The following is a 144,179-nucleotide window of genomic DNA, read 5'->3' on the forward strand; positions in this document are numbered from 1 at the left end:
GACAAACATTGGCAAATTTTTGATAAAATCTTTCATAGCCACATGACGTGTTTGTATTGGCCGGAACACTTGTTGATTTGCCAATTTCGGCTGTACGCCTTTTGTTCTTTTATTAAGGTACAAGATTATATTTATACGTTACAAGCATATAAAAAAAAAAAGGGGGATTGTTTGCCTTACATGAATCAAGGTAAGCATGAATCTATTATGGATCACATGACCATAATCTTATCCAATCCAAACCCTGCCATCAATAATTGCTAATTCATCCAAACAAAAATCTGAGACAAGAAAAAAGATAACAAAAGCAGTGCATAATAAAGCATATAATAATAATAATAATTAAATACTAAAACAACTACTGTACTAGAATAAAATAAGAAACGAGCCAACACCAGCGCCAAGTCACCTTAACTTAACATCAAAGCACAACGAATCTTACATGTATATATATGCTCGTGTCTTTTACAAAACCCCTTTAAATACCCCTTCTTTCCCCCACCTTCCAATTTCATCAACAATTAATATATCTCGATCGATCTCGCATTTCATTATACTCTCTAGCTAGCTCATCAAGAAAACGTACGTACAATTAAGAAACCTTCATATATATAAAGCCACTTAGAATTGAAAGAAAGAACAAAAAATATATATGGAGCAAAACCAGCCAATGTTAGCGAAAAAAGTGTGGAGCATGGTGCGGGTGGCGTACTTCATGTTACGCAAAGGCATATCCAAGAGGAAGTTATTACTTGACCTCAACATGATGGTCAAGCGTGGCAAAGTCGCCGGTAATAAGGCCTTACATAACCTTAAGTCGCACCACCACCACAAGGGCCCCTCCTCGCTACATGATGATCAGTACTCCAACGTGGACCAACGTGACGACGACGACGACTACGAAAACGAGTTCAGCTGCACCAATAGTCCTAGTAGTACTACTATTAAGAAACATGAAGAGGAGGAGGAGGATGTTGACATTCGGGATGTGAACGCGGCGATGTTGAAGGCCATGAAGATGATTCAAAGTGAGACACCTTCAGGGTTTGGGAAGACTATGGTTAGGCAACTGAGGGTGACCGACTCCCCGTTTCCATCGAGCAGCAATCAGCCGGAGGATAGCCACGTGGTGGATGAGGCAGCCGAGAAGTTTATAAACCGGTTTTACAACAACCTAAGGCGACAGAACAGCAATAACTAATAATGCTTCATCATCATTGTTTGGTCGTTGATCACGATAATGAATTGTGTTATTTCGGTTGTGGTTTATAATTATTGTATGTAATCCCTTATACAAACAGCGACAATTATTCGAGGAGTCTTCGATTAATTACAAGTGAATTTCAGATATATGGAGCTTGTAGAAGTTGTTTGTATTCGAATTCGATTGTAGGGGTGTACAGTCCAATTAAGCAGCTACTCGAATCTACGAATACATAGTTAATGTAAATGTAATATATAGTATACAAATAAGTGAACAATTTGATGGCAATTTTAAGTTTTATTCTCATTCTCAACAAAAATGGAGCTTTATATATAAAACAGGTTCATAGAATACTATAGACACTTGTACTGAAATTATGCAGTTTTTGCTAACTACTACAGTAGTCAACCAAAACCTGCCGAGTAATTAAATTGCATAACAAGCTTATCGGCCCAAATGTTTCAATTTAAGCAATTACTGTTTACAAATAGTTTCAATTGCACTACAAGTTCGTGACCATGAAAATCTGACAATTTAGGATTACAATCAGTCAGTTGTTTCGCACATGTGTTAAGACACAGGGGATTCTTGGTCAATTTTAGCCCATCGAGCTGTATGTATCAAAGATTTGACCAGTGTCTCATGAGCTTAGGCTGAGAACCACTGCAGTGATCGTGGAACTCAACGTATAAGGTTTTGTACTTTGATTGGGCATCAGATATCAAGGAACTAACGGGTTCAATTTTGTTAACAACGCCCCTGATTCTATGCATAAACGTATACAAATATGATGAGTGGTTATGTACGTTCAGCAACCTTACGGTTTTGGCACTAGAGAGTTTGATCTATGGAGAAGCCTAAACTATATATGGCCGGGTTCGATACATATTTTTAGGTGAAAGTGGGTCATACATTGGATATATATATTTCTTCAATAATTGAGTTATAATCTTCTGTTCTACGAGTATATACGTAAAATATTCAAGTTCAATCATCCAATAACATTTGTCGTTGATGTTGAAGTCATGTAAAAAGGCATATATAGAGGCTAGCTAGCTTGGAATGTAATTCGAAGTCCTTACAATTAACCAAAAATATGTACTTAGCTCAATATGATCATTTACTGACAGCTTTCTCAACTATATAACTTTTGGTCGATAATAATAATTAATAAGTGGGCGACATTCTAGATCGTTAATTTAAGGTTAGTCCTAAGAAAACAAATCATTTTAATTGGTAGTGCTTGTGGATTTTTTGTATTAATTAATTAATTATGTATAGCTAAACTAAAGCAATAACCACAGAGTAAAAAGGTAAGTGATTGCTTTCCGGCCCTTTCATAAAACACCACGTACCAAGATTATGTTTCGCAAAGTAATGGAGATTTTTGGTTAATTTATCGTTACCAAATGACAAGAGTACACATATATACATGTATGTATAGCACTCCAGATTTCGACGTATTTAACTAACTCTAAACTTTCTAAATATAGTTAATCTAAATCTATTAAAAGTTACTGTATAAAATACATCCATATATTACTTTTGTGATCGATCGATTAGAAGGCTTATTCTTAAAATTTAATTCTTTGCTTTTTAACAAAGTAACCATTTCAGACCAAATAACATATGGTCACAGACCCATAGTTAGTAAAGTTAGAGCACACATGATCGTTCTTACACGGTGCTGCCGGCCTGGTCGCGTGGACCATTACAAACCCATCGTAATTCGGGATGCATAGTGGCAACAAACCTGATAGAAATCAAGGGACGAGGTGGCTAGCTTTTTGTTTATATACTTAATTACTAGGTATTTCACGGGTATAATAAGGTGTCATGGTCCAATTTTAAGTGTAACTTTTACCGGTGTTGTGTGGTGTGGTATCGTAGAAAAACTTTTTGATATATATGACTCGTCTGTTATGCTCTTATTGTCAAAACTATTCGACTTTCTTGTTCGTTTTAAAACGATAGGATATGAATTAATCACATATTCCATCTAACTTAATTTAACCCGAAGAGTTTTGGTTCTCGATCTTTAATTGTTTTTTTAGTTGATTACAAAAATCGGCCTTGTGTTTTATTAAAAAATCACATATTTTATTCTTATATTTAATAATTTACAGTATGTCCTTAACTTTGGAAATGGTCAACATTTTTGGTTAAAAACATTGACTTTTTGACCAAAGTTGTTGACTTTTAAGAATAAATCGTATAACTTATAACAATCATCGATAAGATTTTTGTAATTACCTCTTGCTTTCTATAAGTAGAGTACATACATGTAAATTAGGATAACTTTGATTTGAAAGCAAAAAGTTGGTCGGTTAAGTTTCCTTAATAATGTTTTGTAAAAAATATTGATATATGAAATTGAAAGTACATTCCTGCTTTTTACTCCTGGATGGTTTTCCCTTGGTTGTCTACATCGATTACGTCCAAATCGCCTCTTACATGTGAAGGTTTTTTATATAGATTAGATTAATTAACAAAATAACTATGCCTATATGCGAAAAACTAATAATTAAAACCTTAATTTAAGCCCGGATGGGTCGTATACTTAGAAGGAATAGCTATAATTAAATTATAAAAATACTTTCACATCGAGTTTACTTGGAGATTAACATGGCTAGACTACAAGGCTGCTGAAGAAAGTAGTATTGACTATATTGATACTGACATGACATTATGATAGTAATTAGTTAGACTTTCAATTAATTAATTAGATGGAAAATGTAATTGAATATTACCCATAAACAAACGTACCCTTCCATTAGCGATTACATCAGTATAACCGGCCGCCTATAGAGTATCTTTAGGATTGGAGTATATGATAAGTATATACTGAAGTCGTGGCACAAATCGATCTTTTGAGCATGGTGTGGCCATTTCCAAATGCAGAGCTTTTATGGAAAATACCATCTCGGCCTCATATTTTGCTTTTAAGATCCGAATTTTATCTAATTAGTTACTTTGTTATTGTCTATCGTACGCTGTGATCTGTCTTAACATTTATCGTACGCTGTGATCCGTCTAATTAGAGAAGCTTGATATCATCAAAAGGAGTTAAACAGATCGGTTTGTGGCTTTATTGATTTTTAGGTATTTCTTTTCGATGCTTGCAAACAATATATATCCAAGTGACAGACTTCACCACAGCATCCAATTAAATATATATGATAAATATCGTATGGCCTTAATTAGACAGGTATATATATATGTACACACGTAAAATTGGATGTTAATTACATGTTTGTTAATTAGGAGATGTTAATAACTATAAAATATCTTATTAATCATATATTTTAAAAGCTAGACTTTATGTTATTTGGTTTTTTTTTAATATCTGCTCCATATATAGTTATTTTATTTAAATTGAGTGGAATGGAAAGTTAAACAAGAAATAAGCTAGTGGTACAAGGAGTATATCACTTATTTAAAGTTAAAGTGCACCCTATAATTTCTGCCTTTAAATACTCCTCCATTCGTCCTCTCCTCACAACAAGAAGAAAAAAAACCAACATATTTTTCGATACATATATAATAATATCTTGATCTCTCTTAACAGTATACAAATTACAAAAATGGAACAAAACTTACCACTAGTTGCAAAGAGAGTATGGAATTTGGTACGTCTGATGCTTTTCATTTTAAGAAAAAACATTTGCAAGAAAAAATTGTTACTCGATGTCAACATGATGATGAAACGTGGCAAGGTTGCGGGAAAAGCCTTGCAAAACCTCATGTTCCATCATCACCATAACTGGGCATCTTTCGCCTTCAACCGACGGTCACACGACTCACAAAACTTCACTTTCCGACCTCCACATATCGAGGAAGACTACGAGTTCAGTTGTAGTAATAGCCCCGCGTATCCACTTTCTCTATTTTCAAGCCATAAAAAACACCAATACAAAAAAACCTCAAAGAAACCAACAGTCGAGAAAGGCCATGATGAGATATACATTGATGTTGCGGTTATAAAAGCGTTAGAGATGCTAACAAGCGCGACCGCTTCTCCGATGTTACCAGGGTTTGGAAACGGAAAGAGCCCGATGGTTAGGCAGTTAAGGGTAACTGATTCCCCGTTTCCATTAAGTAACAGTGAGGAGGATAGTTATGTTGATGAGGCTGCTGAGAAGTTTATAATGAAGTTTTATAACGAGTTGAGACGACAAAACTAAACTCTTTGGGGGGAAGTTGTAAATCTTGAACTTATCAGGGGGTAATTATGCACTATATGTCTTGTGCTGTGTTTGATATGTAAATTGCAGCCAGTGTATTTGTTTCGAAGCTTCTCTGATAATTCATCGATGACTGCGCTTTGTTTGAGTCAAGTATCAAAATATATACTACTGTACTCTGTATGTATTTAAGTTGTAAGGTTTATGACAGAAATTAATAGATAAATAAATACTTTGAAACGTCTATGTATTTTGATGCTTGTTATTTTACTGTTGCATTGTGATTTACGAGTATATAAAGTAGCTTACATATATAATCCCTATCGATAACTAGTTTTACATTTTAAAAAAGGAAAATGCATAAAAAGGGTGTACCTTTTCATATCAAATGTCCACTCCTGATTTTTATGGTAATTATACAATTATTTGATACAACTTAACAAAAGCCCTTAAGGATTTATTTAGCAAAACCTTAAAAAATCATACTAATATTTTGATGCAGTATATGCACGTGCAAGTACATCATAGTTAAACATTGTACAATTAATACCAAATTCCTACGGTCCTTTTCAAAAAGATTTGGTAATATCAAGATTTTTTTTTGAGACTGTCACATATTTTAGGATTTGGAATCAAATCTGTACTAGAATCTCTCTCTAGATTTGTTTAGTTGTAATACTTCAATTTGTTTAAATGTTATGTTATGAATATTATTAATTTTTGGAAAATGATAAATAGTGCATAAAAAATTTATATCTTTTATATTAAAAACGTCACATCTTGAATTTTATGATAAATATATAACTATTTAATGCATCTAAACTACCGTCTTTAAGAGTTTATTTAGCAAAAACCTAAAGTAATGTCATAATGATCATAGATAATTTTCCAATGATATAAATTTTACATGACATTTGTACAAGGCTAAGTGAACTAAACAACATATATAACAATCAATGCGAATAAGCCTAGTAGTAGCCTAAAAGCCAATAATAACAAGCCTAACTGGTTAGAAGCATTACCAGTTTTATCCAAAATCTTTAATTCGATTTTCATAAATAGCAAGTCTTGGAGGTTTTTTTCCTCTGAATACTTGTAACTGCTTATGGTCAACATTTCCTTGTATTGAGTATGTGCAAGGATTCACCATCATACGCTGAGAGTTCTCAGATGTCGTATATCTTAGACTGAATGTTTAGGAAAAAATATAGCCTTAAGATCAAAAAAATTTTATGATTTTCTCACAAAAAGCTTAATCAAAGTGTATAATTACTAAAAAATATAGATTGACAAGAACATCATTGAACCACCATATATCTTTTTGTGTCATTGTAAATATGGCTATCAGATGTGATTTCGCGATAACAATATGGCAGATTATTAAGCAATGGTGTAGATTCCCTCTCTCTAATATTGACTCTATAAGTAAGGTAATGGCCCTGGTGAAGTCGACTAGCAACAACAAAAAGAAAAGAAAATGGCTGGAGGGGGTGATAATGACAACAATTTGGTGTATTTGGCTTGCAAGAAATGAACTTACCTTCAAGGGAAAGCAACCTAATGTAGCGGCAATATGTCTTATTTGTGGATAAATAACAGGGCAAAAACTTGCAATTTTCAATGATGTAATTAGAGTATTAGTGGCATATAATCATGTAATACACCATTGTAGTAAAAGTTATGTGTAATATTCGGCTCTAGTTGTTTGCTAGTCTAAGTTGTACAATGTAATTTTTACATCTTAATGAAATCTGATTGTTCAAAGTAAAAAAAAAAAATGTCCTAGCCATTTTTACAGATTTTACGAGACCTTGCCTTGAATGATCTAAGAATGCCATGCTCTTATTATTAATGATGAGACAAAGTACCTGCGCGTTGTGGCGGTGAGATGGTGGGGGTGATAGGTCATAGAGTGTGATAGTCAATGTCTTAGCCGTACAGACTCCGACATCGGATTTAAAAATTCGTCGAATGTATATCGAATGCCCTTTCTAATGAAAGAGCATGAAATTTTAAGAACACTCATACAACTTCTATAATTTATCAATTTACGGTTTTTGAGATAAAAGATTTTGAATGAATTGGAGGAACAAAATGATTTATGGAGAAGAGAAAAAAAATAAGTGGTTGAGATTTAAGGAGAGAGACGAAAATGAGTAGTTAAAAGTTGAAAAAATTTGAAAGAAACAAATGTTTTTATAATGTAGTAGAGATAGGAGAAATACTATGAGTACTTTCCACCTTCCACTTCCAGTTGCCTAGTTTTGTGTAAGTTTAATTGGTTCGTTCGATGTGTCATTTTAATTAAGCGGAAGTTTAATGTAAACTTGGTTGTCTAGCTCACTATACAAAGTCAAGCTAGTTCCTAACGGGGTAATTCATACATTAATTAATGCTAACATAACGATATACTCGTAATACACATTTCCGTGTATTTTTGATCGCTCATATAAATCCGTCAGCGACTCCATAACTCCTAAGCTCCATCTCGTAATCGAAAGACTTTTCTTGAGTAAAAAGCAATTTAGTCAAATTTAAAGGTGCATAGTAGCCCACGTCGTCTTATAGTACTTTGCAGGCTTTGTAAGTTTGTTTAAAGTGTATGTTTATGATACTATTTCATATTTGGTTCCAACAGTAATTTGAAACTTTTATAAAGGAAAATGATATCCGTATAACAAGTAATGATAAGTCCACCACATATAAGCATTATCGGCTTATACTGTACGCTATAAAATTTGTACACTATGATAAATTAATCAAAAATAATGATACTATTATCATTTCTCTTTTACGAAGAATCTAATTTTTGTGTAGTCACAATGTTTTGAGAGCCACCTTGAATGCTTTAATTTTGTGAACGTGGATGTGAAATTTACAACGTTTGATTGGCCGGTCGGATTCTTGACACCGGTGCCACGGTGGCATTTTGATTCTATATGCGTTTTCTTTTTTCTCCCTGTTTTTCTAGTTTGCTATAATGTCTATATGGTCCCTTTTTTTTTATAGCATCTTAACTTTCTCTATGACAAATGAGCGCACACCGTATTTTACGGTTTTGAAAACTATATATTAAATTACTTAAATTTTTCTTTTTTCTTTTTAAATGGCAATATATTAATAAAAAAGACTTCTACCAAAAAAAATAGAAGTCAATACAAAAGAAAAGGAATAAATACAAGTACAATGTTTCTGATGCAAACCCGTATTAACCCCAAGGAAAACGACCTAAAGAACAACAAGTCCATATATACGACTATAAGAAAAGAAGAGGGTTTTGCAACCACTCGTCCGCGACACGCAAATTTTACGACACCTACTCGTGACCCACAAAAAGGATTGAGAGACAATGAAGTCAAACATGACGTCCATTCTTTGAGAACCCGGAACGAAAACTTGTTCATTACGATGTTTCCAAACTGCCCAAAGCATAAAAAAATTTGATGGCCTCGATACACCGTTTCTTGGAGATTTTAATATGCATATCATCAATGGATTTAAAAATATCCCCAAATTTCCTAGCACCACAATAGGGAGATTCAACCAAGTAGAAATTAAATCCCATAACTTAATCGTCACTCTACAGCTTAGTAAAAGATGAGTTGTATTAGTAAAAGATGAGTTGTAGATTCCACCCCACTTGTACATAAAGGACAAAGAGCAGAAGGAATGTCGATTCCTTTATTAGATAAATTTTTCTTACTTGTATATATGCAAAATTTCATATTTATAAAATTTTGTACAAATTGATGGTGCAATAACACGATACTCATATTGGCCTTTTAATACTTAATTTCCCTAGATATTAATAATAAGTACCAACAAAATCGATCCTACTTCTTGGCAAGGTCTTACTAAGTATATTTTACGGCTCAAGAGATATAATGCATCTTGCAATGGAATCTCAAACATGACAAGTCATGACAACATATCATTACTATATGATAATGAAAATAAGTTTATCGTCATATTATAATGAAAATAATTTCAGAAACTAGGGATATAAATTGAAAAGCAGTTGTTGAGTGTGGGAAATTAAAAGCCAAAAGTATCGGTAACGTGTTAGGCGAAAGTGTAAAACCAGGTGAAATTGAGGGACACATGTTTGTTTTTAAAGTTGATATATGGGGTTTAATTACCACCTTTTTTACTTGAATGAAGAAGTGGTTGGAGTTTGATTGCTTCAGCAATTATTGGTGCTTAAAAGTAATTCCATTTACATGAATTGGTCCTCCCATAATACACATACTCACTGTTACATTTCCACCAACACATATCTCATATATTTCACAACTAATTAATAACAAAAACCTTTTATAGTTTTATCCACGCAACGCAGCCTTTTTTACATATTAAAAAATAATAATACTAGTACAACTTTATTGCTTTACAAGTGTTCCCTAGCTTCACCGTAGGAAACTAAAAAGAAGACTTGTAAATTACAAAATTACAACAATGCATTATCCATAATCTCTAAGTCTAGCTTTGCTGATTTTTATTATACGTTCTCGATGTTCTGTTGTCATATTCAAAGCTTCGTATAGAATAAAGGATGAAATAACTCAAAAATTGATTACTTCTCAAAATGTTTGGAAATAAATTGTTTGTATCAATTCGACATAATGACTACTTAAAAATCATAGAGTTTAACAGATCAAAGGTATATGTAATCATGCATTACACTATTACTACTTGCGCGTTGTAATTGTAAGTATCATATATCGAAGTATATTATATTGAGATTAGCCAAATTATACATATTTAGCGTTTTTTTATAGGCTAATATCCGTTACTTATGCAATTTATGTTTGTTGATGGTAAATTTAGTTACTTTTGTAGGTCTATCGGTGATTTACGTGCTTATTGAGTTATTTAGAAAATCTTTAAGACAAGATCTGGTCTTACTTATTAATTATAACTTCTCTTTATTTTTGTGGGTTTATCTCCTTACACCGTAAGACCCGATCAAAAATTGACAATTATGTTATTTGTGCTTTTTATCAACATAGACATGAGTATTTTTATGATTACTTACGTATACAATAGATTCTGACCTTTTAAACTCATTTGGAAATGTAGCAAAAAGTTCCAACGGGCTGCTTTGGGACTCATATTTGACCCACCGAATCACACCCGTTTTAAATGAGTCTTATTTCTTTTGAAAGACTTAATCACATGAAAACATTATCTATTTTTAGATTTTACCGAAACAATATACACAACAAGTTATAGCCACTTCAAAACCGCAAAAAATACAAATCTTTAAGACCAGATCTGTTCTTACTTACTAATTATAACTTTTTTCTTATTTTTGTGGGTTTTTTACCTTTACAAAGTAATACCCGCTCGAAAAATGACAATTTTGTTATTTGTACTTTTTATCAACATAAACATAAGTATGTTTATTAGTACATACGTATACAATAGATTCAGGCCTTTTAAATTCATTGGGAAATAAAGCAAAAAGCTCCAACAAGCTGATTTGGGAGTCATATTTCACCCACCGAAACACACTAGTTTTAAATGAGTCTTATTTCTTTTAAAAGGCCTAATCACATGCTAACATTACCTATTTTTTGATTTTACCAAAACAATATACACAAGAAGTTATAGCCACTTCAAAACCGCAAATAATGCAAATCTTTAAGACCAAATCTGGTCTTACATACTAATTATAACTTTTTCTTATTTTTGTGTGTTTGTTGCCTTTACACGGTAAGACTCGATCAAAACATGTCAATTTTGTTATTTGTACTCTTTATCAACATATGCATAAGTATGTTTATAATTACATACGTATACAATAGATTCCGGCCTTTTAAACTCAATTTGAAATCTAGCAAAAAGTTCCAACTGGCTGATTTGGGACTCATATTTGACTCACCGAAATACACCCGTTTTAAGTGAGTATTATTTCTTTTGAAAGGCCTTATCACATGCTAACATTACCTATTTTTAAATTTTACAGGAACATTATACACAAGAAGTTATAGCCACTTGAAAACCGCAAAAAATACAAGTTTTTAAGACCAGATCTGGTCTTACTTACTAATTATAATTTTTTATTATTTTTGTGGGCTTGTCACCTTTACACGGTAAAACACGATTGAAAAATGACAATTTTGTTATTTGTACTCTTTATCAACATAGACATAAGTATGTTTATGATTACATACGTATACAATAGATTCCTGCCTTCTAAACTCAATTGAAAATCTAGCAAAAAACTCCAAACGGGCTGATTTGGGACTCATATTTGACCCACCAAAACACACCCGTTTTAAGTAAGTTTTATTTCTTTTGAAAGGCCCGGTCACATGCTAACATTACTTATTTCTAGATTTTACCCAAACAAGATACACAAGAAGTTATTGCCATTTCAAAACCGCAAAAAATGTAAATCTTTAAGACCAGATCTGGTCTTACTTACTAATTATAACTTTTTTTTTATTTTTGTAGGTGTGTTGCTTTTACACGGTAAAAGCCGAACGAAAATTGACATTTATGTTATTTGTACTCTTTATCAACATAGACATAACTATATTTATGATTATATACGTATACAATAGATTCCGGCCTTTTAAACTCATTTGGAAATATAGCAATAAGCTATAACGGGCTGCTTTGGGAATCATATTTGACCCACTTAAACACACGCGTTTTAAGTGAGTTTTATTTCTGTTGAAAGGCCTAATCACGTGGTAACATTACCTATTTTTAGATTTTACCGAAACAATATAATCAAGAAGTTATAGCCACTTGAAAGTCACAAAAATTGCAAATCTTTAAGATCGGATCTGGTCTTACTTACTAATTATAACTTTTTCTTATTTTTGTGGGTTTGTTGCCTTATACGGTAAGACCATATCCAAAAATGACAATATTGTTATTTGCACTCTTTATTAACACAGACATAAGTATGTTTATGATTACATACGGATACAATGGATTTAATACTCATTTGGAAATTTACTAAAAAACTCTAACGGGATTCTTTGGGACTCATATTTGACCTAACAAAACAAACCCGTTTTAAGTGAGTCTTATTTCTTTTGAAGTGTCTAATTACATGCTAACATTACCTACTTTTAGATTTTTTTGAAACAACATATGTAATAAGTTATAGACACTTCAAACCGTAAAAAAAAACATTTCTTTATGACTAGATCTAGTGTTACTTACAAATTATAACTTTTTCTTATTTTTGTGGGTTTGTTACCTTTACACGGTAAGACCCGATCGGAAAATGACAATTTTTTTATTTGTACTATTTATCAACATAAACATAAGTATGTTTATGATTACATACATATACAATAGATTCCAACATTTCAAACTCAATTGGAAATTAGCAAACAACTCCAATGGGCTGCTATGAGACTCATATTTGACCCATCAAAACACATCAGTTTTAAGTGAGTCTTATTTATTTTGAAAGGCTTAATCACTTGTTAACATTACCTATTTTAAGATTTTACCGAAACAATATACACAAGAAGTTATAGCCACTTCAAAACCGCAAAAATTGTATTTCTTTAAGACCAGATCTGCTCTTACTTACTAATTATAACTTTTTCTTATTTTTAGGGGTTTGTTGTCTTGACACGGTAAGACCCGATCAGAAAATGACAATATTGTTATTTGCACTCTTTATCAACATAGATATAAGTATGTTTATGATTACATACGTATACAATAGATTTAGGCATTTTAAACTCAACCGAAAATTTAGCAAAACACTTCAATGGGCTGTTTTGGGACTCATATTTGACCCACCATAACACACCGTTTTAAGAGAGTCTTATTTCTTTTGAAAGTCTTAATCACGTGTTAACATTACCTATTTTTAGATTTTACCGAAACAATATACACAAGAAGTTATTTTCACTTAAAAACCGCAAAAATACATTTTTTAAAAACCAGATCTTGTCTTACTTACTAATTATAACATTTTCTTATATCTGGGGTTTTGTTGCTAATCTTCTATCTTTAAGATCATTAGTTCATTACAATCATGACATTTAAAATTTGCTACATGTAACAAGAACAACTAGTAAGGTTCAGCACTTCGACTTTATACATTATATATATACAGTACTTTATGCTAAGTTGGGTGTTATCTTCCTATTCTACTAAAGGAAGAAACTTAGTGACATAAGAAAAGTCATTGGGGTTTGTTTGGTTATAAAAAGAAGACATTCACCTTATGATCGGATGAACCAACATGAGTCGTTTTTAATGTTTAACTAATGAAGTTGGGGAATACTAGGCAACCATATACTTAACTTTGTTATTTCAAGTGAGTCTAAATTGAAGTTTGTTATTAAAAGAGCAACCTCTAAATATTAAATGGATATTTAGGTTTACGTCGCGCTCATATGAAGTCAAGGGTCATAGATTTCAATTTATCAATCTGGTTCTTATTGTTTTATCTTGTTTAACTACTATCATTGCAAAAAGAGGGAGATTCGTCCAAGCAAATTTGCTTACTTGTTTTATTAGTCTAGTTATTACATGCATTTTTATTTTCATAGTTTAATTAATTCTAAAAATCCTTCTCTTTTTAATTTAACAAGGTGCATAGCATTTTCATTTTAAATTGCATAAGATCTTAAATAAATTGCTTCCTCGTTCGACACTCGACTCATATTAGCCATATATTTTGTATTTCGTCAATTATTGACTTTCCATCATTTCATTTCCACCCCCTTTATCATTGACCGTGGCATGTTGACTTCTTAACGACGTCATCTGGGCCCTGCGTCATATACCATGATATATCTTTTGTACATGATGTGTAAAGGTTAGTTGTTATTTGTTTATGTACGTGTAAAAGTTTAATAAAAACTCGAGAACCAAAATTTTAGTGTCTAAGAAAATAAAAATTAGAACTTTAACGGAGTGTAAAAGTCAAAATATGAAAATTTTAATGGCTAAAAATGAAAAAAAAAAAAAAGACGAAACTCGAAAATTGAAAGCAGAAGAAAGATAATAACTTTATGAAGTAAAATAATAATAAAGAAAATTCAAAAGGTATTAATAATCAAAAGTTAAAATATAAAAATTTCAAAAATTTTTTTTAATAAATGTTATATTTTAACCATATAAACTTATACTAGGCATATTTTTTAGTATATATTATGTAAAGGAAATTTTTTTTTCCACTTTGATCATACCTCACCACATGAACTGAGAGAGATCTATATCCAAAACAAAAGACACATTATTTAAGGGTTTTCATATCTGTAAATAAATGCAGAAATGTATATCCAAAACAAAAGACACATTATTTAAAGGTTTTTCATATCTGTAAATAAATGCATTTCAATAATAATTACACAGAGTAACATAGGATAGAGATTCTTTTAGATTTAAAATCAAAAGTTAAGATTCAGAAATTAAATTTGAATATTGACCATTTGATTTTAATTTAATATTTGAAATTCTTTCAACTTTACTTATTTTAACTTTACTAAAAAGCATAAGTGTAAAGTTTGAAACTTTTATAGTGAAAATGAATATAATAAAAAGTATACTATTCTTTACTAAAAAGTATTATAGTTTAGTGCTAAAAGTATAAAAATTGAAACTTATGTGGTGAAAATAAAAAGAATAAAAAGCTAAAAGTGTAAAGATTGAAACTTTTGTAGTGAAGATAAAAAGAATAGAAAATATACTATTCTTTATTATAAAGTATTATAATTTAATGTTAAAAGTGTAAAGATTGAAGCTTATGTAGTGAAAATAAAAAAAATAAAAGAATAAAAAGTATACTATTATTTACTAAAAAGTATTATAGTTTAGTGTTAAAAGTGTAAAGATTGAAACTTATGTGGTGAATATAAAAAGAATAAAAAGTATACTATTCTTTATACGTTGATTATGCAAGGATTAGGATGATTGTATTGTACCAGCATCATATGACTCATACGTGGTGAGTTGATAGATATTCAATTGTGGTACCGGGGCTAGGATTCCCTCCATTACCCTTATTTTTAAGATAAAAACTTAAAACTTACAAAAAAACTTATAAACCCCAAAAATTCAAAAAGAGAGATGAGTATGGACAAACATTTAAAAACCAAAAAAGTGGAAAATTAAAAGATATAGGTGGGGACAAAAAAAAAAAACAAAACAAAAAGGTTATTGTAGTTTGCACGAAAAACAAAGTTTTGTTTTTAATATATATATATTAATTAATTATAACTTTAGAAGATAGTAACATACTAGAAATAAACATCCGCGCGTTGCCGCGGAGCTTTTATAGTAACATCGTGGACAATGATTTATTAAGCTTAAACACGTTGCCGCAGATTATATTACACACCTTGCGGCGAGACTCAAGTAGATTATCTTTTCAGATGACAATGTTTTGGTACAAATTTGATAAAGTCAACAAACATTTATTTGACATTGTAACAATAAAGCATTTTATTGATAGGCTAAAATGTAAAAGAAAAAAACTTTAGGGGGTTAAAAGGTACAGACGTAAAAGTTGATCGGCTAAACTGTAAAAGGAAAAAACTTTGGAGGTTAAAAAGTAAAGAAAAAACTTTAAGGAGTTAAAATGTAAAGTAGTAAAAGGTGATGAGCTTAAATTTGGGGGTTAAAAAGAAAAGAGAAAACTTTAAGGAGTTAAAATGTAAAGTAGTAAACGGTGATGAGCTTAAATGTAAAAGGTAAACTCTTTAGTGGGTTAAAAGGTAAAGAGTTCAAAGTTGTATGCATTTGTAGTTATATTATGTTTATAGAAACTTATAAAAAACTAATTGGTTTTTAGTATATATATAAATAAGGAGCTACAATGCTCCCGTTAGAGATAGTTTAAGTAACTAAAATTTGCAAATCATACGAGATTCAAAGGGGCCGGCCCCACGTTTTTGGAATTCTTCTAAAGATGGCGGGCTCAAATGAATTATTCCCATGTAATTATCGAAATAAAGTGACACATGAAATGATTACTTTTATTTCTTAGGCGTTAAGTTAAAAAAAATACCCGCAAAGGGAAAACGTTAAAAATATTTGTAGGTTGTTTTCATCCCGTGATGCACTGCTTATAATTAGTGCTTAAAAGCTAATTAAATGTTAATTTTGACAAACTATTTAGGAAAACTCATTTGTATTTGTTTGAAAACAAAAGAATGCATGAACGATAGTTATTTCATTGTTGTTTATTTAACTAAACAACTGAAAATCGTTTGTATATATATACATATATCTATATATATATTAAAACAATAAGAATTCTAGCCTTTTAAACCCTTTTTTCAATCTAAAGCTAATTTTAAATATTGCCACATAGGATTTTATCCTACGTGGCATCTCCATACATTTTTTACAATATATTTATTTTATAACCTTTATTTATTCTTAAAATAATCTATTTTATTTTATTAAATATAATACAATATATTAATCATAATTATATACACATAATAAAAAAATAATATCAAACTCATATTAAAAAAATAAAATAACGACCATGCATCTACTAAATTGGCATACATATTTGACAAAAATAATATTATTTATTAAAATATATACAACTTTAAAGACTATATCAAATTTTAGAAATTATTTGAATATATTATTAGATTATATATAACCAATCAATTTTGTTGTTTCTCTTTTTATTTTTTTCTTTTTGCCGAAACTTTAACTAAAGTTGGTTATTATTCTAATCATAAAACAAAGTCTATTATATAATAAAAAGCAAAAACTATAATGATTTTCTCTTATTTATTTATTGGGTTTTTTTTCCACTTATTCGTATTGTATTTATGTGTATTTCATATGACTAAATTTATGTGTATTTTATATGACTAAATTTTTGTCATGTTTGGTTTTTTACTTTGTAGATATTATTACGTTTGATGAATATATAACATGCTACATTATTACGCGATTTACGTTTGATTTGTTGTAGTGTTAATCTATAAGGTGAATACATTTTTACGCGATTTATGGCTACACAAATGGTGTTGTTGATGATATCAAAATATCTTAAGTTAAATGTTCTTAGAAGGGATGTGTAATCACTATAGTAGGTTAAGTGACTGTGCTATCGACATGTCCGAAAAAACAAAGGGTGACCAGAGTGATACATGAATTAACCATGAACTATAACATAATCAATTTTTACATAATAAACCTATAGAATAGCTATTTACTAATGTATAAAATAATCTTTTTAGCTAGCCGCGCATCGCGCGGGGTAAAATACCTAGTATGTATATATATATAGTATGGGGTTTGCTAAATATAGCCCTTAGGGCTGTGTTTAAGGTGCATAAATTGTTTGTACATGGAAGATACAAGTTTTTTTATGCACATTAAATACAACCCTTTTATGGAAGGTACAAGTCTTGCACTCTTCCCTTATTTGATAGTAGGATAAGTCTAAAAACTTAAATACAACCCTTAATATGGTATTTGTCTTTTGAGCTAAATACTGAATATAAATTTGATATTGAGGAAATCTTGTAAGCTTCCATTCATTTTCCTAATTTTCACCCTGTTTTAACTTTAAACTTCAATTCTCGACTTTCTTGGATTTCTTAGATGCCAAGGCTTAAATTCTAGAAATCGCATATGATGTATATGTATTTTAGGATTTTGTAAATGTTAGGATCCCGAGATGTATATATATTTAGGTGGTGTAGAAAATTTGAAAGATGCATGGATTTCGGGTGTGGGGAAATTATCAACTTCATGAGTGGTCATGAGTATCATCTTTCCTAGCTTATCATTTATTTGAATATTGAGACATATAATCGATGTTTGGAGGATTCATGATTGCTTACCGACTCGATGCAATTTATGGCTAAGCGGTATCCATAGCACATCTATCATTGCCCTGTATGTTGTAATGGTATTGAGACGTTTACTTTCTGCTTGATTGTTGGATTGCTATAAAAGTTTGGAGTTCCATTAATAAATGGCTTGATATTCAAATTCCCGCCCATCTCGACTTCATGGAGATTATTCAGTTCGTGGACAACAACTACAATGATAAGTATTACAAGCTGATCATTTATGCTACTTGGTGGGAATTGTGCAGATTTCAGAATGATGCCATTTTTAATCCATCCAAGAAACGTGACATAGTTTTGTTCAATTCTATTGTTACCTTCTCTTATTTGTGGTTTTCTAATAGATTCAAGAAACATAGGATTCCATGGGAAGAATGGTTGGAGAACCCTTTTTTGTTTTCAAACGTAGGAGTGTTATAGCTAGCTGATCATGCAGATAGGAGAAGTTGTATTGTTAACACTTTATTTGTATATGTATTTGTACTTTTAACTTCTAGCATCTTGCTAATTGTCTATTTAATATAAAATTGTCGTTCAAAAAAATTATTTGAATATTTTGTATTCTACTTACTTTTCTCAAATACTCCGTATGCATTAAATTTTATTTTCCATAATCCCTCAATATATCAAACAACATTTTTTCTGTAATTGCTTTCAACAAGTAATCGTTTTCTTCTTGAAGTTATTCTCTCTTTTATCAACATTCATTTATATGTTCACATGGCTTGTTCAAAGCTATCAACCATAGAAGGAAATATCTAAGTCTAAATGGAACGAAATATTTGTTGAAAATTATGGTTGGTGAGTGACTTGAAATCGGCTACGATAAATAATAGCAATAATAATGTAATCTTCATTTTTGTACTTTTGACTTTTTTGATTGTACATATTACTATCTCACAATGATGAAACAAACACTTTTGATGACTTAATGAATTAAATATTTTTTGTTTAAGTCACGACTTAATTTGATAAGTCGAAAACAAACGCCACCTAAATCTATGTACATCAAAATGATTTTTCAAATATGAGATATGGAAAAAAATCATTAGTGGGCAATAAAAGAAAAAGACATGTAGTGCCGCAAGAAGGGGGGTTAACACACATTTGATTTCTCGGGCATTATTGGCTAAAGACTAGAGCTGGTAGGCTTGTAATAAGAACCAAGCCTAGGAAATATTATGCACACTCGTACTTTTGACATTGAGCTGGTAGGCTTGTAATAAGAACCAAGCAATCATAACCTAGACTTAAATTTGTGGGAGAGAGCTGCCTAAAGTGAATGAAAATAATGTGACAGTACTAAAGATGTTTGCTTTTTGTAAAGTTTGGTTACTTTCCCCCAAAGCTCTTTTTTCCCCTCTATTAACATATCCAAGTGGTCACACCCATTTACATTAGGCCCTTTATGACTTTATGTTATACTAATACTTTGTTTTCCCTCCAGACTCACTCAGCCCATGATTTGTCATATATGTGTATGTATTACATCCATGCAACCCTAGCTTATATAATGATTCTTATTTTTATTTTCTTTTCATATAATGTATATTGGTTATCAAATATTACAAACAGAGATAATACCATGTTAAAACTTTTGTTTTTTAAAATTAAACCAACTCAAATGTACTTTTAACTAGCACTTGAATTAGATTGGTAAGGCAAGAAAAACGACCTCAAACTCATTGTGTAAACATACATTGTGGATAAAGTTAGACTTTGAGCATGTTCGATTGGCGTTACTTGTTAGCATAGAAAGTTAAAGGACCTAAATCTAGTGTCTATAAAATGTTATGTTTTCATAATAAAAAATCTATCTGATCAAGCCACTCGGAAAATCCTTCTAAGTTCTAACCCTCGCACCAAATATTAATCATACATTAATCATACATATCGGTTATTGCAATATTGCATTATTAAAACCTTTGTATGTGACTATGGCCCTGTTTTTTTTTTTACTTAATAAACTTAATAGTTAAGAACTTAATGATTCAGTCAAATTTTATATTTCTTTTTTGACATAATAAACAAAAATAACCGTCAATTACCTTTATTTTACTTAATACATACAGACATTCTTTATGCATTCAGCCACTTAATAGACTCAGCACTTAATGACTAGAAAAAAAAACGGGCCCTATGTGTCTTATACTCTTATATGAAACTAATTAGAATAGAAAAATGGTAGTGGACTAGTGGGCTTGGGCTAGAATCTAGGTCTTTGAAAAAGGCTGGGAGTGGGTTGATGTGGAAAGCAAAGTATTAAGCGGCCCGCCTCGTCGATTCTCTTGTGGCCAAGCAGCATATGTTTTGTTTCTAATATAATTTCGCATGTATAAAGCTAAACTATTAGTGTATTTCATGATTTTCAATGATATATCGTAAAGTATTATTTAAGGTTCAAATAGTTTAAAGTTTACATTTTGGAGTATGCTTAAAACTTAAAAGTGATGCACAATTTTAGTGGTATACCACCAATATGTATAATATGATTGTACTATACAACATCATAAAACATATTTGGTGGTGTATGGTTAAAAATTAGTGGTATATACTACATAGATCATCACCCCTTACAATTTTAGATATAGATATAGATTTAGTTTTATAATGTTTAGATTAGATTTAAGGAAAACTAAATGAAGTCCTTAGAATTTCATTTAACGTATATAAAAAAGTTATATGGTAGTAGTAACTATTTATTACATCTGAATGAAAGCTCTTAAAAGCTTGGTTTAGTAAACCCTAGAATTAAGTAATCTAAGTCTTACAACTTTAGGTACGTTAGACTGTCAAAATCTCCGCATATAATTAGTTAACATGTAATTAGCTATATATTAACATTTTCGAACAAGTATTATATTCATATGAACACCATTACATTTTATTAACATGTTTTTTTTGCTATATAAGTAATCAAGTTTGTTATAATACGTTAGTTATTTTTTTTTTTTTGTTACTTTTCATTTTATTGTACTCTAGCTATGAAAAGTTTTTAGACTGTAGACATATTTCGGACATTAAGATACTTTAGATATCTTTTTGGTTAGTATTAGTTCAATTATATTATTAAACTAGGTGAAACCCGTGCGTTGCACCGGTCTGTTTTGTTTTCTATGTGATTAATCGTCAATGACATGTAATAAAAATAATGTTATAAAGAAAAACAGATAGTTATATATAATATAATCGATATACATATAGATACCATAAAATAATCGGTACAAAACATCGATTATGATCATATAATTCTAATCGAAAAAAGTATAGAAGAAAAACTAACATACTATTCACCAACAAAATAAAAAAGTTAAAAATGGCACACTCGACAATAAACATACATTATGAACTAACTATATACACAAGGAGATTTTACAAAACCAAGTCTATAGAATCCGAAACCCATTATAATTATGAGATTATGACAAAATACCAAATCCCACTCAGAACTTTGAAGGGTCATTTAGTTTGTAGCTGCAAAAAATAGTTATGATGGCAAGACTGTAACTTTGTAACCCGAAATAAGTAAAGATGCACAGAGTTATCAACGACAAGAAAGAAATTAGAACACATTCAAGCACACATACATATACCAAATGGTAAAGACACCAATAACTTACTTGTGATAGAAATAAATGGAATAGGTGCACAATGTCGAAGATATCTATATCCTTTCCAACCACCATGGGAGGTCTAATCTTGACCAGTCCTGTTGCAAATAAGAAGATGACGATATAAAGAATAAGAAAACATAAGTTAAAAGGGCAGATTAGGCAACAGGTGAAAAAAGGTTCAAGCTAAACAACTTGGCCCACAAATACTTTTCTAAGTATGTAAAAAATATATTTGGATAACTAAATGAACTTTCAAGTTATCAAATCTGACCTGGAGTTACATGGTATATATAAATGTAATCTAAAACATAAAACAATTTGATAGAATAGTTCCAATAAGTTGATGAATATTTGAAGACCATTGATAAAGTATGGCAAGATTAGATGATATATATCCCCACATGTTGGCAAATTTCACACATGATATCACCCTTAGCATTGCACCATGCCATCTTTGAACACATGTACGATGAGCATCCAGAAAGGTAAAACTGGATATAAACCTTACAAATGGATAATGCAAGCAAACTATTCATACATAACACGCATGGAAGTGGAACAACCTTAGATGACTACATGGGTGGGTCGGGTAACAATCAAAATAGGAAATTACTAATTAGTACAGATGTTGAAATTTGTCATATTTAGCAAGTCTGACTCGAAAAAAGCTTTCAACAAAAAACTTATAAAATATATATCTATTGTGCCAACAGGGAAACAAATGGATTGAGCAAGTTGAGAGCCAGCAGAGTTTTCTTTCAATACATACACTTCCTAATCATTTTCTTCATGGAGTTAAATAATCATCGAATTATATATTTTAATCTGATTATAATTTGACCAATAGAAGATATAACTAACCTGAATTAGCCAACTTTTGATTAAATGATTATAATGGTCGTATCCATCAAAGGGCCTTCTATTTACAAAGTGATACAATATTCAAAATAATTTTGTTGCTCCTATCTATCAAACTGTGATATTTTTCAACCTATAATAAGTTAGGCCTTCAAATTTCGAAATTTAGGTTGAACCTGGATCTTATGGTTTTTTAATTTATACTATTCGGGATTAAAACTAAGCATCAATACAGGTAATACGATAGGGATCCCTACTTGGGCTACCCGATGAAAGTCGATGTTCGCAACCTAACTGGGGTTTCCGTGGCCATTTCCTAGAGTTTTTCCAGTTCATTCCAAGATGTTTATCCAGCGAGATTTGAACTCGGGTCTATTTTGAGATCTTTTGGATGACTTAAATCGCTTAAAAAAACAAAAAGGCCTAAGCATCTAAAGTTTATCTACTTCATTTTAACCCATATAAAACATGAGCTACAACCTTGGTAGTTAGTATTCTCAATGTACTGTACACACTTTTGTGAGAGCCTAAGTCTTGAACTATTTAGAAAAGCCGAAGCCAAGTCAAACTCATATGCATAGTTAGAATGAAAATATCACATCTTTGTAGAAAATAAAAATATCACAATACTCAATACCGTCATAAAGTAAGACGTTCTTGATTTCTCTTATACACTTACAGACACATTATCTTCCATTTTCGAATCACGATTCTTTGTATTCATAGCCAAATGTTTCTCGTCAACACTTGCAGCATTCATATCTTGTATTGTAGATGTAGATTCCCCTGAAAGCTTAGAATCTTTAACTCTACCATCCATTTGCTTTTTGAGGTTTTAACATACTTTTTCACCATAAAAAACTCGGATCTAATGAATACGCACCTGCACACCATATATACAACCCGAATGCATCAACTCATCAAATCAGCCGATTCTACATTTTATGATCAAACTTACAAACACATATTAAAAGACACTTTTAAACCCCTTTTTGTTGACTTGTAGCTACTACAAAAAAACTCATATGTGGCCTTTATTGCAGCCTAAGTTGAACCTTACAAACTCCTTTATTGCTGTTACATATACTCAAAACAAAGACCTAACATGTTTTTCAGGAAAAAAAAAACAAAATATTTGATTCATAACACTTGCCAGATTCAGGATCATGTACAGTTTCAGGGAGGGAGCGCTTACCAAGTTTTATATACAAATACTAACGAATAACAAAAAGAAATCTCTATATATATATATAGCATCCAATGTTTTCTTAACTCATAATCTTGTGAGATGTATGTAACACAAACCAGCTAATATACTTAAATAGAGAATAAAAAGGTTAAAAAAAAACATACAGATTATAAAATATCTATCTTTTATAGATCAATGTAGTCATCAAATGCAGTTAACTATTCTAGACTAAACAACATCATTATAGTTCAATGTAACTTCGTTATCATATTAGGCACCATACTTCTTTTAGAAGTATCTAATAAGAAACCCTGCTCAACCTTATCAAGTTGCCCCAAAAGATTACTCCAACTAATCATTTTGACCCTTTACCTTATCTGTTACAACCTTATGCCTATTATAACACTTTAGAAAGAAAAAGCTCCGAGCCTCCAATGAAAATAATCAAGAGACAAAATGAATACCTTATCCTTTCCCATATAAAGAACTATGTTCCGTGATGGAATCCGCTTAATAAAGATATCTCCTGAAACAGTTTTAAAGAATAAAGCATATAGGTTACTAATTAGAAACTTCGAATCTGGTGGATAAAAAACACAAAAACCACATACATCGATCCTGCAGAAAATCTTTATATATATAAATCACACAAAAACTGATTTAATCAAATAAATCACATAAATGTACATCCTATATGTGAGCTAGAGAATAAGTTGATGATCAATGTGTCATTGATGGCTCATCTTGTTCTTAATTATAAATGCATTGTTCCTAGTAAGCTGGGAAAAAAAACCAAGCTCGTGAAGTTGTGATTCATCATCTAAAAATAACTACTGCAATGAATAATAACCACTTTTCATATTTAAATAACCTAGTCACATAATAAAATCATTTATATTTTTGCATCCCATGTATAAGCAACCCAACACAACTCTTACCATTCCTCTTGGGTCAAATTGACGACAAAGTATATGATATTTACTTTCTGATCGCATATGTGTATCTCGATAATTTTAGTTAACACTCAACTAATGCTCAAATTGATCTTTTATCTCTTACCATTCCTTCTATAAGTTAATCCAAAAACTCTTACCATCCTGACAAATAATCAAATTATACCATATGTAATGACTTACAGATCAATACCATTTATTGTATTGTACACTAAAATCTACCCATACTTTTAATTTTACTTTTAAAATCAGATCATATTGTGTTGTATAGATCAATACCATTTATTTAAAAAGTTGCCTCTGTACGTAATATTTGGTAACTGAATTTGCTCATGCCATTAGACAATATCTAATAATGGACGTTATTCCTTTTATACACTACTTTAGGCCAAAAAAGTGTAGGATAGCATATGGAAGAAACAGATACAGCAAGAATATACCTTTACAGAACCGCATCTAGCTGTAATGTAGGTAGCATGCTCGGGCATTAGATATGTCACGGCTGCAAGCTCCTGAAAGATAGTGAATACTCCAGGACTCGGAAATTGCAAATTAAATATGAAAAAAATTATGGAACGCTATTTATCTAAATAACTTGTTGGAAAACTGTTCATACCGAGTTGATATTAAAGGCCCTCTTGAAAGCCACAATGGTTTGACTTGGGAGTGTAATCCAGGCAGTTATTAGCCATGGTTGCAAAGACGGGAGTATAATCCGGGCAGTTGGCAGCAAATAGAGTGCATAATTTAGCGCCGGGCAACCACAGAAAACTGCTAGAAATCCTAATTCATATACACCAAAGAAGATTGGTTAGTCAAACGGGTCGTCTAATATAACAGTAATTTCTACAAGTAGCCGGCTGCAAGATCCATTAGCTTGTAGACGGTTATCACCTGTTATAATATCACGTATAGTACTAAAACCTTGTAACCTGTCATTTGAATCAATGTCATATCTATTTAATTTTTAAGAGTTGAGTTACCTCATGTGTTTATCAAACAATATGTATTGGAAATTTCATGTGCTTATGAAAAACCTTTATTTTTGATATTCCAACAAATATAACCTCAACGACTAAGATCACCTGTTTCTTGTTAAGGGGTGCTAAGTAATTGAACCATCTAAAAAGAGTGCTAAAGACCAATTGAACCTTTTAGTAGCTCTTCTACTACAAAACTGCCACCCACTCATATACTATGATTTGGTGCCAAAATAGGGTCAAAATGCAATTATAGAAAAAGGCACCGTATTTCGGTGTTAACAAACGTTCCAACCCAACTGGTCAGACCCGTTACCCAAATTGACAGCCGTTCCAACCCAACTGGCCAGACCCGTTACCCAAATTGACAGCCGTTCCAACCCAACTATAAATGACCTAAGTCAACTTAACCCATTTAGACATGTTACGCAACCCAAACCAATATTCAATTATAGTCATAATATGACCCATCTTCTTTTCCATTACCTTGAGAATAATATTTATTACTTTTTGTCAATTCTCGCATATGTAACATACCAGCCATCCTAATCAAGCAATTGTAAAGATGGTCCATGAATTGTTTAAAACACTATTGAAGATAAGTAAAATAATGAGTTATACAAAAGTTAACATCTTATTTGTTTAGAAAACAATATCTAAACAACCGTATAAATAATCAAGAGATGAAATGAATACCTTATCCTTTCCCATATAAAGAACTATGTTCCGTGATGGAATCCGCTTAATATAGATATCTCCTGAAACAGTTTTAAAGAATAAAGCATATAGGTTACTAATTCGAAACTTCGAATCTGGTGGATAAAAAACAGAAAAACCACATACATCGATCCTGCAAAAAATCTTTATATATATAAATCACACAAAAACTGATTTAATCAAATAAATCACATAAATGTACATGCTTTGATGGCGTATGTGCTCACTGACTTTAATCAAGACCATATGCGCACAATAAACTTTGGTATTCGTAAATATCTCTGATTTATATATCGAAAACATTAAAAAAAAGTGATTAAACAGGTTAGGGATCGAAAATTGTTACCTGGGATGATACCCGATTTCGCTGCGCGTGTTAGCCAGGAAAAAAAAAAGTTAATGTTCAAATGGATTAAACCGTTTTACGGCTGAAAATAACGCTGCATCATATAACCTTATCTCTGATTTATATATCGAAAACATTCAAAAAAAAGATTGATTAAACAGTCAAAGGATCGAAAATTGTTACCTGGAATGATATCTGATTTCGAATGTGTTAGCCGGAATAAAAAAAACTCACGGTTGTGTTGATATAATATACATATAGTCATTTAAAAAAAACCCTAAATCTTAGGGATTTAGGGATCAGAGGTTATCTGATAGAAATTAGGAAGAAATATAAGGAGTAAAGATTTGAAGGAAACAAATTAAAAATAGGAATAGAGTTGATGGGTTGGGATCTACATTTTTTTTTTAAAAAAAAATCAAGTGAGTGAGCGTTTATTATTAGTGGGTTTGACAATTATAAACAAAACTTCCCGAGGTTCAACTGGTAAACACGCTCGGCTTTTAAGAGTCGAACCGCGGGTTCGAAACCCAGGAGCCTTACTTTTTTATTAATAAAGGGTATATTTATAGCTTACATGCTTATGTGGACCCTACACATCAGCCGTAAAACGCTGATGTGGCTGCTGACATGACGTTCGAATCGCTCTGGGTAATGCCACATCAGAAAATGCTGACATGGCGGGCTCAGAGAGCGCTACCCGAGCGCTTTCTGATAGCCTTTTATATATATAGATAGATACTTAAAAAGTTAAGATTTAATCTCCTAACATCTAAAATACTGGATAGATTTTAATAGATCCTAAAAAGACTACATAATGAATGGGTTCATTAGTTTTGATACTCAATATGCATGTCACTACGATTTTATGTTATCTTTGTATGCAAATGCTATAGCAAGTTAGCAACTATCACCAATTTTTTGTTAATGAACCTTGATCAAAAAGGAAAATGGATGTGTTGCCAATGATATAGTTGGATTGGCTTTTGCTTTATAATATTGATGATTGGATGCTTTGTTTGTATTTTATTTGTCTTTTTCATTAAGTGGGTCATGTGTAACTCTTTTATCCACCCACAAATAAAATCCACCACTTGTTGGTTTTATTGCTTTCGTTTCATGGATTCCAAAACATTAATTCAAAAGGCAATATTGTATAATTTCAAAGACAAATTATATCAATGTTTGATCAAATGTTACTAAATAAACGATGATATGTATTACATGAGATTGAATTGTTCTTATCAATTGTAATGTTTCACTAGCAACATAATTAACTAAACGAGTTTCATCCGATGATATTAGCCTTGTCATCATATCAAAATAAGTTAGTTGAGTTTGAGTTTTTTTACAACTTTTTTTTTTTTACTCTTAAGGTTTCCCAGGCTTTCACTTTTTAAAAATACTAGAAAAGATTCCTCTTTACAAGTAGACTCGTGACATCCATATACTACGTCGTAAAATGAGCCACGTCAAGAAAGCCCAAGTTATATGCATTCGCCGACAGGGTGCCCCACCGCAAGAGGGCCAAATGAAAAACTTAAGTCTACATGTAGGTGTGCCTGAACAAATAGGCCGACTGTTAAGCCCACCCTGGCTCAGTTTTTTTCTTCTCTAACTCTCCTTTTCCTGAGTGTTGCATATGTTGCTCCTCCGCTTCGGTAAGTATAAGTTCATCAATATGAACTGAAAACAGATTTTTTCACGTAAAATGAATATCACGACTTATATTACTGGAAATGATATCGGATTAATATTCTAGTTTGGTGCTTATTAAATCATTAAGTGTTGAATGCATTAAGTGGGTAAATTGTATAAATAATGGCTGTATGTATTAAGTAAAAAATAAGTAATTATTGACTATAATGTTTATTAAGTAAAAAAAACATGATATTTAACCGAATGCATTAAGTTTTTAATAATTAAGTTTATTAATTAAAAAGAAAAAGAAAGAAAGAGGCCGACTTTATTGTTGTATCTTGCAAACTTGCAACAGCTACCACTGCTTTGGGGTAATAATTTTCCATAGGAAGATTAACATGAACCGATTAGAAGGGATTTGTATGTTTGGGTTAAGTCATTTACGTAAAGAATTAAGTGGCTGAATGTATAAATAATGTATGTCTGGGTTAAGTCATTTATGTAACACCCCAAATATTTTAAATTATAAATATAATAATTTTATTATAGTTTTGCCTTTAAAATGATTTCCTAATATTTAAATTCAAGAATTGAGGTTGTTTTAGTTGGAACTTTAGTGGATAGCGGGTATAATACCCCTTATTATTTGGAAAGAAAACGTGGCTAGCAGGAGATGTGCCAACCCATTTTCTTTTGTGAGTCACCATTTTCATTACAACAACGTTATTCATCTTCATCCTTCATTTTCAATCTAATGTTTTTTTTTTTAAATCTCTTTGTCCATCTAAATCATTCAAGTTATTCTTGCAAATTGAAGGGAGGGTTGGAAGAGAAGTGTGTATGGGGCTGGAAATCAGAAGAAAGAAAGAAAGAAAAACTAGTTTTGTTCATATTTTCATCTAGTTAATAATTCTTGAAGTATGGTGTGATTAATTGTTCTTTGAGAAATTAAGTTTCTTAGAATTCAATTTATTTGGGGGTGTTTGGTTCAAGCATAAAGAAGAGAAAGAGAGAAAAGAGTTGAGTATATGATTGCATGTCATCATCTAGCTAATTTCCATCTCAAATGAAGGTTAAAGCAATAATGTGTGTTCTTGCGGTCACCATGGATTTGGTAGTTCATCATGGAGGTGAGTACTTTTATATATGACTATTCACATGTTGGTTCAATTACATAATGATGATAGAATCTATATGACATATTTAGATGATGGGATACAGACCATACGGGGTATGACAATGTGATTTTGATGTAAATGAAATGTTAGTTGTTTGAATGGATAGATTTATATATATTGTGTACTTGTGTAGAGTTGCAAGAATTGAGACCATGGTATCATGTTGGGTATTTAGATAAGTTGGTACAAGACCATAGGGATATGGCAATGTGATTTGATTATTGGTTAGTATGTTTTATTTGTTGATTGACTACATGGTTTCACATATTTTGTGTTGATATAAAGGTGTTTATGGACAAGATGATTATGTGGTAATATAGGTTCTATAACCACTCCTTATATATTGTTTGAATATGTGTATATTTGTGTATAAACGTACTCACTAAGCGAAAGCTTATTCTTTTAGTTGTTTACATTTTTATATGTTCTGGAAATTGAAAACAAGATTGTGTACTTTGAAGATTAAAGTTGAATTTGAAAATTGGAAAAGTTAGATAATTGCGATTAAATGGTATTAAAGCTAGAACCTGTAGTAGCCCCTTTGGACTAATGGCTCTTGGTACAATGGTTGTACATTATCAATGATGAGCTTGTATTTTCTGCAAATTATTTGGTCATATGGTCTTTTGAAGTATAAATCAATTTAGTGTAAAATTTCCATTTGAACTTTGGGTAAACGAGCCATTTACTTGTGTAAACTTGGTTTGTAGCAACGGATGTTATAATGACTTTTGGAAATGTTGTGTTATGTCTTTTAAGTTAAAATGAAGTTGTTTATCAGATGTACGAAACTCGATATTGAGAAAAAGGATTGAAAGTTAATTAAAGTTTAAAAGTACGAAGCTGCAGGAGGACAACCTTTGTTTCCAGAGACGGCCTTTGCGGGCGACTCTTGCAGAAACAAAAGTCATGCTCTTTCTGTAATTTTTACTAAGTTTTTGCCGAGGCTTCGTTTGATCTTTTCGGATCCTGAAACTCGCATAGTAGTCTATTTACATCATTTTAAGAATATTACAAGTGTCATTTCTTGATTTGAAACATTTTGATTTTTCGCGAAAAATTGGCCGTATTTTTCTAAGTATAAGACATAATTTTATTTTATTTTTGTATTTCAATATTTAAAGTCTAATTTGGATTGAGTCGTTTCAATTTACGTAAAGATTTAAGTGGCTAAATGTATTAAGTGGCTGAATGTATAAAAATGTTTGTATGTATTAAATAAAAAATAGGTAATTAATGAATAACGATTATTTTTATTTTTATAACCCCTTATAAAACATATTGACCCCTCCTATTTTAAGAAATTCAATACTTTTTTATACCCAAAATACCCTTATTGCTCAATCCTAATTTCCCTATACACCTAATTTATACTTCATACTATTTAATAAATAAACCATCTCTTTAAAATTTATGAAGAAATTATCTAAAATACCATTAATGATTAAATTACAATATCAGTCAATTATTCAAAATATCTTCATTAACATTTTACATCAATTATCTACACCATTCGACGCCGCCTCTATCACAAACAGTCGCCCCACCACCATACCGTTGCCGCCACAACCACGCCTCATTGCGCGGGTACTGTACTAGTATTAAGTGAATGCAATAAGTTTTTGATGTTTAAGTATATTAATTAAATAAAATTTAAGAAAAAAAAAAAAGAGGCCGACTTTATTGCTGTATCTTGCAAACTTGCAACAGCTAGCACTGTTTTGGGTGATGATTTTTTCGTAGGAAGATTGACATGAGAAACAACCGATTAGAAGGGCTTGTATGTTTGGGTTAAGTCATTTGCGTAAAGAATACTCAGCAATGCTGAGTCAGCATCATATTAGCTGGCAGTTAAAATATATGGGCTAATCAACTTATATTTTAAAGGCCTGCAAAAATGCATCGAACTGCTTAACAGAGTCAAAGGCCTAATACAATGAAAAGATAAAAATAAGTCGCCCACCGTGGGGCTCGAACCCACGACCACAAGGTTAAGAGCCTTGCGCTCTACCAACTGAGCTAGACGGGCTTCTTGTTACACTGAATTCCAAACAGAGTATATCCGTAAACATAAGTTTGTTGTAACTATTTATAGCTTATAGGACACAAGCAGGGATGGACCGATGGAGTATAAATCATTTATAAATGTGCATCGTAATCTGATCCCTTTCATACTGAGATATGTGTGGCATGTTTCGAATTGTTCATGAATTTGCCTTACAATTTGTACCTGTTGCCCAATGCTCACTAATCCACATATATATTACATCAATTGATGGCAGTTTGAAAAACATATATCATTTATGTATTATTACTGTAATATGTTATTTGCCATTCACACTCACTCATTCCATGACATGCCATTAATTCCATAGCCAAATTAGTGTACAAGTGACTCTCAATTTTTTAATATTGCTTTTGGTAAGACTCGAAATCAAGAGGATCTTGAGAAGTGGCGACAGGTGGTCATTGGAATATTACTCAGTGGTTTGGGTAGTGACAATGTACAAACAATATTTTTGCCATTTACAACAAATATATACATTTTATTACACGGTATACGATTGTTTATGATATATTTGTATCTCTATTTTGGATCTATAACCACTCAAATGGTTTTTTAGGAACACTTGTGATAGATTGATAAGCCAATATATATAAACGACAACAAACACCACAATAACAAATTCTCTGATTGTTTATAAAAAAAAATGTAATAAATAATAAACATACTAACTTAAGTTAAAAGTGCTTTTCCTTTTCCATACAATCAATTTGGAAATGTCTATAATTAAATTAAGTTCTATCCAATAATATATGCCATGTCATATCAAAATAATTTTGACGAGTTTGATTGCTTTGTTCCAGGTTGTTTTTTTGTCACTTCACTAAAAGTTGATCAAATTGAAACTATATCCTAGTCACATAAAATGTATAATTTTCTATGTTATAAATCACAGCAAAGCGGGATATTATTTAAATTTAAATATTGTCTTGTGAGTTTTCATATAAAGTATGTTAGAGTTTGTACTGCAAATTTCTTTATATAAATGTCTACAAATGCAAAATTACAAAAAGTAACAAACAAATACTCGTAATTTGATTAATGTGAAATACAGGTGTACAAAATACGACTGAGTAAAGCCGTTCAAAAAAAAAAAAGAAAAGAAAAAAAAAAGGTACAACTGAGTAAACCCTTTTGGGCTTTAAGCTAAGAATGCATCGATCTGTTTAAAAGGCCCAAGATAACTTTAAAAAAAAATGGAAAAATTTGAGTCGCCCACCGTGGGGCTCGAACCCACGACCACAAGGTTAAGAGCCTTGCGCTCTACCAACTGAGCTAGACGGGCTTTTGGTCATTTCTCTAAAAAATTTACTGTAATATACTAAATTCATTCAAATTGCATATGAAGTCAAGGTGGGTCAAAAGTTATCACGCCGAGGAATATAACAATTTATACTAATATAGCTGAAATTTGATTATACTTGTGTATCTATGCTCTAAACAGACGTTTGTCGTAACCACATGGAACAGAATACGCAGGAAGGAAATTTTTCCCATATATATCAATATAACAGTACAAGAGTTGATTCATAAAAACATTTCTCATAGAGGATGCATATGCAAGCTATAATTTTTTTTTTAGAACAGAAATGCAAGCTATAATTAGTTGGGTTCACATATATTTTATAAAAACAACCCAGTGAATTGAAAGGTAGACACATAACTACATAAGTAACATAACATCAATTTGGTGGTTTGGCCCAAGTAGCCCATAACTTTTTATTTTGGATACCATTTTTTTATAGCAAAAATGAGTCTACGGTTTACACCTATTCATGCTTCTTGGAAAGGTTGCCCATATTCAGGAGATCAATCCTTGGTGTTAAGTATACAGAACTCATATTAGAATGACAAAAGACCCGGAAAAAAAAAAATTCACCACAAAGACAAAGTTGCATCAAAATTATCTCTTAATATGACAACCAATTAAGTGTGTCATTTGAGGAAGATCAAAACTCGCCATGATAGTTTCCAAGTAGCTTTCATGTATATATGACATGTGCGATCAAGGTGACGTACCATCGTTTTTATACTCAACGGGCTGTACAATTCTACATTAAAGAAGAAGAAGAAAATGCTCAGTGCCGCCTTCCGCGGGTTTTGAGCTCCGATACCTCGACGGTGTATGGGGGAGGTTATGATGTAGGCAGACCTTACCTCTACCTAAGTAGAGAGGTTGCTTTCAGTTTCTACCTAAATGGTAGAATAGGTCCTCCAACCTTTACATAGGATGAGGATCGAACCCATGAGCTCTGAATTCAGAGGCCATGGTGTTTACTACTGATCCAAACCATGCTGCTTGCCGTACAATTCTACATGATAGTTTCTTAATTTTATGATAAACTATGCATTATTATTTATTCCATAAAGTTATAAAAGAAGCGATATATGTTTACATCAAGTAGCTAGCCCCAACCCAGTAGCAGCGAAATAGATTGTGCTGATTAAAACACAAAAAGAAAAGGGCCATGTGGCACAATGTAAAAGCATGTAAAATTAGCTATACTCCAAATCAACTGAAGGCTGAGAACAAAGGGGAAACCCACTAACCAATCATGATATCCGTCTCATTGTCGCGAACAAAGACTCCAAAAAACAAAATGGTGATATATGGTTGTGCAATTCATATATTTCGAATGGTATGAGGATGCCAAACACTAGTATTCCAGTGTATATACATTGGTTATAAATATATTAATGAAAAAAGGGATTTATATGTACAAATTCTATATACATAATAATAAGTAAGAGGCTGAACAACCTACACTGAGTACTGGATGATTTCATGTCTTAACATGTCTCTAAGAAAAAAACAATGTCCACATGTGTTTTTTATAATACAAATGGTGTGCAATTTGTGACTATATTATAGATAGATGCATGGCGGACATGATAGACTACACTTCCTACTATATATAATTGTTCCATCTTAATTAGGAACGGAATATTACCCTCGCAGCCGGGCCATATATTCTCTATGTGTGTCAAATGACGTCACATCTATATGGTCACGATTCAGCAAATAAATTACTAATCGAAGGTTAAAGAAATTATTTCCTGGGTAGACGTGGGTAATTAAGGATGAAGAGCAGTTTTTTTATTACTTTTTACTTTAGAGTCTGTCTTCAACTTTTTTATTGGTTGATATTGAATCACCACGAGATTCAATGAATTTGGATGGTCAAATTTGAAAGTCAACCCCTTAAAATAGGACTTCGACGCTCACCATATATATAGGAGGTTACCATGTATAAAATACATAACATAAAAATAGCAATATTTACTTTTGCATTTTAAAGTTTATAAAGGACTATAAAAATAAACAAGATTAGAATCCGTATGCTACATCTCAAATTCAGCCGGGCTGGGTAAATGTTTGACTGAAACGAAATGTTGACTATTTCAATATTTCAATTTTAAACATACACATTTCAAATTTTAAAATGCAAAAGCATTCATACTTTGCTCACAATTAAACGAAGGTGACCAAAAAAACAGTGGCAAATTTAATAAAGATTTTTTTTTAAAGTTCAGTTACTAAAATTGAAAAATGTATCAAGTCAAAGACCAAAAGTGTAATTTACCCAATACTAAATAATACAGAGTATTCAAAAAATTATACCATATGATAAAATTATCAAAAATAATAGTACATTTATCATTATTAAACCCACTGGTCTTTTTTTTTTTCGTTCTTAATACTTTAATTAATATTGTTATGGTCATTGTTAATTCATTTTACTTTCAACAGAGTTATCGTCTATCATTATTCATTACACCAAGTACAATAGGCCCATCTACACACAAAAAAAAATGAAAAAAAATTGATCAGATATTCACTAATCACTAGACTAAAAGAAAATATTAAAATGGAGACTATCCATCTATATATTGTTTGATGCAGTCAAACATTCACACCTAGGCCCATCTACCAACAAACAATGACTGATCAGCACTACAAAAATTTCAACGAAGAAGACCTGTTTGTATAAGCCGATGAGAATTTTGCAACTCTTGAGTAGGTAAATGTGGAGCCATTTGTGATACTTTATTTATATATCTTAACTACTTTACTACTATGTACGTACGTACTGCTGCTTCTTCACAAACCAAGTTGTTGAACCACAAATGTTTGTGGATTAGTATAGTAACACCTCATCATGCATATATGTGCTACATTTTCAATAGTTCACCAACCAAATACCACCACTAGTTTAACTTAGGTGTCCGCGTGTGATAATATCATTGATCAAACGACATTTAATTTGACTATTAAGCTCAACTATATACACACATGCGTTAATAATAGTTACTCTGTCACACTACACAAAACCATACTAATTTGAGTAATTTCCCTGTGCTTTTTTTCTTCGGTTGATGAAGTTTGTATATCGGATATACTATATATGTATATTACTTTGTATGTATAACTTAAACACAATGGTTGGATCAGTAGTAAACACTCTTGCCTCTGGAGACAGAGGTCATGGGTTCGAACCTCATCCCATGGTAAACTAGCAGTCTCTGTACTTAGGTAGAGGTAAGGTCTGCCTACATCTTAACCTCCCCCATACACCGTCGAGGTATTGGGGCTCAAAACCCGCAAAAGACGACACTGAGCAGTTATTTTACTTTGTATCTATAACTTATCTCATCATGATTTTACTATATGTATCTTCTTTAATTAATTTTTTCTTTTTCTTTATGTAATACGAGTAATAGCATTTTGTGTTTAGAGATTCAAAATACGTAATTTGCCCCAGATATATATTCGGGTTTGTTAGTTGATTAATTAGATTATAATACAAAAAAAAACGTGAATACTTAAAAGCATTTAGTAGCCCATGAGTATTGGCAGCTAGTTTCAGGAAACAACCCATCCTCATGGTGTTAGCAATTTTTTCAAGTCTCTATTCTCTTATAGTATCAGAAAATTGTATTGAATTTCAAGTGGAATCGAGATTAGTATCAATTTTTGACGACTTCAATACATGTGCTAAATATACAATGAAATAACTAGAAAAATGTTCGTATAATACGACGACAACAGTGGTAGCGGAGGGTGTGGTGACGACGGCGGCGAGTAGTGGTGGCAGCGGTGGCAACGATGGTGTGGTGGTCGTGGCTGCGTGTGGCGGCGGCAATGTTGTGGTGACTGTGAATAGTGGTGGTAGTAGTACCACAAAAGTTGATAAATTTGCATAAAGTACAAATTATATAAAAAAAATTATACAGATATTGTGCAAGTGTTTAATGCACAGTTGTGTTATACTATTTATTAATTTTTTTTCTTTTTCATTTTTTTTATTGGGATTTATTTAATATGCGGCGAGATTTGTCTTTGGAAAAAGAAAAAGACTGCCGAACTTTTGTTTAACTTTGAGAAATACGACCAAGATGGACTAGTTCAAACCCGTTTGGAATAATAATAAGAACATATACAAAACGTTCTTATACTTTCAACTAGAAGAACTTGTTTGTCTCATTAGAATATGCGTGCCTTTAATCCCAGTCTCCCACGTACAGCCAAAACTTTTTAAGAAAAACATTTGAATTTATGAATTTGTAAAAGAAGTTATAATTTAAAAAAAAAAAAAAAAAAAAGCAATCTCATTAAGTTTCACCTTATCATTTTAAACTAAAAGACACTTTTCAATGTTCAATCAATTCAGAATTTCATATTAACTAGACTTTTCTATAATATGATGCGGGTGAGGAGGGTAGGTAAAAGTGTTACACCGGAAATCCTCTCTACGGACTCGGTAGAGCAGGCTTTCAATTTTATAATTTATGAAATTTGACTTTTTCCTTCAACATTGCTCTCTCCAACCCACTTAAAACTCTTGTTACCCCCAAAGACAAAACAAAAACAATACTTTGATTTTGGTAACTTAGCAACAAGTGCATGTTATTTTATAACACTTAAATAGTTATCAAAGAAAGAGAACTCACGGACGCCACCGATAAAAGATCAATCATATATGATATATACGTAGTTTAAAATTAATACTACCTAAAATATATTTAATAAACCTTTCTTTTGAAAGGCAAAATATATCTAATGAACTAGATTATAGTCTTGTGCCGAGGCGGTACTAAACAGGAAGGGAGCAATATCTCTTCAAATTTTAAATTTTGTTATGAATTTTTGAACTTTTTCTTATAGATTTCATACTAGATTTTAGACCCGTGTCCAACACTGGACACGAGATTTACGATATTAACAATATTAGATCTTCATACATTTAAGTCACAAAAGCTTACAATTAAAAAAAAAACGGTTTTAAGTGTTATATTTTACAAGTTGTTGTACAATAATCATAGGTTCCTCACTGTCATTATTAGCCTAGACATATTGATGGAATTGTTTACCGTAGTCATTTCACAAGGCACATGTTATATATAATAATTTCTCCATTATAATATATTTTGAAACAAATGTACTCATAATGTGATATTATTAGGAAAAATAATTAAGAATTGAAATATAAACATATTTGTAATCCCGAACTTGACATTCAAGTATATGTATTTAATCATGATACGCGTTCATAACACGCATATGTTTATTTTCAATCACTTGTTCTATGATAATATGATAACAATTAGGATTGTTTTTATATTTTTTGATAACAATTAGGACTCTTCTAATATTTGTTAATAAGTCATTAGTTTTCAAATAAATATTTTTTTTGTAGAAAATATTTCATATATATGTTAAATTTTTTTATTTAATTAAATGATTGTAAATTTTAAAAAAATTTCTTAAGTTGATGACTAAAAATAAATATAAATTAAGTATTCAGGGCTAAAAAGTGTAAATTATTAATGGAAAACAAAAAAGTGTAAATTAATGAGACTTTTTCTACAAATTAATATAAATATTAATATAATAATATATTTGGATAATATTATTAGGATTTTTAATTTGTAGTTTATCTAAATGATGACATCATCAAAAGTTAATTTGATGAAATCGAACGATGTGATTGGTTAATTAGTCATTAGTTCAACTGTCTTATAGTATATATTAAGATTTTGCTTGGTGTTTTTTTTTTATTTAATTTTTATGGTATTTTTAATTTTGCTTTCTCTCTTGATCTTTTTCTTGATACTATACTAGTCTTGAGTTATCTAGTTTTGTATATAAAAACGTCAAACAGTTTATCAAACTAACATCGCTAAAATGTATATATATATATATATATATATGGTAACACTTCCGTGAGAACACTTTTAAAATAAGAACAGTGAGAACACTAAAAAACATCATTTTGATGCATTAAAAGTCCATAAAACTAACATAGTGCTTAACTAATTATCATTATTTAAGTGTTTAACAATACATTGATCTGTCAAAATTGAAAAAATCACCTTTTTTTGTGTGCATCCATCTTGGATGCATATTCATCAAATTGATGCATCCAACAAAAAATGTGATTTTTTGGATTTTGACGGATCGATGTGTTTTTAAACACTTAAATAATGATAATTAGTTATGTACTATGTCAGTTTTATGGACTTTTAATGCTTCAAAATATAGTTTTTAAGTGTTCTCATTTTAATTTCATTCTTATTTGATAGCCACTATATATATATATAGGGTAAAGTTATTTTGAGAACCTTTTTTTTGCGAGAACCTTTGAAAACTTTTCAAATCAAGCCCAACCGATAATTGTTCTTTACATGAAAATTGTTTTTTGACTGTTTTCTGAATAACTTTTGTGTAATTTTGAAGTTTATAATTGTGTGGAGGCATAGATTATCATCCGTTATATAATTATGTGGAGATTTGAATTCTTGATCACATGTGCACGAATATTGCTATGATCACATGTATGCAAGTCGATCACATGTAATCATAGCAATATTCGTGCACATGTGATCAAGAATCCAAATTTCCACATAATTGTATAACGGATGATAATTCATGCCTCCACACAATTATAAACTTCAAAATTACACATAAATTATTCGGAAAACAATCAAAAAACAATTTTTCATGTAAAGAATAATCATCGGTTGGGCTTGATTTGAAAAGTTCTCAAGATTCTCACAAAAAAAAAGGTTTTCAAAATAACTTTTCAATATATATATAATGCATGTATATATACCCTTTAGCTATAGAACTTTTCTGTTTCAATCATCTATACTACATACCACTATCACTATCTCATTATTGTCGGAGGTCTTATGAGAAAGTAATACTTTTACTATATGGTAGATAAGATTCTTTACATCTCATTTTTCTCATAGCTCACTTATGTCGTTATTAGGTATCATTGTTGTTGTAATCATCTAACACTTTACTAGAAATTAGTTTAAATTGTGTGTATCTAAGTTATACTTAGTTTTATTTTGATTTATATAAATTAAATTTGATAAATGTATATGTTTTTTTTAGTTAAATTTAATAGATTATAAAGATATATCAAATAGGAAAGTTCAGTCATATGTAAACTATGTTTTTACTTGATGCATTCAAAAATTAAAGATCGTGATTATTTAATTGAATTTTAAAATAACAATCCAAAAATTTGTCATTTTAAAAGTCGTAAACTCAAAACTTGTGAGTAAAATTTAGAAAATCTCCTCAACGTCTTAAGACATTTGCCAGTTGATCTATGTCTTATTGAAGTGTCTTCTACTATACTAGATTACAAGTAACATTAAATATAATAATATTTGAGGTAAGAAAACATAATATTTAGTCAAATTAGTAAGAAAAACGATTACCTTTGGATTTGTATAAAGACAATGTCAATAGGAGGATTAAAAAAGTGAGTCTAGTTACTTATATAAATATCAACATGATTTGGATCAATGGTAAATATTATAACATTTAAAGACAAAGATCATGTGTTTGATCCTCGTTCCATGCAAAACACATATTTTTCCACACATATCTCTTCACACTTTTAATGAAGTGTATAGAAATTTGTTAATTTATTCACATTTTAAGTTGTGTAGAAAAAGTTCATATTTAAAAGTGTGAAAAATTTTCAAAAATCATAATTTCTACGCACTTATAAATGTATTAACAAAATGTTCATCACATTTAGAAGTGTGAAGAAGTGTCAAATATTTTCACACTTTAAAATGTTAAAGTTAATTTGTAACACCTAATTTCTTCACGCTACCCCTGGCATGAATAAATTTAGTGTTACAATTTGACTTTTCACATTAAAAAATGTGAAAAATTAATATATTTCTACACACTTTTAAGTTTGAACTTTTTTTCTCACATATATAAGTGTGAAAAAACTAAAATTTTTAAAATACTTACACACTTTTAAATGTGGGTTATATACATTTTGAAATGTGAAAAAATTTACAAATTTGTTCACGTTCTTTTAAAGTAAGTGTGGACAAATGACATATTTTTTATAGTGAAGGTTGGATGGCCTTTTCTATCATCAAGGTAGAAAAATGAAAACAGTCTCTCTACTTATGTAGAGATAAGGTATGCCTATATCTTAACGTCCCTTATACACTGTTGAGGTATTGGGACTTAAAACCCACGGAATGAATCACTGAGTAGTTTCTTTCTTTCATTTTTCTCTCTACTTACTTATATATATATATATATATATATGGTGTGATGGGTCTTTGTTGATGCATCATACAGTGTCGTCTCCAAAAATATAAACAAAATCGATGAGTGGCTAAATAATAAAACTTGGAATCCAATTAACTACAATTAAAAATCTTAAATTAATAAAATTGGGATCAGAGTATTTTATCAATTTTACGAGATAATATTATATCGATAAAGTAATAAATTATCGATATAAAAAGATTTATGTATGGCGAGTTTGAAGATGATTCAGTAGATTTAAAACGGTCAATTGAAAAGAAGCATGACAAGCGGCAAATAAACTTCACAACTTTTTGTTACAATACGAGAAGATAATTCTTCAACTCTTAAGTGCAATAAGGAGATTTAAAAAAACTCATTATAGACGTGACGTTAAAACAAAAACAAATGATTATAGGCAATTTAAAAAATTTTAGAATAATTTAAGAATTATTAAATTTTAAAATATTTTAAAATTTCAAAAAAGTTATTATTTTACTATTTTATCGATTGACGTTTAAATTTAACTGGTTCCAAGTTAAGACTAGATAAATTATTAATTTTATTGAGCTTATTAATTTACTAAGTATTAATTTATAGAAATTTTAATGTATGAAGTTTTTATGAAATCGTGCGAGTTGGAATTCATGAAACTTGATTTACTTATTTGAAAATCTCTAAATACTTTATGACTAAATTGAAAGGGAAAAAAAATTATAAGAAAACAAATGGGTGGTGATATTTTACTACAAAAATTGACAGATACATCACAACTATGCATTAAACGTACATTCATATAGTATGTTATATAATTTGTACTCTATGACAAATTTATCAACTTTTGTGATATTTATCTCACCACCCATTTTGGTCGATTCTTTTTTATATTAGATTCTTTCCTATTTATCCACATTTTTTTTTTAATACATATTTTATAAACAATTAAAACATATTTTGATTTTTATTTTAAAAAGTAAAATGAAAGCTAGCTAGGAAAACTTTTGGTAGCTACAAACTAAAGACACTGTGAATTTTTGTAGTTAGCTTGAAAAAATGGTCTACATTTTAAGTTAATGTTAACAAGACTTTCAAAATTTTTTGATTCACATAATAATACGATACGAGTAAAAGATATAAGTGTAAAAGATAAAAAGATATAAAAATAACAATATATATAATAGTAAGATATATAAGATGTTAGTAGACGTTGGCAAGTAGTTTTTTTCAATTAAGTTTTTCCGTATGATCATATATCCCACTCTTCACCAACCGCACGTTATCAAAGTAAACGATATGATATTTGAAAGTTGGACGACCAAAAGAGCCACTTGGAAATATATATATATATTACTCCACTTTATATAAATAGAATAGATATGGATACTTGCTCGATCGATCGGCCGAATTGAACGAACTCATTGTATAAATAAGCTTAACATTGACACCATCAACTTCAAAAACAATCAAAGACATAGTCAGACCGACCCAACCCAAATCCTGACTGACCTTTTCACCACACAATGCTTTCATCCATCTTTCAACCTTTTACCAACCACAAAATTCTCACGCCCATAAAAGATAACTAAATCCCTCGATCTTAACATATCATTCCATTATTCTCATTTCTTGATTAAAAGTTGATTTGGTTAGTTAGTTGTATAAATAATTACAGTATTATTTAAGATGGAAGAAATGCTAAACAGGGGCTCGGTCAGGCGAACCACGAGCCGGACCATGAGCCGTAACAGGAGTTCGGCTAGTTGGAGGATGGAAGATGTGTTTACAGCCGGGAGTGGGGGCAGCTACAACCGCCGGTCCAGCCGTCACTCGGAGGAAGATGAGGAGGCACTTAGATGGGCAGCTTTGGAAAAACTACCAACTTATGACCGTTTAAGGACCACCATCATGAAGTCTTACATGACCGAAGATGATGATGATCATCATAATTATCAAAAACAGAACGTGATGCACAAAGAAATCGATGTACGTAAGCTTGATCCAAATGATAAGCAACAGTTTATTGACAGGATTTTTAAAGTTGCCGAAGAAGATAATGAAAAGTTCTTGATGAAGTTCAGAAATCGTATTGACAAGTAAGTTTATCAGATACTCACGTACGTCATTTTTTTGCCTTGATTTCTGGGACCGTTAATCTCATCTCATACAGTATACTCCATTTTTGTAGGAATTTCAAACTGTTTAATTACAACTTTTCATTAATAATAAAACAAAAATTATTACAGCATTCTTAAAAGGTACTCCATATATATATGCATAGCGACATTTAGTTTTATTTATTTATATATATGTATCAAACTAATTAACTCAAAGGCATGCAATCGCAATCATATAGTAATCCATTCGTCATTCATATTCATCCATAGCAAGTACTCTATCTACTAATTAATATATTACAATAGTTAATATCTATATCCTTTTATAAATATATCAGTCATATTCATATATTTTGTATTCACATGCATGCGTACAAAGTCAAAGTTTGATGCCACCTCAATCGTGAAAGGCCATGATATATATATTCATATTATAAAATTAGCATATTTCAAAGTTTGATGGCATGTTTCACATATATACGGATTTTGCAAAACCATTTATATATCAATGATTGAATAAGTCTATAAAATTAGTTAAGATATATATACCGGCCTACAGCTAAGTTTGGATTCTCAGAAAAAGTGATCATCGATCATGTGTTGGAACATTTGTTGAACAATTCCACTTTCAGTTGACTTTGGTACGAATTATAAAACAACATAGGAAAATTTATGTTCATTGACTAGCTAGATATAACGTGCCAATGACATAATTTGACATTTCACCGGTTTGTAGACTACTATTCATGATCTTTAATTTTGTTGTTTATTTTATTGAATTTCAGCAAATATGTCACCAATATGTAGTCAAAAACGGTCTTTATATGTTGGACCTAAATTAATTTATAATTTTAAGAAGGAAATTAAAAAGATCATCATTAATTTTGATTATTTGTTGTCAATTTCAGGGTTGGGATCACCCTTCCAACCGTAGAAGTACGGTTTGAACGTTTAACAATTGAAGCCGATTGCTATATCGGGGATCGAGCACTTCCATCGTTAGTAAATGCTGCTCGAAATCTGGCCGAGACAGTGTTGGGATGTGTAGGCATCAGTTTGGCTGAAAAAACTAAGCTCACCATTCTTAAAGATGCAAGCGGCATTATAAAACCATCAAGGTACGTAGTAGAAGTCATATATATATATGATAAAAGTTGAAATAATATGTAAATATATATATGTACGAAATCATGATGGTGAAGTTGAATTATAGTATCATTTTTAAATGAAAATGACCTCTAGTAGCTATTAGCTAGCACATATTTGCTAATTTAATTATTAACCATATTTTTGTTTTGTTTGGATTTTATTTTAATAGGATGGCACTTCTTTTAGGCCCACCTTCGTCCGGGAAAACAACTCTTTTGTTGGCTTTGGCAGGAAAGTTGGACCCTAGCTTGAAGGTACGTACATTGGCCTTAATTATAATAATATACGATCGAGTAATAATAAATATAAAATGAAATGTAATTAATTATAACCACGTCAAACAAAAATAAGCTAGCTAGGCCATAATAATTAATACCGGCCAGCAACGATAATTAATTAATGATAATGAATGAAACAGGTTAGGGGAGAGATTACTTACAATGGATATAAACTCAATGAATTTGTACCACGTAAGACGTCGGCATACATTAGCCAAAACGACGTTCATGTTGGAGAAATGACGGTTAAAGAAACACTAGATTTCTCTGCAAGGTGTCAAGGAGTCGGCTCACGTTATGGTAGTACTTTTATAATTAATCATGTGTGATTTCTAATTAAAAGTTTAGTTATGGTTAATTATTTTCTCGACCTTATGCTATATGAATAAGTGTCATACATATGTATGTACAAATACAGAATTATTGACGGAGCTTGCTAGGAGAGAAAAGGAAGCTGGCATTTTCCCAGAAGCCGAAGTTGATCTCTTCATGAAGGTAACTAATAACGAGTAATTAATTATACATGTCTAGTTACATGTATCCAAAAATAAATATTTATATCAAGTTATGTTAATATTAATCTTCATTATATTTTTGGTATATGTAACCAGGCAACGTCTATGGAAGGAGTTGAGAGCAGTTTAATTACTGACTACACTCTTCGGGTACGTACGTAATTAAGCAGGATATTTTTATATATGTTTCATATATATACTCGTAATATTAATCACTATCAAACATGCTAGCTAGCTCAACAAAATTATACGTAGTGTTATTATAATTTTAATATATATATATATATATATATATATATATTCACGAAATTTCATTTTGTGGGTCAATGGGATCTTCTCATTTATTAATTGATGATGTATATATATAGCATGTGTCGTTTTATTCGTGAATATTTCGTCAATAGCATTTGAGTAAGTTTTTTCAACCTTGAGGTTGGTGGCCTAACACTAATTAATTGAGTTTAAATTTATAATAATCCCTTTCATACATATATACAGATTTTGGGACTTGATGTATGTCGAGATACCATCGTCGGTGATGAAATGATTCGAGGGATCTCCGGGGGTCAAAAGAAACGAGTGACGACAGGTTAACTCCTCGCACATATCTCATGAAAACACGAAAATTTTTGCATAACTTTATAATGGTTTTTTTTTAATGGAAAGTTGAAATAAGTAGTACTAATGTAGAAATGTTCACCCGATTGAAACAAAAAAAAAAATAAAAAAATCATGATTTGATGAACACACCAAACCCAACTCAGCTGAGGATGGGTGGTTGGTTGATTGGAACAAATAAAGTGATGCATATAACCTAAACTAGTAATAATATTGGGATTAAGTGGTTGTTCAAATGTTAAGTAATGGAGCTATTTGGACTAACAACCACACCACATTTCAAGTAATATTGTTAGGTGGTCAATCCATTATCAACCTCAGCTCACTAGCTCATTTAAGTGTACATTGTCACAATCAAAATCTATCCATCTATTTTCAAAATATTTCTCCTTTGTTATTGAATTGAACATACCATTCGAGGTAAGGCATGAACAGTTATTTGAGGAAGTTGAAACAAATATGTAAGCCAATATACAATTGCATATCATGGCCCATGATGAAATGCCTTAATGCTTTATTATACAAATAATGTGCCAAGTATATTAAGCTGGCTGGCTGGCTAGCCCAATTTGTAGTTTGTTTTGTCCTCATCAAGGTCCACCCATTTGATTCATCCATACTTCCTTTGTCTACTTGTTTTTGGATAAAGATTCCTATATATCATCAATGGGCCACCTTAGAAGAAATCTTTGGTGATATTACAATCAGACTTGAAGTTATAATATCTTTTATAAGTGACATTGTATACTGCTAAGTCAAACATCTTTTATAAAGTTTCATTTGTTTAGATGGATCATGATGATATAATTAAATTAATTTACTTTCACCATGTGATGACATAAGATTAAATGCAATTCAACCGAAAAAATGACAATCTTGAAGACTAATCAATATACTGTGATAATATCAGTTGTGAATATAATTTACTTTCTGTATAGAATGAACTATTATTGACTTATGTAATGATGTTGGACTTATAAAACAGGGGAGATGATTGTTGGGCCGACCAAGACATTGTTTATGGACGAAATATCGACGGGGCTTGACAGTTCAACGACATTTCAGATTGTGAAATGTTTGCAGCAGATTGTTCACCTTACTGATGCCACGGTGTTAATGTCTCTGTTGCAGCCCGCACCAGAGACATTTGATCTGTTTGATGACATTATATTATTGTCGGAAGGCCAGATCGTTTATGAAGGCCCACGAGAACATGTTGTCGAGTTTTTTGAAAGTTGTGGATTTAAGTGTCCAGAAAGAAAAGGCACTGCAGATTTCTTGCAAGAGGTTACTTCAAGGAAAGACCAAGAACAGTATTGGGCTGACAGAACCAAACCATATCGATACATATCAGTTACTGAATTCACAAAGCGATTTCAACGATTCCATGTTGGACTACGACTTGAAAATGAGCTCTCGGTTCCATTCGATAAATCAAGGAGCCACAATGCTGCATTAATATTCAAGAAATACTTGGTTTCTAAAATGGATCTTTTAAAGGCTTCATGGGATAAAGAATGGCTATTGATCCAGAGAAACTCTTTTGTCTATGTTTTCAAGACGGTTCAAATCATCATTGTGGCCTTCATTGCATCGACGGTATTCTTAAGGACTAGAATGCCTTCAAGAAATGAAGGAGATGGAGCTGTTTTCATTGGTGCACTTCTGTTCAGTATGCTTATCAATATGTTTAATGGTTTTGCTGAATTGTCGCTTACTATACAACGACTTCCAGTCTTTTACAAGCAAAGAGACTTGTTGTTCCACCCGCCATGGGCATTTACTCTTCCAACTTTCTTGCTTCGAGTGCCTATATCAATAGTGGAGACTACCGTTTGGATGGTCATCACGTATTACACAATTGGATTCGCCCCTGAAGCTAGCAGGTTCTTCAAGCAGTTCTTGTTGATATTTCTAGTCCAGCAAATGGCTGCTGGAATCTTTAGAGTTATTGCAGGAGTGTGTCGAACCATGATTATTGCCAACACCGGGGGAGCGCTCATTCTCCTCCTTGTGTTTCTTTTGGGTGGCTTCATCCTTCCTAAAGGTGAGTTTCCAAAATAAAGAATCATCCATCTATAGAATATATAACCTTAATGAAGTCGCTATGTTACAGGTCAAATTCCAAACTGGTGGGAGTGGGCATACTGGATTTCACCCATGACATATGCTTACAATGCCATCTCAGTAAATGAGATGCATAGTAATAGGTGGATGAAGAAAAATGTATGTTGTATACTTATCCTAATTATAGTCATTTAAATGTGATCGAAACTATCAGATACAATAGCTAAATTGATGGCAATTTTTTACAGGCTACAGACAATGTCACCAAGTTAGGAATAAAAGTTTTACAGAACTTTCAGATACCCACTAGCAGCTACTGGTATTGGATTGGCACGGCTGCTCTAGTTGGTTTCGTAATTCTTCTAAACGTTTTGTTCACCTTAGCTCTCATGTACATGGATGGTAAGTATAACTAACTGGAGATTCTCTTGACGGGTATATCTTTCTTGTTTAACATTATCCTAAAAGACAATCTGATTTTGATATTTTAGCCCCTGGGAAACCACAAGCAATAATATCTAAAGAAACAGCCATGGAAATGGAAGATAACGAGGAAGAACCAACAGAAACACCAAGACTAAGAACAATGACATCAAGAAGAGAAACACTCCCTCGTTCTTTGTCCGCTGCAGATGGAAACAATACAAGTATGAAAACTCCCATAGTTTGAATAATCTTACATCAACTTAGAGTAGAAAACTTTATATATGAAACATTGAGGTTAACTTATGCGAGAGTTATTATTCAGGGGAAATGGCAATGCGAAGAATGGGCAGTCGAACTGGTGCCCAAGACTTATATAGACATCAAGATTCATATGCCGAGGCTGCAAATGGTATATCTCCTAGAAAAGGGATGATTTTACCATTCACTCCTCTTGCCATGTCATTTGACACTGTAAACTATTACGTCGATATGCCCGCGGTGAGTCTTATATTCAAACTTTCTAATACCTCATGATCATGTTTAGAAGCTTGTGGCAACTAAATAAACGCTGAAATTGTAAAATTAAACAGGAAATGAAAGAACAAGGAGTGACCGAAGATAGGCTTCAATTACTACGTGGTGTAACCGGTGCATTTAGACCTGGGGTCCTGACTGCGCTGATGGGGGTTAGTGGAGCTGGCAAGACGACACTAATGGACGTTTTAGCAGGCAGGAAAACAGGTGGTTATATTGAAGGTGATATAAGGATATCTGGATATCCCAAGAATCAAGAAACATTTGCAAGAATTTCAGGATATTGTGAACAAACAGATATCCACACGCCTCAAATCACAATTCGAGAATCCTTAATATACTCTGCTTTCCTTCGACTACAGAAAGAAATTAGCAATGAGGAAAAGATGGTAACTGAGATTTTTCTCTCTGTTTCTTTTTTCATATATGGAATTGGGAAAATATAAAGTTTAAAATGTCAATCCATTTGGATACATAAATTACAGACTTTTGTTGACCAAGTGATGGAGCTTGTTGAATTAGACAATCTAAAGAATGCAATTGTGGGACTTCCGGGGGTTACTGGTTTATCAACAGAACAAAGGAAGAGACTAACAATTGCAGTAGAGCTTGTAGCTAATCCTTCAATTATTTTCATGGATGAACCGACTTCTGGGCTTGATGCAAGAGCAGCGGCCATTGTTATGAGGACGGTGAGAAACACAGTGGATACTGGAAGGACCGTTGTTTGCACTATCCATCAACCTAGCATTGATATATTTGAAGCATTTGATGAGGTACTATTACTCCTTCCGGTATATTAAGTATTACGTCATACCAATTTATCCACTCGTATAACATATCAAAAATCATATATTGGCATCAGTTGCTATTAATGAAAAGAGGAGGACAAGTGATCTACTCTGGACCATTAGGAAGGAACTCCCAAAAGGTCATTGAATATTTTGAGGTATATATCTATCATTATAACTTTCATGATCTAATAAAATATGTTAATAATCATGACAACATAATATCAAAAACTTCACCAAATAATTCAGGAAATTCCCGGGGTTCCAAAGATACAAGAGAAATACAATCCAGCAACATGGATGCTTGAAGTAAGCTCAATTGCTGCAGAGAATCGACTTGGAATGGATTTTGCTGACTACTACAAATCGTCTCCCTTGCATGAGTAAGAGATCGTATTCTCTAAAAGATGCTCCAAATTTTAAATAAAATTAGCATTATCAGAAATCTAACATATTCATATGTACAAATTGACAGAAGGAACATGGGTTTGGTGAAGGAGTTGAGCACGCCTCCTGCAGGGGCAAAAGATCTTTATTTTGCATCACAGTATTCTCAATCGACATGGGGACAGTTCAAGTCTTGCTTATGGAAACAATGGTGGAGCTATTGGAGAAGTCCTGACTACAATCTTGTTCGTTACTTCTTCACTCTGGCTTGTGCACTCATGGTTGGGACTATTTTCTGGAAAGTCGGAACTAAAAGGTTTCATCTTCTTTTTTTTTCAACATTAAACATACATAATTTTAAAGATCATTTCCTAATTCTTTTCTCCATATATATGTTTACAGAGACAACAGCAATGATTTAACTACAATTATTGGAGCTATGTATGCTTCCATCCTTTTCGTGGGTATCAACAATTGCTCAACAGTACAACCGATAGTAGCAACAGAAAGAACAGTATTTTATCGAGAAACGGCTGCAGGGATGTATTCTGCATTACCATATGCCATGGCACAGGTCAAAACACAAAACACAATTCTTTTTGACTTAATGGTTGACAAAATATATGATTTATATATTTTGTCAAAGTTCCATTTCATATTCTAAGTTTGCGAGACTCTAAACCATTGCAGGTTTTTGTGGAAATACCATATGTATTATTTCAAACAACATATTACACTCTCATAGTGTATGCCATGGTTAGCTTTGAATGGACAGCAGCTAAATTCTTTTGGTTCTTTTTCATCAATTTTTTTTCGTTTCTCTACTTCACATATTATGGAATGATGACGGTTTCCATCACACCGAACCATCAAGTAGCATCAATATTTGCAGCCGCATTCTACTCCCTTTTCAATCTCTTCTCTGGTTTCTTTATCCCTAGACCCGTAAGTCATTGTTTGTTTTGTAATTTACACATTATATGCTGTAACTTACTCAAATACTAAAAATGAGATCTTTTGGTGAATGCAGAGGATTCCTAAGTGGTGGATATGGTACTACTGGATTTGCCCGTTAGCGTGGACTGTATACGGTGCAATTGTTTCACAGTATGGTGATGTCGAGAACTTCATCAACGTGCCCGGGCAATCACCAGTTAGAATCAAGTCGTATGTGAAGGACCATTTTGGTTACGAACCAGATTTCATGGCACCGGTTGCTATAGTTTTGGTTGGTTTTGCGGTCTTTTTTGCTTTCATGTATGCATATTGCTTGAAGACATTGAACTTCCAAATGAGATAGTTAGCTCCTCTTCTATATATAGTCAAAACAAGATGTACGTACGTAATATATAGATACATTTATTATCAAACCGTTTGAGATGGCCAGGGTTAATTAGTAGTAACATTTTGCATATATATCTTTTCGGGTTAATGCATGGTGTATCGAAAAAGTTTTGAAATGTTAATTTCATTATTACTGTGAGTTGGGGAAATGATGCAACTATAAACCATGATATAATCCTTACCTTATGTAAATCTTACTTCAAAATTTGTTAGTTATTGCTTATGTGGCATGCTTAAAAATGCAAGAAAGCCAAAAAATCATCTAAATATTGCTCCTTGGAAGGTCTACGGATTAGTTATTTTATAAGAAGTTCAAATTTTTGAAAACGGATTAGTTATGCTTTATACAAGTTCAAATTTTCGAAAATTTGAATATGTAACCGTTCTTGTATTACTTGAGGCGGTTACTTTCTTGCATGTCTATGTCTATATAGGTCACTTCCATTCAGTTTAAAGGCATTTCAAAACGTAAACCATAACATATCAATTTTAGCATGGCTTCACTAAACCATGTTTCAATTAGAAATTTGCGTCCAAATAATAAGCCATGTACGATAACGGTTAGAATTTTGCAGCTATGGAAGCAACCTCTATATGGAGATGTTAATAACATAGGTAGCATTGAGATGATTCTGATGGACGAACATGTAAGTATTCATTGTTTGTTAATTTTTCTTTTTTATTAGATTACTTTATATATTTTTTTCTATACTGTATATATATGAAGCATATCATATTGGTTAATATTTCTATATTTGGATTTTATATATGCAAGATATGATCATAAATTATATATTATTATAAACGTTACGTACAATCAGATGTAATTGGAAGAGTTGTAGATGTTGGAGATACTTTGTGTTTTAAATGGCATGAAAAAAAATTAAAGAGACTGAGTTTGGTGTTGCAAGACAAGAGGTTAGTATATGAAATTAAATTCATCGATATATACTTAATAATAATTAGTTAATCATTTAGATTTCATACTATTATGTATTCACTAATATCTTTATATTTTAACTATTTCAGTGGAAAGAAGATTGAATGTATTTTACATAATCATTATGTGGATATATTTATGCGGGTTGTTCAATGTTATGAATTATCTATATTGGTTATGATATTACAATTCGTGAGAGCTCGAAATTGTGGAGGTAATGTATTTAGATTACAACTATTAGTTTTAATTATATTTAGATTATTTTTACTAAATTCGAAATGTATAATTTTGTAAGTTTAACTTAAATGTTTTTTATAGTTTTAATTACACGTGTAAATCTATTGTATATAGGTAATATAATTATATCCGATGTTGCATATGGTACAAGATTGCTAATGGACGATAAAGTTGATGAAATTTGTTTATATGTGAAGAAGTATTATACATGGGACCTAAAATTATATGAAAGTGTCCAAAAAAAAAGATAATTCTTATATCATGAATGAATTATGCATTAAAGCTCTTAATTTATAAATACATGTAGATATCAAGCAACTACAGAAGTAACTTCATATGATATAACCAAAACAGAAATTATGAATCTACATATTTACGCGTCACCAATGACTTTTGTCAAACATTGTCGATACATAACAGTGTCAGAATATGAGAATTTAAGTGAGGTATTTCTTATTTTTCGGTTATTAATTTCAATTTTTTTTAATACGATATAAATATTGAGTAAGAAATTAACCATAAATTTACACTCATTCCTAATATTATCCCTACATTATATAAATCTCACTTCAAAATTTGTTAGTTATTGCCTATGTGGCATGCTTAAAAATACAAGAAAGCCCAAAAATCATTACAATATTGCTCCTTGGAAGGTCTACGGATTAGTTACTTTTATAAGAAGTTCAAATTTTTGAAAACATATTAGTTATGCTTTCAAGAAGTTCAAATTTTCAAAAAATTGAATATGTAACCGTTCGTGTATTGCTTGTGGCGGTTACTTCCTTGTATGTCTATGTCTATATAAGGCCACTTCCATTCAGTTTTAAGGCATTTTAAAAGGTAAACACATAACAGATCAATTTTAGCATGGCTTCACTAAACCATGTTTCAATTAGAAACTTGCGTCCAAATAATAAGCCATATACGATAACGGTTAGAATTTGCGGCTATGGAAGCAACCTCTATATGGAGATGTTAATAACATAGGTAGTATTGAGATGATCCTGATGGACGAACATATAAGTATTCATTGTTTGTGAATTTTTCTTTTTTGATTAGATTACTTTTTAACATAACTTTCTTTCGAATTTATAACTAGCTTTTTGACATTCGAATGTATAAACATTTTCATTTTGACAGTTTGATAAAGTGGTTGTTGTTGCAACAATCGGTTTTATTCCAACCGACCAGTTATGGTATTCAATGAAATGTGTGAACTGTTCTCAAGAAGTTAAGTTGACCGATCTCTACATGGATGCAGTCGACATTATTGATGCTTTAAGGGACAACAAAATGTGGATTTGTTGTTCATGTAACAAGGAAAGAGATCTCATCAATCCTAGGTATATATTTATATTTCATATTAAAACTCTATAATCATTAAGTTGTGTAGTAAAATTGTATCTCTGTTTTTGTTTGGTAGGTTTAATGTGCAAGTTAGGATTGTAGATGCAACTGGTGCTATTGGAGTTAAAATGACTGATCAACAAATTTCAAATCTTATACAAAGAACAACCTATCAAATTTGTGATGAAAACTATGAGGTATATATGGTTTATTTTAGTGCTAAATAAGACTTTTCTATGCATTTTAAGTCATTAATTTTTTTTAAAATGGTCATTAGTTGTAATAAGAGTACATTTACTTCGCTACATGCATGCTTGAACTGGTGTTAAAGAAATTATTTAAGGTTATAGCGCATCCACGTGGGTCTATATATCAAAGTGGGGGAAAATTCATAATACCTATCATATCCCGGTAACCAACATAATCCTTCTTATATGCGCCTACTATGGGCAATCCATTTTATAATTTCTCTCCGACGTGCAATGTACGCATTTTAAGCCCTCGTGTATCATTAATAAATCCCAAGGTATATCTAGCATTCTTCTTCTTTAAATTAATCAACTCATAAGAATATTTTTATTATGTCCAACTCAGTTATATTTATTCATTGATACAATCTTAAAATAAAGTTTAAGAAAAATTATTTAGGGTTGTCCGTGCATCGCACGGGATCTAAGCACTAGTTACATATATATCATGCCAACAATCAACGATGACATCACAAATCTGAAAAGAAACAAGAAAACCTATATCAAAAACTACTGAAACAATCCATGAATCACAAATAAAACACAAAAAAAAAGAATCGCCCATCGAAACACCCCCTTTCCACCGCCGTCGTTGTACTTTGGCTGCCACCACCACCACTGAAGAATCGCCCATTGATGGTGGTTGTATCTTATTTCTCCGTCGTCGCCAGATCTTGATGGTGGCGACTTCTCTCTTAATTAATATCCTTTGAAGATTGATTGAATATATATATAAAAAGAGGTATATAATCATGGTGTTATATATATAATGGTTAGATTTATATGGTCTTTTATGCATTTTCTGTCGCCAACGGTGGTGATAGTCTGTACACTCGTCGCCTTGACTGGAGTTTAGGTCGGGTTTCATTAAGAACAATGAACAATGAACTTTGATCTTTAGATTTTGTTTTTTAGGTTAAGATGGAAGATTAATGAGATTAGGGCTAATTGGATTACCCTTCCAATTTTGGTAAATGTTAGAAAAAGTTAGTTGGAAAAGTACTATATTACCCTTCTTTACCGTCTATTAATAAGCATAAGTGAGGGGGCAGTGATGGTATTTTGTCAAACTAGAAACAGGTTGTTGATGTTAAGGCACGCTCTCCTCGGGAATCCGGACGATTCAATATGACTTTCAATTCAAATTTCGAAACCCAATTGAAAGAAAACTCTTCTGCATCCCTTCCTCGAAGTTTCAAACGACGCTATCATCTAGGGTTTCATGCTACTGCAAATCACGTCAAGGTTTGGTAACAGATATGTTTTATTTTTTTAATCACTGGATTTTAAAGATTTTGGGTTTTTGTTGGTTATTGATTTAGGGGTTTTGTTGATATAGAAGATTTAGGGTTAATTATCACCCCTTTTCTAGTGATCGATATTGAAGGTAACATCCTTTATCTTGTCTAACCCTATATTTAGTGTTATGATTATCATTGTTTTCAGCTAAATACATGGAATTAGTGATTATGTAAGATGAACTCATGAAAGTGTCATTGACTTGATATAGTCAACTATGCTAATTGGTTAAGAATGATTTGACAAGTTGAAATGTTAATTCCAAACACAATTAACTGGTGATACTAAAGGGTTAAACCCAAGATTTTGTGCATACCTGCCTTAATTATTGGCGCTATGGGTTATCGGGCTTGAACCCAAGATTGGTCCCTGCCTTTACTATAGTGTGTTTTGCTTTGCTTATTTGCAGGTACAAATAATAAAAGTTTATTCCCCTAGAAAAATTAATAAGACAAGCCAATTGTTGTTCTTTTGACGATGAACAAACCAGACACATACATCAAGCTAAAGTTATGAAGCTCATTGAGAACAATTAAGGAACTCCAGTCTCATCACCTCTGCTTAGGCTACCTTATGTCTATATATAAGAGACTCTTATATATAGAAAGAAAATACGACTTGCATCAATCAATGTCATGCAATGCCTGCAGGCTAAAGACCAGGCTTTAACCGGCCCAAGCTAAAGCTGAACCTATTCCAGGCCAGGCTTTAGACCGATCTTTGTCTAAAATAAGTTGGGTCGCGGAAGGTAGGACCAGGCCTGGGCTTTATTTGGTCTGAGATAAGCATGGGGGGTTTTGGTGACATTATGAGCCGTAAACGCACTTCTGGAAGATTTCTTTTGAGGTAAGAAGATCGTCTCTTGTTCCACATTTACTATTTTAGTATACTGTCTTCCTTTTTGTTTTCAAGAAAATTGAAAGTTCAAGATATTGTGTTTGATTATATGAGCTGGATTGTATTGAAGCATCAAGTTCTGTAGGTGATTTTAATGCCGTAAGTTCATCTCAGACAGTGTAATTCAATTAATCACACAGAAGTTCAGTGTGTTGCTATATTTTAGTTTGGGTAACTTATTATTTACTTTTGTACAACTTTAATAGATTAACAAAACTTTAATTATGTGAGACAAGGGGATCAGTAGCAAAACAATAGTCTAACAGAAGAATGACTTCGCTGAGCAAAATAGTCAAACATAGAAAATGTCATGTTACATGTTGATTCTTTCCCACTTATTGTGTCGCCTTACTTGTCCCTTAACGTCGGGTTCTTGAGCATTGGGCCCAAAGTACGGGTATCAGCTACAATGACTTCGCTGAGTTGTATGTTAAAAAGGAAACTGTCTCCGAGGTTAAGCAATCTCTTGGAAAGGTATGTTCATTGTCATGTGGTGGTCTATTTTCATTTTGTCTTACCATTCAGTTCGTGAGTTAAACCCACTAGATCGTTTTGTCTTACCAATGTCATGTGGTGATCTGCTACACCTTTTGCGTTTTCTTTTGTGGTGTAGTTAGGAGAAAGATTCGATGTCACTTTAGTAAGATCCGATTTTGTGCATGAGTTTTCATGTACCTAATTAAATTTACTTCTAAATTGCAAGTTGTATATATCGATGTTTGATACATGTTTGGTGGATCGCGGTATTCTTTTGTCATCATTGGCCACTGTTATCCGTCCTAGTATGTTGCTTATTGGTTGCCCACTTGCACTGTTTTCGAAAATCACAACATGAGACGTCCTGTTCATGGTATCCATCGCAACGTGCGTGTACCATGCTAGTTAATTATTAGCCATTATTAACCATATCTAAAGTATAATCTATATGCTAGTTTGAAATTTGATAATCAAAACATTAAAGTTAGCATTCGTGCTTTCTAATGACGTTTCACTTTTGTTAATTTACAAAAGTCCCTAGAGGATCTTGTTGTTTATTTGGCTATTTCAATGGATAATGTCCATGATTTTATTTATATATATATACTGTAATTTTTATATACTGTATATACACATAGAGGAAATGATCGGTGCGTTTAGAGTATCGTGTTACAATCTCACAAATCATCTACCTCACATGAGTAAATGAAAAAAATAAAATTTGTGCTTGCAGCATTGTGCTATACCACGGCACACATCCTTTGCCCATAAATATATACGCGTGGTTTTGTGTCTATGCAATGTCTACGTGTTTTCATAACTGCCAAGTTTATTACGGCCTTCACATTGGCAACCTTAATTTGGTATGTGTCACCGGTAGAGAAGATTTGACGTAATATTAAGGGGCTGTTTGGCCTAGCTAATTTTAGAAGGCTTATTGCTTTTTTGGTGTTTTTTTTTTTAAACACAATAAAAGCCATTTAAGTGTTTGTTTTAGCTTTTAAGCTTAAGCTTTTTCGCTTATAAAAGTCATTTTTAAAAAGCCAAAAAATATAGCTTTTATAAGAAAAGCCAAATGTTTCCCTTCTTTTTTATTTTAAAAGCTAAAAGTTAATCCAAACACTAGAACAATGGTTTATAAACTTTAAAAAAAAGAGGCAAAAACTACTTATAAAACATATGCATAAGAAAAAAAATAAAAGCTAGGCCAAACATCCCCTAAGTGATGAGGGTAGTGATGTAAACCATTGGATGCTATAATAGTTGCCGGAAGAAATAAACAGACATAACGAATGACTAATTAATTGCATAGCTAGCTAGCTTGTCATTAGTCAAATAAATAATTCTAAAAATCTCAAAACCAGTGTGCTATGGAAAAGCTCAACCCACAATTAAAAGGATCATTAGTTCATTAATAGGAAGACGTAGGTTTTAAAATCGGAACCTCGAGTTATTTCCAAAGTGGGCTTAAAGTTCAACTCACAGTTAATGAGAGAACTATATATAGGGCACCGTATGTAGATACCTGTTTGTCAACATTTTAATATAGAGTGCAAATATATGTTTAACTTACAACTAGCAAGGAGCTGGATCGATTATCTTATATTTATATCTATATTATCTTACTATATTTATCTTATAAAGCATTTTGCCCTATTTTAAAATTGCAAAAGATGATTTAAACTATCTAACTTACCCTCCTAGCTTCTTTATTCACTAATTTAAACATCTCTACCTAATACAATACCCTTAAATATCAACCAATAATTTTTTCTCTAGATTCAAATTTCAACCACTCATTTTTTTTCTCTCTCATCCATAAATCATTTTATTCCTTTAATTTATTCAAAATCTTTTATCTAAAAAACCCTATATCGATAAATTACAAAAATTGTATGGGTAATCTTAAAATTTCATGCTCTTTCATTAGAGATATCATTCGATATACTTTCATGAATTTTTAAATCCGAGTACGGGGCCCATACGACTAAGGCCTTTGAGTATCACACTCTATTACTCATCACCTCCTATGACCTATCACCCCCCACCATCTCACTGCCGCATTGCGCGGGTACTATGCTCGTATCTTATAAAGCATTTCGCCCTTTTTTAAAGAAAAGATGATTTGAACTACCTAAATTACCTTTTTTCTTTATTTACTAATTTAAACATCTCTACCTAATATACCCTAAAATCTAAACCACTCAATTTTTTCTCTTTTCTCAAAGCTCAACTACTTATTTTTTTTTCTCTTTCCTCCAAACTTATTTGTATTCCGCTGGTTCATTCAAAATCTTTTATCTCAAAAACCGTATACCAATAAATTATAAAAATTGTATGGGTGTTCTTAAAATCTCATACTTTTTCATTAGAGAGGTCATTTGATATACTTTCGACGAATTTTTAAATCCGGGGACGGATCCCGTATGGCTAAGGCATTTAGCTATTACACTCTGTGACTTATCACCTCCTATGACTTTCGCAACGCGCAGGCATTATCTCTTGTATATGGTAAAAGATTATAGTGATATTCCATTACAATTGATATATGGAGCTCATGAGGTTTTAAGTCCATTCTAACAATAAGGTGGAATGTATCATAGACTTAGCATATGCTTAAAGAGAGACACTCCCAATAATCCACTCACACGAACAGAACAAATTAAAGGCTAAACCTTAAATTAAACCTTAAACTAGAATCAGATGGAAAGTTGATCATGTAATCACTCCATTAATCATTCTTGCACTTCTGATCTAAGTTTATAATAAAGATAGACATATACATTTGGGGTTGGGTTAGATATATTATGGACTTTTGTAACTTACACATGTGTAAATCGTGGTGACGGTGGTCGCCGTTGTCGAATGATCATGTTGGTGGTCGGAGATGGTGGTGGTGGTGGTGGTCGGAGATGGCGAAAAATGAATGATTGAAAAGTGTCCTTATTGGTCCCTAAAATAAGGAGTCCTTAATTTAACTTTTCTCTATACATTAGAAAACATTTGGTTCCTTCCATTTTTTTCAATTAAGCTCAAAATACCCATTCCTTTTATTCACTATTTTAAACATCCCCACTTGAAATACCTATAAAGCCAATTGGGTTGGATCAGTGGTTGGAGCCCTTGCCTCTGAAAACAGAGGTCATGGGTTCGGTCCTCATGCCCAGCAAGGCTGCAGGCGTGGTTGGAGGTCCTTTTCTACCTTTGGTAGAACTTGGAGGCAGCCTATCTACCTTTGGTAGGGGTAAGGCTGTCTACATATCAACCTCCCCCATACACCGTCGAAGACGGTATTGGGACCCAAAACCCGTGGAAAACGACATTGGATGTTACTTTAGTTTTACTTTTCCCACTTGAAATACCTATAGTATTTACTTGAAATACCTATAAGGCTATAATACCTTTAATGATATAATTTACAATTAACATTTACCCTTAACTCTTAAAATAACTAAATTACTACCCCTTTTGCATCCATAACCTACACTACTCACGGTCGCCACCACATCGTCCCCGCCACCGGCGCGCCACCACCACCTGTCACCGCCACCGCCGCCATTACACATTCGCATCGCGCGTTCATATGACTAATAATAAAGATAAACATATTACGTATATGGATCCATAAAACTAAACTAGACTTGATTCCCCAACAGTCATAGATGGACACCAATTAAGAGTCCACACACAAGTAGAAAAGTCCTCCAAAGAATAATGGTGGGTTTAATTTGATTGGTTGGAGTATTAGTTATTGCCTATATGCATGCTTGTATCTATGCTATACTTTGTAAAAGACACATGACCAATTATGATGGCAGCTTGTATTTATCTTAGGCAAAATCCCATATATAAGAATTAGTTTCAAGATTTTACTTCTATGTGAACTGGACTAATACATTCAAACTTAAGTGCTAACAGTTGGGAGGGTAATCTTTTGAAAATTAGGGACTCCTAAAGTAAAGATTGATGGAGGAACAAAATAGAGTTAGCATCGTCAGGAGCATAGGCAGAAGTTTGAGTAGAGCAACTGGAAGTTTGGGAATGGAGGATGTGTTCTCCATCGGTGGTGTTAATAGTAGCCATCATGGCCGGAGCAGCCAACACTCTATGGAAGACGAAGAGGCTTTGAGATGGGCTGCTCTGGAGAAACTTTCCACCTACAATCGTGTACGAACCACCATCTTCATGCCATATTATAGTCCAGTGGATTCACAAAACATGCCAACGACTGATAAGATGTTGCTGGACGTACGTGAGCTAGATAAGAATGGTCAACAAGAGTTCATCAACAAGGTCTTTAAGATTGCTGAAGAAGATAACGGAAGGTTCTTGAAAAAGTTCAAAGATCGTGTGGATAAGTAAGCCGGCCTTCATCTTCTTAATTAATGTCTTTCTTATATATCTTTTCACTTAACTGCGTAACGTGACCCTTACTGGATATCAGGGTTGGCATCTCTCTTCCAACAGTTGAAGTCCGGTTTCAAAACTTAACGATAGAGGCAGATTGCTACATTGGTAACAGAGCACTTCCATCACTGCCAAATGCCGCTCGAAATGCTATAGAGTCGATTTTAGGTTCTATTGGGATAAATATGTCTAAGAAAACTAAACTCACCATTCTTAAAGATGTATCCGGAATCATCAAACCATCAAGGTACACACAATTGTATATACATTTTACACATGAGTGTGTTCGTTTGTGTATAAGATTGGGTTCTAATCATCCCAAAAGAGAGTAGCTAACCATAAGTAATTACAATGCATTGTGTGGTGTGATAGAATGGGACTTCTGTTGGGGCCACCATCTTCTGGGAAGACAACACTTTTGTTAGCTTTGGCTGGAAAGCTTGATTCAAGCTTAAAGGTCAGTATGCACATTAAAAATAAACATGACCCGTGAGATAAAGATGTAGAGTATAATTGATACGAGTACTAAATAACGTGTAACTAACATGTGAAGGTTGATGGAGAGATCACTTACAACGGTCATAAGCTCACTGAATTCATACCTCAAAAAACATCAGCCTTCATCAGCCAGAACGATGTTCATGTTGGAGAAATGACAGTCAAGGAAACTTTAGATTTCTCAGCAAGGTGCCAAGGGGTCGGATCCAGATTAGGTAATGGTTTATTTTGCATGTAGGTACGTACTATTGTATTAACACAAAGGATATGATGCATTACAAGATATAGATATGCTGACGGAGCTTGCAAGAAGAGAGAAGCAAGCAGGGATTTTCCCTGAAGCTGAAGTTGACCTTTTCATGAAGGCAACTGCCATAGAAGGAGATGCTAGCAGCTTAATCACGTACTACACTCTTAGAGTAAGATAAAGCTATTTAACATCAGTTATCTTTCTGTTAAGACCGTTTTTAGTCCAAATGGGTCCACCCTAAAACACTATGGTGATAAAGGGAGTGGCCTACAAGCTTATGTACATGCTTATCGTTTATTCTTTTTTCATTGTGGGATATTGGTTTTATTTCCAACAGTTTCTATGTTCTGATTAAGTTGATGTTTATGCACTGGCCGGGTTCCTAGCTCTGACCAAAATATTTTTATAATGAAAACAGATATTAGGCCTCGATATTTGCAGTGACACCTTTGTTGGTGATGCTATGAGGCGAGGAATATCTGGTGGACAGAAGAAGCGAGTTACCACAGGTAAACTCCTTTTCTATATCACTCTCGAACAAACACACACACTTTGTCATGCAAATTCAAAATTATGTTCGACCTCATTATAAATCTTCCAGTGCTTGATGAAAAACTACATAACCATCTTCATAAGTTCTAGATCTAATTTAAAAGAACTTCTCTGATAAATGATTTTACTCCTCAAATGAAAATAGGAGAAATGCTTGTTGGGCCAGCAAAAACTCTTTTCATGGATGAGATCTCAACAGGTCTAGACAGCTCAACTACATTTCAGATAGTGAAATGTTTGCAGCAAATTGCTCACCACACCGAGTCAACAATCATGATGTCTCTACTACAGCCCGCTCCGGAGACCTTTGATCTTTTTGATGACGTCATACTACTATCAGAGGGGCAGATTGTGTATCAAGGACCACGCGAAAATGCGCTTGAGTTCTTTGAGGGTTGCGGATTCAGGTGTCCTGAGAGAAAAGGCACTGCTGACTTCTTGCAAGAGGTACAAACTACCATTGAAAAAATAATTTTTGTCTTACAAATTTATCTATATATTATATCCTCATTACAGGTCACCTCCCGAAAGGATCAAGAGCAATATTGGGCAGATAGAAACAAACCATACAGATATATCCCAGTCAGTGAATTTCAACAGTGTTTCAAGAGTTTCCATGTGGGCGAGAGCTTAAAAAATGAGTTGTCAATCTCATATGACAAAACCCAAAGCCACAAAGCAGCCCTAGTCTTCAAGAAATACTTGGTCTCCAAAAGAGAGATGTTGAAGGCCTCATGGAATAAAGAATGGCTATTGTTAAAGCGCAACAGTTTTGTGTACATTTTCAAAAGTACACAATTCGTTATTTTAGCTTTTATTAGTATGACCTTATTTTTTAGAACCAGAATGCACACCAGGAATGAAGATGATGGTACAATCTATATAGGGGCACTTTTGTTAAGCTTGCTCATAAACATGTTTGATGGTCTAGCTGAAATCTCCCTCACTATAGCAAGAATTCCTGTACTTTTTAAGCAAAGAGATCTTCTGTTCCACCCACCATGGGCTTATACACTTCCAACATTTTTGCTTCGTGTACCAATATGTTTTTTGCAGTGTGTTGCTTGGATGGCCATACTATATTACGGTGTTGAATTCGCCCCTGAAGCTAGCAGGTAACTAATTGCTGTTGTTTCCTAATACGAATACTATTTATGAGTTGACACTATTTATTTTAAACAAAAAAGCAATTGTTGGTGTACAGGTTCTTTAAACACTTCCTTTTGGTGTTTGTGGTCCAAACTGTAGCAGGGGGGCTTTTTAGGCTGATCGCTGGACTCTGTAGAACAATGAACATTGGGAACGCTGGTGGAATCCTTGCACTTTTACTCGTATTTCTTTTAGGCGGTTTTATCCTTCCTAAAGCTCAGATCCCTAATTGGTGGGAATGGGCGACTTGGCTATCACCGGTTTCCTATGGTTTTAAAGCAATAACAATAAACGAGTTCTATGCTCCTAGGTGGATGAACAGAATGGTAATTAGTCATCAGTTGGTGCTTCAAAAATTTCATATCTAGCTATAAGAAAAAGTAATAAGATTTCTTATGTTTTGATTGATGTTCACAGAGTTCGAATAATGTAACTAGATTAGGGATAGCAGTACTAAAAAGCATGGATATTCCAACCCAAAAAAGCTGGTTCTGGATTGGTATTGCCTCTCTTCTTGGGTTTGCGATTCTCTTCAATGTCCTGTTCACTTTTTCTCTCATGTACTTAGAGCGTAAGTCATGCTTCAATCTAGAGGCAATAAATAGTAATTTCCCAAGTACTTTTATTGGTGGCTAACCTTCCTAAATCTTCAACTAATCAATCAGCCCCTGGAAAACGACAAGCAATCATCTCCAAAGAAGAAGCCATGGGGACAGTGCAGAACACAACAAGTCAGTCTGAGTCTTGTGATTCTAATGCTGTTGCTCACAAGACGCGAAGGATTTTTCCGTTTACGCCACTTGCCATGTCGTTTGATAGCATGAGCTATTTCGTTGATATGCCCCAAGTATATCCCCCTTCTGTTTTTTCCCCTTCTACATAATGTTACTTTGTCAGCTGTTTTGTTAATATTATTGATTAAAATAGGAAATGAGAGAACAGGGTGTGGCAGAAAATAGGTTGCAGTTACTTCGTGAAGTAACAGGTGCTTTTAGGCCCGGAGTCCTGACTGCATTGATGGGAGTCAGTGGTGCCGGTAAAACGACATTGATGGATGTTTTAGCAGGAAGAAAGACAGGTGGTTATATTGAAGGAGTTATAAAAGTATCAGGTTTCCCAAAGAAACAGGAAACTTTTGCTAGAATTTCTGGGTATTGCGAGCAAACTGACATCCACTCTCCCCAAGTCACTGTTCATGAATCATTGATTTACTCGGCTTGTCTTCGGCTCCCAAAAGAACTAACCAATAAAGAGAAAATGGTAATAAAATGAAACCACAAAATTTGCTTTTCTTTGTAAGCCTGCATACCAAGAAAATATGAGATGTTAATTACCTTTCAGATTCTTTTGTATAATTAAAGATGAAGTATTGATTCCGGGCTTTATGTGTATTACCTTTCAGATCTTTGTAGGTGAAGTGATGGAGCTAGTTGAACTAGAAAGTATTAAGGATGCAATAGTGGGACTTCCGGGGGTTACAGGTTTATCAACAGAACAGAGGAAAAGACTAACAATTGCAGTGGAGCTTGTTGCTAATCCATCAATCATCTTCATGGATGAACCGACTTCAGGGCTTGATGCAAGGGCAGCAGCCATTGTTATGAGGACGGTGAGAAACACTGTCGACACAGGGAGAACAGTTGTTTGCACCATCCATCAACCCAGCATTGATATATTTGAATCTTTTGATGAGTTGTTGCTAATGAAAAGAGGAGGACAGGTTATTTATGCAGGACCCTTGGGCCAAAATTCTCAAAACATCATAGATTATTTTGAGGTATTTCACATGCATAGTTACCAACTACTCTAGCAAATTGAAAATATTTGACATACGCCGTCCCAATTTAAATTTCCTAGTTTGACTTCCGGATTCTTTCTTTAACAAATTTGACCGTAAATATTTTTGTCCATGTTATATAATAGTTGATAAAAATTATATCAATGTAAAATAAATTTAAAACCACATATCCATTCATATATTTTACAGCAAATATTATATAACACAAATAAATATATTGATGGTCAAAGTTAAACAAGAAAGACCCAAAATGTCAAACTATGGTATTTAGATTGGATGGAAGTAGTAAAACTTTATTAATTAGTAATACGTCATATATATGATCAGGAAGTTCCTGGGATTCCAAAGTTTGCTGAAAAATACAATCCAGCAACATGGATGTTGGAAGTTAGTTCAGGTGCTGCTGAGATTCGCCTTGGCATCGATTTTGCTGAGTATTACAGATCATCATCCCTGTATCAGTAAGCCTTATTTTGTAACGGTTATATAGTGATACAAAATCATCTATGTTCTGTTTTCTTTTTTGATAAAAAAAAAAAAAAAACTTACATGTATGCCAAAAAGGAGGAACAAAGCATTAGTAATGGAGTTGAGCACACCACTTCCTGGAGCAACAGATCTTCATTTTGAAACACAACATTGTCAATCTTCATGGGGACAATTTAAGTCTTGTTTATGGAAGATGTGGAAGAGTTACTGGAGAAATCCTGATTATAACCTTGTTCGCAATTTCTATACCTTGGCTGCTGCACTTATGGTTGGAACAATGTTTTGGAAGATTGGCAAAAAAAGGTTATTAGTTATAAAACAGTTTAAAAAGAGCATCAATCTTGATTATATTATGAAACTCATCATCTAATGATTAATTTTGCTTTTTTAGAGAGAACAACGGCAATTTGACCACAATCATCGGGTCTATGTATAGTGCTGTATTCTTTGTTGGTATGAACAATTGCCAGACAGTGCAGCCAGTAGTCGCCACAGAAAGAACAGTCTTTTATCGAGAAAGGGCAGCTGGGATGTACTCATCATTCCCATACGCCATGGCACAGGTTAGTTTTTTGCCCAAATATACAACTTTTTGATAAAATTAAACAAAAATCACTCAACATCAACTGATAATTTTCCCAATATATATGTTTGGTTTTAGCTTCTAAGAAACGGATATTTGTTCAGGTGATTGTAGAGATACCATATGTGTTTGTCCAAGCGACATATTACACTCTGATTGTGTACGCCATGGTGTCGTTTGAATGGAAAGCAGCCAAATTTTTTTGGTTTTTTTTCGTCATCTTCTTTTCATTTCTTTATTTCACATACTACGGTATGATGACTGTTTCTATCACACCAAACGATCAAGTGGCAGCCATATTTGCAGCTTCATTTTATGCAGTGTTCAATATCTTTTCAGGTTTTTTCATTCCTAGACCCGTACGTCATCTTCAACTCTATATCTACTCATTCTTTGAAATAATTTGCTTAAATCTTTATGGAAACACATCTTGTAATAATTACCGGCCTGACTCAACTAATTAAAGCTAAACTTACGGTACCCTTGAACTTCAGAGAATTCCAAAATGGTGGGTGTGGTACTACTGGATTTGTCCTTTGGCCTGGACCGTGTATGGGTTCATCGTTTCGCAGTACCATGATATTGAAGACACAATCACAGTACCTTGGATGTCATATGACCCACCCATGAATTCCTATATCAAAGATCATTATGGTTATAGACTAGATTTCATGGGTCCGGTTGCTGCTGTTCTAATCGGTTTTTGCTTCTTGTTTGCATTCGTCTATGCATTATGCTTAAGGATATTGAACTTCCAAATGAGATAAACATTTATAGAAGCCTAGTACCTCATCACATGTTCTAATTAAATATATGCTTTTAATAAGTTTACGAGCTTGCTGACTGTAATAGATTGCCCAAAAAATTTTAAATTCAATTAAATGGGAAGTCACGTATATACGAGTATTTGTTATCAGAAGTACATATTTGTTTTAGTTAAAATAAATTAGTTTAATCAAGCAAACAAACCATTGTAATGGGTTGTCACAATTGTGAGCTACCCATATAAATGTATGGATAAAAACAACTTTTTGCAAGCTAATGATAAAGCCGCCGCCGCCGCCGCCGCCACCACGACACCGCCGCATCGCGCGAACATGTGGGTAGGATAAATCTATAGATAAAAAGAATAAAAGATCAAACTTGTAGCAAGCTATCGCTTGAAGATAATAACACTAGCAAAACAGATGGGGCGCGGCTGGTTGGGTAACTGGTCACGCTCAAAACGAAAACACATCTCAAACTCACGGTGCTTGTTTTTATCCCTCTGTTTAATTTATTATGTTTGAACTTCTTTTTATGAAACAAGCGACAACAAATGAGGGAATATTACAATGTTTTTCTTCCACATTTGTCTTTTTACAGAACCGACTCAACGTTTTTTTTAGCCTTAAACAAAATCGATTTTGGAGGCCTTCTTTATAAAATCTCTAGCAATATTCTCCTCTTCTATTCGGGCATAAGATACAAGTTTGAAGTTCAAATCAAATAATAATGGTGATGTATAAACACATGAATAAACTTGCTTGAGATAAATTATTACTAACCAAAATAAAATCAATATATAAAAAGATAATGTCTTTAAGTCATAGACTACAAGAAATTATACAGTTATAAGAAGATGGAATAATATGATCTCATTGAAGATATATTGATCTATGATTTAAGCAGTTGTTTTTTAATCCACTACACATACACATATTTGTGGTGTCTTATAGTGTGTTCTCAAGATAATTTTTAAAGGAAAGGGATAGAGGAGAAGAGAGATGGATGGAAGAGAAGGGTAGACTTTCCTTCCTTCCAAATCATCCCAAAAATGAAAGGAAAGAATGTTAAACAAAATGTACTAGATTCTCTTTCTAAATCTTTCCTTTTCTTTTCTCTTAAATAAAACTCAACAACACAATGAATTTTAAAATCTTTTACGACCTTTCTCTTTCTTTCCAACAAAAAACTCAAGAACACAGGGTTAGTGACTGCTACCTTATGTTAAAAAAAACCAAGTAAAAAAAACTCATGTAAAAAAAAAATCTAAATCTAGGTTAAAATTGGAGGCCTTTTAAATTTGGGGGCCTAAAGCACTTACCTAACCCAATTTAATTATTGACCCAGCAGTGTCTTTTGATTTCGCAAAAATTACTTCGGAAAGGCAAAAAGTTTATTACATACGTTTATTAGACCAAAAAAGAGATCTAATCTTTCTACCTCACATTTTCTTAACGGCAATTATAGTATTCTATTAAACTAGCTAATCAATCCGGATTTAATCCGGGACAGTTAAAAACATGTTTCTATTATAAATACAAGATAAAAAAAAATTGTAATAGATAAACTTTGATCTTAACATTATCAAATTTAATAAAACTTTGAAAATAACAATCATTTGAAAGATTCAAAACACCGGTACATATTGTATTTTTGAAACTTTTGGTTACTATGCAATGAGCAAATATAATAAAAGAATCAAACTGACGATGATGCAAGTCAAAAATATGTAAGTGAAAATAATATATCTAGATAAAAATTGAATGGAAAATTAAAAAAGAAAATTAATGGTTAATTTAAAAAGAAAAATATTTTTTGTATTATGACATCATCTTTTTTTAAAACAAGGTATACAATGAGCAAATAATAATAAAAAAAATCATATTGACGAGTCATAAATATGTTAGAGTAAATAATATAATATATCTAGATAAAAATTGAATGAAAAATTAAAAAAGAAAAAGAAAATTAATGGGTAATTTAAAAAGAAACATATTTTTTGTACTATGACATCATTTTTTTTAAACAAGGTATATGAAATATTTCTAATTTTTAAAAACAATTCACTTTTATTTATTTATAATAGATATAGAGATTACATCAAATAATAATAAACTACCCTATTTTAAACCTTGGCATCTACATCACTATACACCTTTAACTACGAGAACTATTCTACACAATCCCATATAAGACACTCCAACTCATCCTATGCATATAATGAGTCTAACTACTCAAACTAAGATTATGAAAATAGATTAAAATAAAATTACTAACTGAGCCACTAACTCATAACTCTTCTTTGAAAATAAAAAAATAAATAAACTTTATAAACACTAAAGTCAACAATCAAATTAACTTTTCCTACAAATAAATCCCCAGATTAAATAAATTAAAATTAAATAATTAATCGAGCAAATACATATATAAACCCTAAAACTTATCTATATATATACTAAAACAATAAGAATTCTAGCTTTCTAAAACTTTCTTTCAATCTAAAGCTAATTTTAAATATTGCCACATAGGATTTTATCCTACGTGGCATTTTCATACATTTTTTACAATATATTTATTTTATAACCTTTATTTATTCTCAAAATAATCTATTTTATTTTGTTAAATATAATATATTAATCATAATTATATACACAAGATAAAAAAAATAATATCAAAACTCATATTAAAAAAATAAAATAACGTCCATGCATCTACTAAATTGGCACACATATTTGACAAAAATAATATTATTTATTAAAATATATACAACTTTAAAAACTATATCAAATTTTAGAAATTATTTGAATATATTATTAGATTATATATGACCAATCAATTTTGTTGTTTCTCTTTTTTTTTTCTTTTTCTTTTTGCCGAAACTTTAACTAAAGTTGGTTATTATTCTAATCATAAAACAAAGGCTATTATGTAATAAAAAGCAAAAACTATAATGATTTTTTCTTATTTATCTTATTGGGTTTTTTTTTACTTATTCGTATTGTATTAATGTGTATTTCATATGACTAAATTTATGTGTATTTTATATGACTAAATTTTTGTCATGTTTGGTTTCTTACTTTGTACATATTATTACGTTTGATGAATAGATAACATGCTACATTATCGATATACGTTTGATTTGTTGTAGTGTTAATCTATGAGGTGAATACATTTTTACGCGAATTATGGCTACACAAATGGTGTTGTTGATGATATCAAAATATCTTAGGTTAAATGTTCTTAGAAGGGATGTGTAATCACTATAGTAGGTTAAATGACTGTGCTATCGACATGTCCGAAAAAGCAAAGGGTGACCAGAGTGATACATGAATTAACCATGAACTATAACATAATCAATTTTTACATAATAAACCTATAGAATAGCTATTTACTAATGTATAAAATAATCTTTTTAGCTAGCCGCACATCATGCGGGGTAAAATACCTAGTTTATACATATATGATTTAGAACTCACCTAATATAAGAGGATTTTTTTATATATATAACTTACCACTTTTCTGATATTAGAATGCGATTTCGACCTGTTTGGTAACTTGTTGGGCCCTTGTCCCCTGAAGTGCAATTGAGTGATGGACCCATATAATTCATTATTAAAAGCCCAATAAAAAATAAGAAAAAAAATCCCACATAAGCCCATCAAATTTACACATAAACTCGTATAGATAGCCGGGTTTACTCGGTTTAGAAGAATGTTATATATAAAAATACTAGTCCTAATAATCGTACGATATACGCTAACTATATAGATTGTATCATAAATAAATTCGAATATATCTTGTACATGATTTGTGAGTATGAAAATAAATTGTTGTTAAAGTAAATCGATGATCGAAGCTAAATTATATTAAACAGTAATGATAAATATAATATATGTAGTTAGAATTTTGGATTTACCTTAAACTTTTAAAAGCACATCAAAATCGAAACTTGTAAGCATAGTGGATGATGGCAAATAACCTTGTGATTTCGAATGTAAACTCAATTTTTTGAAGTTGTCATGTAATAACTTATTATTATTAATATAAATAATATGAGTTAAAAAATTGAGAAAGAAAAATAGACAATATATTAATGGGAAAAAGATCAATCATTTAAGGTTATAATGTATTTTGTATAAATAAAGCAAGAGTTGGAATTTAATTCTAAGTCTAATACGGAAATTGAATTTATATACAACTAAAAAAGCTAATTTTTATAATATAAATAAATTAAAAAGACACATATGGATTAAGGATTACACCACACGTCGTTTCAAGAATATGTCAATCATGTTTTAATTTATTGATAGATAATGGCAATTGCAGATAAATTGTTACAAACACATACTCCATGTCTCCATGTAATGTGGACCAATCAAGAAAAAAAATTAATTTAATTGGCCGAAGATTTATTTGTAATTTGTTTGTTAATCTATCATATGTTAGAAAATAAGAATGTTAGATCTTTCAACAATTTATAAATAAATTTTTAGAATCAATGTGAATAATAAAACATAAGTTTTAAAACATAAAGTATAACTATTAAGAAAATAGAATATATACCTAGTTTAGGATTTATAAAACAAAAATTGTTTAGAAAAGGTGCGTTGGGGTCTATTTTGTCTCAGAAATTTTTATATGTGAGGATCATTTTAAAAGTTATTTGTCATACTTATAAGAGGTATTCGATAATTTAAAAAAACTAGGCCCTAGCTCGGAAATAGAAAATGGACTCTCAAAAGAATTTTTTTTCCCCACACCAGGTTTAACACTTATATTTAAAAACTATCAGTTTTTTTAATATGTATAGACCACATATGACGGACAAGGTCTAACGAAACGAAAACGTAAACCATAATGCATTAAACCCGAAAAATATATCTTTTTCTATTAAATATTTAGCTTATATATATCTTTCCTATATAACTATTATGAATATTATAATTAGTTTTTTTTTTTTTTGATAAATATATAGAATAATTTGAAAGAAAATAAATTTTCCCAAAACAGTTAAACTGTTAATGTATTACATATTTGTATACCCAAACAGAGAAAACTTTCTTTTTAAAACTTTTTCATTTTTTCTATTAAAATTAAAATAACTCAAGTTTTTTATTATTCCAATGGAAACAATCTATCTCAAAATTAATATTTCGATAACCAATGACTTCCAAAAGATATGTTTATGACAACGAAGATAATATTTGTATATATGCCTATTTGTTTTTCCTTATTTTTTTAAAAAAAAATTACAAGTATAACATTTAAATTTTAAGAATTTACATTGTACTAAAATTAGAGTAAAGCAATTGACCCCGCTGCCCCATAGGAAATCCGTTCCTGAAATGATAGGTTGAGGGTTTAAAACTGAGTTGCCCCTTTGGCCTATCTTTTGTTTCAAAATTCTAAATTTTGATATTTACATTTTATTCCTCTCGTTTTGTTTATTGCCTATTTATTTTTAGATTTTAAAAATGTCATTTTACACTCTCAATTTCCATTTTTATCTTTACTTTTTGGAAACATTTGTTTTATATAGTTTGCGTATTTTTTGTTTTCGTTTCATATTTGGCTTCCTTTTCTTAACATTTGTTTAACTTTGGTTTTATTTTGATTACATGTGGGTTTTTTTTTATTGTTGTTGTTGTAAAAAAAAAATTAACAATTTTTTTCCTTAAAACATATTTCTTCTTTTATCAAACATTTCATTTACTTTTTCGCCAACTATTATACGGAGAAGTAGGTAGGGTATTGTCTTTAAAGAAGAAAAAAAAGGCAAAAAAGACGATAATTGGTACCCACTACACGGTGTTTCCAAACTATCTAATTATTATTAGGGGTTTGTTAAGGTGCATAAATTATTTGTACATTTACTATGAAAATCAGGGGCGGACTTTTAATATGGAAGGTACAAGTTTTTTTTATGCACGTTTCATTTCTCTTATTATTAATACCATCGAACGCAAATATGTCTTTTATGTGAAGGGAAGGCTTTTCTTTACCTTTTCTTAAAAAAAAAGGTTATGTCGAGGGAAGTTGACCATGATCAATTTTGATAAACATGTATAATAACAATGTGATCTCTTACTCTAATTGAACAGAGATCATATTAATATAATCTTTTGAATGGGCTCAGAATTTGATCATGATTTTGTTATGTTGTTTCTATATATTATTTCTATATATCAATCAATATTATTCTACCAAAATATTAAAATAAGTTGTCTTAATAATATATTAGCCAATATAATTTTCATTTTCTGATGCATATCAATGTTTTTGTTATTAATATATTTAAATTTACAATTATAATTCCTTAAGTAAAGCAATTTATTTAAAACTAAATTAAACTCGCACGTTGTGCGGGACTGACTGAGAACGTAAACTAAAATTAACTGATAATTACATTATTATTCATAATTTATGATAATATAAAAAAGGGTTTTGTTAGTGACAACCCTTAGGGTTGTCAGTAAAAACTAATTGGGTGCATTAAAATTTGTACCTTGCTGTTAGAAAAACCAGGGGGCGGTTTTAATATATAATGTATAAGTTTTTAAGCATGTAATATGTTGTTAGTGACAGCCTTTAAGGCTGTCATTATCATTTTCCTATAAAAAATAGTCAATTTACGACTGATGCAAATAATAAAGTTATAATTTATAAATATATAATATATACTTATCAAATATGTTAAAGTATGACTAATGAAAAGTAAATATTTATAAATTGTAAAATTCTTTTCCTATGATCTAAATATATTAAATATAATATAAAAAACCATCACATTTAAAACAATGATCTTTAATTTTTTTTTATTTTTTTTTAGAACGACACAATGATAATTATCATTGAATTAATAAAAAGACGCGGTCTAAAGTATAAATAAACATCTTTTAATTAGTTTAAATTAATATTCAATGAATATCTACCTTAGTTTGCAAAATATAATCAAATATTAAGTTAGATCAAGTGGTTTGTGCATAATATTAAAAATTAGAGGTCATAAGTTCTAATCTTATATTTCGCTTTTTTTTAATTTGCTATTTAAGATTTATTAAAAAAAATAACTACAATACCTCTTTTTTCATTAAATATTTTTCCATTAATAACTATATTGTTACCGCTATCGTCGTCGTACCCACTCGTTGTCGTCACTGAAACATACCGTTGCATCATGCGGATATGACCATGGACAGTTCTGCCCCCATTCCAAGTTTGCTACAATGTAATTTTTAAATTTTAAATGGTATATATGTAATTTTTTTCTCAAAATAAAAAAAAAAAATAGGAAATACATACAAATATTATCTTCGTTGTCATAAGTTTATTTTTTAGAAGTCATTGATTATCGAAGCATTAACTTTGAGATAGATCTTTCCATTTGATAGAATAAAAAACTTAAGATGTTTTAATTTTTAATAATTATAATAGGTATGTAGAAAAGATATATATACAAGCTAATTACTTCATAAAAAGTTATATTTTCCGATTCCCTACATTATCATTGAATAAGTTTTCATTTTAATAAGACTTTTCCCGACACTTGTGGTCTTTATTTATTAAAAAAAAAACTAGGCATTTTTGAATATGAATGTTACACCCGGTGTGGAGAACGAAATTATTCTGAGGGTCAATTTTCTAACCCCGAGCTAGGATCCAAGTTTTTTACATTCTCGATATAACTTAAATATGTCAAACAAATTTTGAAATTGCCCCTAATAAAAAAATTTTTGACTTCATCTCTAAACATGACTAGTATATGATAAAGTAAGGGATAATGCATGTTTATATTAAATTATTGTAACGAGACAAGCACGAGGTATATAAATAGTTAAATATATCGCATGTGTGCTATTATGTTATTCTTAAAATATAACATGTGTATTAATTTAATATACGAAAGGACATGATTAGGTGTTCATGTAACTTTTTATCAATTTAAAAAGGAAAAAGTTTACAGGTTTTCATTTTTCTACCTCTGAAGTGAAAATCGTATGTGCGTATGGCTTATTCACGGATAATGATGATGGCGACAATGATTTGCGTGAGTGTACACCGTTGATTGTGTTTGTTAAAAGATTGAGGTGATAGATGAAAAGTAAGAAAAAGTCAGGATTGTAAAAAAATAAAAGGAAAATAAATGACAAAAGAGTTAAAAGTTAGGTTAATTAGGGAATGTAAGAGTGGAGGGAGTACATTCCCTTATTCAATCCTATCCAATTCATCCTCTAATTAAAACTTTTCAATTCATAACTACTTAATTTTACTAAATTCATACCCAAAGTGCAGGCATAACATACCCAATCCTACCCAATTTCTTTTTCTTTTTCATTTAATTTTACTACATATAATTAAAAGCATATAAACATAAAACATAATTTCATTAAACTTAAAAATACAATACATAATATGGAAAATGATTAAATACGACTAAGAAAAACTTAAATAAAACTAAAATATGTAAATGAAGCTAAACAACTAATTAAACTAAATACTTAAATAAAAATAAAACTACATAATTAAAAACACATAATAAATACGATTAACACTCGGAATAGTCCGAGTCCACAGTACTATCGCCGTCATCTCGATGGATGTAGCGGTATGGTTCAGGACGCCAGGTGGACGAGATACGTACTCCTCCTCTGAATCAGTATAGTACTCGACATGCTGACCACCACCAACACTACCTTGCCAAAACTCCCTGTGGGTTAGGATGGTTGTCAAAGTCGAAGTGGCAGTGGTAAGCTAGAAAATAAGTTGACCCAGCCAGTCGATCTTATGTCGAAATACACCACATGTTCATTTTCAACGGCGTTGCGAACCCGCCCCGGAGCTTGAAGTCGGTCGATATCGGCTTGATAAGCTGCTTTGTTTTCAGAAACGCCTTGAATGACGTTGTTTATTGCAGAGCGGTGATTAGCGTCGTAATTGAGGTGGACTTGGATCGCCATTTTAACGTCACGAAGATTCATTGAATTGTTATTTGCCATTTAACAATACGTAAGTAAGGAAAGATATGTGAAATATGATGAGTGAAAATGAAAGTGATTTGGTTAAAAGGAAGTTGTGGTGAAAAAATGGAAGAATAAATGGGTTTTTTATGGGTGAAAAGATAGAAAAAGAGAGCTAAAAAAAAGTTTGTTTTTTTTTTTTAAATCGGATTTAGCCGGTTTTTTTTTTTTTTTTTTTTTTTGGGGGGGGGGACCATTATCCCCAATGTTCAGAAATTCGAAGCCATCAATCGGTTATGCTACTCGAATTTCATGCCCGATTTTCACTAGCTGATGGTAAACCGATGGTCGACGGAAGTGTAGCCGATCAGCTTCAGCCAGCCCGAGCTCTAGCCGAGAGGTACTCCCTCCGGTCTAAAATTGAGAAGAAAAGTAGATGAAATATGAATTAAATTAACTCTAAAAGATTATTTAGTGAGATGATCAAATCTTAGATCTAAACATAAGTGATTTTACTTTAAAAATCTAAAGTTATAATCAATTTTATAAATAAAGTTTAACCAATTTTAACTTTCAAAATTAAAATTAAAGGTTATAATTTAAATTTGATTTTTAAATCTTGATCATTAATTTTAATTATCCAAAGTTAAGGATGTCAATTTTATACTTCCAACTTTAAAGGATCTCAATCCTTTATATAACATAGAATTGAAATATATATAGACACGTACGTTTAAGTTTTCCTTACATGAAACGTCAAAAAAGTTTTCATACATTTTTTATTAGAGTAAATTACATTTGTCATCTCGAAGGTTCGCACATTTCACCATAATTACTCAAGTTAAAAAACATCCCTTTCATGATTATTTTTTAATGCGAAAAATTAATTTTTATATGTTTTCTAACCATTAAACATTACTTTAGAGCACACACAAATATAACTTACTAGAAGATTAAATATAATTTTTTATTAAATAAATTTGATTTAATACTACTAACCATATGGACTATGGAGTTTTCTTTTCTTCCTTTTTTTCATGCTTATTGTTAGTATATGATTAGTTCAAGTTAGTTGATTTATTAATCATAAATCTGAAAGAAATTATTTAATGTATCTGACAATATATAACTTTTGAAATGTTAGTTTAGGAAAATTGGTTGTCCACATGTAAAACGCACTTGATGAAAACAAAAGGTTAACAATTTATTAACATTGTTAGTCGTTGAGACGAACATGGCAAGATTTCGATCCAAGTGTAAGATATTTTTTTGTAAAATTTTCAATTCAATAATAATGAAAAGTGATCAAGAATCAACTGACTTGAAGAACGAAGAATGTAACAGACTAATATCGTTTTATAAGAACTAGCACGGTACCCGCGCAATGCAGCGGTGTTATGGCGGCGACGATGTGGTGGTGGGGTCACTGTTAGTGGTGGAGGTGGCGTCGAGTGGTGTAGATAAGTGATGTAAAGATAATTGATAAAAGATTAATTGAGATATTTTGGATAAATGACTGATATTGTAATTTAATCTTTAATGGTATTTTAGATAATTCCTCCATAACTTCTAAAGAGAAGGTTGTTTTATTTATTAAATAATATAAAAGTATAGATTAGGTGTATAGGAGAATTAAGATTAAGAAATAAGGGTATTTTTGGTATAAAAAAATATTGAATTTCCTAAAATAGAAAAAGTCAATATGCTTTATAAGGGTTTATAGATATAGATTATAGATTATAGAAGTAGGGGTATTTTAGGAATAATGAAAAATTGCTTAATTTCTTATTTCCAATACCCTTTATAAGGGTTTATTATAGATGAACATCTTAAATGATATTATTGAACTAAGAAAAATAAACGAAAAATGAGCGAGGTTTTATTTTATTTAAGTTATTTAGACAAATATTTGACCACCAGTATGAGGCCGAACTTAACTGTATCACGTAGCCGTTTTTGATTTTTAATTTTTTTTAGAGACATACCCATGATATATTTGGTAGTGAGATTTAAACTTGATATTTCTTGATTTATTGTATGGAAATGGAATTGAGAATGCCTAACCGATCGATATGCCACCTTGGTGGTAAGAAAATATTAATATAGTCCATGTTTATGGGGACTTAATTATGAATTAGAGATGGTGATATATGCAAACCAGCTGGTAACATGTTTAACGTTGTGTCAAAAAAGTCGGTTGGATCAAAATAATATTATAGTAGCCATTATTTCAATTTTTTTTGTTCTAACCTACGATTGGTAAAGATAAATTATAAATAGTAACATTTTAGTGACCGGACGATAGATGCACGCTAGATATCACTATAATTAGCATATACATTATTGTCACTTTCGTTGTGGATCCGAATCTTTAAAATTTGTCAAAGATTCGATATATAATTAAGCAATAAGATTACTACTATCAATCTATTAAATATTATATAAATATAGAAAAATTCGAATGTTCCTGTCTATCTTTTATCAGTTGGATTATATGTGACGTGATGATGTGAGTTTTTTCTGGTTCAATACAAAGGATATACTCATTTGTTGTCTCGATCTTTGTAAACGTCATATTAATTATTTTGTAAAAGAACTCAAAAACTATTTGAAAGTATAAACCACACGTTAATCAGATTTCATTAGAACTATATCCGCACAATACGATAACGATAGTTGTAAAATCAATTGATGTAAAATAATAGTTTAGTTATTTTAAAAGTTAAGGGTCTATAATACAACAAATTTTATTAAGGGTACTTTAAATAAATATAGATGTGATGTTATAATATAGTTTAGAGGTGAGGGACATATTAGTCTATTCAACTATATATCTTTTGTTGAAAGGGGGGAGGAGATTTGTTGGATACTATTTATTATGCATTTCACTATTTATTATGCATTTTATGAAATCTGACTTTTTAAAAATATAAAAATACGCATTTATTTATTAATAATATATAAAAATGTTAATTAAATAGTTGAATTAATTAATGAGCATGCATTAAATATTTTTTAAACTATTTAAGAATTAATGAAATGCCTAATAACAAATGCCCTAGTTATTAATAATAAACTGTAAGGAAGACACTCTGGATTACGCATTCAGGTTAGTTTTGGGTAAAAACATTTCATTCCTTCACGTTAGTTTTTAAGCAATTGACACTTGATTTATATCTCATATTGGCTTCATTGTTAACTTATTGTATAAATCTCCACACACATCGTATAACATTAACAATACAATAGGACGAATACTATACTGTCTTTAATGGTCAGTAGTGTATTACCATTTACCAATGTAATAACCAATATAATGCACCAGACTTCCAACGTATTGGGTTAAAGAAGTCGGCGTATTTGTTGGCGTATTTGCCCAAATTCTTCACCACCGCGATGAAAGAATTGACGTATTGGGTTTTTATTGGTTTTTTGTTTTGTTTTGTGATTGTATCTTAAGGATTTAAAGGTATAGAAAAGCTTTGTTTTTTCTTTTCCATAGATTTGTTGGCATATGATCATACTATTATAAGTCGCATGTCCGGGAATAATTTAAGCCTACGGGGTCACACGAAATGACACGGTAACTCGATAATAACAATTGATAAATTAAAGTAATATATTAATTAGTTTGATCACGAAATAATTAATTAAACATAGTTAAAGGATTAATTATATTTAATTAATTAAAAAGGAGGATTAAAATGTGAAAATTGGAAAGTGGGCTTGGACCTAGGTCCATGACATGGTACGGTTTCATCAAGGCTTTCCATAGCCTTGATGTTGTTTAATTTCCAAGTAATGTTAACCTAAAATTACCCTATAAATACAAGGGTTAATTCAAGGTTTTTCATTCATTCATTCACAAACATATTCTCCTCTCTCTCTCTTCTTTTGTTTCGGCCGAACCCCCTCCCCAAAAGGGTTTTCGGTTTTCGACTTTAGTTTAAGGGTTATTAAACAAAGGGTTGTTTAGGTTCGTGATCGGGGTACTAGCATACATTATTCGGGGTGTCTAGTGTGCGATCGTGGAGGGGTTTTGCTTTAAACCCTAAGCATTAATAATAATCTTATTATTATTATTATTATTTCAATTGGATCTTTGCATATAAGGTACACATCTCGATTCTCTCTTTGTTAATTAATGTGATTGCATATATGTTTCGATTTCTTCCGTTGCGCTTATTCGTGATCTTGTATGTTTATGTGTTAATATTCTAACAGTGGTATCACGAGCCACATATGTGATCTATTAATTACAAAGATCAAAACTTGAAGGGGGGTTTAAGGGTTGGTTGAATTTTAATTAATTAATTAAAGTGGTTGTCTTATTTTAATTAATTATTAATTTTGATTTTAATTAAATAAAAATTAGGGTTTTGTTTAATTAAAAGTTTTAACCTTATTCAATGGAGATTGAAACCCTCAAACAAGTTTTGAATTGTGAATTGATATAAATTATGTGATGAATTGCATGATTATGTGTATCGTTTTATTTATTGTTAAATAAATAGTAAAATCACAAGAAATTCATGCAAAATTTATTGTGATTTTACTGGATATATAAAGAGTTATATTATGCAAAGCATGTTGATCCAATAATTAGGGTTAATTATTAGATAATTATGTGACAATGTGATTTTTGCGTGTAAATTTCCTGATGTGCGATAGTTTACTAGAAAAATCATATAAAATAATCTGTAATGAGTTAGGAGTCGTGCTTTGGACTGTAGAAGCCCAACACATAGGGATACAACTTTGTAGTTTTGGTCGAAAGCTGAATCGGACCAGAAACAGGTGTAAACTGGTCATAAAGATGCTGGAAATTTCCAGACAGCAAGTATATGTGTTTTATTTGCAACTTGTTTTGTTTAAAGGCTTACGCAATCAAGGTAACTTGATGCATGTGGTCCTCTTCTTCGGAAGGGGGAGCCGTGATTGAACTTTTGCATGAACCATAGTGACCATGTTTAGGTGGCACACCTTAACTTGTTATTTGATTAAATAGTTCGGTAATTAGTAAGTTTATTAATTTTTGTATTTTGTTTATAAGTTGTATAAAGGTGATGCAAAAATTGGTTTTTGAAAATAAACTTGACTAAGAACTATCGAAATAGAGATTTCATTAATAAAATTGGAGTCTTGCAACCTTGAGATACACCGGCTCACCCATTTGAACAAACTCCAAGAGAGGTATAAGTCGGAGTGCGCTAGCCTTCTAAAAGGGCGGGTTTTTAAATCGCGTTTATCGCATACCTTTGCCCTTGCGCTTCTTTGTGCGTTCAAATGGAGCTACCGAGCTCTCTTGTGTTGTAAGACTATAAAAATGATTTTATTAAATACTATGTTTCGAAGATTATGCATGAGTCTTCAAAACATAAACTTTTGATTCACATCAAATGCATTACCCATTTAAAGTTAAGTCAATGCCACCCACTTTGCTAAGAACACTTGCCAGTGCTTTTTGCTCTACGTGAGACGTAGGTGAATTGTATCTCTTCAAGGTGGATTACCACTCGTTGGGAGACAGCGGTGGACAATCTACATGTTCTTAATTGGGCGACTTAAAACGAGTTAAGAGGTGAGACCTTAACCCGTGGCATAAGATGGGACAAAACATGTTTACAAAACACTTAATACCCCTTTACAGTGTTATTGTAAGTCCCATAAACCTAGGAGTTGCATGAATGCAATTATCGATTCTCGATTACCTTTTGAATGCCGTCATTTCTAGCAGATCAACTGATGAAATGATTGTATGTCAAGTTGGATCCTAGTCTTAGTGAAAGTAATTTGTTAGATGAATTTAACAAGGGTAAAATTACATTTCTTAAGGATAATTATCGAAATACTGATAATTGAACTTTTTGTCTGTTTTGTAGATGGCAACAATCAATACCACTCAAAACATACATCAATCGACGTTCAGGCTGATGTTGGAAAGGGAAAAGCTTTCTGGACCGAATTTCAATGATTGGTATCGTCAGCTCCGGATTGTTTTGAGAGCTGAGAGAAAGTACCAAGTCCTTGAAGAGCCAAGACCCGTTGCTCCTGCTGCCAATGCTTCTACTGAAGCATTAGCGGAATATGCGGCTGCATATGATAGACATAATGAGGTCGCTTGTCTGATGTTGGGAAGCATGAATGCTGACCTACAAAGGCAATTTGAGCATTCATTTCCGTGTGATATGCTTACTGAACTCAAGTCTATGTTCGAGAAGCAAGCTGGCGTGGAGTTATACGATCTTATCGATGTACTCCATGACTTGCGACATGAACAAGGAACACCGGTGAGCGCTCATATCCTTAAGATGAAAGGATACTTTGAGCAGTTGGAAAGGTTGAAATTTCCTTATGCAAAGCAAGTACAAATTGGTTTGATTCTCAAGTCCTTATCTAAGGATTTTGAAGAATTCGGACGCAATTATACTATGCATAGCATGGATAAAACCGTTCCGAAACTTCTTGCAATGGCTGTTGAATTTGAAAAGAAGTTACCAAAGAAAACTGCTACTCCCAATTGTCTCATGATAAAGGGGGGTAAGGTCCAAAAAGGCAAACAACCGAAGGGAAAGGGCAAGGCTGACGGCAAAGGAAAGCAAGTTGCTGCTCCTAAACCTAAGAAGACCCCTCCGGCGAAGAAGGAACATCCCGCTAAGAACCTACCTTGTTACCATTGTAATGAAGTGGGTCATTGGAAGCGGAATTGTCCCAAGTATCTTGCTGAGTTGAAGAAGAAGCAGCCCGGTACGTCCGGGACTTCAGGTATATTCTTCACCATTGAATTATATTCATTTTCTAAGCGGAATTCATGGGTTTATGACACTGGGTGTGGTACTCATATCTGTAATTCTTTACAGGGGCTTAGAAGAGGAAAGAAACTGAAGCCGGGATCTTTACAACTGTTCGTGGGAAATGGCCTACCTGCAGCTGTGGAAGAGATCGACGATTATCATTTGATTTTACCTAATGGTTTAATAATTGTCTTGAACGATTGTCATTATGCACCTTCTATTACTAGAGGTGTTATTTCAGTTTCTTTGTTGAAAAACAACGGTTACGTTAATGTCTTTAATGATATTGGAATTTTAGTTTCTCGAAATAATGTTCATTATTTTGATGCTATTGCTTGTGATGGTATTTATGAAATTGATATGCGTGGTTGTGATTCAAAGGATAATTCAATGTATCAAGTTAGCAAACGAGTCAAGTCCACTTTGGACTCGACTTATCTTTGGCATTGTCGGTTTGCTTATGTTGGCAAGAAATGCATTGAAAGACTTCAAAGGGACGGTGTCTTGCAATCAAATGATGAATCATTTGAAAAATGCGTGTCTTGTGTTTCTGGCAAAATGACAATGAAACCTTTTCCAAATAAACCGGAAAGGGCTAAAGATCTACTTGGACTAATACATTCGGATGTATGTGGCCCATTTAGACATGTGTCAAGGAAAGGTGCTAGCTATTTCGTCACTTTTACGGATGATTTCAGTCGTTATGGTTATGTTTACTTGATTAAGCATAAACATGAAGTCTTTAAAACATTCAAGGAATTTAAAAGTGAAGTGGAGAATCAACTCAGAAAAACCATCAAGATCCTCCGTTCGGATTGAGGTGGTGAATACTTGAGTCAAGAGTTTAAGGATTATCTTAAAGCTTGTGGAATAGTTCAACAGCTTACTCCTCCATATACTCCTCAACACAATGGTGTTTCGGAGAGGAGGAATCGAACCTTGTTGGAAATGGTTCAATCAATGATAATTTATACGACTCTTCCTTTTTCGTTTTGGGATTATGCCCTTGAGACTGCTGTTCGCATTCTCAATATGGTTCCAACTAAGAAAGTTGACAAGACACCGCATGAATTGTGGCATGGAAGTGCTCCTCAATTGTCTTACTTAAAGGTCTGGGGATGTGAGGCGCTCGTGAAACGAGATATGCCTGACAAGCTTGCACCTAGATCTGTCAAGTGCATCTTTGTAGGACACCCAAAGGAAACGATGGGTTACTACTTCTACTTTCCCACGGAAAACACTGTCAAGGTTCATCGATATGCTGAGTTCTTTGAAAAGAAACTCATATCTCAAGAAGACAGTGGGAGGATTGTTGAACTTGATGAGCATCAAGAAGATGTGTCAACTTCGAAAGATACTAGCAATCTTCAACTTGGGGGGGAAAATGTTCAAAGAGATGAATCTCAAAATGAACTTCAAGTTGAAGATGAAGCGATTCCACTTCGTAAGTCCTCAAGGACTATACGTGCTCGTGAAAGATTAAATCTTATGATTGAGTCTGAACAACACGTGGTAGGAGATTTGAATGAACCTCCTAATTTCAATGCTACATTATCAGATCCGGAATCTGAAAAGTGGCTTGAAGCTGCGAATGTGGAAATGAAATCCATGAAAGACAATCAAGTCTGGAGCTTGGTTGATCTTCCACCAAATGGTAGAACCGTTGGGTGTAAATGGATCTTCAAGAAGAAGACCGACATGGATGGAAATATACACACCTATAAAGCTCGTCTTGTGGCGAAAGGTTATACCCAACTCTTTGGAGTTGATTATGAGGAAACCTTTTCTCCGGTAGCGGACATTAGAGCTATTAGGATCATCTTAGCCATAGCGGCGTATTATGACTTTGAGATATGGCAAATGGATGTCAAAACCGCTTTCTTGAATGGTTTTCTAGACGAGGAAGTGTATATGGACCAACCTGAAGGTTTTGTCGATCCAAAACATCCCAACAAAGTATGCAAGCTTCAAAGGTCCATTTATGGACTAAAGCAAGCATCAAGGAGTTGGAACAAAAGGTTTGATGAAGAGATCAAAAAGTTTGATTTTGTTCAGAATCCCGATGAGCCATGTGTATATCGCAGAGCTAGTAGGAGTAATGTTACTTTCCTTGTCTTGTATGTCGATGACATATTGATAATAGGAAATCACATTCCAATGTTGAAAGACGTTAAATCTTATCTTGGAAAGTGTTTTGCTATGAAAGACTTGGGTGAAACAACATTCATACTTGGAATCAAAATCTATAGAGATAGAAGTAAACGGTTGATCGGATTAAGTCAAAGTGCGTATATAGATAAAATCTTGAAGCGATTCAGGATGGAAAATTCTAAGCGCGGGAACTTGCCTATGCAAGAAGGACTTAATTTATCCAACAAGAATGGTGCTTCTACACCTGAAGAGGTGGAGCGTATGAAGAGAGTTCCTTATGCTTCGGTGGTGGGTTCTATCATGTATGCGGTTAGATGCACTAGACCTGACATTGCGTTCGCGCAAAATATTGTAAGCCGATATCAGCAAAATCCCGGAGAGGATCATTGGACTGCTGTGAAAAACATTCTTAAGTACATGCGTGCTACTAAAGAATTGTTTTTGGTGTATGGAGGAAATCCGGATTATGAGCTTATAGTCACTGGATACTGTGATGCTGGATTTCAGACTGATAAGGATGATACCAAGTCTTAGTCAGGGTATGTCTTCATTTTAAATGGAGGAGCAGTAAATTGGAAGAGCAAGCAGCAATCTACCGTTGCTATGTCTGCTACAGAGTCTGAGTATATAGTTGCTTCGGATGCAGCAATGGAAGCTGTCTGGATCAGAAAGTTTATTTCTGGGCTTGATGTGATGCCATCAAATAATACACCTATGGATCTGTACTGTGATAATTCTGGAGCAATTGTCATTGCCAATGAACCTGGGGTTCAAAAGGGTGCCAGACATTACCAAAGAAGATATCACTATGTTCGAGAGCAAATCGAATCACGTGAAATCAATTTACTCAAAGTTCTCATAGATAATAACTTGGCGGATCCTTTTACAAAGGCATTGAAAGCTCAACAAGCATGCAGAAGGCTTAGGTCTTAGATATTGCTAAGTTATTTCATGTAAATGTGTGATTAGTATTTGGATAATGGGATGTTAAACAATTGTTATTTTCAATAAATGAATTTTTTATACGCGGTATAAGTGGTTTCATTTTTATAATAATTGTATCCTATATTTGCATGTTTAAATCCATGAATATTAGTTGAATATTCAAAATGTCTATTGTCGATTAATTATATGGGAATATGATTAAAGTAAGACAATTGTGAGAGATTGGTGAAAATATTTAAGGGAATATTTTGAAGATGGTGGATCGTACCAAACTCACATGATATTCAAAAGGTGAATATTAGACTTACCCCACAGAACGAATTATCATTTTATGGATCGGCGTCATTAAATGAAATTCGTGAAATGGTTACTTTATTTATCCTTTGACTTGAGATACAAGTGAGTTATGCATGTGTGGATTGCATTTCTTGATATAGTTCCTAACTGTCCTGAACAAGGCAGTAATAAAGGGCTATTTTCAGAAATGTTAAGAAACGACATGGCCAGACACTTGTAGTCAATACAGGATTTGTTCTTTCAATTTGCAACTGAAGTATGATACCAATTGGGCCCTTCATTAATTAATTAAGATGTTTGTATGGCCGTACCCAAATGAACTCAAGAGGATTCTTGACTAATTTGGTAATCTTGATTAATTGTAGAAATGAGAAACATAATCGTTAAATTATGAAATGACATTGATCCATATTCATAATTGACAAGGGTATCTGAACAAAGGGATATTAAAGACTAAATCATTTCAACTTGGCAATTTAAGAATCTATTCTCAAATATTTTCGGGAGCATTGGAGTGTTGCTAGACGCCAACCAATGTTATTGCGTTTATAATAACATGCTCAAGTGGGAGCTATTGGCATATGATCATACTATTATAAGTCTCATGTCCGGGAATAATTTAAGCCTACGGGGTCACACGAAATGACACGGTAACTCGATAATAACAATTGATATATTAAAGTAATATATTAATTAGTTTGATCACGAAATAATTAATTAAACATAGTTAAAGGATTAATTATATTTAATTAATTAAAAAGGAGGATTAAAATGTGAAAATCGGAAAGTGGGCTTGGATCTAGGTCCATGACATGAGACGGTTTCATCAAGGCTTTCCATAGCCTTGATGTTGCTTAATTTCCAAGTAATGTTAACCTAAAATTACCCTATAAATACAAGGGTTAATTCAAGGTTTTTCATTCATTCATTCACAAACAAATTCTCCTCTCTCTCTCTTCTCTTGTTTCGGCCGAACCCCCTCCCCAAAACGGTTTTCGGTTTTCGACTTTAGTTTAAGGGTTATTAAACAAAGGGTTGTTTAGGTTCGTGATCGGGGTACTAGCATACATTATTCGGGGTGTCTAGTGTGCGATCGTGGAGGGGTTTTGCTTTAAACCTAAGCATTAATAATAATCTTATTATTATTATTATTTCAATTGGATCTTTGCATATAAGGTACACATCTCGATTCTCTCTTTGTTAATTAATGTGATTGCATATATGTTTCGATTTCTTCCGTTGCGTTTATTCGTGATCTTGTATGTTTATGTGTTAATATTCTAACAAGATTTACAGAGTAAAGTGTTACACAAAGAAGGAAGAAGACGATAGATGGAACCTAAAACATTTATATAAATTAATTCAATTTACCCTGGCCCTGAGGTTTTGATAAGGTTTTAATTTGTATACGTAAGTTTTTAAACAGATTAAGTTTAAGTTACAAATTCTTTTTAAAGTAATTATGTTATTTATATATATTATTTTATTTTATGTAATGTTGCTTTAAGTATGTATATTAATAATAAATGATGATGTGATATTAATAAAATGAGATTTTAATGTGAGGATTAATAATAAAAATAATTTAGTGTGATATATCAGTGTATTGTTGTTGGTATTAATTAATGGGTTGAGTCTTAATGGATTGGGTTAAAGATGTTGTAAATGCATATTGTAGATGAGTATATGTCATTCCTCCTGAAGAAAAGGACAGTCGTAGTGTTAGGTTGATGAAAACAGTCGAAGACACAAGACGAACAAAATTTAATTTTTTATTATATCATTGTCAGCAGGATAGCTTTATTGAAGTTTAATATACAAAGAATATAACGATACAAGGAATATTATAATACAAGGGATAATGCATGTGGCCGGATTGGCGTCTCATGTGTTCGAAACAACAAACTGAGTACAACGATAACTTACAAAGACAAATAATAATAATAATAATAATAATAATAATAATAATAATAATAATAATAATAATAATAATAATAATAATAATAATAATAATAATAATAATACATATATTATCGGCGAGTTGTGCTGCTAATTCCGTATCCAGCAAACTGCAATTCCATTTTGTGAATGAAAAATAACCCATAATAATTACTCGTAATTAAAGTAGAAACACATTGCAATAGCAACATTTTGATAAATATAGTACGACACTTATGGAAGTAATATGTGGAAATGAAAAACAAGCGAAATTCATCGGTTAATGTAAACTTGGTTAATTGTTAATCAAAGGTTCAAAACCTTTTTTTTTATATAAATTCCCAACAAAATTTACAAAAGTATATATATATTTCATATAAGTTTTAATATACCGATTTGGCGAACGAAACTCGGAGATGGAGCTACGTAAAGAGTATATGAAGACGTAAGAAACTTGTGGCGTAATTAATGTTACACCGAATTGAAGTGACATGATTTAACGGTTCAAATGACCATATACCATTATATTTTTGTATTTAGCGCTACAAATTGATTTGACCAACCTGCTCATAGCAAAAACTTGGCTCAGACATTGTTGTTATGCATAGTATGGCCTCATACCTCTTGTATTTCCCAAGTTATAAATCTCCCTTTGGATCACCGCATTATTTCTCAATTTCTTCCATTATTTCCTTTATTTATTATTCAAGCCGGCCAGTTGATGTTTTCACATACCACTAATTTCAGGCATCGCCGCTAGCTTTGGCAATAATATTAGGTCACGTTTGGTTCACGGAATTTGATTGAATTTTGATTAAATTGGAATTGAAATCCATTCGTGCGTTTGGTTGATCAAAAAAAGAAAATTTCATTCCGTAAGAATGTACAAATTCCATCATTTTTTATTCCTTTAATTCTAATTCATTTATAAGATTTCATTCCGTCCAAAAACATTCTGTGAACCTATTCATCCATGTATAACAACACATGCGCCTATTCATCCGGCCATGATTCATAATGAAACTCCTGTATATATATATATATATATAATTAAGTTGAATAGTTTGAAATAACTTGAAATATTTTTACTATAGTATCAGTAATTAAGTTCGGATATAAAGCAAAATTTTGAATTACACATAATTATTATAGGTCCATCAAAAAGCAACAATACCACAAAGAAAAACGAATAAACGACAAAAAAAGAAATCGTTAAATAGCCAACTTAACATATATACACGTACTGCAAACGCCAACAACTACGACAGTCAGACCTAGCTTTGTTGGTTCAGAAAGTGAAAGATTATTGAGTGATAATTAATGGAGGAAGAGAAATCAGAAGGAAACAATAATAATAATAATAATAATAATAATATTATCAGAAGCATCAGTAGAAGTTTGAGCAGGGCAGCTGAAGATCTTCTGTCCATCGGCAGTAGTCGCAGCCATCATGATCGGAGCAGCCCTCACGCCCTCGCAGACGAAGAAGCCTTACGATGGGCGGCTTTGGAGAAGCTGCCCACTTATAACCGTATACGAACCACCATCTTCAAGTCTTATGATATTCTAACTGATCATGACCTCCAAACACCATCTACTGATGATAAGTTGTTCTTGGATGTCCGACAACTCGACTCAAAAGCTCATCAGCGCTTCATTGATAACATCTTTAAGCATGCTGAAGAAGATAACGGAAGATTCTTGAGAAAGTTCAGAGATCGCATTGATAAGTACTACTACTACTAATTAATTAATTAGCCCTCCGGCCACTCGAAAATATAATGAATCTTGTTTAATTTTTTTTAATATATATTGTTCAATTTACATACATATGATCTAATTTTGCTAGCTATAACTTTTAGAACTATGATTAATAAAGAAACACACAATTTAAGTATAATAAATAATTAACGTGTATTTAATTTCTATATAACCACGTACATTGTTTTGTATATATTATTATTTGGATCAGGGTTGGCCTGTCCCTTCCAACGGTAGAAGTTCGATACAAAAACTTAACAATAGAAGCAGATTGCTACATCGGTGATAGAGCCCTCCCGTCGCTTCTGAACGCGACTCGAAATTCTATCGAAACACTTCTTGGTTGTATTGGAATCAACTTATCTAAGAAAACCAGACTCACTATTCTTAAACATGTATCTGGGATCATCAAACCTTCCAGGTACTATACGTATCATCATAATTACGAATATAGTGTGCCTTTTCATTCCAACCTTACAAACATAACTTACACAAATTAAAGGATTTTTTATTTAAAAAATAAATAAATAAATCTGTAATATACTCGTATGTTACAGAATGGCACTGCTCTTGGGTCCGCCATCTTCTGGGAAGACAACTCTTCTGCTAGCTTTGGCGGGAAAGCTCGACTCCAGCTTAAAGGTCATTTTTTACTCTATATATTATAAAAACGGCTTCCTTTTTTTTTCTTCCCTACAGATAATAAATATAAAAATTATGCTAGCTAGCTAGCTAGGTTCTTCTATAATATATCACTGTATACATTTTATTTGGAAGACAAAAGTGATATTTTTTCCGTCCCAATTTAAGTTTACAATTTTGATTTTTAAAATCTTTCTTTTATAGTTTTGACCATAAATATTTTTGTTTGTGTTATATAAAACTTGATATATAACATATGAATTAATTGAGTTATATATGTATTTTTCATGGATATGATTTTCATCCAGTGTCATGTAACACAAGTAAAGATATTTGCATTCAAAATTTTTAAAAGATGGCTTTGAAAATTAAAATTTGACATTTAAATTAGGATATCATAAAGGGAATATACAACAACCTAACATAACCAATCCTAATATTAACGATGTATGGATGGGATATGATGTTCACACTTTTGCCTACACATATGCTACAATAATATATTAGATTCTAGGCAGTTCAAAATAACTACATTTATGTATAATTATATTTTCGGTCTATCAACTCATCGAACTAGTAAGTTAACACATAAACTTCTTAAACTTATCTTGTATTACATTTGAATAATGAAATCTTAATAATTTTTCAATGCCATCATCAAAATAATAAAAAACTGACAAAGGAAATGAGAAATAAGATAATTTAATAACTTAATTTTCATGGCCCTATTTACACTTTTAGTCACACAATCAATGTGGGACTCTTACAAAAGTTGTTTGTTTTTCTTTCTATATATACGTCAACGAAAAAATTAAACTATTGCTAAACGAATCTCATAAAATTTTATTCACGGTGCGATTTTAATATAAAAACGTACAACTTTTTTATGCACGTTAAGTGAAGCTTTTATAGGTTTATTTAACATTTTCCTTATGTTAATGGAATTGAATGTGATTTAATTTTCTTGTCAAAATAAGTATAGCATATCTATTAAGAAAGTGAACTTAGATGAATTGGTTGAGACATAAAATTGTATTTTGAAAAGTACTTGTTTAAACCATGCAACAACTCATACTCTTTTTTTTTTCTTTGCTTTTTAAAGTCACACACGTACCGGGACCTCTTTTTTGTGGAGTGTATTTCATAGAAAACATATTGTAACATTTTTGTCTTTTTTATAACTTTTGTACCATTTATGTTTTTCTACATTTTTGTTTTCAATATACCTATTTGAATTTTTTTGATATTTTTTCTTTTTTGAATTTTTTTCCCCTCGTGTTGGTTTTTGGGGTTCAGGTTTGAACAACTACAACTTTTTTTTAAAAAACATGTAATAGTTTTTGTTTACTTTTTGGTTTCTTTGACGTTGTTTTCTTTAATGTTCTTTTTTTTGGTATTTTTTTGGTATTCTAACATTTTTGTTTTTTATGATGTTATTGTTTTTTTTATATACGATATGATATATGATTTAGCTATTTTTTTGGTAAAATTTTGTTTTGTGTATATCTTATCTGGTTTTCTTTTACTCCGTAATTACCTTTGTTAATTTTTTTTGTTTTCTTTTTACCATCGCGTTTCTTTGTTCAAAATTTGTTCCTTCGTGAGTTTTTCACTTTTTTGGGTAACATAAACATGATGTTGTCATTGCGGCATTGTCCTTAAAAAGAAAAAGCAGATAACGTTTGAGGCGTGACAACTCTATGTTTTCTACCGGTTGTTTTATTTTGAAACAAATGAATACTACATGGGTCAAACCACCTAGTTATATACTGTATATAGTAATAGCCCATGACAATTCTATGTGATCAAGATGACACGGTTAGAAATTAATACTGTATATTGTATTAACATGTACTAAATTTTTGTCTCGTGTATTTTGATACATAGTTATGTTAAAATAACATCAATAAAGCATCTAAATTATGTAAAGATAAAGTATTGCTACATCCACACATAATCCATCCATGATTTATCCTCGTAATTTTATCCGCCGTGAAACTTGAACTCGCAACCTTATAGTTGATAAGTCATTATAATACATATCACTAGGAGAGTAGGAGGTAGTTAATTAAATGATCGAACTACAAAACAATTAGAAGCTATCTAGCTAGCCTTGAATGTCAGAAAATCACATTAATTCATCATGATTTAAACTAGAGTACGTAACGTACACATGAAATTAAACACTGCAGGTAGAAGGTGAGATTACTTACAACGGCCACAAGCTAAATGAGTTTGTACCTAGAAAAACATCGGCCTATATCAGCCAGCACGATGTTCATGCTGGAGAAATGACGGTCAAGGAAACCTTAGATTTCTCAGCAAGATGCCAAGGAACTGGGTCAAGATTAGGTAGTTACTGTTTTATTATTATACGAGTACTATATATAAATATTATGTACCAAATCTTAATACAACCAGATGTGAGGTTAATTTAATCATGTAATGAAATATAGAAATGCTGGAAGAGCTCGCAAGACGAGAGAAACAACTTGGGATTTTCCCTGAAGCTGAAGTTGACCTTTTCATGAAGGGGACTGCCATAGAAGGAGATGCCAGCAGTTTGATTACTTACTACACTCTTAAGGTACGTTTTTATTGTTTTTCTCAAATTATACCATTCCTTCATATATAGTCCTATATAAGTTGCTGTTTCTGAACTTGACAAATTACTAATCAAAAAAATTCCAATGTTTGTTTACTGATCAATGTAGCTTTTGGGCTTGGATATCTGCCGTGACACAATAGTTGGTGATGTAATGAGACAAGGAATCTCCGGTGGACAAAAGAAGCGATTAACTACAGGTTAGATCTGCTGCTTGTTTACCACTGTTTGGTTGTTTATATGTTTCCTAAAATTTTGCCTTGTCAATAAAACCAAAACAGGGGAGATGCTTGTTGGGCCAGCAAAAACTTTGTTTATGGATGAGATATCTACGGGTCTAGATAGCTCCACTACATTTCAAATAGTGAAGTGCCTGCAACAAGTTGCACACCTCACTGACTCAACAATCTTGATGTCCCTGTTGCAACCTGCCCCGGAGACTTTTGATCTTTTTGATGACATCATACTACTATCAGAGGGTCAAATCGTGTATCATGGACCACGAGAGAATGTGGTTGAGTTCTTTGAGCGTTGTGGATTCAGGTGTCCCGAAAGAAAAGGAACTTCTGACTTCTTGCAAGAGGTACAAAGTAACTAACATTGATTAATTAATCCAGTATATGCAAGCTTACCAATTATTTTGGTCTTTCTTGGCAGGTTACATCTCGGAAGGATCAAGAGCAATACTGGCATAATAGAAGAGAACCATACAGATATATCCCAGTTTCTGAATTCGTTCAGCTATTTAAGCAATTCCATGTGGGCGAAAGGCTAGAGAACGAGCTTTCAATCCCTTATGACAAGGACCAAAGCCACAAAGCAGCTCTAGTTTTCAAGAAATACTTGGTCTCCAAAAGGGACCTGCTCAAGGCCTCGTGGGATAAGGAATGGCTATTGATAAAGAGAAACAGTTTCATTTACATTTTCAAGACTGTTCAGTTCATCATCTTAGCTTCCACACTGATGACAGTGTTTTTTAGGACTAGAATGCACACGAGGAATGAACAAGACGGTTCAATGTATAATGGAGCAATTGTATTCAGCGTACTCCTTAACATGTTTAACGGTCTAGCTGAAATTTCCCTTACGGTAATGAGGCTTCCTGTAATCTTCAAGCAAAGAGACCTTCTGTTCCACCCACCATGGGCTTACACTTTTCCAACCTTCCTGCTTCGTATACCAATAAGTTTGATAGAGACTACCGCTTGGATGTCTATAGTATATTATGGTATAGGCCTTGCACCACAAGCGAGCAGGTTGGAGTTTAGCTATTACATATTCTATATAATATAATACTCAATTTTGTGAGGCTATTTACTAACAAAAAGAATCATCTCATTATTGTTTATAGATTCTTCAAGCACTTCCTGCTGGTTTTTGTAGTTCAGAATGCCGGAGGGGCATATTTTAGGGTTATCGCAGGAGTATGTAGGACAATGAACATTGCAAACACAGGTGGAACCCTTGCGCTTTTCATCATATTTCTTATGGGCGGTTTCGTTCTACCACGAACTCAAATTCCTAGTGCGTGGGAGTGGGGTTATTGGATATCACCATTGTCATATGGCTATAAAGCCTTCTCAGTAAATGAGTTTTTGGCGCCTAGGTGGATGAACAAAATGGTAAGCGATTAGTTTAATTCTTTTAAGTTAGACCAGCACAAAAAAGGTACAATGATAACGAAATGTGTTTTGATGCTCACAGAGTTCAAATAATGTAACTAGATTGGGCGAAACAATATTAGATAGCATGGATATTCCAACCGAAGAAAGATGGTTCTGGATTGGTACTGCAGCTCTTGTAGGTTTTATCGCTCTTTTCAACATCCTTTTCACTTTCGCTCTCATGTTTTTAGACGGTATGTTTCGTGGTTCACTCTTAAATACTTTTTCTCAAGTAACTTAGTGGTAGCTAACCTTAATTCATAAATTCCAATCTAACCGGTCATTAGCCCCTGGGAAACCACAAGCAATCATCTCCAAAGAAGCAGCCACAGAGATGGAAAATACTAACCAAAACACAAGACTCGAAGAAATTGCACCTAAAAAAGATACAAGTCCTCGGTCAGACACTTGTAATGTTAACGCTCCTAAGAAGGGAATGATTCTTCCGTTTACTCCACTCGCCATGTCATTTGACAGCATGAATTATTTTGTTGATATGCCCCACGTAAGTTCTTTTCTTCTTTACCTAGATTTTTTCTCATATTCAATTCTTAATTAGATTGTTCATTTAGAAATCCAATGATTATTGACTAATCAGGAAATGCGAGAACAAGGAGTGACAGAAAATAGGTTGCAGTTACTTTGTGAAGTGACCGGTGCTTTCAGGCCTGGAGTCCTGACTGCATTGATGGGAGTAAGTGGAGCTGGTAAAACGACACTGTTGGATGTTTTAGCAGGGCGAAAAACTAGTGGTTATGTTGAAGGGGAAATTAGGATATCAGGATTCCCGAAAAAACAAGAAACTTTTGCAAGAATTTCAGGGTACTGTGAGCAAACTGATATTCACTCTGCTTGTATCACGGTCAATGAGTCTTTGATTTACTCGGCTTTCCTTCGCCTCCCAAAAGAAGTCCGAGCTCAAGATAAAATGGTAAGAACGATTTTGTTTGGCTAGACACCGAGAAACTAAGACGTCCTAATTTGTTATATTTATGTTTCAGATTTTTGTACGTGAAGTAATGGAGCTTGTTGAGCTAGACGACCTAGCAAATGCAATAGTAGGACTTTCAGGAGTTAGTGGCTTGTCAACAGAACAAAGAAAGAGGCTAACAATTGCTGTGGAACTTGTTGCAAATCCATCCATCATTTTCATGGATGAACCGACTTCTGGGCTTGATGCCAGAGCAGCAGCCATTGTCATGAGGACCGTAAGAAACACTGTTGACACAGGGAGAACAGTTGTTTGCACCATCCATCAACCCAGCATTGATATCTTTGAATCCTTTGATGAGTTATTGCTGCTGAAAAGAGGCGGAGAAGTGATCTATGCAGGGCCACTCGGAAGGAATTCTAGACACATTATTGACTATTTTGAGGTATTATTCACATCCATACATTACAAACTGTATATACAAATGGACAAATTTGATTAAATATCCATAACCCATTTATTCTCCAAAAATTAGAAAATTCCTGGGGTTCCAAAGATTCCAGAAAAGTACAATCCAGCAACATGGATGTTGGAAGTCAGTTCAGCTGCTGTAGAGAGCCGACTTGGTATCAATTTTGCTGAGCACTTCAAATCATCAGCACTATATCAGTAAGTTTTTTTTAACTCAAAATGATTATAAAGTAGCACAAAATCATTTAGTGCAAGTTATATGCAATGTTGTTATATGTATGGACCACAGAAGAAACAAGGAGTTAGTAAAGGAATTAAGCACACCGCCTCCGGGGATGACAGATCTTCATTTTGGAACACAATATTCTCAATCTTCATGGGGACAATTCAAGTCTTGTATATGGAAGATGTGGTGGAGTTATTGGAGAAATCCTGATTATAACCTTGTCCGCAACATCTTCACGTTGACTGCAGCACTCATGATTGGGATAACATTTCGAAATATTGGAGAAAAAAGGTCACCCAAAAACATTTAATTAAAAAGCTTAAGTAATTATATACTATGATGATGATTTATAAACTCAATCTTTTCCTAATTCTGTTTTATTTTTTTTAAATATTTTTAGGGAGAGTAGCATCAATGTGAATACAATCATTGGAGCTTTATATTCTGGAGTATTCTTTGTTGGTATGAACAACTGCCAGACGGCGCAACCTGTGGTCGCTGCAGAGAGAGCTGTATTCTATCGAGAAAGAGCCGCTGGAATGTACTCAACATTACCCTATGCCTTGTCACAGGTGAGATTTTGATTGATTGAGAATATTAGAAATTGTTTATATATAGATATCCACGGTTATAATAAGCGCTTTAATTTAACAAATGGGGATTGATTGATGGGTTGATTCAGGTGTTTGTAGAAATACCATATGTATTTGTTCAAGCTACATATTTTAGTCTGATAGTGTACGCCATGGTGTCATTCGAATGGACAGCAACCAAATTTATCTGGTTCTTTTTCATCAACTTCTGTTCATTCCTCTATTTCACCTATTACGGATTGATGACTGTCGCCGTCACACCAAACGATCAAGTAGCAGCCGTGCTAGCTGTTCTCTTCTACGGACTCTTCAATTTCTTTTCGGGCTTTTTCATCCCTAGACCTGTAAGTCCTTAATTGTTAGTACTACTCAAATCTTTATCGCTTCATTTAGATCTTCATCAATTAAATTAGAACGTTTAAAAATAATTTCAGAGAATTCCAAAGTGGTGGGTATGGTACTACTGGATATGCCCAATAGCCTGGAGTGTTTACGGGTTCATTGTTTCGCAATACCATGATGTTGAGGACACAATCACGGTTCCTGGGATGTCATATAACCCGGCTATGAATGTTTATATCAAAGATCATTATGGTTTTAAATTAGATTTCATGGGTCCAGTTGCCACGGTGCTAATTAGTTTTTGTGTATTATTTGCTTTCATTTATGCCTTCTGCTTAAGAACTCTAAATTTCCAAGTCAGATGAACACTCATCACAACTTGAAACTTGTTAATTTTTGTTCGAATTTTGTATTACAAAATCTAAAAGTTGTGTATTGGGATTCAATGTATTACTATTAGAATATTGCAATCTCATATTTTATGTATCAATGTTTGCATCATGTGTGATCTGCAATTATATATACAAGAGGGGATACAGAAGAAAATAGAATAAAAATTATAGTATTAATCTGAAAACATAATCTGTTACCACCATCCAATAATTAAATAAGAGTATAACTAAGCCATATCTCCACCATCCACAATTACACATAGCTATATGATATTAGGTAAACCATACAAGTAAAAAAAATGAAATACAAGTAAATTCACGGTACGCTAATGTCAAAAACGAAAAAAGTAATGGCATGAAGGCTGAAGCAAAGCAAAATAATAGACATAATAACTATACATAACATAATAACATCTACCAATAAACTAAAATAACATCTACCAATAAACTAAAACAGGATTGTAGCCTTCTATTTAACGACATGTGACATTGTCTTGGAACGACAAGTGTCCTTTTAGTCAAATAAATTAAATTAGAATTATAAATAATTCAATGTTTTCTTATTATTATCTAATTATAATTATAGCCGAAGGTATATTTGTTTACAATCAGATTTATAGTTATCTAAACATATCTATTAAATTTTGTATCAGTATATTGATATTGATATATATTAAATATATAAAGAAACATTGAATTATAATAGGGTTGAGATTTTCTTGAAACGACACGTGGCGTAATCTTTGATCGACATGTGTCTTTTTATTTTATTTATTTTATTAAATTAGCTTTTTTAATTGTATATAGATACAATTTTCTTATTAGGCTTTGAATTAAACTCTAACTTTTGACTTATAGATTCAAAACACATTATAATCTTATTTGATTGATTGTTTTTTCATATAAAATTGTCTCTTTTTCTTTCTCAATTCTATAACTCCTATTATTATTATATTACTTATAATAATAAGTTATTAACATGAAAAACTTCAAAAAAATTGAGTTTACGATCCGATATCACAAGGTTATTTGCTGTCATCCACTATGCTTACAAGTTCCGATTTTGATGTGATTGTAAAAATTTGAGGTAAATCCAAACTCTAATTAAACATATATTATATTTATCATTACTGTCTATTATAATTTAGCTTTGATAATTAGTTTACTTTAACCACAGTTTATTTCATATTCACAAGTCATGTATGTGCCATATTCAAATTTATTTACGGTACAATTTATATAGTTATTGTACATCGTACGGGTATTAGAATTAGTACTAACATATATTTAGATTGGGAGAAGTTAAGATGGGTTGTTTCACAGCCAACTTTGGTTGGGCTGGATGCCTGGATATACTGTACCGAAATACCCACAAACAATTATGGAGGGCTGAGTAGGGGAAGGCCCAAAACCTTTGGTTGTTTTTCTTTCTTTTCTTCACAAGTATACAAATGCATCCGGCTCCACTTTCAGTTCAAGGGTGTTTAATTATTTAAATTATTTTAGTTTATGTATAATCATATTGGAATATAGAATGTAGTATTTGGTTTGGTGAAAGTCTCTTTGCTACCGGATCAAACGAGATTAAGCAACTAATGTATAAGTGCGGAAATTCTTATACAAAAGCAATCAACAACATGAAAACAAATATGAATAAGAACCGTATATTACTTCAGTAAATGCAATTACAAGTAAGATACCAAGTTCGGAATATGAAATTATGAAAATAAAACGACTGGAAGATTCATGAGTTGCAACTCAAACTCTCTCCTTCTCTCTACCTTTTGAAACCTAAACCTTACATCTATATATATAGGCTTAAACATGGACCGGACCTGGCCAACGTCAGATCAGTCGACCTCGTGTAGGTTGAGCTCGACCAAGTCAACACAAGTTTGACCGGGTCAACACAAGTTTGACTGACATGAGTTCAACTTATTACATGCAAAAACTTAACGTTCATTATAAGTACATACTCAAGATAAACTTCTATAATGATGTTGTCACCCAGAAATGCATGGCTTATGTTGTACTATAATATACAAACTAATTATCAGCTTATAGTACTTACTTTTTATAAATTTTTTTTTTAGAACGTACATATTTACAATTTTCTAGAGTGACAGGAACGGACATTGAATTTTTGAAAAATCATAATTTTTAAAAATTCACTAGGTCGTAACTTTTTCTCGGCCTCGATCTCGGATGGGGTTTTGCTCGGTCACGACCGGGTCTAGAGCTCAGCAGCCTCCCTACCCCTTAATCTCTTATGAAATTTCACTATGGTGTTGAAAAGATTAACTTTTAAATATAAATTGATCGATATATCCCTGCAAGTTACAGCTTAAATATTTACGTTTCTTCGTATTGGAAGTACAACATTTTGTTTGCTTCTTCCCAAATGATATTATAGATAGGCACATTGGGTCCGTATAAGTTCATTATATCGAAATAGTGTAGTTTTTTTTTATGAAAAATGATTTATTCTTTATCGGTGCAACTACTTATTTGGACGAGGTCTACAGACTATCAAGAAGGTCCCTAGCCTAGATTGGTAATCTCCATTGCACATATCGGAGAGGTGCTTGTCTAAGGTCGGTCCAAGTTGGTCGAACCTATACTTGTGTAATTAAATGAGAAATGAAAACTATCAAAATGTCAAAAAAAAAAAAAACTCTTAAAAACCGTTAAAATAACCAATAAAATCTTTAATTAAAATGCTGAAAACCGTAACTATCTAGTTATTATCGTTACTTAAAGGCTAGTGATAAAAAAAAAGTATGTTACGGTTTACTTTGAATCTTAATTTCGTCATTGATATCATATTAACATAATTGAGGAATTGATTTTATACAAGGGAAAATTACTTAGATGATCAATTTTAAAGGTGTATGTCCAACTTTAGACACAACAAAATTTATCATTTTAGTCATAAATTCCTTACTACCTAACCTTCTTAATAAAAAATAAAAATAACCAACCAAAATAAAACAAATGTCATTAAGTGAGCTCCACAATATCTTTGACTTCATTTTTTTTAGTATAAATATATATTTAGTGTAATCTACTCTCTTCTTCATGAATTTATTATTATTTATTAGTATTTTCTAGACAAAATGGTGGATTAATTGGTTAATATTTGTTAATATCCTATTTTTATATACAAATATTTTCACTTGTTTGTAAAAAATTACATGTTTATTTTAGTTTCATTTTCATTTCTACCAAATATATTTTCAAAAATGAGTTAGTCCAAAAAATAAATAAATAGGTCTTAATTGTTTGTAGTAACACAAAAAAATAGGTTTTGAAAGTTTAAAATAAAGTTATAATTTTTTTTGCTTTTTTAAGCTAATCTTAAAATATTTGAAATAAAACTTAAATTTTGAATTCATTATAAACATCTTTTTGTATCATCACAAACATAGATCCCTTAATTGCATTTCTTTTTTGAATAAGTCAATTCTGGAATGTATTTTTGATAGAAATTGAAATTGAAATAAATAAGAGTTTTTTTACATATAAGAGAAAATATGTATACATATAAAAACGATACTTGAAATACTAACCAATATATGAACTTGTTTTTTATATGTGGGTTATTTGAACGGATGCAATTATTTATAAAAAAAAGTGTATAAAAAGTTTATAAAAAAAAACTTTATAAAAAGAGAAATAGAGAGTAAAATGAAATTATGAAACCAACAAAAATAGATAGAAACATAGTAAAAAATATATGTATAAAAAGGAACTTTATAAAAAAAATATAAATATTTTGAAGAGAGAAAATGACAAAAAAAAAATAAAAAAAATAATATACATGTGGGTCCAACAAAAATACTAGTTATCATGTAATTGGTTATTAGAATTTTTTACTAATATGGGTAGGTAGAAAGAATGTTTTGACCATTGTGGTAATATTTTTCCAAGTGTCCATATTTATATATAAGTATGTGGGAAAATAACTAATCCACCTAACAAAAATAATCTAAAAATTCCCTTAACATTTTAAGAAGGTGATTTTATGTGGTATACACTAATTCTCTTTCTTAATCTTGTCTCTGATTTTTTCACATGTCATAATCCAATAGTTAAGAGAATTTTTAAGCTAATTTATTAAAAAAATTAATCATTTCCCAAATATATAACTTTTTAAATTTAACCATTATAGTAATTTTTTTTTATATATAATGTGATACTAGGATACTTTATCTGTAACAATAATCATATACGTAGTACTCGTATATGATTTCGATGTTAATATAACTCAGCAGGCCAGCATCAGGCAGCATGTGTCATTTTGGGGGTCCAATGCATGTAGCTAAATTCTAGAACATTACATCAGCTCATACGTAAGAGGGAAAAAAAGTTAATTAGTAAAGATATGGTAAAATTCTTATTAAAAATTAGAAAATATTAATCAACTTAAAATTTTAAGAATTTAACATATAAATTCTACTAATTGTCTTTCCTAATTTTATCCTCTGATTTTTTCACATGTCATCATCTTACCATTAAATATATCTTTAAATACACCAATTAAATTGGTTTATTATTATCTACTTAAAAATTACCTCTATAAAACTCAAAAGAGAGAAGATAATGGCTTGCGCACATGACGACCGTAAAAAATACAAATAACTTTTACTCGTTTAGTCTCTTTCAACAAAAACTAACACCGACTAGATAAGTTGACTCATATAATTCACCTAAAATTTTAATTTGTTCTATACTTCTATTTATGTAAATCAATGCACTTACTAATAGAAAATCAATATAAGTACATGGCTTAACCATTATACGGTGAGTCGTTTCCTAATATTAAATACCAACTAACTGTTTAAAAAAATTAAAAAAGCAATATAGTTTGTTAAACGCAACCCTTATAGTTGCATTTAATGTGCATTAAAATTGTATACTTTTTATATCAAAAGTTCACCCCAAAAGTTTTATGATAAATATACAATTATTTAATACACTTTAACTGCAGCCCTAAGGGTTACATTTAACAAAACACTTATTTGTTTAATCATATATATGCAATGTACAAACTTTCATACATCTTTCTAAAAATGGATTAGTTCAAACTTAGGTAGTTTATAAATTGATTGAATGACATCATTGAAACCAGTTTCTTTGCTCTTTCCTAAGTCCTAAACTAATTATTTGATTACACCAAGTTTATATAAAACTAATTATTCCAAGAACAGTTATATATCAAACTAGGATTTTTTTATCCACATGATGTACGGCTGCTTTAAAAAGGTGCTCAATAAAGTAAGATTTGAGTTAAACTTGCTTAAAAAAACATTTAATGAAACACTTAATATGTGAACAAATGAGTTAATGGAATGGATCAATAATGATCGTAAAAAAACATATGGACGAACAATCTATTTAGTTTCACTTAATTAAATTAGCAATAACGTATTCACTATCCGATCATTAAACTAATTGTTATATACACTTGTTTTGAACTAACTCTTCGTCTACCATCATAATATTTTTCTCATTATCACAATGTTTTTCTCATCATCACAATGAAAAATTGTATTGTTAAAAAACAAAAGAAAAAAGAGATTATATTAACCATTATCATAAAATTCAAAAAAAGATAAAAGAATTAAACCAAAAACTGTACATAATTTCCATGGTGATATGAACGAAAGAATTAACATAACTCTTTCATAAAGTTATGATATTATACAAAGCTCTTAACTCATATAAGATGAATATAATTTAGTGGTGATAAAAAAGCTTATAAACTTTAAATATTGTCACTAATGATTAATGCGATGAGAGTTCCAACTAACCAACGGCCTGAGCAAACTTTTATATAATCACCATAAAAAAAACGAAAGGAACCTCATATAAATGTTGAATAAAAAAGATAATGAAATATCATTAGGTATAGACGTGATTTTTTAAACTAAAGAGAAGTTATCATTTTATCTAATGAAAAGATCTTAGATTCTTACAATATATATTTATTTATTTTAACATATATAGGTTCATTTGTTTTCTAAATATATAGTTTATTTAAAGAAAAATATGGAGTTGACACATAGGATAAAATTTTATGTGGCAATTTTTCAATTTAGTTTTAGATTGCAAGAGGGCTTTAAAATGTTTGGTTAACTATTGTTTTATAAGAGTTATAGATAGATAGATATATAGGAGTACACGACATGGTTAGTATGTGTTTAATGTAATTAAACTTTGATTTTTTTTAATTGTAAGGCCATTAATTTGTTAGAAGATATATTTAAAAAGTGTTAGTCAAAATTTAATATTGTTTTTGCTACAAAGTAATTATATTGTACGAATATGAAGGTTTTAAATTTCAAGTCGATATCAAAACATTGGATATCCTTACTAAAAGTCGTAATGCTGTACGACTATAAGTTTTAATGTCATGATACTGATCATATAAATATATTAATTTGCCTAATATTCAAAACTTATTTTTCAAAGATCTCATTATATCTTTTCCTAAAATTAATTGCCTTGAAGTAAATGATTTTTTGGTATAATAATTTTGTAATATATAGTTTTTACTTAATTGTAAAAAAAATATGGAGATGCCACATAGGTTATAATCTTATGTGTCAATATTATAAAATAGGTTTGAGTTTTTAGATGCTCTAAAATCGTTCGGATTACTACTGTTTTAATATTTATATAGATATACCCTTCCTAACACATCTATATATCAAATATACCCAAGTCAATTTTAAAATATCAAATTTCCCCAACTTAATTTTAAATATATCATATATCCCCTTATCATTATATTAATTCCCTTTAATTGTCAAAAAATCATTAACTATTTTTATACACTCTTAATAGCGGCAAAAACTCCCGCTAATTTTCATTCCCACGTATAAGATAAATCATGGTAAAATTCTTTATTCCGGTTGATCACCGGTTGATTCACAATCAAAGTCATATGGTAATATACTTCCACAATGTTTAGATAGATATTATTTTTGTATACTTGTTTCTCTTTCTTTATTTCTTTTAGAACTTCTAGATTCATTTACTCCAAATTACTTATGAGGTGTCTATATATTATTGCCTTTGCTAAGAAAAATATGCAGATGTATAGCCATTCCTAGTTTTATGTTGTTGGAATATGCAGATATATAGCCTCAACCTTTACTCGTGTTCTTGTATGATGTCCTATGTTTTCGTTCATATATAGTCTGTTTCTTAAAAGAGCCAAAAGGATATACTAGTCATTACAGAATTAAAAAATAATAGTTAATGATTTTTTAAGATTTACAGGTAATTAAAATGATGTTTTTGGGATATATGATATTTATAAAATTAAGTTAGGGAAATTTGATATTTTGAAATTGACTTAGGTATATTTGATATATAGATGGGTTAATAAGGGTAAATATGAAATTCACTCTTAATTGTATTCATAAAATGAACAAATTAATTACATCACTGAAATGATTGTTCTTGTCTTTTCTATATTCATTCACTTATTTAGTGAACTTTTCTAGTTCATTGTTGTGATGGATTGAAATAAACAATAAATTACAGTATTACACGATCTAATCACTGTAAAATCATTCAGATATTCTGATTGGCTATGATACCGAATTACCGATCATAACACAAGAAATTTGATGTGATCGATATATATGAAATGGTAATTCTTGGTAAGTAATGTAAGTGACAGTAACTTAGTCAAGCACGAAATTGTATGTACATTAGTATGAGCAAAAAGGTTGCAAAGTCAATGTCTAAAAATGGGTATATAACTTAACACAACAAATTACACTTTAACCGCTTATGCTTAAAAGATAATACAAATCAAACTCTATTTTAATATTCTTAACATTCCAACCAACTTATTAAGCTAAGATTAATTGGCTTAATAATACTCATTTAAGCCAATTTACAAGATTACACATCACGTGTAAATCGACTTGGTTTTACGGACGCTTTTGGTTATAACTAAAGCTTTTGACGGAGAAAAAAAAGTTGGACCATAATTATAAATTTTGAAAGTTAAAAATGAAACTTGAAAGTTCAGAATGAGACGATTTATGTAATTAACTTATGTTTGTTAAATTTATTAATACTTTAATAGTAACTAGTCAAGTAATTATTACTCCGTATATGTTTAAATGTGATGCTAGCCTGCTACTCTGCTAGGGCCTAGGGGTATATATGATGGTTTTTGAATACCGAGCAACACGGTAGTTAATTTCATTTTGTAAGCGAAAAAACATGGTTGTATATAGACCTTTAGACCAGCTCTTACTATTAGAGTATTAGGCCGCTCCTTGTATGGCATTCTCTCGCATTCGATGTCGTCTGACGCCAAGGAGGGGAAGACGTTATTGGCACGGGGTGTGTTTTCGGCAGCTTGTAGGGGGTTTCTTATAACTTTAGAGGCACGTCTTATACTGATTTGAGGGGAAGAATATGGGTTTAATGAGGGGTGTTCTTGGTTAGAGAAAAGCTGATGAATAGTAAAATAATAGAGGAAGATGTGGGTTCTTATATGGAGAGATCTTAGATAGAAAACTAAACTTTCTCACAAAATTTGTAAATTTTTTTTCATAAAAAAGGTATTTTTAAAATCATAACTTCAGCTCACCATATAAAGTTAGATTTCACTCATCATACATAATGGGAAGTGATATTGTTTTTTATTAATATACCACAAATTACAAGTTTTACGGTTGATTATATAAACCAACATTGCACATGTGTGATACATTAATCAAAACAAATGATACCAATATTATTTCCCATACATAATTGGTCTTTAATTATTTTCCAATATCATATTTTCTATTTTAGTTATAGATTTATGATCATTTGAAAATTAAAATTTTCATGAAAACTATAAAACTGACCAAAACACACTGTGATCTGATTTTAACACAATGTGTTTTTAATTTTTTTTAGAAAACACATAGTGTTAAGTTCATATCATATCATACTGTGTTTGAATAATTTTTTGATTTTTACGCACTATCAAAAAAATACTGTGATTTAAAACTTAACACAATGTGTTTTTAGATTACACAATAAAACACATTGTGTTTGTTTTTAGAAAACACAATTAAACACATTGTGTTAGATTCAGGTTACAGTGTGTTTGACCAGTTTTCTAATTTTCACAAAAAAATTTAGTTTTCAAATAAATATTTCACTTTAGTTTTAATTTTGATTTTCTCACCTTTGGCCTTTTTTTTTTTTTATATATATATATCCCTTTTAGTTTTAATTTTGCATTTACTTTTCGGTTTTGTTTATTTTGACCATTTACATTAACCTATTTTTCAAATTTCACATTCAAACTAATTTGTTTAAAGATTTTTTTGTTTTTGTTTTCCAACATCTATCATTTGATGCTTTTTTTTTTATCGGTAATCCGACATGAATGAAATATGGAACAAGAAAAACCTTGTATATATGCAATTGTTAAAAGTTCATTAAACAAAAATGTTGGTTAAAAGACCTTCTTACAAATATATTAGCTAAAAACTTATAGAGAAAGAACTCAAGAAGTACTGGTCTTCTTATACGAATTGTTTTTTTGTATTATAAACATGTCAAAAACGAGTTAAGTTATATTATACTTGTTATCGAAATACTATAGACAAATTTTGAAAAGATTTCTCCGAAGCAATTACTAGTTCAGATTTATATTTTTAGTAATTAATTAAATATAATATCCAATTGTGATGGCAGAAAAAGAAAAGAAAAATAAAATAAAAGGAGCAGCAGAAACCAAGGTGAAAGTTAAAACAGGCTAGCTACGTACAAATAATTTATTCTTTAAAAAAAAAAAAAAAAAGAAGACCGATAGATGAAAGAGGTGATTCCTGTAATCCTGTGAGCATGGAGTTATTTTGTACTTTCTTTAGTTGTTCCATGTGGTCTTTAACTTTATATGGAACAATAATTTAGCATTAACATTTAACACTATATAGTTTAACAAACAGAACATATCCCGCGGAAATAATCTAACTATCTAACACACAATTGACTGGAAGTATACAATTTACAAAATCCCCTATTAATATGTCACTAAAAAATGAATATAACGTGATATAATTAATTATAACGTAACTCGATCTAGAAAATGAAGTGTTTTAATATATTTTAGTGTTAGTCTAAATGGGCCATTAGTTTTCGGTTGGTTTTACATGGCCAGGGTTATTTTATAAGCACCGTGGTTTTCTAGAGGCACAAAAAGAGATATGTGATTTGACATTTTTATCCTTTTTTTTTCTTTTTATTTAAGATATACAAGAGTAAGTACTCACGCGTTGCGGCAGTAAGATGGTAGGGTGATAGGTCATAGACTGTGATAGGTAATAGGTTGTGATATGTTATAGAGTGTGATAGCCAAATGCCTTAGTCGTACGGGCTCCGCCCTCGGATTTAAAAATTCGTTGAAAGTATATTGAATGACATCTCTAATTAAATAGCATGGAATTTTAAGAACACCCATGTAATTTTTATAATTTACCAATTTATGATTTTTTTGATAAAAGATTTTGAATGAATTAGAAAAATTTATGGAGGAGAGTGAAAAATGAGTGGTTGAAAAAAAATAAGTGATTAAGATTTATTCTAAGGGGATTATGAATAAGTGATGTGGTATTTTGAGGTTTTACTTGTGTAAAGTTAACAAAATGAAAGGAACAAATGTTTTATAATGTAGTAAAGATAAAGATTAATAAAATATTAGTACAAAATTGGAAATACTCAGTAATTATCTAGTTTATTTGCCGTCTAAAAAAAACTATGGTATTGAATTTTATGATAAGAAAATGATATATGCTCTTAATAAATGACTTAATAATTATCTGAAAATCTTAAAACATGGCTAATATAATCTACTCATTCTTTCTCCTAATATAATCATTCGATTTTATCAAGTGGCATGATTATATGATTAAGAAGATTTTTAAGAATTAAATAATTAAGAGGATTTATCATTTTCCTTATAATAAACGAGTATGGCACCCGCGTAATGTGGCGGCAGTAGTGGGGAACGCGGTCTGCTTTATTAGGGATTTTTAGTAGTTACGTAAAGAAAAAAAACAAAAAAATTCAAGGACAAATAAGGTATTTCAAAGACAGAAATATTTAATAGGAGAGGGGATTTTCTTTATTAAGGAGTAAAGATATACAAATACTTTATATACACTAACATCTCCTATTTAAAAATAGGGTAATAATATATATACATAAAATCTTAATATATACTATAAGACAGTTGAACTAATGACTAATTAACCAATCACATCGTTCGATTTCATCAAATTGACTTTTGATAATGTCACCATTTAGATAAACTACAAATTAAAAATCTTAATAATCATTATCCAAATATATTATTATATTAATATTTATATTAATTTGTAGAAAAAGTCTCATTAATTTATACTTTTTTGTTTTCCATCAATAATTTACACTTTTTAGCCCTGAATACTTAATTTATATATATTTTTAGTATTTATATTAATTTGTAAAAAAAGTCTCATTAATTTACACTTTTTTGTTTTGCATCAATAATTTACACTTTTTAGCCCTGAACACTTAATTTATATATATTTTTAGCCATCAACTTGAGAGAATTTTTTAAAATTTACAATCATTTAGTTAAATAAAAAAAATTTAACATATGAAATATTTTCTATAAAAAGTTATTTGAAAACCTAATGACTTATTAACAAATATTAGATAGTCCTAATTGTTATCAAAGAATATAATAACAATCCTAATTGTTATCATATTATCATAGAATAAGTGATTGAAGATAAACATATGCGTGTTATGAACGCGCATCATGATTAAATACATATACTTGAATGTCAAGTTCGGTATTACAAATATGTTTATATTTTAATTCTTAATTATTTTTCCTAATAATATCACATTATGAGTACATCTGTTTCAAAATATATTATAATGGAGAAATTATTATATATAGCATGTGCCTTGTGGAATAACTACGGCAAACAATTACATCAATATGTCTAGGCTAATAATGACAGTGAGAAATCTATGATTATTGTACTACAACTTGCAAAATATAACACTTAAAACCGTGTTTTTTTAAAATTGTAAGCTTTTATGACTTAAATGTATGAAGATCTGATATTGTTAATATTGTAAATCTTGTGTCCAGTGTTGGACACGGGTCTAAAATCTAGTATAAGTCTAAAAACATGTCTAATACATTTAATAAATGACATATAAATAATACTATTTTTTTTCTTAATCTATAAATTTTTAATTATGCCCCATAACAACACTAAATTTATAGGCATATCTTCATATCAATTATTTTTCTTAAAAAATGATCCCTGCCTGTGCTTTCGCATGTTCTTGTAAATTGGGAGAAACCACGTCCAGAACTAGTTGACGTGAAGCGAATAGCTGTCGCATCCATATGGAATATTTTAATTAACTCAGTAATAGTTGTTTAGTTGTTTAAATACAATAAAAAGTCCGTGGTTGTTAATTATTGATTGATCACTATAGTGTACGTACTCGCAGCCTTTTGATTTGCATGTGAGTTGAAAATGCTACATAAGAGTAGTATAAATTACCACATAATTTCTGGCACAAACAAACAAACAAACAAAACACAAAACGTTGAAACGAGGCAAATATTTTATACGCACCTGGTCCTACTTTCTACATTACTTTTTATTTTGAAGATTCGTTGACACAGTTTTATAAATAAACATCCTTCTCATTGCATTTGATAATGTAGCAACGTTAGTACTACTGAAGTATTTAACAGGCAGGCCGGTACACCCTCGTGAGCCTAGACGGCCGATCGATCGGTGTTTTCGAAAACCATGGAGGGGGATCATGGGAAGATGGGACTTAGACAGAGTTTAAGGAAAAGCATTAGTAGAAGTCTTGGCCGAGCAGCCGGGGGTTGGCTCATCGAAGATGTGTTTGCACCTGGTGGCGGTGGTAGCCACGACGGTCGTAGCAGTCGTCACTCCATGGAGGACGAAGAGGCCTTACGATGGGCCGCCTTAGAAAAACTACCTACTTATAATCGTTTACGGACTACTATTTTCAAGTCTTATAACATTCCAACAGACCAACAACAAAATGACATGCCGAATGAGCAAATTTTGTTAGATGTTCGTGACCTTGATCCACATGCTCGACAAAACTTTATTGATAAGATTTTCAAAGTTGCGGAAGAAGATAACGAAAAGTTTTTGAAAAAGTTCAGAGATCGCGTTGATAAGTAAGTACTCTTCCTAGCTACCTCGATCTCTCGATTTTAATTTTAGCTAGTTAGTATATATACTTTTGTTCGATATATTAATATATAATTGGATTTTATTTAGCGGCTTATTTAGAATTTTACATGTAAGAAGCTAGCTATGTACGTAAATTGCAGTGAAGTAGGCTTATTACAACTAACTTTTATAAAAAAGCTAAATACGTGTGTGATCGAGCAGTGGGACATACATAAGAAGTGAATGATTCACATCGTGAAATATACTTGAAGACTCTCTCTAACTTTTTCCATGTCTGTGCCTTCGTGTATATTATCAAAAACTTTTGTAAATATCTGCTTGAGATGCTTTATCAAAACTATTCAATACTAAATTTTGATTTAATTTATTTTACTGTATACCTTTTACAACGAATTATACAAATTAACATATTTTAATTTCAATGCTAATAATATTCAATCTCAAGTCAAATAAGATAACAAGGGTCACATGTTTGAATCCCGTCTCAAGCATTATTGTTACTAGCCAATATTTTTGGTGTGCGAGTTGAATTTACTGGGTAGGGGGGGAAGGGATCGGGTAGGCCTTCAGTATCCAATCCGGATAGCCGTGGTCCGGACCTTCGTTGTTCTAAAAAAAAATTAAGAAAATAAGGTATATATATATATATATGTATATATATATGTGGGATCAAATACGAGATAGGTTTGAGCTACTCAATGTCATTTGCGGTCCGTCTTGCACATAATTGTGGCCGGAGGTCCCTATAGAAGCAGTCTATCTACCTATGTGTAGAGGTAATACTGTCTATAGTTTACCTCTCTCATACTCCGCGCAGGGATTGAGTTCTGTTGTTGTTGTAATGTCATTTGCGAATTTATGAGGTCGAATTTCGTCATTGGTTTGGGATAATTAGATTTTATTTATTAGCCGTTCAATAAAGTATTATTATTATATATACATATAAAAAAATAATTAAATAATTAGGTAATAATTATTTTAGCAAAATCATTAAATATATTATACCAAGTTGTCCATGGCAATGATCTGATGTTATAATAATACGGCATATCCGACATTGGTCTCATTCACGTATTTCAACAAGATTGTTTCAATGTATAGTTTGGATTTGGATAAGATACATTGACATTTTTATTTAAGAGAAACTAATATTTACACATCATATATGTTAACATGTTTAAATTAGATTTGAAGTAGCCTTGGTAAATTACCTAATTACCCAAACAAATAGAAGTAAAATAAAGAGGATAGAATCAAGGAGGAGAAACGAAAAAAAATGATATGCATAAAACATATTCTTAAATAAATAAATAAAAGTAATAGTTAATTTTATTCTTGAGTTAAAAATTAAAAAAAATAAAAAAAACTATTGTTTTACAAATGCATCCAAATATAAATAATTAGATTTAAATGGAAGAGTGGAATGATAATTTTACAAATCCTATCATTTCATTTCTATCCGTATCATGCAGAAAATTTAAAGATTTAAATCACCAATGTTTCTATCCTTTTTTTTTTCCTGTCTCATTAAAACAAATAAACACAAAAATAAAGATTCAAAATAATTTCTTATACATTCTTTTTCTACTTCATTAAAAAAAAGTCAAAAAATCAATGTTGGGTTGGAGAAAATCTGGTGCCGCAGTTGTCTTTAGCTCTGTGTTTTTTATGGTAACTAACATGTCATGTGACGTAACCCTCATGGAGATTTTATTTTTCTATATAAAGGAAAAGAGATTTAATTTAATTAATAAATCTATTATTATTTTAAAGATTTATATATGTTTTATTCTTTCTCCGAGATATGTAAAAATAACTAATTTGTAAAAAAAAACACACAAAAACAACATTGTGTCTCCTAGTCTTATTTTTGACAAATTAGTTTTCATTTAACAAAGGTTCAATAATAAAAAAAAAAAAAATTGTAGTAGATTCCCCATATTAGCAAGCAACTGGGCATGCCTAATTAGTGATCACTTCTGATCACAATTTACAACAAACATTTATTAGCTTCTTGTTTGATGTTGGTTCTAGGTTTATGACCATCTGCTAATTCATTCATCTATATATATCCATTTAACAATTAGCACGCAGCGGTTGTTAATAAAGAATTAGAGCATGACCCAAGTTTCGGGTTCTCATCATTAACCCAATTGGGAAGACTTGGTTCTTAATAATAATAATAATAATCCTTACCGGAATCCCGGACTTGCTAATAATTTTACAAACCTTTTTGTTGACTCCCCTGTTTATGCAATTCCTTTTGTAAAATACACTATTCCAAACCAAAAATTGGTAAGAGCTCTCTGTTTTGTACGGTTCAGGACTTAAAAATTAGGTTGTTTTTAGAAGAAGAAAAAAAGGTCATTAGCAAATAAATGTGGTAAACTGGTACACATATTAGATTGTAGTCAAAACAATGAAATAGTATATAAGTCAGCATTTCGTAGTCACACTAATAAACATACATATTGCTATTATTGGTGAATCTCAGGGTCGGAATCTCCCTTCCAACGGTTGAAGTTCGGTTCCAAAACTTGTCCATAGAAGCTGATTGCCACGTCGGAGAAAGAGCCCTTCCAACACTCACTAATACGGCAAGAAATATTGCCGAATCCCTTCTAGCTTCCTTCGGCATCACTTTCTCTGAGAAAGCTAAACTTAGCATTATTAAAAATGCATCCGGTATTATCAAACCAGCAAGGTATATGATATTATGTTTCTTCAATATTTATTCGAGCACAGCCTGTGTAGTTATCAAAGGGAATTAAATTAAGACACAACAACAACAATAAACTTAGCATGGATTTTGTGATGTTGTTACAGAATGGCACTTTTGTTGGGGCCGCCGTCTTCTGGGAAGACGACACTTATGTTGGCTCTGGCGGGAAGACTGGATCCAAGCTTAAGGGTTGAGGGAGAGATAACTTACAATGGGCATACGCTAGATGAGTTTGAACCTCGGAGGACAGCAGCCTATATTAGCCAGAACGATATTCATGTTGGAGAAATGACGGTCAAGGAAACTTTGGATTTCTCAGCAAGATGTCAAGGAGTTGGATCTCGCTTAGGTATCATATATATAAGCCTTAAATTCTTTTCATTTCACATTTCAAGAACACACTGCTTGCTGTATTGATTCTTTTCAAATAATGTATCTAACTGTAATGTACATAAACAATGAAATAAAGAAATGCTAACGGAGCTTGCAAGAAGAGAAAAAGAAGCAGGGATCTTCCCAGAAGCTGAAGTCGACCTTTTCATGAAGGCAACTGCAATCGAAGGAGATGCCAGCAGCTTGATTACTTACTACACTCTTAGAGTAAGTTTAGTAGGACACTATTAATGACCAATTTAGATTACTTTGAATCAAGATTATTTGACGTATGCCCTTATATTAAACCAAAATGAACAGATATTGGGCCTCGATGTCTGTCGTGACACCTTTGTTGGTGATGCAATGAGACGGGGTATCTCTGGAGGACAAAAGAAGCGTGTGACCACGGGAGAGATGCTTGTTGGACCAGCAAAAACTCTATTTATGGACGAGATATCAACGGGTCTAGACAGCTCCACTACGTTTCAGATAGTCAAGTGCATGCAGCAGATTGCTCACCTCACCGAGGCAACAGTCTTCATGTCCCTACTACAACCGGCTCCGGAGACGTTTGATCTCTTTGATGACATCATCCTACTAGCTGAGAGCCAGATTGTGTATCAGGGTCCACGCGAATACATTGTTGACTTCTTTGAGGGTTGTGGTTTCAAATGTCCGGAGAGAAAGGGTACTGCTGATTTCTTGCAGGAGGTAATAATAACATGTAAAAATAATAATCTTCAAATCCTTTATTTATCATATATGAACATGCCTTGCTGTTAATTAAGGTCTATTATAAAGTAATCTCGCAAATTTTGTGTATCTTCATAATAGGTGACATCTAAAAAGGACCAAGAGCAATACTGGGCAGATAGAAACAGGGCATATAGATATGTCACAGTGAATGAATTTTGTCAAAGGTTCAGGAGTTTCCATGTGGGTGAAAAGCTGAAAAAAGAGTTGGCAGTCCCGTACGACAAAAACCAAAGTCACAAGGCTGCTCTAGTGACACAGAAGTTCTTAGTACCCAAAATGGAGCTCCTTAAAGCTTCTTGGGATAAGGAAGTGCTGCTAATGAAGAGAAATGTTTTCATATATATATTCAAGACATTTCAACTCCTCACTATGGCATTCATTTGCACGACTTTGTTTCTAAGGACCGAAAGGAGCCACGATAATGAAATCGATGGCTCCATTTATATAGGGGCACTTAATTGCAGTATGCTCACTAACATGTTTAATGGGTTTGCTGATCTTGCCCTCACTGTCATGAGGCTTCCTGTTATTTTCAAGCAAAGAGACCTCGCATTCCACCCTTCATGGTCTTTCACACTTCCATCTGTCTTACTTCGTATCCCCATTGCTATGGCCGAGAGTTTAGTTTGGACTCTTATTCTATACTGGGGCGTTGACTTGGCCCCTGAAGCTAGCAGGTAACAATTCAACTATATATTTTATATATGGGCTTAGCTTGGATGCAGTTAACTGCATCATTTTTTGATGAAGTTATCTTGAAAATCAGGGGGAGCATTTTTGTAACATATCAATCATTTGTATGATATGTAGGTGTGACTGCATCATGAACTTTGCAGTCGACTGCATATTCGATTTTCCCATTATATATAACATATATGCCAAAACCATATGATTAAAAACACGCCTAGATTGAAGGTGAAGATAAAAAAAGATAATGAACAGAATCCACGTGGCAAAAATTGAATGAATTAGCAATTTTTATAGTCCCGTGAATTGTAGACGTATATAGCATTAACTCATATATGTATATATGGTGTACATACAGGTTCTTCAAGCATCTCGTGTTGGTTTTTCTGATCCAGACTATGGCAACAGCACTGTTTAGGTTGATTGCGGGAGTTTGTAGGACAATGAACATGGCAAACACTGGAGGATCAGTAGTACTTCTCCTTATATTTTTGTTGGGAGGTTTCATTCTGCCTAAAACCAGAATTCCAAACTGGTGGGAGTGGGCTTATTGGATTTTCCCCCTGTCTTATAGCTTCAAAGCCTTCAATCTCAATGAGTTCCTTGACGATAGGTGGACTAGCATAAAAGTAAGTAACTAACTCTTAATAATTCATATGAATTTCTACTATAAAAATTAAGGAAGAAGCAGAATTCATATATATGCTTCAACTTTTGGCAGAGTGTGGACAATTCAACAAGTGTGGGCGTTGCAGTGCTAAAGAACATGGACAACCCAACTTCAGCACACATATACTGGACCTGTGCCGCTGCTCTCCTTGGTTTTGCAGTTGTCTACAATATCCTCTTCACACTGGCTCTTATGTATTTAGAAGGTATGTTTATGATCGAGGACTCTTCTAAACATATATTTTCGGGAAGTAACTAATTTGTTCTCTTTACCCTTTGTGTTGATAGCCCCTGGAAAGAAACAAGCAATTATCTCCAAGGAAGAAGCTGCAGCCATGAAAGGTCGTGGTGCGGAAGATGGTTCAAGTATGAAAAATGGTTCCAAAAACTTTTACTTTTAGGCACAAAATGATAATTGGATTTTCTAACTCAAGTGAATGTTTTTTAGAGGGAAATAAGGAAATGCACCAGATAACCCGAGCTGTCGATCCCAGTGGTGCATCTAAGAAAGGAATGGTTCTTCCATTTACTCCATATGCCATGTCATTTGATGACATGAACTATTACGTCGATATGCCTAGTGTAAGTTTTCTCTGAAGCATATATAGATACTAATTTAAACATGAGTTTCTAACTCGATCGTAAATAAATCTTTTCTGTAATCGTTAAACAGGAAATGAGAGAACAAGGAGTGACAGAAGATAGGCTGCAGTTACTTCGTGATGTAACTGGTACTTTCAGACCTGGAGTTCTAACCGCATTGATGGGAGTCAGTGGAGCTGGAAAAACTACATTAATGGACGTTTTAGCTGGAAGAAAGACAGGCGGTTATATTGAAGGAGATATAAGAATATCAGGATTCCCAAAGAATCAAGAAACATTTGCAAGAATCGCTGGATACTGTGAACAAACCGATATCCACTCTCCTACAATCACCATACATGAATCGTTGATCTACTCTGCTTTCCTCCGTCTTCCAAAAGAAGTCAGCAATGAAGAAAAAATGGTATGTTCAAGATACAATGAATGTCCTAAACAATACTATTATCAAGAAAAACATCTCTAATGTTAATTTCCTTTATTTACTTATTTATATATGTTTTTCAGACTTTTGTGAGTGAAGTAATGGAGCTAGTTGAGCTAGAAAACATCAAGGATGCAATAGTAGGTCTTCCAGGAGTCACTGGTTTGTCAACAGAACAAAGAAAAAGGCTAACAATTGCAGTCGAGCTTGTGGCTAATCCTTCAATCATCTTCATGGATGAACCAACTTCCGGGCTTGATGCAAGAGCAGCTGCCATTGTTATGAGGGCTGTGAGAAACACTGTGGATACCGGAAGAACAGTCGTTTGCACCATTCATCAACCTAGCATTGATATCTTTGAATCCTTTGATGAGTTGCTACTGTTGAAAAGAGGAGGACAAGTTATCTACTCAGGACCCTTAGGCAGACATTCTCAACAGATCATTGACTACTTTGAGGTATTTGATATGCATATATAGTATAAGTAATACTAGAAGTGGATATTAATATTTGACTTACAAGTTACAACTATACATGCGATTAATACGTTGTGGTTTTTCACATAATCAGGCAGTTGAAGGGGTTCCAAAGATACCCGAAAAATACAATCCAGCAACATGGATGTTGGAAGTCAGTTCTGGTGCTGCAGAGATGCGGCTGGGTGTTGATTTTGCTGAGATTTTCACTGCATCGACTTTGCATCAGTACGTAGTCCTTAATCACATTTTTATTCATTAGGAATCAGTAATATACTATATAATCACCAATCAGATAGATTGTAATAAATACTTATGCATGTATGTGTATGCATATGAAAATTCACAGAAGGAACAAAGCTCTAGTGAAGGAGTTAAGTGTGCCTCCTCCAGGAGCCGTCGATCTTCACTTTGAAACACAATATGCTCAGTCTTCATGGGGTCAATTCAAGTCTTGCCTGTGGAAGATGTGGTGGAGTTATTGGAGAAATCCCGATTATAACCTTGTCCGTTTCTTCTTCACCTTGCTTTGCGCAGTCGTTGTTGGAACCATTTTTTGGAAGATTGGCAACAAAAAGTGATTCTCTGCTTATTTATTATTTACTACTCACATATATATATTAAACCACAATGATTTAATGAAATTACTCTTCTAATACGTTCTCTTGATTCAAATAATCTCAGAGAAAACAGCAATGATCTGAGCGCAGTCATTGGGGCCTTGTACGCTTCTGTATTTTTTGTTGGTCTTAACAATTGCCAGACAGCACAGCCGGTTGTGGCCACAGAAAGAACTGTTTTCTATCGTGAAAGAGCAGCAGGGATGTACTCCTCATTACCATACGCCATGGCACAGGTCACATACATACACTCTCTCAACAAGTATTAATAATTACTTTTGACGTTGTCACCAATACATAAAATCTAAATGATGGTACATTCTTATGGTTAGATATTTTAGGGGTTGATTACCAACTTAAGTTAACTAGAGCTCTCCTGATACCCATTGACTATGCTTCTTAACCTCTATAGTTTTTATGTGATTAGACCAATTGCATTCGAAAAAAGAAGTGTTATATATATTGTCAATTGTCAATGGTCTTAACAGCTTTCATTCAATCATCAGGTGCTTGTGGAGATACCATATGTGTTCCTTCAGTGCACATATTATTCTTGCATTGTGTACACCATGATTTCATTTGAATGGACAGCACCCAAATTCTTCTGGTTTTTCTTCATCAACTTCTTTTCATTCCTCTACTTCACATACTTCGGGATGATGACTGTCTCCATCACACCAAATGATCAAATAGCAGCCATATTCGCAGCCGGTTTCTACCTGCTCTTCAATCTCTTTTCAGGCTTCTATATCCCACGACCCGTAAGTCATCTTTTCTTCTTACTATAAATATTCTATATATGTTCTGTTGAAGATCTAAATTAAATGTTGAATTTGTTTATAAAAAAAACAAAATTCAGAAAATTCCTGGATGGTGGATTTGGTATTACTGGAGCTGTCCCATGGCGTGGACTGTATACGGAAGCATTGTTTCACAGTATCATGATGTGGATAACCCAATCGTGGTGCCTGGAATGGCAACTAACCCGCCCATGTCAGACTTTATCCATGACTACTTTGGATTTGAAATGGATTTCATGGGTCCAGTTGCTGCGGTCCTAGTTGCTTTTTGTGCGTTCTATGCGGTCAGCTATGCCGTTTTCCTGAGGACATTGAACTTCCAAATGAGATAACTTAATTAGAGCAAGTATGTAATGATCATGCAAGATCGATTAGTTTATAGATTTTTTGATGTTGGAGTAAAACTTGTTTATTTTTATCACTAATTGCAATTCGACTATCAGGTTTGGATTTTGTATTTATCAGAGTAAGTTTTACTATCTTATCCTTCTTTACAGTTTCATCGTTCCTTTTTCTAAGATATGTAAACAGTTAGACAAACAGTTTCATTATTCCTTTTTCGAGATATGTAAACACACTTGCTATTTTGATCAATGTTTTCTCTAGTTGGATAAAGGACATCTTATACAAATCATTTGATAACTGTAGAATTTGGCATGTAAACGATGAATGTGTCGATATATTTGAAGTATGGTTGTTTACAAGCGTGTTTCATTTGATAAATGAAGAAATATATAAATGTCACTAATTTAGTCTGTTTACACAAATGCTTATAATTTGGTATTGATACATTTGATATTCAAAAAAAAAAAAAAAACGCACATATATTTTGTTCTTTCAAAGAAGACGCAACACATAATGAGACTGAAAAAAATGCACATGTATATTGCATACATTGTTCAAACATTCACAAGTAGCATTGTTGATTGAAAATCATACGTTTGCTAAACACATAATAATAATATAGCCATAAAATATATGTACATATAACATGTTAATAAGTAAAGTTACACCATTTGTTCCATACGAGATCAGGGGAGTTGGTTCTATGTGGCATGGTGAATGGATGGGTTCATGAAGCTGGACTTTATTTGGACTTTTATTGGGATGGATTACAAGGTCTTTTAAAGGCAATTTCAAACAACTCTCTGACTTTTCTTGGCTCTTTTAAAGGCAATTTCACCATAAAAAAATGAATATCCATAGAGAATCCAAAAAAAGGACATTTAAGGAAGAGATGTTGTTATGTTTTAGTACAGATATTGCATAGGGAACAGGATGATAAATTTTTAAACTCAAGATATACCAATTTTTTATAAATAATAAAAACTTCATGTATGTTTATTAAAACATTTATTTTTATTTAAAATATAAAACGCACCTGTAAAAAGTTGGGTCTAAAAACATAACACTTAAGGATTGTATTTGGGCCACCACATGTTTTCCCAGCCCAAGAGCCCAAATTAACACAAAACCCTAATTCGTATTCCTATCCTATCCTATCCTATAAAGAGAGATATTCCATTCCACAATGAAACATATCGCCGCCTGTATCACTCTTTGTATTCTCACTTTTTCTGTTTTTTTTTTTTTTCTTATCAATTTAATTTTCAAAACGGGTTTCTCTTTAAATTCTTGTTGATGAATAAGGTCATAAGTTGTTAACAAATATATATTTTATTAAAAATAGTTGATGAATAATAAAAAGCAGTGATATGTGTGTATCGGCGTTGTGCAAAAACAAACTGCACTTTGATCGAAAGAAATCTCTGCAATATTAATGTGACATGGGGAAGGTGGGCAGTTGTGTTCCATTTTTTTACCATTGGAATCTTTCAACAATCATTTTCCCCACATTTTTCTTTTTAATACCTTTTCTTTATGATTTATGATTTTTTATTTTTATGCATCTGGCAGTTTTATCTGGATTTTAAAAATAAATATTAAACTAGATATATTCAATCTCAATATTTTATATTTATTTATTTTGATGCAGCTATGGGTTTAGTTTATTTTTTTTATTAGGTAAAACTGTAAAAGGAGTTATGGCGTAATTTCTTTGAATACAAATTTGTTTTGTTTTGCTCGATTGATACTTGTAAAATAAGTTTATGGTTAGACTTGCCGTAAGTATGTGTTTTTGCTTCAACAACGATTATAAATTATAAAAGTCTTGAAATTAGACATTTTTTTGACATTAGATTATCAAATATTAATTGGTGTTTTGCCAAAGACATTATTTTGGAGAAGGAAAAATAAATGATAATCCTCTTTTTGCGCTGCCTTGTTGACCCTTAAACGGTCCAAAAATCTAACTCTTAGTGCCCGTTCTTTTCTTTGATCATTAAATGTTGAATGAATTAAGTGTCTTTGATTTTAAATGCTAAATGTATTAAGTGGTTGAATATATAAATAATGTATTAATGTATTAAGGAAAAAAATAGGTAATTGATGGTTATTTTTATTTATTAAGTAAAAAAAAAACATAAAATTTGGCTTAAATATTCTTAATTATTAAGTCTATCAAGGAAAAAAAAATAGGGCCTTAGTGTACAAAAGTAACATGACAACAAATTTTTTTAAATAATAATCAATTTAACCAAAGTTATATATGTTTTTAGATTTAATTAATTTTCACTGCATTCAATTATTAGTTTATGACGTAGTGGGTTAAAGTTTGGGGATGATAGATTCCGTTGAAAACAGCTTGAGGGGAAGTTAGAATAAGATTTAAGGATTTAAAAGTCAAAATTTTCCAAACTAAGGGAATTCCTATACATCGTGATGATGTAAATTGAGAATCACTAAAAACGCCTTAGTTTAAGAGATCTATTTTTTGGACCTTATTATGAGTATATCTTATTACTTATTAGATTAGTCCCTTGTTGATTTATCGTTAACAATCTATATATATATATAATATAATATAATAATAATCTTAAGATGAATGATTAAGAGACTATCAATGTATAAACGTCATTTAAGAAAAAAATGTTGTGATTAATTTTGAGGTACGTTATATAGATGTTGGGAGATATAGATCTATATATATATATATAGAGAGATTTGATAATGATAATCATTTTAGAGAAAATTACTTAAATAAAAATAAAGTTTGCTAAACAAAGCTGGTTAAAATGCATATTTAATTGTAATGTTATCATAAAATTCAGGCGGTCGGTATTTAATATGAAAATGTAAAACTTTTTTATGTATGTTAAATGAAGCTTAATTTAGCATTTTATAAAAAAAGACATTTTACAAATTAAAAATGTTTTTCAAAACTTACCAATTAAAATAATTAAATAATTTTTAACTAATATAAAAAGGGACATACAATACAATTTAGCTATTTACACAAAAATAGTAGTAATGCACAGTGTACAACAGAAAGATGTAGATATCTAAATTGTGTTGTAGCAATATCATTTCTCATATAAAAACCCGATCCATCCCACCACCTTTTCAAATTAATCCAACCTTCCCTTTTTATTCTCCCAAAACACCACCTCCATGAATCAATCAAACAACAACATTTATAAGTTTTCAAAATTCAAATATACGAAAATAATATATTAACTTAAGAAACTTAAAAATGTAATATAGACTACGTTAAAAAATGACGGAATATAAAAGGCTGTTTAGCTTACGAATTTGTAGCTAGCATCTTACATTACACTTACAGTCAAAATAAGAATTTACCATATTTCTATCTGAATTCACCTTTTTTTTTCCGTCAACTTCCCAACCCCATGCTTATACACTATATACATAGCAAGACTCATACATTTCAAACACTTGTACGCACCAATTGTAAAGTTGTACAACTTTTAACGTGAAATTAAAAATCATTTCAAATCACAATACAACATGCATACATATACATATTGTATTCCATACAATTAAAAATAAAAAAATAATAATTATTTTGTATCTCTGTTATCAACTGAGTAGTAACATGTTCATATCATCCTGTTCCGATGATCAACTTGTAATGGTTTAATAACCGCTACGGTAACATATTTTCATCATAACAATTTACATGTTTATAATTCATACATGAACATCAACCACAATAAATTTAAACCATTATCAGTTGATCATCGCTTTAAGATAATACTAACATGTTATACTCAATTGGTAACAGAGATACGAAATTTACTATTATTATTTTATTCTTAATTATATGGACTACAATATGTATATATATGCATGTTGTATTGTGATTTGAAATGATTTTCAATTTCAATTTAAAAGTTGTGCAATTTACAATTGGTGTGTATGAGTGTTTGAAATGTATGGGTCCTGCTATGCATAGCGTATGAGCACGGGGTTGGGAAGTTTGAATAAATAAAAGGCGAATTCAAATAGAAATATGATCAATTCATATAGAAAATGGTCAATTCGTATCTTGGACTTTAAGGGCACTGTTAAGTGAAACGATGAGATGCTAGCTACAAGTTTGTAAGCTAAACAGCCCTTACAAGTTTCTTGAGTTAATATTTTCTTGATGATATTATATGTTTTAATATTGATTGTCAATAAAAATTTTGTGTTTTTCTTTTATATTCATTATCTGTTGATACCAAAACACAGAATTCATTCGTTTTCTAAATATTCATTGTTTTTTTCATTATTTTCATTCTCTATTATATTTGAAATTCTTTATGATTTTTTCCTATCAAACACCTACTAGAAAAATGGTTTATGTAATTTACTAAATTTTTCCTCTATTCATAAACCATATCTTAGTATCTTCATTTTTCACAATCCATCCATGGACGGAACTTAGTAAGGGCGGTGAGGGATTCTAGCCCCTTCAAAATGTCCATTTGGGAGCGGTTATATGCTAAATTTGGCAAAATAATAACAAAATTTCAGCTAGCTTAACTGGTTTTGTGAAGTGATGAATGTGTATCAATTGTGTTTGGCGGAGGTTCAAATCTTTCTATTTTCCTTTTTAACTCTTTTACTATTCTACTGATGCTTCTTTTTCTCCTTTTTACCTTTTATATCTATTTCATTTATAGTTTAATTTTATTAAACAACTAGTTTATTGTATAACTTGTTTACTTAGGCCGATCCTTATAGCTACTTCCTTGGTGCGTCCGACGTATCACTAAAAACGAACGCTAGTAGCACGGCGGCATCCATCTCCATGTCTGGACCGTTTGTTCCAACTATAGACGTGCATTCTTGCTTGCTAGTGGGCCCCGAACTCGAATTTGTTAGCTTTTAAAATTAAATAATTTTTTTTTTGCAGTTTTGTATGTAGAGTGTGTGCAGGATATATAAACATATATGTATGTAGTGTGTATGTGTGTGTAGTATATATACAGGTGTGTATATATATATATATATATATAGAGAGAGAGAGAAAGACATAGGAAGAAGATGCTCGATCCGTATTATATTATATATAATATAATATTAAATTTCGTTTTTAACCCCTCAACTTTAAGTTATTTAGGAAATAGTTTTTATAGTTTTAAAATTTTACTTTTAAACCCTAATTTTTTATCCAGATTTTGTTTAAACATATATAAGATTTGTTATTATTAATAATAAAGGTTTTATTATATTTGTTTTTTAATATAGTTTAGTTTTATAAAAAAGAAAAATTAAATAATAGATGAATAGTGGAAGAAGTATGGAATAAGTAGTAGTATAAGGAGGGGGTGTTCTTGGAGAGAGAAAGCTAATGAATAGTAGAAGAAATGGGTAAGTAGTTGTGAAGAAATTGATAGTATAAAGAGTGGCCTTATATAAATATAAAGATGCTCATATAATGATGTTTAATATGCTATTCATAACACACAAACATCGTATGATTAATTTGACCTCCCCGAATTTTTTTGGAGTGAGATTCTTTCAAGTTAAGCCCCTAATTTGAGTCAAGTTAAAAAATTCTTGACCTCTTAATTAAAATTAAGGGCCAAGATTCAATAATCATCTTTGAATCTTAGCCCTTGATAACAAATTAAAGGTCATAATATCTATAACTTGACCCCTCAAGTTGTTTTCAACTTGAGGGAATCTCCATCCTAATTTTTTTCAAATTCCGTCTCTATATCCATCCTTTGTTGGATAGTGTAAAATATTAAAATATAAGTAATTTAGTCATTTAAGGTGGATATGAGATGGTTTATGACTTATGTCATTAGTTTTGCTTCTATAGAGATAACTTATGCAAACATTTTCAAGGAGGGTTAAATAATGAAAAAATACAAAGACCATAAGAACGGTTTATGTAATTTACTATATTTTTTTAGTTTTTAACCTTTTTTTTAATTTATGAGTTAAAATGATAACTGATCCAACGTCTAAATAGTTATTATAGATAGAGTTAAAGATATTATTGGTATATTAGTATTAGTATGAGATGTTAGAGAGATAGATTGTTAACAAATTTTGGTAATCTTGCCCATGCCAATCTGCTAGTGTCATTGTAAACATGTGTTCGAAGTGTATAAAAAGAAAAAAGTAAAGTAAAGTAATTGCTCAGTGCCGTCTTCTGCGGGTTTTGAGCCCCAATACCTCGACGGTGTGTGGGGAAGGTTAAGATGTAGGCAGACCTTACCTCTACCTAAGTAGAGAGGCTGCTTCCAGTTTCTACCTAAATGGTAGAAAAGACCCTTCAACCTTTGCATGGGACGAGGATCGAACCCATGACCTCTGTCTCCAGAGGCAAGAGTATTTACCACTGATCCAACCATGCTGTTTAAGTGTATAAAAAGAAGTATATGGATAAACCATGAAATTCAAAACCAAGATCCGGAGCCGATTAAGGATATGGATCTCGGTTCGGCACAGAAATGCGATGTCAATCATTGACTCTAACCCAGACTCCTCACCCATCCATGCTCTTAATGTGTACCCCGTGTTTTTTTCTCTTTTTGAAAACTATGAAAAAATACATCATGGCCCATGGTTTCATTCAATTATTGTTGGCTCTCCATTTCCAGGATGTAATAATATATGGATAACTATTTACATGTAATCACATTATGGATAAGTATTCCTTTAGAAGGGTCAATATCAAACGTTTCAACCTTTTTGCATACATATAATGATATAAATAACCCAATTAAGCTTAATTTTGTTCTTAATATACCAAATGAGAATAGCTACAAAACATTACATCTAAGTGGATCGTATAAACCTTGGCATGTGATTAAGCGTTCAAAATTATATCCTCTTCTCTACTAAAAAAAACCTTTTAATAATTATGTTAGCTAAAAAAAAACTCTTAATGGTTATAACGAACCTTATAAATGTTGTTAGTGATTTTGTTCTATAGATGTTTACCTTAAAAACTTTTAATAGATGTTTCAACTCATAACATCGATAGGTCCGGATCGTTTAATGAACGAATAAACACTTAACAACAATCTAGACTTAAAATAAGGACTCATTAAAGTTCTTTGTTTACTTGTCATTAAAATACATAATTTATCAAACACTTTGACAAATATATAATTCTATGCGTGGATTGGACGAACACTTTCTTCCAATGGGTAGCCTTTCTTTTATAGACAAAGATTCATCTTGGGATTGATGTATGTCACTTGTTCAACTATGATTTGACAAGTGCATGTTCACAGACACTTTTGGACCCTGCCTTTGTGTTCTTTTTGTCTTGTCTTATGGATAAGACAACTTTGTTTCCTTCAATGAATAGCCTTTCTTAGAAGAATGTTAAGCCTTAAATTCATCTAAGTCTTTGTTTACTTGTCATTATCTGTAAGAACTGCTTCATTTAGAAAATCTTTAAGGTCTCTTAGTCCGTTTCTATCTTCGTCTGTTGACTGTTTATTTATGTTGATACTTGAGGATGATCACTTCCTGCTAATAAATAAAATGTTACTTAGACAAATGTTTTAACTAATTAAATCATAAGTCTATTTTTGAGACAAACAACCTCTATCCTCAATTCAGGCTTTCATTTAACAAATGTTTTGTGCTACGCAATTTTATGCAAAATTTAACTTAAATAAATAATAAGTAGAATAATAGGGGATAAGAATTAACATTATGGGGATGGAAACATGAGTAACATAAATGGATGATGATCCATATATATCCAACGAATCCAACAAGCCCGTCGTCAGAACTTATCCGCTTCACAAACGTGTATCTGTGTGTTTGGTCAATACCAACAAACGTATATTCAACACCTAAATTTCCTCTCCTTTTTTAACAGTATATCTACTCAACTCTTGTATATTATTCAAATCAATATCAAAAACCACCAATAACATCCTTTTTTCTACTCCCATAGAGCAACTCTAATGGTAATTTTAAAAAAACTTTTTATAAGACTTGATACTATTACAAAAAATTATCATAAAGACTTTTTACCATTGGATATAAAAGCTTTTTTTACAAAAGCTTGAAGAATTTCAAGTCATTACACTCTCTCTCCTATATATATAATTGTAATTTAAAGATTTCAAGCTATTTTCAAGTCATTCTCAATTTTTTACTATTGGAGTTAAAACTTTTTTATAAAAAGCTTTTAAAAAAAGCTATACCATTGGAGATGCTCTTATAAAATAAAAGACTCTTTTTTATTTTTAGTAATTTTTGTTTTTGAATTACCAGAATTGTTCTTAACATTTTATACTATTATTTATACTCTTTTATAAAAATTATCACACCCCCTACTTTTAGAAATAGTTATACAATAGTTACATACGGAATTACTAAATTACCCTTAATAAAATATAAATATGGAAAAAATTTTACAAAATACTAAATTTGCCCTTAAACATTTATTTTAATAATTAACACTTTGTGCCCTTATCTTCTAAAAATTATCACTATCACAATTACATCAACTTACACCACTTGACACCGTTACTATGACCAACGGTACCATCACCGACACCATTAGACCACCTTCCCCACCACCGCAGCATTATGCGGGTACCATACTCATTCTATGACAAAGAAACTGTATATTCTCAATTTGACATATTCGATGAGGTTTTTAATGGTCAAAAATGTACCTCATTTGTTTCCTCCACTTTCGAGCATAAATTTTCCATCATGTAACATAAAACACTAATAAATATTAAACACAACCCTAGGTATTGTTATTAGGGTACATAAAAAAAAGTTATACATTATATATCGAAAACTCACTTCTGAAATTACATGATAAAAATGTAAATATTTTATTCATGTTAACAACAATCTATAAAGTTGTCATTAGCAAGATCCAATTGTCAACGGTGGTTTCATTTGGAGTCTTTGTCAAAACTTGTCAAAAGATTCTTTTCGAGTAGTGTATTGTGTAATAATATTACCCCAATAACTAATTCAGCAAGATTTGAGAGTAGTTGTGGCCTGTGGGAGAAAGCTTGAAATCGGAAGGAAGGATGAACCAAACAAGATTTACCAATAATTCTTATAGTAAGAGTTGTATAATAATAAAAGTTCATTTTATTTCTTTGTAGTTAAGATAATAGTCGTAATAGCAGTTGAGTTAATGTTATGGCTAAGTGGAACTAGAGAATCTTATAAGGATTTCGTTTAATTGTTAATAGGTACTTTGTGAAAAACTCGTTTTACGAAAGAATTTCGATTTAATATATGTGATATTTCGTGAAAATCCGACCCTACCCGTTATAGAATACGGGTGTAATTTTTTGTGTGTGTGCCAAACTAGATTTAGACACACATGAATTTCATTCCTAAATCATCATTATTATGTTTTTAAAATAATGCTCTTAAGTCCTAACATTCTTTTTGCACACATGGATTGAATGGCCTTTAAATAGCTAAGTCGAATGTGCATAATACAACAATATACATTTGTTCCTAACATAATATACGTCAGCAACTGTATTTATTTTCGCATGAATAAGGTCTAAAAGATGTAGAATGTAGACAATTTTAATACTATGAGAGATTGTTCCAATATAAAATGTGCTAGTAGTACGACCTGATCTTAAAATGATCAGATAGATATATATAGTCTAATCCACAATCGATAGTGATTATGCGAAAAGTTAAAAGTCGGTTCTTAACTATGCATATATAAATAGTTCTTAACTACAGAATAGGACAACTAAAGTCTTCACACTCGAGATAAATTAAAATTGAGTGTTTGTAGAGTTACAACACATGCATCGAAAATATTCGGTATATTCTATTGTATTTCCTGATTAAGAGAAAATATATACTAATCAGTGTATATCACTTAGAGTTTTTATTAAAGATTATCTAAAATGATTAAGTTATTACAAGTGAGAAGGGAGAGACAAATGGCACTTGGCAATTAGATCTTGGCTTTAGTGATAAGTTGACCAAATTAGTGTCATATTTAATCATTTGAATACAACATATCAAATACTATTGCTATAATAAATATAATAATATAGTTATGATAAACACAAGATATAAGTTAACGATTTTGTGTTGTGGCCTTGTGCACATTGGAGATAGGAAATCTCAATCAGAACATACTATAAACAAAAACAAACAATCCCATTTGATATTGATAATTAGTTAAAAACTTACCATCGGTCGGTGTCCCGGTGAGTCAAATTGTATCAATATTTTCATTACAAATGTTTGTAGTGTTATTATAAGAGACTATGTTAAAAATAAGCTACAAATTGAAATCGGTTTTCAATTTGATACGGTATTACTAAAGAGCAAGTACTAATTGTCATAAGCTAGTACTTCGAGCAAAATCCATTGAGCTTAAAAAATCCGTAAGTCGGAATTTATTCGCTCATCTAAATCTTTGTTAGAATTTTTTAAAAAAAGAAATAAGATTTAAAAATTAAAATGCAAGTTTAATCTTTGTTGGGAAAGAAAAGATAAAAGATACAATGGCACTTTTATTCATTTATGTTAACTAGCATGGTACCCGTGCGATGCGGCAGTAGTCATGGCGGTGACGGTGTGATGGTTGGGCGACGGTTGGGGATGGAACGACGTGGAGTTGTGTATATAATTAATGTAAATGGTTAATTGACATATTTTAAAACATAAAGGATTGATAGTGTAATTTAATCATTCATGTTAAAGAGATACGTAGTAGTATATTTGAAATTATTTTAAGGGATGTCAAGTAAAAATATTACATATTTTTAATATTATTAAAAATAAAAAGGCTACTCTTTTTATATTTTTATAACACAGTATATAGAAGGATAGATGGCTAGACTTGGTAAGATACTAATGTTGGTTTCACATACCAACAATTGACTTCCACGTGTCTAACACTTTTCTTGTACTTTTTTTTTCTTCTTATCATAACCCATATTTATATGCTCCCCAAGAATGGTTCCAATCCTATCTTTGATATGTGTTTCTCAAACACCCATTTATTTTCTTTTCATACCAACAATACAGACTTCAAAAGCTTTCATCATAAACACATCCTCTTTTTTGATCTAATCAAATGGTAATGGCTAATGAAAAAAACCATATTTTTATAGATCATCATCATGGTCATGATGAACAACATCAACAACATCATGGTTATGATCATGATCTTAAAAGATGGGATATCATTAAAAGTAAACATGAACATGAAAAACAATATTCATGTTCTTCATCTATCGAAGGATCTTCAACCATATCAAACGGATCATCATCATTAACTTGTTCTTCATCTTCGACATTTGAAACAACAGATGATGCATCATCTTCTGCAAATTCCAGTGGATCTTCACTATATGATTTATCAGACCTTATGTCACACTTACCAATCAAGTAAGTTCCATTTATTTATTTATTAAAAAAGATTCCAAATTTGCATGCTTTTTAGAAAAAGATTCATATAGTGATATGGGTCTCTTGTACTAATAACAGAAAAGGCCTTTCAAAGTTCTACCATGGGAAATCAGACTCATTTACATCTCTAGCAAGGGTCACAAGCATAGAAGATCTACCAAAAAAGGACAACAATACATTCAAGAAAATGAAGTATAAATCTCATACACTGCCTAAACCAATCATCACAAAGAAAAATTCAAGAAAGAAAAAGTCTGGTGCAACCAAGAAGAAGGAACCCAAGGAGTAATTTTGGTTTTATATTTTTATTATATGTTCTTTTAATGGTTTTGTAGATATTTTTTGGTGTAAATATAAGCCCTTTTGTTTTGTAAATTATTTCTTATGAATGAACTTGGAGAGGAGCTTAAAAGGTGGTTATTACATTACATGATTCTAATGTAGTTAAAAGAGATACATGGTTATTATACGATTCTAAGAGTTAAAATAGATCATCAGATTGATGTTCTATTTCAATGTTCTACTAAAAAAAAACAGAAGAGATAATGTTGATTCATGGAGACATGATAGATCGGTTTTGCAGTCGGCTTGATCTTCTCACTGATGAAGGCGTAACTGTGCTGCTCACTTCTGCGTTTTTGTGCCTCTGTTCCAAATTGAAACATGTAAACATTAATTAATACAATAAAACTTGTTATCATCATATTAAACATAAAGTGGTGCAAAAAGTGCTTACCTGTTTCTTGACTGTATGAGAATCCCCAGCTGACATTTCCATGTGAGACAATTTTGTTTGATCAATGGAAACTGTAGTTGTTCGGATAAAGGAATTGCTTGCATTAGCTTCTGCCGATATATTGTTGTAGTTCCTAACAGAACTAGTGACTTCTTCTCCAAACACAAACTCGCTTAGCAATTCGACTGATGGTGCATAGGTGGCGTGGCTAATTTCCTTATAAACATCTCTCTGCAATGATTCTTGATTGCAAAGATGCAAAGATGATGGAGTTGGAGCGGGTTCAGGAGCCTTGATTTCTTTTTTTTCGGCTACAATGATTTGTTTGGCTACTTTTGTTGAGGCAAGAAAAAAAGGCTTCCTCATTGAATGATAAATGACACCAAAAAACATCGAAACCAGTATAGGAACCCCAATCAACACAGCAAGTGTTGGATCAAAAGTTGCCGATTTGACCAGAACATTACTACTCGTACTTTTTATATCATCAACAGCCCCATTCTCCATTACTTCCTCCATGTTTTCTTCCATTTCAAAATCGGCATCAGCAGTCACTTGGAACTTGTTTTCACTTCCAGCAAAATCACAATCTTCAATAAGAACACCATCTTCTTGATCAATATCATGAACCTCTATCTCAACCTCCACATTACCGACTTCTAACACTTCATTAACTTTAATTTCTTGCCCTTCAATAAGAGCATCTTGATTAAAATCATGAACTTCTTTGCTCACGTCTCCACTTCCAATATCCACCACTTCACCTGCCTTAATTTCTTTATCTTCAACAAGACCGTCTTCACTGTATTCCTTTACATTACTGATATCCACCACCTCACTTTTGACAATTTCTTGCACTGGCAACTTCTCAGCACTCTCTTGGTATTTCAGATAAGTTTCATCGTTTTCTACTTCATCCATTAGTTCATCTTGAATCTCCACCAATTCTTCAGTACTTTTCACACTTATTACTCCCTTATGATCACGATAAGCATCCCCAACCTTCAATCTTTCCACCAGTAAATCTCCTTCCCTCATCACACCGTATACAACTTCAGAGACATTTGAACTCGCAGAACCATAAACCTTACTATACCAATTACTATTACCCCATACAGATTCTTTAGCGTGTAAATTGTCAGGTGAGTTCATTGAACATATGGCTTGTGTACTTAAAATCACTGCAAGTACTACAAAAACAAACTTCAAAATGGCATTCAAACTCCGACAATTATCTTCCCCAAATTCAGTCATCTCCTCTTCTTCTCCTATTTCCTCATCTTCACCTTCACCTCCTTTCTCGGTTTCATTTACACTTTCTTCCTCAAACTTCTTTTTTAAACAAGAATCTGCAGAGTCAGACGAACCTACCCCTGAGCCTGACTCTAACTCCAAACCCGAAGAGGGCAATTCACCATTACCATTCCCATTACCAACATCAAAAGAACTACTACTTTTAACACAATCTTCAACACTTTCTCGTAAATTCAATGTCTTCCTACGCCTATCCGGGTTGTACCTCAAGAACTTAGGCCTAGGTGAAAGGTAATTCTTTATAGGATCATAAGGCTGCAAAGATGACTTACCCACTAAACCCTTCTCAACATTTTCACCATAACAAGCATCAAAACCAGAAAATTTCACAACTTTTGAATCAAAATTAGATGATCTTCTTATCACACTATTTGGTTTAACAACATCTAGGGTTTCATTTCTTTCAGCCAAGATTTTCTTTACACTAACATTATTATTATTATTATTACAATTAGCCTTAATAGCTGCTGATATAGTAGGACTCATAAAATTCTTGGTATGTTGTAATTGTTTCTTATTATTATTATTATTATTATTATTATTATTATTATTATTATTATTATTATTATTATTATTATTATTATTATCAATGTTAGAGCTTTTTAACTTCAAAGCCAATTCTAGGTTCAATTCGTTCTCATTGAAATAACCTGCATTTATATAAATAATTCACGATTTCGAATAAAAAAGTGACAGAATCTTATACAACATAATTACTTTTCAAGAAACATATTAAGAATTAGAATTACTTGCAAGAAATCGGAAAAAGTGGAGTATCTTTCGCGGAAAAAAACGTACCTTCGAATGATGGGTTAGCAGTCGAATACGGTTTAACGGGATGCGTAAGTCGATCCATGATTTTGATGGGTTCTTCTTGCTACACAGTAAAATCAAGATCTGATGAATGAATAAATTTTTGGAAGGATATTTGGGTGTGTGTGAATTGTGCAAGAGAGATAGAAAGTTATAATGTGACCGTTACATATATTGTTATTTCTGTTTTGAATTTACATATATTGTTATTTCTGTTTTGAAATAGCATTGGATATATATGTTTGACCGTTGGAGATAGCATGGGCCAGCTTATAACATAAAGTATATGTTAAATTGTACAAGCCCAGGCCCAAATACTTCTATGTCCATCTAGTATTTCTGCGAATTCAATGGTACCAAATACCAATTACCTAAAATTTTTTTAGGGAAATGTGTATTTAACGTACGAACAATTTATGTATCTTAAACACAGCCCTAAGAACTGTATTTAGCAAACCCCATAAATTTATTAACAATTTTAGAAAAATGTCAGAACCATCAACAATACATAATTACTATAAACTTCTCCTCATTACATGAGTAACCAAACAAATATTTGTATTTTTTTCTATTGATTTATTGACTCGACAAGACTTACGTTATATCCAACTTGTCTATATAACTTTTAGAGTAGCAGAACATTCTCAATGAGTGCTTAATCAAAGTTTATTGGCCTTTTAAATAAAGCTTTTAGTAACTATGAGCATAATGTCCGCGTGTTGCGGCGGTAAGATAATAGGGGTGATAGGTCATAAGAGGTGATAAGTCATAAAGTGTGATAGCCAATGTATTAGCCGTACATGCTCCGCTCCTGAATTTAAAAATTCGTCGAAACTATATTGAATGACCTCTCTAATAAAAGAGCATAAAATTTTAAGAACACCCATACAATTTTGATAATTTATCGGTATACGGATTTTGAGATAAAAGATTTTGAATGAATTAGAAGAATAAAATGATTTATGGAGAATAGAAAAAAAAAGAGTGGTTGAGATTTGAGGAGATAGAGAAAATGAGTGGTTTAGGTTTAAGGGTATATTAGGTATATTAGATAAAGATGTTTAAATTAGTAAATAAAGAAAAAGTGTAATTTAGGTAGTTCAAATCATGTTTTCTAAAAAAATGGCAAAATGATTTATAAGATAACGAGAGATGGTGCCCGCATGTTGCGTTGTTAAAATGGTGTGGGTGATAGGTCAAGTCATAGAATATGATAGTCACATACCTTAGCCGTACAGGCTCCGCCCTTGGATTAAAAATTTGTCGAAAGTATATTGAATGACATCTCTAATGAAAGAACATGAAAGTTTTAAGAATACCCATACAGTTTTTTTAATTTATCGATATACGGTTTTTGAGACAAAAGATTTTGAATGAATTAGATGAATAAAATGATTTATAAATGAGAGAGAAAAAAATGAGTGGTTGAGATTTAAAGTTATTATAGGTATATTAGGTAGAGATGTTTAAATCAGTGAATAAAGAATATGAGTATTTTTGATAGTTCAAATCATCTTTTTTAATTAAAAAAAAATGACAAAATGTTTTATAAGGCAGTAATTAGATAATTAGATATAGATAAGAATAAAAATGATAACAACAACATTATTGTTTCTATTAAGTTTATATTTTTCCTTTTCTGTTACTCTAAAAAGTATATTTGTGTCTAAGCTCACGATTGCCAAAATATAAATATAAAAATAAATATTTTTCCATTTTTGTAAATCCAGTTAATGGTTTGTAATTATAAGTCCTCTTGTAATTTTGTATCGTAATTACAACCTATTTAAACTTTTTTATTGGCAGGAAGCTGGCTCAGGTGTTTACGTGCCTTTTTTTTAATTATTTTTTTTCAATTTTAGTGTTTAAATTAGCATGTTGTGTTGATGTTCCTTTTAACTTATTGAGTTTAAATTTTTTCCTTTGGTAATATTTTTAGCATATTTTAAACACTAAATCCTTTTAAAACTTTTTATTTTTACCATTTAAGTTTTATGTTTAACAATTCATGTGATACAACTTTAGTCTACTTTATTTTTCACAATTAAAGTTTTTAGCTAGTTATATTTATCTTCCAAGAACATCGCAAGTTTATATTTCGCCACCAATGTTTTATGTTTTAAAATTAACGGTGTATTGTTTAACGATGTGTTTTTTTTTTGTCTAACGGTAAAGGTTGACATGTTAAAATTAATTACCCGCACTCAAGTCTATGTTCAGTTGTTATCCCCGGTCAACGGCCGGGTATAACACTAGTTAAATTAATATTAGATTGTATGTGAACAGTCTTGTTACAATCATTGCCTATGATTGGGTGGGTTCCTGCGACTATAATGCCAGTGTTTACGAATTACCAAAGGGTTTTAAGTATTCGGGCTGGTAACAAACAACTTGGTTCTTGTATAATTACTTGTAAGTATTCGACTACAGATAGACATTCTAACCAGGTCCTTGTTGTTTGATTTATGCAGCATAAGGAAAGCATATAGATCTGTTCCTAATGGTTTAAGAATGTTGTTATATTAACGCGATTTTTCTCACATCATGTTAATTATCATGTACTCGTTAATCACTATGGGTTTAAGCACAAATTACCTTGTCCTTGGCTAAATACTTACTCCGTAATATGTTTTAACCTAGCTAACCTTTAGAAAGGGAAATGATTAATCCTCCTAAACAAATAGACTAATAATCCTCCTAACTATCAGATGATGATATGTGAAAAAATTAGGGAGCAAGATTAGGAAAGAAAATTAATGGATACCACATGTCCACTTTTTAATGTATTAGAAGGATTATTAGGCTATTTGGTTAAGAGGGTTTATTATTTTACAATCACTAATTTAAGGTTAAAATACTTATTGTAAGTACTTAAAAGTTCAATAAAAATTTAGCATATGATGACGTAACCTTAGTAGTAAAATAATGCTCCAATTGACTAATATATACAAACAAATCTAAGTTTTATATCTTGTTCCAGATCGTTGTATCCGGAAAAAATACTAAACTACAAATAATCATATATATATATATAGCCGTTACATTCAAATTCTTTCGTTGATAAACCCCACAAACATTTCAAAATTCAAAGTTTAAAAATTTATTTAATTTAATACACTACTCGCCCATATTATTATATAATCCTTATCTCCTCGATTTGCTTTCATTAATACTCGTACCTTAATTTGCTGTAATTAAATCCTTGATTTGTGTTTTCACTAGTGGGTTGTACTTTTTTAAATTCGATGTATTAGGTCATGTAGACGTAAGGGAGAAACTATTATATATGTTTTTAACCTATCGTGGAAGATCTTCATGAATATTATATGTTTTTAACCAGTCATAGATTTTCATTTTCCCTCTATCCCAAAAAGGACTCATAACCTTTTCCTATGAATATCAAGTACGAAAGCATAAAAACATATAGATAAATACAAGAAAACCATAATTAAATAAAGATAACAAAGTTTAGAGATGTACATTTTAAGAGGTTCTTTTAAATATTAGATTAAGAGGAGTGAAGGGTTAAAGGAATGACCCTCTTCCACTCCTTACATGATATGTGTCCAACATTAATCATAATGATCATTCCTCCCATTATGTCAGAGTAGAGCATTCTCATATATAGGCATTTCCCCATTATATATATATATATAATTCATAGGGTAAAAAATATATATAAAGAAAAGAAAGGTTGAAACACTTGGTTGGCACACAAAATAAGAAATGGCGCAGGCAAAGGAACAAAAATGGACGGGCTGAGCCTCGCATTCAATATCCAACGGGGCACGAATATTAAGGAAGTGGCACGCCCCTCGGGACCGAGATTGGGTGTTCCGGGGCCGTTCTCGGGCATTCCGCACGAAAAAATAAGGTGGGAACAGGCTACTCCGTTCAGTCTTATAGGTTTTTGCCTTAATTAGTCTGCATTCACATGTCTCTTAATTCTTAACTAACCTATGTAAGTTGGTTTTCAAGTTGTAAATCAAGTACAAATGTTGAATTTGATTCAAAAAGCATGAAAATGTTTGCTAGGTTCGTTTAAATTTTTTATATAAGTAATTTTTGGGGACACAATTATTATGTATTATTTCCATTTCATATAATTACTAATGGGGTCTATTTCATAAGGATTAATATACAAACCGTGGATATGTATTTGATATTTGACTTCACAAACAGTAAATATAACTTTAAGGGGGTGTTTGGCCTAGCCGAACTCTCAATAATCAGAGAAGATAAAATTATCCTAAAAATTCCATTTTAGATTTGATAGAACTGCCTTGCAACCAGGGCTTATTTGAATGAGATTTTAGCTTTTTTTGCTTATCTCAAGGAAAAAAGTCATTTTAAGTGTTTGTATGGAGTTTTTAAAGTTATGTTTTTTAGCTTATATAAACCACTTTTTGATAATCTAAAAATCAAAGTTTTTTAGTTTTTCTTCTTATTTTCCTTTCTTTTTCTTTTTAAAAGCCAAAAACTAATCCAAACACTACATAAAATCTTATAAACCTAAAGCAAAAAAGCCCAAAAGTCACTTATAATTTATAAGCATAAGCCAAAAAATATAAGCTAGGCCAAACACCCGTAAGTAAAAGCCCACTTGCTATAAGTAATACACGGGAATGGATGATGAAAGCCTCGCAAGGATGTTTTTTAGGGCACATTTGCCAAAATGCCAATTTTTGATGTTGTGCTTTGGGATAAAAATCATATGATGGATGTTATATACTCGTATGAAGGGGGAATAAATAAGTTTGAATTGGGAACTTAAAAAGCATCCCAAAATGTATCAATCCCTAATCATTGCTCATTAGAACAAGTACATTCCTATGCATAAAAAAGCAACAATCTTTATAGTAAATCTATACAAAAAGTCATTAATTCAAAGAAAGATTCATTTGGTCAAATTGCAAACACTTACATACAATTTACACAAGACACCCACCCATGTTCAATTCGGATCCTATTACACAAACAAAACCAAGAAAAAGGATTTCTTGTTGCAAGATCTTAAATTTTCTATCAAAAACAACATAATGATAATTTAAGTAGCTAACTAGTTAGTTAGCCTTACAAATCAAAAGCTTTTTGAACCTGATAACAAGTCTTTTGCATCTTCAAACCACTTAAACTATATCTTGATGTCACTATTTCATTTAGTGACAGCCTTTTCTTTGGCCCCGGCTCGGGCCTTTGTTTAGGTGCACTATGTGACCTTAGTTTAGCATTAGACGAATGTGTGCTCGCCATGTAACTCGGGTAGTTTGAGTAAGGCCTAAAAAAACTATCTCCACATACACTCTTGGCAGGAGTGGCTGGCCCGTTTGACCGGTTTGAATGATTAACGAAACGAGGAGTGCTTTGAGCAGTGTTTGAGTACTTGTAGTCGTCTGCAGCGAATCCCCACTCAAATTCTTGAAGATGGTTGAATTCGGGGATTGAAATACACGCGGGGTTTGTGCAACGTAGTGGAGATGGCATGTTGTTTTTGTTGTTGTAAGGGGAATGTGATTGGGATTCTTCACCAGAATCAGACGCATAAGTGTTGATGCGTCTGGATCTTGAATGTGGCCTGTACGTGTCGATTTCAACTATTTTCGGGTTCTCATCATATGTATTAGATTCATAAGTCGAGAGTCTCTTGCTATGGAATTCATTTCTCTCATTTTCAAACCTCATCCCCTGATAATACACAAAACAATATGATTATCTAATTAGCAAAAATGTGACAAAAATGTACAAAGTACATTCATAATGTGATTATCTTACAATGGATTTCCTATGGCGGGATTCGGGCTCAGAGCGGGGATCCTTTGTAAACGAACGACGTGCCCGCTCGGATCTTATGGCGGCCTGTGCTCTAATAAGAGCTTGCATACTATAAAGAGTGGCTGCAGCTCTTTTTCTGACTAGAAATCCTCTCACAAGTGCTTGTAGTTTCACTAGTCCTTTTAACGCTCTTAAAGCCTTTCTAGCCTATACAAAATTTAACAAAAAAAACATACATACATAATTAGTTATGGTTTGAGTCTAATAATGCAATTGTAATGTAATGGTATTATTAACTATCCATAACATGTATTCAAATCAGCATTTCATTTTATCAAGGAAAGTAACTAATGATATGAAAATTACCAAATGGGATCTAAAGACCGTTTGAATCTTGACAGCAGCCCATTTCTCTTTACCTCCACTACAAGGTGTAGCTTTACGGTTGTTAGTAAGCCTAACAACCGCAACTGCAGCTTGTGCTGCAGCCACGGCCGCATCTGCTGCAGCAGCAGTGGCTGCAGCAACAGCAATTGCATGCTTGTTCTGTTCTTTTTCTGTTTCCGACATATAAGATCTCAACCAATTAGCATTGCCATCAGTTGTCGCAGCAAAAGGATTAATGTTAGCCACCGCGGCCGCTGACTGAGTCTCCTTCAATGGTTTTGTAAAGCTCCATCTTCTCTTGTCTTTTCGGTCACTTGAATTTAAATTGTTCACATTTTCTTTATCTTTCATACCCAACAAACCTTTGAACCACCTTGTAGCTTTCCCCATTTTCTTTATTAGCTCAAAAATGGAAATGTGAAGAGATAAACACACAATGTTGGTTGGTGAATGTTTTTATGTCCTACAATGGCAATGTGGGGAAATTAAATGAAAGATAATATGGTGAAAGATACAAGCCAAGTGAATGTTATTATGAGTAAAGGAACATTTGGAAGGACATTTAGAATCTTGAACAAGTTGGAAGTGCGCAGAAAATGAGTAGAAAAATGATAACTAAAAGGTATCAAACCTTAAAATAATACTCTTCTGAGAGATAATAATAATATTTTTCACTATTGTATGGGTTGTTTTTTGAATTTTTATTCTTTGTTTTCCTGACATTACCTCGTGATAAACTGCATTAGAATACAAAAAGGTGACGCACAAACAAAACAAAGGAAAAAGTTGGAATATGAGACACAAACCTTACCTTGGTTTTAGATTTTACAGAAAAAGAAAAAATGAAAATGCTTCTTCTTTACATAAATCTTTTAAATCATCAAAAGAAAGAATTAAAGAAACAACTTTATAGGGAAAATGGGGAGGGAAGTTTGAAACTAAAAACTGGAATATTATTGTAAATGAGTAAAGAGATAAAGCAGTGATGTCCTTGAAAATTTAAGTGTTCCGGAGACAAAAATGCTCCTAACATTTAATGAATCCAAACTTATAAACTAATTTTTTTTTATAAATAATAACTAACACTAACAATAAAACTATATATTCTTTGTACCTAACAAAATCATAATATTAGAAATATATACAATATACTATATTAGTTGTTAGTTAACTTATTATTCGTGAAGCTTTCATAACATTTTTTATCGCGGTTAATTAGCTCTTCTCAGTTTATTATATACAATATATAATTTCCAAAATTTTATACGAATATATACCCCGATCGTGAATCGGGTTTGCCCTTTTTCTAAATCTCCCCTGCAGATAAGGGTTTTTCTTGTTTGGATTACTCATTGATTACGAGTTTTTTTAACTCGGATGTATATTGTCTAATACTTTATACATTAGTATTATACATGTAGTCATTTCTAATGATTCTTTTCTTATACAAAATATTTAATGAAAAGGATTTTGATTCTTTGACCTTTATGAAAGATCAAGATGTCAAACCGTTAACCCACTTCTGTTGATAGTATGAAATGTTACTGTATTGATACTAATGATAGTAAGTGTAACAAAAACCATTGAAGACTTGCTTCCAACTGCTTCTAGAAATGGTCAAATTGGAAAGAGTCTAAAACCTGTAACAGAAGAAAAAGAAAAAAAAAGCATAATTATGAATGATCATTTGCACAAACTCGTAATCCAGTCAAACAAGCCAAGAATCAGTGACAAAATCTAGTGAAGTTCAATATTTAAAAAGTTCTTGTAAAAAGCGGTAATTATCATGTCAACTCACAAGTTTAATACTCGTTAAATAATACTAGTAGTGGATAATAATCATATGGCCACATAGCCACCTTCTAAATATTCAAAAAAATACTCATTTAGCTTCTTCCCCCTTGTCAATATCTACAAACATGTTACATTATACATACGTAAAATATAAAATTTAGTCAAACAATCCAAAAATTTAGAGACAAAATCATATTGTTGAACTAGTGTTGGAACTTGGAACCGTAAAAAGTGGTTGGAAAACAAGAAAATAATTATAATGTCAACAAGTTATAATTAATACCACACCTTCTTAATTTCAAAACAACACTCATTTCAGTTCTTCCTTTTATTCAAAATTTGGACAAACATTATGTTGTGAACCTAAAATAATACAACTTCATTTATGATGTATTTGAATTTGAATTGGGTTTCTCATAAAACACCTTAATAAGTTTACTGGATTTTAATGAATTCCCTGGTAATGGCCTGCGAAAAAAACAACGTATATTTTGTACTTGGTAGATAAAGAATCTTAATGAAAAGGTTACAAACTTACAACTGATCTTTACATAAATTTTATTGGTAGAATATTAAATTTGCAAGGACTTTTTAGGTAAGTACATTTTTTATTATAGATGTGATGCTTTCGTAAGAGAAAATAAGACTGGAAGTCTAACATTAATTTATATACACAAATAATAAATATGTAATACAAAAAATGGCTTATTAGATTATAATTCCACGCTGGAGATAATGAAAATGACAAGTCAATATTGTTTGGGTGTAAAACCTATAAAGGCGTACATTTAAATATTGGATGTGTTAGAAAAAAAATGGAACCGATAATATTTGTTGCAAAAGGTGTAAAAAGGTCTAAAATACTTGAGTAACATGTAAAATACATTTTCTAAACATACAAAACTAAGAAAATATCAGTATCAAGAATACGTACATCATGAACTAGTCTATATCAAACTTTAAAAACACACATCGAAAGCGTGGTACAAGTTCTTTTGGATTTTTTATTAAGTATAAATTTTAGTAATGTTTTAAATTTTAGTAATGTTTAACTTGTAAATTGTAATTACTTGCTCAAGATATACTTTGAAATAAAGGATGAAAGGGGTAAAATTAAAGTGACATTGATTCTCAAGTTAGAAAATAATTTGCGTGATAAATTTAGAATAATATTGATTCTTAAATTAAAATTAAAAGGTCATGATTTAAAGATATTATTTAATTTTGTTCTCTGGTTTCAATCTAAAACTCCCCAATTTTACCTTTTAAATTAGGATAACTTGATGGAATCTTCATCCTGAAATAAATTATTTATCTTTGATTATTTAATGTATGTATACCACAAAGTCCTCCAGCTTTTCATACTTTTGGAGAAGTTAACTATTTAATCTATAGAAAGATATAATTGTAATTGTAAACGATATAATTGTAATCTATAGAAAGATATATGGGGTTGTTATTATAAAGCAATTATTAAAATAAAACAAATAATATATTTTTGACCAACTTATTATTTTAAATTTGATGCACGAAGATTCATATAGCATAATAATTTATATGACTATGTGAAATCCATACGTTGCACGAACTAATTTGGTTTCTTGTTAATTCTTTGTAAATAACACGCAACTAAAGAATGTTACGTTCATGTTCACCCCACTTTCCATTAGATGGAGCTTTCTACATCATGCAACTTAGGGGAAGGGAGTGGGACTCGGCAAACAAGTTTACAGATCCAACATCGGGTGCTAACACCGTCACCGATGGTTAACTGAAAGAGAGAGGGAGGGTAGAAATCGGGGAACTTCACCAAGAAGAGAGAAAGTGCGGAGTTTGTGCATGTGGGGCCTCCAAGGTTCTTTATTTATTCTTTCTTTCTTTTTTCGTATCTTTTTTGTATTTATTTATATGTGCGTGTGTGTGTTTTGAAGGTTCTGACATATATATATATATATATAGTGAAAAGTTATTTTGAGAACCTTTTTTTTGCGAGAATCTTTGAGAACTTTTCAAATCA

The 144,179-nt window shown here is 31.7% G+C and overlaps 10 protein-coding genes, 3 long non-coding RNA genes, 3 other non-coding genes and 1 pseudogene across 17 annotated transcripts; 12 read left to right on the forward strand and 5 right to left on the reverse strand.

Annotated features, from left to right (window-relative positions):
* Nucleotides 1-496: 496 nt before the first annotated feature.
* On the forward strand, nt 497-1,450 carry LOC122589762. Its single transcript, XM_043762087.1, has one exon. The coding sequence runs from the start codon at nt 653-655 to the stop codon at nt 1,199-1,201; it is 549 nt and encodes a 182-aa protein (XP_043618022.1). The 5' UTR covers nt 497-652; the 3' UTR covers nt 1,202-1,450.
* A 3,338-nt stretch (nt 1,451-4,788) lies between these two features.
* LOC122588355 lies at nt 4,789-5,388 on the forward strand. Its single transcript, XM_043760462.1, has one exon. It carries the CDS (start codon nt 4,789-4,791, stop codon nt 5,386-5,388), a length of 600 nt encoding a protein of 199 aa, XP_043616397.1.
* Nucleotides 5,389-21,500: 16,112 nt separating this feature from the next.
* Nucleotides 21,501-25,357, reverse strand: LOC122586303. Of its 2 annotated transcripts, none has more exons than XR_006321948.1 (5): nt 25,255-25,357; nt 24,326-24,387; nt 23,352-23,555; nt 21,821-21,909; nt 21,501-21,674 (listed from the first exon to the last, which is right to left on the reverse strand). It is a non-coding gene; the product is annotated as an uncharacterized LOC122586303 (long non-coding RNA). The 2 variants fall into 2 exon arrangements; XR_006321949.1 differs by lacking the exon at nt 25,255-25,357 and adding an exon at nt 24,473-24,494.
* A 6,275-nt stretch (nt 25,358-31,632) lies between these two features.
* TRNAK-CUU lies at nt 31,633-31,705 on the reverse strand. The gene has a single exon. It is a non-coding gene; the product is annotated as a tRNA-Lys (tRNA).
* Nucleotides 31,706-32,953: 1,248 nt separating this feature from the next.
* TRNAK-CUU lies at nt 32,954-33,026 on the reverse strand. Its single transcript has one exon. It is a non-coding gene; the product is annotated as a tRNA-Lys (tRNA).
* Nucleotides 33,027-42,719: 9,693 nt separating this feature from the next.
* On the forward strand, nt 42,720-51,611 carry LOC122587416 (ABC transporter G family member 35-like). The gene is made up of 20 exons (XM_043759578.1): nt 42,720-43,411; nt 44,341-44,550; nt 44,751-44,835; nt 45,000-45,159; nt 45,278-45,354; nt 45,471-45,524; nt 45,873-45,963; nt 46,978-48,039; nt 48,109-48,218; nt 48,308-48,461; nt 48,551-48,706; nt 48,808-48,983; nt 49,076-49,408; nt 49,505-49,795; nt 49,885-49,968; nt 50,060-50,193; nt 50,286-50,513; nt 50,600-50,771; nt 50,888-51,142; nt 51,228-51,611. Exons 1-20 carry the CDS (start codon nt 43,002-43,004, stop codon nt 51,495-51,497), a joined length of 4,512 nt encoding a protein of 1,503 aa, XP_043615513.1. The 5' UTR covers nt 42,720-43,001; the 3' UTR covers nt 51,498-51,611.
* Nucleotides 51,612-52,151: 540 nt separating this feature from the next.
* LOC122586605 lies at nt 52,152-52,689 on the forward strand. The gene is made up of 3 exons (XR_006322048.1): nt 52,152-52,188; nt 52,363-52,459; nt 52,571-52,689. It is a non-coding gene; the product is annotated as an uncharacterized LOC122586605 (long non-coding RNA).
* Nucleotides 52,690-55,389: 2,700 nt separating this feature from the next.
* On the forward strand, nt 55,390-56,669 carry LOC122589434. The gene is made up of 2 exons (XR_006322265.1): nt 55,390-55,700; nt 56,022-56,669. It is a non-coding gene; the product is annotated as an uncharacterized LOC122589434 (long non-coding RNA).
* Nucleotides 56,670-60,928: 4,259 nt separating this feature from the next.
* Nucleotides 60,929-67,522, forward strand: LOC122586660 (ABC transporter G family member 35-like). The gene is made up of 18 exons (XM_043758638.1): nt 60,929-61,344; nt 61,431-61,640; nt 61,766-61,850; nt 61,947-62,106; nt 62,180-62,310; nt 62,560-62,650; nt 62,839-63,140; nt 63,210-63,808; nt 63,898-64,168; nt 64,260-64,413; nt 64,508-64,689; nt 64,770-65,102; nt 65,245-65,619; nt 65,968-66,101; nt 66,205-66,432; nt 66,521-66,692; nt 66,817-67,071; nt 67,207-67,522. Exons 1-18 carry the CDS (start codon nt 60,953-60,955, stop codon nt 67,477-67,479), a joined length of 4,347 nt encoding a protein of 1,448 aa, XP_043614573.1. The 5' UTR covers nt 60,929-60,952; the 3' UTR covers nt 67,480-67,522.
* A 14,845-nt stretch (nt 67,523-82,367) lies between these two features.
* Nucleotides 82,368-85,913, forward strand: LOC122588356. Its single transcript, XM_043760463.1, has 4 exons — nt 82,368-82,550; nt 82,656-83,036; nt 83,295-83,406; nt 85,834-85,913. The coding sequence occupies exons 1-4, from the start codon at nt 82,368-82,370 to the stop codon at nt 85,911-85,913; spliced, it is 756 nt and encodes a 251-aa protein (XP_043616398.1).
* A 3,908-nt stretch (nt 85,914-89,821) lies between these two features.
* LOC122586438 (ABC transporter G family member 35-like) lies at nt 89,822-98,187 on the forward strand. Its single transcript, XM_043758428.1, has 18 exons — nt 89,822-90,289; nt 90,532-90,741; nt 90,878-90,962; nt 93,155-93,314; nt 93,419-93,549; nt 93,677-93,767; nt 93,849-94,150; nt 94,225-94,823; nt 94,919-95,189; nt 95,272-95,425; nt 95,519-95,736; nt 95,830-96,162; nt 96,233-96,607; nt 96,698-96,831; nt 96,923-97,150; nt 97,260-97,431; nt 97,542-97,796; nt 97,887-98,187. The coding sequence occupies exons 1-18, from the start codon at nt 89,880-89,882 to the stop codon at nt 98,157-98,159; spliced, it is 4,401 nt and encodes a 1,466-aa protein (XP_043614363.1). The 5' UTR covers nt 89,822-89,879; the 3' UTR covers nt 98,160-98,187.
* A 2,499-nt stretch (nt 98,188-100,686) lies between these two features.
* LOC122590324 lies at nt 100,687-100,821 on the forward strand (annotated as a pseudogene).
* Nucleotides 100,822-110,940: 10,119 nt separating this feature from the next.
* LOC122589263 (ABC transporter G family member 29-like) lies at nt 110,941-120,053 on the forward strand. Its single transcript, XM_043761531.1, has 17 exons — nt 110,941-111,447; nt 113,958-114,167; nt 114,290-114,534; nt 114,655-114,785; nt 114,879-115,271; nt 115,395-115,993; nt 116,362-116,632; nt 116,725-116,878; nt 116,961-117,038; nt 117,121-117,254; nt 117,346-117,678; nt 117,780-118,154; nt 118,267-118,400; nt 118,522-118,749; nt 118,857-119,028; nt 119,299-119,553; nt 119,652-120,053. The coding sequence occupies exons 1-17, from the start codon at nt 111,041-111,043 to the stop codon at nt 119,922-119,924; spliced, it is 4,392 nt and encodes a 1,463-aa protein (XP_043617466.1). The 5' UTR covers nt 110,941-111,040; the 3' UTR covers nt 119,925-120,053.
* Nucleotides 120,054-121,296: 1,243 nt separating this feature from the next.
* Nucleotides 121,297-121,451, forward strand: LOC122590368. Its single transcript, XR_006322504.1, has one exon. It is a non-coding gene; the product is annotated as a small nucleolar RNA snoR135 (small nucleolar RNA).
* A 9,473-nt stretch (nt 121,452-130,924) lies between these two features.
* LOC122588924 (dual specificity tyrosine-phosphorylation-regulated kinase 1A-like) lies at nt 130,925-131,774 on the forward strand. The gene is made up of 2 exons (XM_043761141.1): nt 130,925-131,325; nt 131,425-131,774. Exons 1-2 carry the CDS (start codon nt 131,012-131,014, stop codon nt 131,633-131,635), a joined length of 525 nt encoding a protein of 174 aa, XP_043617076.1. The 5' UTR covers nt 130,925-131,011; the 3' UTR covers nt 131,636-131,774.
* LOC122588923 lies at nt 131,708-133,969 on the reverse strand. Its single transcript, XM_043761140.1, has 2 exons — nt 132,083-133,969; nt 131,708-131,992 (listed from the first exon to the last, which is right to left on the reverse strand). The coding sequence occupies exons 1-2, from the start codon at nt 133,880-133,882 to the stop codon at nt 131,900-131,902; spliced, it is 1,893 nt and encodes a 630-aa protein (XP_043617075.1). The 5' UTR covers nt 133,883-133,969; the 3' UTR covers nt 131,708-131,899.
* A 5,120-nt stretch (nt 133,970-139,089) lies between these two features.
* LOC122589946 (protein IQ-domain 26-like) lies at nt 139,090-141,928 on the reverse strand. Its single transcript, XM_043762277.1, has 4 exons — nt 141,852-141,928; nt 140,348-140,831; nt 139,982-140,188; nt 139,090-139,894 (listed from the first exon to the last, which is right to left on the reverse strand). Exons 2-4 carry the CDS (start codon nt 140,756-140,758, stop codon nt 139,283-139,285), a joined length of 1,230 nt encoding a protein of 409 aa, XP_043618212.1. The 5' UTR covers nt 140,759-140,831; nt 141,852-141,928; the 3' UTR covers nt 139,090-139,282.
* Between the last annotated feature and the right edge of the window lie 2,251 nt (nt 141,929-144,179).

This window comes from Erigeron canadensis, chromosome 2 (assembly GCF_010389155.1).
Source record: "Erigeron canadensis isolate Cc75 chromosome 2, C_canadensis_v1, whole genome shotgun sequence".
NCBI lineage: Eukaryota > Viridiplantae > Streptophyta > Magnoliopsida > Asterales > Asteraceae > Erigeron > Erigeron canadensis.

Bases quoted from the DNA above. Each gene is read 5' to 3' on its own strand.
- LOC122589762 (XM_043762087.1), top strand. From the start codon at position 653: ATGGAGCAAAACCAGCCAATGTTAGCGAAAAAAGTGTGGAGCATGGTG.
- LOC122588355 (XM_043760462.1), top strand. From the start codon at position 4,789: ATGGAACAAAACTTACCACTAGTTGCAAAGAGAGTATGGAATTTGGTA.
- LOC122587416 (XM_043759578.1), top strand. From the start codon at position 43,002: ATGGAAGAAATGCTAAACAGGGGCTCGGTCAGGCGAACCACGAGCCGG. The intron at 44,836-44,999 runs GTACGTACATTG...TGAATGAAACAG, and splicing joins AGTTGGACCCTAGCTTGAAG to GTTAGGGGAGAGATTACTTA. The intron at 49,796-49,884 runs GTACTATTACTC...TATTGGCATCAG, and splicing joins TATTTGAAGCATTTGATGAG to TTGCTATTAATGAAAAGAGG.
- LOC122586660 (XM_043758638.1), top strand. From the start codon at position 60,953: ATGGAGGAACAAAATAGAGTTAGCATCGTCAGGAGCATAGGCAGAAGT. The intron at 64,690-64,769 runs GTATATCCCCCT...TGATTAAAATAG, and splicing joins ATTTCGTTGATATGCCCCAA to GAAATGAGAGAACAGGGTGT. The intron at 65,620-65,967 runs GTATTTCACATG...ATATATGATCAG, and splicing joins ACATCATAGATTATTTTGAG to GAAGTTCCTGGGATTCCAAA.
- LOC122588356 (XM_043760463.1), top strand. From the start codon at position 82,368: ATGTTGGAAAGGGAAAAGCTTTCTGGACCGAATTTCAATGATTGGTAT. The intron at 83,037-83,294 runs GTTGCTGCTCCT...AATTCTTTACAG, and splicing joins CTGACGGCAAAGGAAAGCAA to GGGCTTAGAAGAGGAAAGAA. The intron at 83,407-85,833 runs GTTTAATAATTG...TGGTGTATGGAG, and splicing joins TCATTTGATTTTACCTAATG to GAAATCCGGATTATGAGCTT.
- LOC122586438 (XM_043758428.1), top strand. From the start codon at position 89,880: ATGGAGGAAGAGAAATCAGAAGGAAACAATAATAATAATAATAATAAT. The intron at 96,163-96,232 runs GTAAGAACGATT...TTTATGTTTCAG, and splicing joins TCCGAGCTCAAGATAAAATG to ATTTTTGTACGTGAAGTAAT. The intron at 97,432-97,541 runs GTGAGATTTTGA...GGGTTGATTCAG, and splicing joins TACCCTATGCCTTGTCACAG to GTGTTTGTAGAAATACCATA.
- LOC122589263 (XM_043761531.1), top strand. From the start codon at position 111,041: ATGGAGGGGGATCATGGGAAGATGGGACTTAGACAGAGTTTAAGGAAA. The intron at 111,448-113,957 runs GTAAGTACTCTT...GGTGAATCTCAG, and splicing joins TTCAGAGATCGCGTTGATAA to GGTCGGAATCTCCCTTCCAA. The intron at 118,155-118,266 runs GTATTTGATATG...TCACATAATCAG, and splicing joins AGATCATTGACTACTTTGAG to GCAGTTGAAGGGGTTCCAAA.
- LOC122588924 (XM_043761141.1), top strand. From the start codon at position 131,012: ATGGTAATGGCTAATGAAAAAAACCATATTTTTATAGATCATCATCAT. The intron at 131,326-131,424 runs GTAAGTTCCATT...TACTAATAACAG, and splicing joins ATGTCACACTTACCAATCAA to AAAAGGCCTTTCAAAGTTCT.
- LOC122588923 (XM_043761140.1), bottom strand. From the start codon at position 133,882: ATGAGTCCTACTATATCAGCAGCTATTAAGGCTAATTGTAATAATAAT. The intron at 131,993-132,082 runs GTAAGCACTTTT...AATTTGGAACAG, and splicing joins CTCATACAGTCAAGAAACAG to AGGCACAAAAACGCAGAAGT.
- LOC122589946 (XM_043762277.1), bottom strand. From the start codon at position 140,758: ATGGGGAAAGCTACAAGGTGGTTCAAAGGTTTGTTGGGTATGAAAGAT. The intron at 140,189-140,347 runs GTAATTTTCATA...AATTTTGTATAG, and splicing joins CGGTCTTTAGATCCCATTTG to GCTAGAAAGGCTTTAAGAGC. The intron at 139,895-139,981 runs GTAAGATAATCA...GTGTATTATCAG, and splicing joins CCCGCCATAGGAAATCCATT to GGGATGAGGTTTGAAAATGA.